Source organism: Nyctibius grandis, chromosome 7 (assembly GCF_013368605.1).
Source record: "Nyctibius grandis isolate bNycGra1 chromosome 7, bNycGra1.pri, whole genome shotgun sequence".
NCBI classification, from domain to species: domain Eukaryota; kingdom Metazoa; phylum Chordata; class Aves; order Nyctibiiformes; family Nyctibiidae; genus Nyctibius; species Nyctibius grandis.
This window is the reverse complement of record NC_090664.1, coordinates 703-144,881: the sequence shown is the minus strand read 5'-3', so window position 1 is coordinate 144,881 and position 144,179 is coordinate 703. Positions and strand designations below refer to the sequence as shown.

Here is a 144,179-nt window from a genome sequence, read left to right as displayed (position 1 = left end):
TCTGTGTTTGTAGATGAAAGTATCAGGTTTTTTTCTCTCTATAGTGTTATTCATAAAAAAAAATGGTTTTTTTTAACACACAGGTATATGTTTAGGAGTTTAGTTTAAAGCAAGAATATAGAAAGAAATTGTATTTTAACTCAGCCTTTTCTTTTTTTTAACCAATGTTCGGACAATATCTACAGTATTTGTCTACGATAATACTTTTTGCAAATGTTATCCAGATAAGTTTTTATGAAATTACTGATATTTTGATTTTTTTGTTTATCATTGCAACATATCAGGTCACTGAAAATCACTAATGTTTATTTATCTTCTTTCAACTATAGTTTCCTATATTGATTCAGCAGCTGCGTGCAGCCGCCAATTGGGATATGTAAGTAACAATTATTTAAAATTAATTTTTTCAAAGATGAAATTATTACTGAATTTTATTAAAGATATTCTTTAACAGTGTATTTGAGGAGTGTTTTAGCCTGTCAGACTGCTGTGATACCTGACTGGCAGTATGATGGTGTATATAACATTGAATTTTTTCATCATTGAATTCATATATTGCTATTTCACAGGACCAAAGATTATAGAAAATCTCTAAAATTTTATCTAGAAGTTATATAATTTAGTGTATCAAATAGTGTTACTTAAAAATCACTGATTAAACCAAGCCATACCATAATAGTAGTAAAATAACTGTAATAGTACCTTTTTAAATGCCTATCAGAAATATTTCAAGGTGATAGTGCCCTCTGCTGTTTGTTTCATAAATGTTGATTATTTTAGTCAAGTTTTTCTTTAATGAAACATTTAAAACTGATTTTCTGATACACATTTCATATCTGTTTTGTCAGCTATACTGAAAAGTTTAACATGATCTATAAGGGTTTTCCGTGTTCTAAGAAAACTGAACGTGCGCATGACTCGTGAGTAAGACTGTAACAAACTAAAGAATCTTCATTCTTCAGTGCTAAAGGAAAGAAATGTTTTCATGCATGAATTTATTGCTAAATTGAGCTGAAATACTGAAATAATTTGATGATACAAAGAAAATAGAAATAAGAAGAAAATCTGAGCTGTAAATAGCACATCAACTATTTTCTGCCCTTAGCAATCTGTGTAAAATATGAACAAGACATCATTGTTTTTGTTATATTTTGAAGTAGTTTTTCTGCACTTACAAAAAATTTATTTGATATGAAGACGGGCCAAAGTTGCTCGAGTGATTGGTTTACTGGCGTTACACACATCTGAACTTGGAGAAAATGTACCTGTTTCTGAGGTAACTTTCCTTTTTTTTTTTTTTTGTTAATGCTTTTACTATTTGTGTCAGAAATTTTCACAGCTTTTTTTTTTTTGAACCCTGCTTTAGTTTTTCTCGTTTGTGTAAATGGGAATATAATTAATTCAATTAATTAAATGTATAAACTTCTGAGTTTATTCTACGTAGTTTTGGTTCTGATCTTTACTAACCTGTGGCAGAACTACCCCCCATGATAAAACTCTAGCCTTTTTCCTTCTTTTCAGAAAATTAAGTAGTCACTGTCATACTTCTTGCACGTGTTTGTGTAACAAGAAGAAAGTGTTGACGTATTTGGTTATCCTGAAATGTAATTATTATAACTAGTATAAAAAAAGTATCATTTATTCTTAGAAATACTTTTTTCCAAAAAGTAATTGAGATGGGACTTGTTTGAGATTCCTCACAGTTCTTGAAGTATGTATGTAATGAAGGCAAGTAATTTTCTTTGGAGAAGAAAACTTTTTTAATCCTTTTTAAATTTTTCATGCTCAGTAGTTGACTTAAAGCAGAGACTGATTAGACAAAGTGATCTTACTGCCCTTTTTTGCATGTGACATGCACACAAATTGTGTAAACTTGACAGAATCTGCTATTTAATATCTGTTTAAAGGTGAATGTGACATTATTTCTACTTCATGAGGTGAAATCAGGATTCGAATGTAATGGGTGTTTGAACATGAAAATTAACTGCTGAACACATGTAGCAAATATGTCTCCATACTGTGCAAATCTCGTGTGCAGGAAGATGTAGTTACTGGTTAATAGCTGACATTTTAACAGTGCAGGTAAGGATTTTTTTGTTGTTTTAAGTCTCTCTGGTTTCTTCTTAATTAGTATTAACAATGGTGATGATTATCTTGCTATGTTGCTTAACACTTCAGTTCTGTAGTGAAAGCTGAACTCAAACCATCATTGTTATTAATTTTCATTATCACTTTCTGGCTCCATTATTATGTGAATTAAAATTAATTTTTATATACATTCATTGGGAAAATAAGGATTTATTTTTTGAATTAACAAATCTGAGTTATCATACTGTTCAAAAGGCATCTACTGTGCTTGCTGTAATGACATTCATTCCAAGATTTTTCTCCCAAAGTAATATCTCTGAATTTAAAAAATTTTAGAATGCTTACACAAAATGAAAATGAAGAAAAAAATGGAATCCTAATATTTTCATGTCTTCAAATTTATTTTTGCATATGTAATCTAAAATCAGATAACTGTAGGCAGTGCACAAAACTTGATAGTTCATTTATAGGAAAAGTAGGAAGGAGTAATTTAGCAATTTCTAACCGACAGAGTCGTGTTCCCCTCTGCTCCTCCCAAAGGAACTAGATGAACCTGTGAGTTTGTTGAACATTCTTGTGGACTGTCAGCTACTGTATGTTGTGTGACACTTTAAAAAAAAAACAAAACCAAAAAAACCCCACCAAACCCAAACAAACCTTTACACCAGCATTATATACTGTATTGAAATATAATACTGTAATTTATCCCCTTGTATGAGCCAGCTGATGCTACAGCTGAAGTTTTGTGGTGGCTGCTGTGATTTAGGAAATGTCAAAACCAAGCTGTAGCCAGTCAGAACAACGTCATCTAAAATGACTTTGTGTGATCCAGGTCTTACAGACTGAAGACGTGTAAGTGATCTATCTATTGGTAGTTGTTCCTCTAGTTTGTTTTCTCCTCCACTCCTAGTAGCTTCTAATACTGTTTGCTTTTTTGACCCCTATTAGACAGAGGTGACCTCTCTGTAGAACTATCTCCTCTAGCCCCAAAATTTTGTTCCCACTGAGTCAGTTCAGAGCTTGTGAAGATGTGATTCTGGCGTTATTTTTGCCCGCTATGTGTACCATGCTCTGTACACCACGTTTTCTTTCCAAGTGTTATCACTCAGTCACAGCTCCTTTGCAATTCTTGGTACCTCATCATGCCTCATCCAGTTATTTGTGATTTCTTTTGTACTTTTAAAGTACCATGGGACCTAGTAGAGACTTGTGTGGGCCACGACTGCTGGCCCTTACACGGTAAAATCTGGCTCTGCATTTCTACCCTCTACTGTCTTTTACCCCGTTATACATTTATTTAAGGATAATTCCTCTATCTTTGAGATTGTATCTGCACAACTAACCTTTGTGGTGGTGTTGTTTAAATGATTTGTTAAATAGTAGTAACGTTAAGTCCTGAAGAAGCAGAAAAACTTTAGGAAAGAAAAGAAGCCTCATCCTCGTTTTACAGGCTAAAGTAACTTTCACATACTGTATGCCAGGTGTCTTTAATTTGTTGGGTTTTGAAGAATTAATAGTTTTCCCATTTTTAAAATTTTTTTTAAGAAGTTCCTATTCAGGTAATTGGTGAACAGCATTTTTTTCGAATGTAACCACCAGAGGTCACTGAAACACAAGAATACAATGCAAGTAAACTACTATTTTACAGACTAGACCAAGATGTAACTGTGGAACTGTGTACTATCTTTATTCTGCTGATGTATTCTAATATGTCGGTCATATTAGAAAAAAACTATAATAAATGAATACTTATACCTGTGAATTCACTTGCAGTTGATCTATTTTGAGTTAAGTATTTTTTAGGGGAATACTGCATTGATTAGAAAAAATGAGACTGATCTTAGAATACAGTGGGGAAATTGATCTGTATATTTTTCTTCACATTCTTATATTGAAGATGAAGACATTTTATGTGTAATTTCTTCTATCTGGCAATTGCAACAAAAGTTATTGATAGGTCACTCTTTTTTTCCTTAGAAATGTGTTTTTTTTTTCCCCATGGCATTGCCCTTTACAAATCAGAAACATCTTTTTCTCTTCTATATTTCTAGTTATCTTAGGAGAACACCTAAATGTGAAAGTTTTATCTTTGTGTTTAGGTTTTGAAACTGGTTCTTAAGGAACTAGATTCTATGAAAAAAAGATTCTTTCCAGGATTCTTGGCAAGAAAATCTGCTTATTATTCATCTTACAGAAAGAAAAATTCTTCCCAAGTTAGGGAGGCTTGCTTCCTTGTATGTCTGATTTGTCTTATTTATTAAAAGAAGGTATTGTTCTTTCCTCTCTGTGAACAGATTGGGCCTTCTGCCATCTGGGACACAGGCACTCTGATGTGAAATTTCAGACTCGGTCTTTTATTTTAGTAAGAGATGATGGAGGAACTTCACAGAGTGCCTTCGTGCCGGGGAGCCGTGTCCTTCTCTGTCTGATGGGAGACCAGCCTCCTCCACCTGTTGAGTCTCTCTCTGCTTGTCCTTTTGGAGGCAAAAATCTAGTCCTTTTCCTCACCTCTTTTAAATTTGCTAATGGCGAATATCAGTCTCACACTATGACCTAAGCAGCTGTGCCTGGTTTTTTTTACAGACCTGGGTCCCCTGCTCTACAGAGTGTTTGAAGGGCTCAGAAACCTGCTACAGCCTTCACCCTGCAGGTTTCTTTGCAAGGCCTTTGGCTTATGGAATTCCATGGCCAAATTAAAAAAGTAAATATCCCCTGAAGAACGACAGCATATTAGAATATCTCTGTAATGCTGATCTCTAGGATGTGATTCCTCTGTCAGAGCAATGGAGTATCCTGATTTCTGTTTTCACCCAAATTGAAACTCCATATAATTTGAGCCTTTTCATTTCTGATTTTTTCAAGTACAATCTGGTTGTTGTTTTCTACAGTTGCAAAGCAGCTGCATCATTGCAGGTGCAGTTTTCTGACCCGTAACCTCGTATGTAGACTCTGGCTAGTCTGATTGTATCTACTTTGATCTAGGTCTACAGTTTTGTTGTCATTCAAATTCTTACAGAATGCCACTTTGAAGTCATTTTCCCAGCTTCTCTCTCTGGTAACTCCTATTTCTAGGTCTATCCACATGTACCCATATTGTAAGGAGATTCAAATAAAAATGGTTTCATTTGGCCATTTTTCCCTATTTAGTATTAATGTTGTTTTTATTGTAAAATAATCTTTTGAGTCTGCTCACAAATGATCATAATTTTGTGTATGTTTGTTTATTTCATCCAAGGGTACTTTCCATACCTCTTATGTGAACGAAAAAAACAAACCAAACCAACCAAAAAAACCCACAAAACCCAAAAAACTCCACCCCAATTAAAAAAAAAAAATCTGTAAGCAGGGCACAGAAGCTGTAGCAGAGTGTGTGCATGAATACTTACACATGTGCACACACAGAGATGTGTACTGTTTTGTAAAATTATTATTTTAAAACCTTAAAATTATCTTTCTGGCATAATCAGGATTGTCACTTAATACTTGGTAACAGTGTGAGGAGATTCCATTAGTTTTTTTTGAGTGACTTTTAGGAAGCTTTCAACCTCTATAATAATTTCTTCAATTTATTTTCAACAACCTGTCTACTGCGTGTAACTTACATACCTGCTGGGAGCACATGGGAGGAAAACAAACAAAGATCAACATTTCTCAGGTAAATGAGCCTCTGGTGGCACAAACTCATGGTGTGTTTGAGAAAAGTTCTTCCAAGTTAATAAACAGAAAATGTAAATATAATTAATAACAATGAATCTGTCAAACGTGGCAGTTCTGGATTGTTGGAGAAAATATAAAGACCTTTTATCATAATTGTAGGAAAATTCTTTTTTTCCCCCCTTCAAAAACTTAATTTCATCGATGCAATTAATTGGGCTTGCTTTATGTTTGAAGTCTAAACCAAGCTGGTAGTAGAAAACAAGGAAATTCTCAGCTGGGGAACGGAAAACTTACATTGCTGATTGCAGGATTCAGTAACTTTTTGCAGTTTTCTTAGATTCATTGCCTGACCAAAGCAAAAACTGTACCCTTTTCAAAGACATTTAATTGACACTGTTTTCGTAGTCCATTGAATTTACTCTATTTTCTTTGAGACATGAAATAGTACATTTTTTCATTCAAATGACATCAGTGATGCTGCCAGTGTGTCTTTTTGCAATAGTCTTCAATTTAGTTAGTTCTTATGATAGTAAAAATACTGTGGGGTTTTTTTTCTACAAGTCTGTTATTTTGGGGATAATGAATTTTTTATTCCTTCTAAATTGGTGTTATGAAACACGGAGTCGATGTTCTCCTTCAGCTACTTCTATCATAAATACAAGAGTGACCTGGACTGTCGTGAGCTTCAGAGGAAGCTTGTTAAGGGAGAATTAAGGCTGACATATATTTGGGGAAAAGCCAGACCCTAAATTCACATCCATGTAAAGACTTTAGAAAATCAGTGGGCATCCAGATACTGACTGAGAGTTAAGAGGGAAAGCAGCTTCCCATCAAATGTTTTGGTATTGAATTCCCCCCCCTACTTCTGGGAGCTTTTTGGCAAAGGCAGAGAAGTGAACACACAGGTGTGGACAGTCAGTAGGTGGCTAGATGTGGTGCTTGAGTTTTGAGACTGGTGTGAACCTCTGATCTGCCGATCTTTCTGCATCCCATGTGTATGTCTGAAAGTCACACGCTATTATGCAATGGAGAGAAGTAGTATTTTACTGCATGTACTTACAGCTTTAGAGCAAGAGGATGATTTTGGGCTTCTCATGTTATATCTGAGTATTCTGAACACTGAGCTGTGGGATATTTAGGTTTTATATATACAAAATGCTGCTAAATAATGACTTTAACGCTACAGCTAGTATTTGAAACTTAAAATCTCAGTATTTTACCTGTTAACATAAACCAATCATCATACACCGTTTAAAATGCAGCTGTTCAAACTCTGTTGTATGACCTTCTAGAATTCCATTCTTTCCTTCCATTCTATCCATTATAATGTGAATGTACAGTGAGGAATACAGTTTTAAGTCCTACTTAGTTAAAATATTTTACATTTGTATTTAAAAGTAATACTTTTTTTCACTATAAAATAATCGCTTTCTAAATTACTACTTATTGTACTTTTTAAACTTAAATTCTATGGTAGTCAAATAAATTGCTGCGTTTTAACCTGGCTATTCCTCTGTCTTCGATTATTCCCAGGTAGCTTTTACGGATGAGTGACTGCCATCGAAGGGAGTTTTAAATGCTCAACAACTGTAGAATCAATAATTTCTTTGACTGTTAATGGGAATTATGTCTCGTGAGGACTAAATTTGCTCACAAAGCCTGAGATACGTAATGTCTTATTTTCCGTTTCAGAACCGGAAATATGCAAAGAAATTTCTACTGTGCAAAACCTACTAAGAGCTTGACCCAATAGTTCTTATTGTTAAAAACAGTAAGATAAGCATAAATATTAGGTGAATAAGTAATGCTTATAGTGTGAGCATTGAGTTATGTTTTTCCTTCAATTCAGCTGCATAGAAAACTTACATAAATAATTACACACGTTTTAACTTTTCTATCCCTAAGTCCACCAATGTCATGTTGGCCTGAGAGCAGAGGCTGTTCTTAAGCAGGAGTGTAAGAGAAGAAAGTAAGACTTTGCGGATTAGTTTGCGCAAACCATCCTTTCCTCGGGCTGCCAAGAATAAAACCTGGAAGCTGCTTTGGTTTGGAAGGCAGGTGGAGGATTCTTGAATAGGATTTACCTTTTTGTCTTGATATGTACCGTGCAGTGGGAAGCTTGGTCTTTCTGACTGTTGTACTATGTGGGCTTTTGCTGAACTGATTTCAGTTTGTCCCTCTGCCAGCATCACTTTCCTGAGGCTTTAGAATATACTTGTGTCCTGTTCTGTGTATACATGGAATAATTTTGCCTTTATTGGTTGTATTTGGGAATCTAAACTGAAAATGTTCAGTGATTTCTTAGTTTCTTGGCTTTATTCGTACACACGCAGAGCAAGATGAATTGAATATGCATTTAAATTTTTTCTTAAATTAAAGGCAAAAAAATCAAATCCTGTATGGGAAATTTAAGGTACCTTGCTATTATTTTCACAAGAACATAAGGGCAGTTATCCTGCAGTATTAAAAATGGAAAGATTCAGCCTGTCAGCAGCACTAAATGAATGTGATGTTAACAAATAAACTGTCAGCCACTTCCCCAGTTACCTTTGGGAATATACCCTTAGCTTTCTTGGTAAAGCCTGTACTCTTGAGAGCACTGAGAACTGTTTCATGGGGAAGAAAAAAATTCCAAATATTTTAAAGCCCCAAGAGCACTTACTGCCTGCAGTTCCCTGTTCTGTTAATGAGGCCATTTGTGCTCAGTCTAATTCTTGGGTAGAGCCAATTGACTCAGTTTGTAAATTCTGGCTCAGTTTTTAATTCTCTTTTTTTTCTTTTTTTGAGGGAGATTTAAGCAGGGTTTGTGTTATCCGAACAAGGCATTCTGATCAAGAGCTGATCCAAAAATACCATTGCTGCTGCCAGCCAGGTCATCTTTGAAGATGGATGATTTTTTTTTTAACCAAATAGCCCAATTGGCCTTTGTAGAAGAGTACAGATGAGTAGCAGATATTTTTATTCTTCAGAGGTAGAGGATACTCCATATGGTTTTTTGCCTTTTTTTTTTCTTTTTTCTCCTTTGATTCTTCAAGAGTTACAACATATCAGACAGAGCATAAATGATCCTCATCTTACGCTATTTACAACTCATAATGCCTGATTTTGTTTTTCATAATATGAGAATTTTTTCCTTCCACTGATTCTCAGCTTTATTCCCTTGGAAGCTGAGGCAGTACATGTGAATCTCGCGTCTTTCCACACGTCAAGCCACACAGAGAAGAGATATACAGGGCAAAATAGAGAGAGAGAGAAAAAGCAGCAAGCTGTGATTTCAGAATCTAGTCAGCTAACCATTGTTGAACTTCTGAAGAGAAATATTTTGTGGTTATTATCTACTTCTCACTATCCTTGTTAAACTTTTAAAATTATTCTTTCATTTGGATTTACAGGAAGGAAGGAGTTAGCAAGGATCTTAGCATCTTGTAAATTGACTTCATCATAGGAATGGAGAGTGGTCAGTGGATTAGGAAAGTCACAGCTCCTTAACGCTTGTGGTTTATCCTTTTTCTCTCTTTCCAAGTCCTAATTTGGGTTGTTGCTTGAAAAGGTGTTCTTCACAAAATAAAATGAGTTTGAATAAGTACAACCAGAGAAGGAAGAAACAGTTTTGCCATCTATTTGGAGCATCTGTTGTATAATTTAGGGTCTGATGTAGACGTGATTGTATCCAACAAGGGTGTTGTTTTTAATCTTCCTGAATGTATGGAAATTAATAGGTAAACCTTTAATCATATTTGTGCTGCAATATTTATGTATTCTGAAAATCCTTCCGTCTTCTTTTAAAATAAATATATTAAAATATCCTATGTTTATCTTTAAGGTAAGACATTTTAAACTTTAAGTTCTGTCATATTTAGTAGTTCATTTTGTACCATTTTGGACATAGTCCATTAGATAGTTTTTACTTGTTGCTGCTCTTGAGAAGATGTACAAAGCAGATTTGCACTGGCCCAGTCTGTCTTGGACAGAATTTATTTAGTAATGTTTTATGGATTTTTTTTTTCTTGCTATGAGTGACATGAAAAGTACCTTACTAATACAGAATGCACATGAAAATGAGCAAATCTTAAATGTATACAGTGCTAAAATACAATGCAAGTAACTTTTTTCCATAAAATAATATAAATGTATTTGTGTTTATTTCCATCAAGGATTTTGTGACTACAATTACTCGTTTACTTGAAAGTCCTTCAACTTTTATTCGAGCAAAAGCCTTTCTGGTCCTGCTACAAGTTTTAATTAATAACAGGGAGATGTTGCTGCTCAGTTGTCAAGCAAGGGAAGGTGATAATGGAAGATAATTAGAGATGTAATGTTATTTTCAAAGTCGTACCTGAAGTACTTTAAAATGTGTGATATTTTTGAGCCAGTGTTTTCGGAGTGACCTATTTTCTGTGTAATATGAATCCTTTTATTCATGAGAATGTCAAGAAAAGAGTGTTCTCTTTTGTCTGGGGTTGTCAGGTGATAACTCACAAGGGGAAACCACTGTCTTACGGGGAGAGTCTATCTTTTAAAGTAACTTGTGGTCCCAGTGACTGTTAGCGAGGAGCAGATTTTGCTTTGGGTAGGGCAAAACAAATACTGCAACAGTGAGTCGTAGCTATGGTGGGAGAGCAAAATAAAAAGGTCCGTCACGTACCTTCCTCATCTTGGGGTGTGGTATAATCCATAGTCTTTTCAATATAGGCACATTCAAGGTAAAATAATATTTCTTGGCTCTCTGTGTTGTTGGAGTGATTTATATAATGACCACTGAATTCCTGTGACTTTTACATTAAATATTTTATTTGTTTCTATGTTTTAAAATACTTTGGAAGAAGTGACTTCTCTAAAATTATATTTGACTCACGGTGGAATAGTTATTTGAATTTTTGTGTCTTCTGATGGCACAAAAACATTCCCATATCAGACAAGAGGAAATTAGCTCTGTTAGAATGTAAATTGTCACCATGTTTCAGGGGTGATTGGAGAACTAAGATGGAAGAAATTTTATTTGGGATTTATATATGAAGAACAGCAAAATGTAGTGTAAACCCAGTTTTTATGGTATTTGAATAGAGGAGGTTTGGAACTAAAAGTGAAAAAGAATGAGGCTTGTGGGTAGCTCTAAATCTAACTACATTTACAGCAAATATAGCTTTGTGTCTTATATTGATGTTTGAGAGGAATTAAGACATATGCATTGGAGCGAAAAGGCTAGATTGAAAGGAACAGTGAGTTATACCATAGAGCCCTTGTGAGAGGACATCTTGTGGGGTGCTGTCATTATACACCCCTCCACTTCCATACAAATCTGTAGATATCCCAGTTTTTGTAAATCATAGAGAATAAGTACTGAATCCAAGTTTCTTTTTCACGTGTGTCTTTTTATACTTCGAGAAACGTTTTATCAGGTGGTGTGTTCTGGTTAGTGAAAAATGTCTCTAATGATTTGTAAGTGACTTTTTCAGTGGTTACATTTTAATGACTGCTGCTATTCGTATGATTGTTGTAACACATAGGATTGAGCTGTATGTTTGGAGAAATGTCTGACAGAAGTTCTGTACTGACAGTTACTATTTGTTTCTTTATACCTGGGGTATTACGTAATGGAGAAGAACTTTAGTAATTTTTATTGACAATTTGATCTCTTTATTTATAATGCTTTCTAATGAGCAGCCTTTCTGAAGAGAATGTATTGTGAATTTGGGATGTTATTTTGTACTGTGAATTTTGGCTTCATCCTGCTGTTGTATTGTGATGCTGCAGACAGGGCTGATGAGGGACCAATATATAATATAACACATTAGGTAAAACAATAGGCAAGCCTTATAGCAGCTTTATTGAATTGATAAACTGTTTTTCTTCATTTGTTATGTTTTCTTCATAATTGTTCTTCAGTGAACAGTATATCTCTTGACAGGATATATCATCTAGATTAAAACCTCTCTCTTACATCCAGAAAGTAAGATGGCTACGGTAGGATGAGAGAGGAGAAATTACCCATTATATGTGGAGACAGCTATTTTCATGATATCTTGAACTCTGGAAGAATTTTATTAAGACCAGTAGAGATAATGGATATTCTTTGACTTATACTGTTGAATTCCTCTTGGTGTATTGTAGTTAAATGTCTCCAGTTCTGTGACAGAGAAGTTAGTTACTTCAAAATTGCTAGTACAGTAAGCAGTAATCAATTGGATAACTACTGAAATTGTTTGATACACTCAAATTCTCTTTATGAAGGTGTTTGATTTGAGACATATAGAGTATGTAGTAAAATGTGCATAATTTCTACTTACTGGTTTCTCTCTAGCAGTTGCAGCTAATGCCTGTAACAGGATTTATATTGCTTTAGAGTATAAAATCTCTTTACGATAAAGATAATCAATATAAGGCAATTTTTCAGTGTGCGTCAGTTAAAGGATATGATGCAGATGATAAAACAGTCAGTAATAACTTTCATGGCAACACTGCGTATATCTCTACAGCTTCAAGTTAAATTTTGTTCAGTTTGGCCTTGGAAAAGGCTTTAGTTTCATAATCAAAATTATACATACCTTTGCAGAGATCTTTTGTGATTTTTTTTTAAACTCTCTGAATCTGTCATAGTGTATTTTTAAATTATGAAATTAGTTGCGGTGGGAGTGTGTAATTCAAGAGCTTGACAATGGATGTCACCGAGGAAATTCCGCTAGGACTTTCCAAAGTACTTCGAGATTTTGAGATCTGTGAATGAAAATCATTTATATGTGATATCAAATGTAATTTTTAAGTGAATTTTTTCTCACACAACACTGATAATAATTCACTTGTTATTCTTTTTTCTACCTACCTCATGGTAGTCCATTACATACCTTTTGTTCTTCCACCTGATACAGCTAGAGAAGGTATGAGACCTTTTAGGCTGAAACAACGCTTGTTTGCTTACAATATGCAAATTCCTGTCTTTTGCTAATCACCCTGAGTTTTCTAGTGTCCTTGTTTCCTCCATGATTTGCCAAGGCAGGCTACCTGTTCATGAGGGGAGGGATACAACCTGGAGTTTTGTTGAGACTTATAATTTTACCTTTTTCTGACCTAGGAGTAATTTCCAATTAGTCTTACTGAATTGTTCTTTCTGGATCTAAATGGTTTCAGAGAATTTCCTAGGTGAATAGAAACTGCCCTAGAGGTTGGACGTCCTCCCTAAGAATTTATTTAAACCTCTTTTTCTACTGTCTGCAGAGATGGACACTTGTGGAAAGAGAGAGCAGTATTCCTGACAGACTTCGGTCTGCAGAAGCCTAACGATGCAAAAAAGCATAATTTTTGAGCAAAACATTTCTCTGTTAGGGAATAAAAGTAACTGATGAATTGTTCTATATATGACTGAGGAATTTGTTGAAGGAAAATAGAGATACTAACGCTTCCCTGCCTTTATATAGATCTGTACAATTTTCTCGAGACAATGTTTAGTTGAACAGTACTATCAAGGAAAAAGTAGTTGTGCATATTTTTAGAAAGTCTTTATTTGACAGACAATTTTGTGATGGGAAGGACAACACAAAAAGACAGAACTGATGAGTTTGCATAAACTTTGTATCTTTCCTCTCAGAATAAATGAACATACTTTGAATGCTTCTCAAATGTGATGAACTAAGAGAATATGCTTTTAAAAAATGAACCCCCTTCCTCCCTCCAGCAATAAAACCACTCCTGTTGAAGTCTATTCGCCTATTTTAAGTAAAACTTAAACAGATCTAAACATATTTCCATATAGAATCAGATGAATGTTAAATCATGGAAGTGTTTTCTTAAAGAAAAAAATCCATACGAACTCTTATATTTTGTCATGCTTTTGTTCAAAGTTAAACAGGTTTTGAGTAAAAATTATTTGGTTGTCTGGAAAGGCTAGAGGGCTTCATAGTCTTTTAATTTAAAACATTCAATTTTTTATATTAAAAAAACTTAAAACTTTTTTAAGGGAAATACTATTTGAAGTGTAATGTTAGATTTTTAAGTAGTTCTCTTCTACCAGACAAATCAAAATTCCTTGTAATTTAATACAATTTCCAGAGATTGCTAGAAAAATAAAAGATGTCCCCATAGTCTCTGGGAAGTGCAGCTGAGTGTGTTGCAGCTGGGCTGTTGCAGAGGTGGAAGCTCGTTACTGAGCAGGTGTCTTGATTTAGCTGTGTCCTTGTCTCTATGGCACAGTTCAGGAAGGATAAGGTGAGTTGTAGCATTCTGTAACAATCACGCATTGTTTAGAGGCCTAATCCTCCAAAATGCATTCTTAAGTAGTTTTTATTTCATTGAGTAAATTGGCTTTTTGATGGAAATACACACGTCCTGGGATAAAATTTTGTGTTTGTGAGTCCTGCATTTTTGTTGTGTACACTTGAGGCAGTTTACGTAAGTTATTTTCACACTTTTATAAAAGAGCATTGATTATAAGAAGAGTATTAAAAAAAAAATACTGAAGTACATTCTTAAAATCCAGAGCATGGATTTCACTCACCAGTGACTGATAGTTTTTTGCACAGGACTCCCAGGGAGTTCGAATGTGAAACAAAGATATCAATATTATACCCCTCAAGGGCAGTCTGGTCCTTCTGCCTATTCAAATGAGCATTTTAAAATATTGCCTGAAGCATTCTGTTACAGGTGTGTTCTTAAAGCAATCTCTTGTAAGTTAGCCAATGGCTAGTAAGTCAGTTACCATAGTTTACTATGAGAAGTGTCATTTTGCAGAACAGCATAGCTACACAGCACTTACCAGTTAGAATGGAAGCACTGAGTTTGTCTTCAGAAATCCTGAACACCACATTTCTAGAGAAAGGATGTACGGCTGGTTTGGACTTTTATCTCTTTCAATATGGCCATTCTAACTAGTGCTAAGATTTTGATAGGCTGTGGTATGATTTATGTAGTACGATTTTTCTTGACTGAAAGATTGATCTCTTGTTACCTTGTCTTAAATTATTCTTGCTTTAAGAATTCTTACATGCTGAAAATGAATGTCTTTAGTCTTTTGCTCATATTGCGCGTTATCGGTCATATATTTCAAAATAAAGTGGATTTTAAAATTAGTCTGTCTAAGTCTGCAGAGGGATTCACTCCTTATGTTAGCATCATATATTCATTTAAACTAGTACAGTTGCACGCACTTACCGTAGCTTAAGGGTTTCTTTCCTCTTGTTCCTTGACACAGTCATTTGTGTTATTTTTAAAATTGCTTTATTTGAAAGGGAAAGTCTAAAATATCAACAAAATTACAGAGCCCAAACTGATGTGTCATCTGGATTGTAACCACAGACACTAGAATTGTCTGGTTCAGTAGTATTTTTGAGATATAGTGTCATTTTTTTGTTACAAGAGGTAACGTTTTGCACTTGCTTAAATGTAGACTCGTGATGTATATTGGAAGAGACAGCAGAAAGACCACGCCAGGAAAAGAGCAGCAAGGTGGCAGTGAATACCTGTCAAAATGCCTGGATCTTCTCATCTATTACATCGTGCGGGAGCTGCCAGGAATTCTAGGTAAATTCAGTTGGTGACTGAACAAATCTTGCCTTTACTTACTCCCTCGAGAAACAAGTATCTCCTTACATATGCAAGTGGAAAGGCTGTATTGTCTGATTACGTAAAGTTTGCCTGTCAGCTTCATGAAGTGTTTTAGTTCTGTCCTGATCAGATGTTTTGTATTGGAATACACGATTTCCTGTGTTGGTGTTTTGTGTTTGTTGAATGGTAAGCCCCATCAACTCAGTCAGGAATGAGGCCCAAATGTACAAGAAGTTTTATCAATGTTCTAAAGATATTCTGAACATTGAAAAACCTAAAAGCAAATTTGCCTCATAAAGCACAGAGCTAGGAGAGATACAACAGGACATATCCGTGAGTACATGTTAAACGCTTACACTGAAACTTACATGTGGAGCATTTGCTTCAGGCAATTTTTCTGGAAAATTTCGGCCTCGATACTTCAGTCGTTCTAGATGTCTGAAACTGATTTGCTCAGGTGTAAGAAAAGATGGAAAGATTTTATCGGAGAGAACACCAGTGCTACCTCAGCCCATCCCTTATTCCTAGGAATAAGTTTCAGCAAAGTAGCTTTTGTGCCAAGGATATGCATTGGGACAATTTTGTGACTATCTGCTCAAATTTCACTAGTATTTTAGCCTTTGGAATGATAAAAGCTACTTTGAACTCTGCGCTGTTCATATATGTTCAAACAGAAATTTGCTTGGGTGTAGCAGCTGAAGTCCTGTCATCGCTGAATTGCTCAAACTTGTCACAGAGGGATGAGGTACTGGGGAAGAGGGGACTTGCAGAAGGAACAGTGAAAGGCAGGCGTGCAAATAGGACAAAACCTGCAAATTGCAGGGCATAATTTGGACTCATTGGGCAACCAGAGAAGAAACTGGAGTAGAAAGAAATTAGTTTGAGAGTTTGGGGAGTCAGTCAAGAGAAGGTGATGAAACAAGATGAGAATTTTGGCCTTTTGTACAAAAGTAATAGATATAAAATCTTGAAAAATTAAGAGGGATCTGTTGGTAAGATTTGAACATAGGGTTTGATATTCAATAAAAGAAATGTCGCAGAAATTACCCTCGATGAGTAAGAATGGTGGGACTGGCTCTCCTGGAAAAAGCTGTGCTATATGTTATATGAGGAAAGATGAGGTTTTTATTTAAAAAAGTTAATGAGGAGCGAGTGAAGGAAGAAAGGAAAGAAGGGAAGGAAGGGAGTTAGAGAGGAAAGGGAAGAAGGAGGAAGGGAAGTGGGAGAAGGGAGGAGAGAGGAAGGGAAGAGAGGAGAGTAGGAAGAAAAGGAAGGAAAGAGGAGGGAGGGGGAGGAGAAGGGAAGGTACTGAGTGGAGGAAAGGGCAGAGGAGGAGAAGGGATGGAGAAAGAGAGGGGGAGGGAAGGATGGAGGGAAGGAAAGAGGGAGAAAGCAAGAAGAAGGAAACAAGAAGTAAGGAAGGAGAAAATGAGAGATTGGTGTGGCCAGTCTGAATCATCGTTAAAATTCTTCTTAAAACTTCCAGTGGGTGAGATCTCCCACAGAACAGAGTAAGAAAGCTAAATAGGAAGACAAGGAAGGAAATGCTGTGAGTATTCAAGAAAAGAAAGGGAGCAAAACCAACCCTGATTGCGTATGCTTTGTCATTAAATGATAAAACTCTTTTTTCATAAAATTGTTTTCTGATGAGATGATACCCGATTTATTTTTCATCTTCTCTACATTATCGCTAGAATATTGAAAATGAAATGGTAGCACTGCAAAGGTCAGTAGACCTAAATGTCATGCTGCTATTATAAAGAAACTTCACTTCCTATGACAGTGCAATTTTTTGCCATGCTGCAAATACCTAATCCCTTTCTTCTAAATAAATATCAGGTTTGCCTATTGGCTGTATGTCAGGATTTGGAAGTCTCAGACTATAAAAGTTTGAGGCAGAAATTCAGCTCCTAATGTCTGTGTGTACTATATTCAACTAATATAGTAGACCCTGATATTTCCTCAGAACCTGAAAGTACTATACATCAAATATGTAGTTACTATCATTATAATACATCGTACATCAATTGCTTTGACATGTATTCTGCTGGGTTTTTTACTACTGATGTACGATTTCAATGCATTGTTGACAACTGATATATGAAGCATAATTTTTACACTTTGTTTTTCTTTCCAAGCTAGATTTGTGTGTTGATTGTTTTTATTAAGTTAAAGCTATCCGTCCATTTTTGCCCACGTTTGCAGAAGGCTTTTTCTTTTTATTGCTATGAGTATGACAAAGGAACGTGTTCTGCTTGAGGAGATAAAAGCTGTGGGCTCCTAAGAAAAGTAACCAGATTTGCAAAGTGGAACAGTTAAAAGCAGTTTAACTGTTGGTTTAGAGTTAGTTGTAGCTGGCTTTTTTAATGGGTGTTTATGTAAGCTCCTTACCTATCCCGTCTTCTTCCACCAGATGTAGCTATAAACCAAACAGATTAACAAGTTGTAGCAATTTGCCTTAAAGATACATTTAAACAAAAGAAATAAATTGTTAATCTTGTGGATAATTTTAAAAGTTTTCAGTGGTTGTAGGTAAGAAACTAATTTTATTTCTTCATTTACAATATTTAACCTATTTCTAAGCGAGTATGTATAGATTGCTTAGATCATGCTAAAAATAAAGTAACCTTATCTATCTATTTATCAACTGCAAAATTGGCAAATGTGATGATCATACAGGCCTAAAACATAGGAAGAGAATAGATGGTTCAGTAAATTATTTGTTGCTAACCACAGAGAGGTCTTGGTGAATTACAGTATCCTGAGTAATTCAAACCAAAAATGTGTTGATGAAAAAACAATATTTTGGTTTATGTATTTGGAGAGTTTTAGGCAACACCTTCTTTTCATTAAGCAGTATACTATAGAACGAGTGAAATCTTTAAGGCTATGTATTTTTACAGCCTACTTTAGTGCCAGGCTCTGTCATTTCTGCTTATGTTGAAAACTGAACTCCATGGGAGCAGAAGAAAAGCATCGTTATTATTCAACATGAATAAACTCGGTGACTTACTCTGAAAGGAAGGGCCTTTTCTGGCATGAAAATTGCACAAAATACCGAATCCCATCCTTTATGTGTTTAATGTCTGTGTGATTTCCCTTTTACAGTTCTGTGCAGCTCTCTCTTTAGGGGAAAATATAGTAAGTGTTCTTTCAAGACAGGATTTGGCTTTTAATATTTTCAGGCTATAGGGACAGAATTTTCCTTCTTTGCATGTGAGCTATGACTTTTCTCCTGCTACTTCTGTTCTTTATCCCATGTAGAAGGAGTCTTGCTTTTCTGAGACAATAGTTCAAGTAACACAAATTTAGCATAACGTTCCTTGGTTTTTGTATGTCTCTTCTGAAGTTTGGAGTGTCATTTTCACTATTGCAATTAAAATATTGTTCCCTCATTATTGTGTCTGACGTTTGTTATGGAGGCAACTAAGTTCTGTCATTGACCTGCTGCTACCTCTTTTATAAGAACATGAGAATTCCTGTTGCTTTAAGTCACTTGTGTCATTGTTAAACTTGTGTACGAGAATGTGTGTGTGCATGGCTGGTGGAGGGATCTTCTGGAAGGGAGGATGTTTGTTTCTTTCTTCCAGTGGTATTATGCTGCAGGAAAAACATATTGCTTGAGCATTATGTCACATCCTATACTAATCATGGTGAATTCATCTCTTGGTAAGCTGAAGTCATGAGAATTTTGATTTTTATTTCACTGGAAATAGAATTGCATCCACAGAATGTCAGGAGTATAACTCCATGCATATGTAGCCACCTAAAGCCAGCATAAGTCCACCCTGCCAAGAAGCGTAATTTCATCTTTGCTTCTACACCTGCCTTGTATTTTTATCCTCACCGTTTTGCCAGAGGTCACATTTGCACGCCTGTCCCTGTAGCCAGAGCAGGAAATTGGCCTGGCTGAACACTGAGCTAGGAAAGAGAAGTGCTGGATCAGCCTGATGTGTCCTGCAGTCACATGAGCACTACTTTCAGCAGGAGGGAGACGACAGGATTGAACAGAGGATACTGGAACAGAGATTTTTCATATATGTCACTTGCTGTTGTTTAGTAAAGCAATTATGTTAGATCAGTCTGAAATGTTGTTTTCTGTAGGTGACATTCTCGCTGCCTTAACTAATGTCTCTGGACGTAAACACCCATCAAGGGTTCAGGCCAAGCAGCTGAAGATGTGCCTTCCTGTGATGCCTCTAGTGCTTCATCTGGTGACATCCCAGGTAGATTTTCTTTGTTTTTCCAAAAAAATTTGTTAAACAAAGGACAAACTCTTGCAGTTTCCCAAAATCTAATTTCTGCTGATGATGATCAGAATGGATAAAATAGAACTTATTAATGTGTAGATATGTTGATGAGTATTGCAGCAATGTAACAGCATTAAAGATGTAAGCCTTATTTTTGCACGTTATAAGACAACTATAATGATAGAAGCGGATACATATTTTGTCCTCTTTTTTTTAACATGGCTGTGAAATACATGTTTTACTTTTTCTGGTCAGAAGATATGCATTTAATGTAATTTTTTCAACTTTTGCTAAATTCAAATAGGTATTTCGTCCCCAGATAGTCACAGAGGAGTTTCTTTTCAACTATGGGACCTTACTTGTGAGTATAACCATCTAAGTGAAATCTTGTTTACAAAATATACCTATGCACAAAATTTTGGGAATTATTTTAATGTAATAAAATTACATTAAATTTATAAACTTTATTCTGAATATAAAATTTAAGCTTTGATTATATTCAAAACTGTATATATTATCAGAAAATATTTTCTGTAGTAATCTATTGGGTCAAAGGGAAAATATGCTATCCTGTGTTCAAGTATAGAGAAACTCTGCAAATGTCTGATAAACAGAATTTCCTACATGCTTTATTTTAGAGTAGAAAAATTTAGCTCTAAGTTACACAGAATATTCTTTCTAGAATTTTATGCTAGTATTTTGTGAGTAGAAAAGAAAGATAAATTATAACCTACTCTATATTTAAGGTACTCTTTCCTTTTGACACCTTTTTCTTCTTGCCTGTACTTTCACACCGTATTTAGTTGATGAAAAGCTGCGTATTGTAAGCTACAGAGCTAAGAGATTTGTCTCGTGTTAACATCGACAACCGATTTATGACATTAGCAATAGAAATGAACTGTTTGACTGTGCCATAGGATAGTATAGCAAAAAATGAAGTAGTACTGTTGTAATGTAATTTCCTCATATGAAAACAGTTGTTTCTGCTAAATGAGAAAAAAGCATGTTCTAAAGTTCCGTATCAGAGTTAAGCAAATACTTTTAAGTATATGGGTTCATAAATGACAACTAGGTATTGACTTCCACGATAGCATGAAGAAATGCTTCACCACAAACAGCTAGGTTAAAGTTTACTGTTCAGATTCCCTTCTCTTTCTCCTTTGACTCTTGATTACAAGAAAATGTGGGTTTAATTTAGCTCTACTAAAATATTTGTATAAAAATCGGCATTAGAATGAAGAAAAAAATTTAAAACTGTAGATGTTTACAAAGCCTTTTATCTCTTTGAAGCATTTGTAACTAGGCAGTAGATTTATTAATGGTTTTGGATCAACCTTCTAGAAGGTGAAATTCTTCTGTCAACAATATAGGTACAGCAGACCAGGAACAGTGTAAGTTTTCTTTTACTCCAGCGTGCTTGAACTCCTGACTGAGGAAGTCAGGCTAGTTGTACTAGCACAGCTTTCCTCTCAGGTCAAGGAGGAGAAGATTACTTTACTGAGTATTTCCTGCATCTTGTCCTTCTGTCTCCATCGAACAAGGCAATTCAGGAGCTTACATGTACTGTTTCAATTGCCACATAAAAAAGGGAGGGGAAGTAGTATATCTGAAAGGTGAATATCAAATTTGAATCCATTTTATAAAACTGTGTCATGATATGACCAATGTAATTACTTCTGGAAGAGTAAATGTCCATTCTACCAGGCAACAGTCTACTCTGGAATTTTGTGTTTAGCAACATTCCCCCTGACATACAGATGGGGACATTTGATCATCAGCTTGTACTTTTTCAAAGTACTGTGCTATAATTGAGGCCTCTAAGACTTTAGCAAGTCACTCCTTCCGTTTTTTGGGGTTTTTTCTTTTTTTTTTTTTTCTAATTTATTCAGAAATCTTACTCTTAACAATAAGAAATGATTAGGAGTGGAGAGATGTGTGCTTGGTAGGAAAAGAGTAGTTATTTTCCTGTACCTGTTGTTCATTGAGAATTTTTTTTCCTTGCTGCTTTGAAGTTATTTCCATCGTCACTGTAATGCAAAGAAATTGAGAGGGAGTTGGGACAGTCCTTTCATGTTTTCAGCTGTGAATGGAAATATACGGAGAACACGCTCTGCCCCAAAGGCACAGCTAATAGTAGGCTCCTGGCAGAGTGCACAGGGCACAGACTCACCTGTAGCAGAATACACACACTATTCCTCTGTGTTGCTTAAATAACCCCAGACAGGGTTTGGGTTCTTTTTTTTTTTTGGTATAAATACATCTTCTTCTCGTGTTTCTAATATAAAATTGAGGAAATAAGCATTAGTAGCCAGAACAATTTTTGCACCAACTCTGTTGATTTTTCCAGATTGGTCTTGAGACTATGGTTAGGTATGGAACTGTCTTAAATGAGCAAACAAAATAATACTCTCTTCCAAAACAGGTTAATTAGATAATAACTAGTAATTTTCTTCAAATTATCAGGAAGAGAAAAAAACCTGTTTTTTTTATAGAAGCAGTTGTTTTTTATGGCTGCCTCTGAGATGTGTTTAAATTATGAAATATATAATTAGTTTCTAACTATATTTTTAATTAGAGAAGACTCCTTCAGATGTTTCTTACATACTGAGAAAAAAGACAACCCACGTAGACACTTCTGCCAATTTAATATATAATAACAAAATTTTAGTTGATAGTGAAATATAAAACAAGCATAGTTTTCTTAATGATCCTCATCATATAAATAAATATATATCTGTGCAAATTGAAAAGCAGAAAGATGTTTATCCATGGTAATTTCTCTGTGTATTAAATACTGCATTAGTAAAAAAGAGCATACTGTAAATTCTGCTAAGAATTTTTCCTTCTTTAGCAAATGTTAATAAGGTCTTTTGCAGCCCGTGTGAAATAAACAGCTATGCATAGAAGTGAAAGTAAAGAGTGAAATCGAGATTAAAAGGCAATAAAATAATGAATCTAATTGTAAAATATTTACTTAACCCAGATTATGAATATTTCATTGTCCCTGTTCCTCAAAATGCTGACTAATTTAGGTGATTTTTGATAGAAGGTTATGCATTTTTGTATGTTCTCCTGTGTGTAACTGTATCTATAGTGCGTGTAGTATGCATGGAGATCAAAAAGATGGTGCAAATGACAGAAAATTGCATTTTCTGGAGGGTCTTTGGTCTTTTTAGTGAGTTATTTTAACATAGCCATGTCCAAGGTAGTTCAAAGTCTTCTCAGAAATTACAGTTTTCTGTTAACAATAAAGACATTTAATGACTGTCTCTTTAGCTGGAAATGTTATAATTCCTGACATTAGTCAGACTAATAGTCCTTACTGTACTCCATGTTTAAGTGTCCAGCAGCATTACAGACTTGCAGAACTGGAACAGCTGCATCATGAATACTTTCAGTCTTTCATGTCTTAGTTATTATGACGGTGTTTCCTAATGTAGGTGCATTAACATTTTGTATTTACACAGTCCCTTAAAGACAGACCCTAAATTCACATCCATGTAAAGACTTTAGAAAATCAGTGGGCATCCAGATACTGACTGAGAGTATGAGTAGGCATTTAACTTGCTATTATAATGTGTAATGAGATCAGTGAAGATGTAGTGATGTATAGCTGTGGAGAAAGGGAGAAGTATTGACAATACATGAGTATATTCAGGACAGTAAGTAATTGAAAAACAGAAGGATCTGTTTTTCAACAGGCATCATAATGTGGAAAATTTAAAAGGTGCAAACTCCCCTTGCTAACAAGATTAAAAATAATGAGCCAAATTCCATGATGATGTAAATCACAGAATCAATCAGGTTGGAAGAGACCTCTGAGATCATTGAGTCCAACCGTTGCCCTGACACCACCCTGTCAACTAGATCATGGCACTAAGTGCCATGTCCAGGCTTTTCTTAAACCCCTCCAGAGATGGTGACTCCACCACCTCCCTGGGCAGCCCCTTCCAATGGCTAATGACCCTTGCTGAGAAGAAATGCTTCCTAATGTCCAACCTGACCCTCCCCTGGCGAAGCTTGAGGCTGTGTCCTCTTGTCCTATCGCTGGTTGCCCGGGAGAAGAGGCCGACTCCCACTTCACTACAACCTCCCTTCAGGTAGTTGTAGACTGCACTAAGGTCACCTCTGAGCCTCCTCTTCTCCAGGCTAAACACCCCCAGCTCCCTCAGCCGTTCCTCGCAGGTCAGACCCTCCAGACCCTTCCCCAGCTTGGTCGCCCTCCTCTGCACTCGCTCCAACACCTCAACATCTTTCTTGAAGTGCGGGGCCCAGAACTGGACACAGGATTCAAGGTGCGGCCTCACCAGTGCCGAGTACAGAGGGACGATCCCTGCCCCAGCCCGGCTGGCTACACTATTCCTAATAGAGGCCAGGATGCCATTGGCCTTCTTGGCCACCTGGGCACTCTGCTGGCTCATGTTTAGCCGGCTGTCGATCAGCACCCCCAGGTCTCTTTCCACCAGGCTGCTCTCTAACCACTCTTCCCCCAGCCTGTATGATGCCAAAAGTTGGGCTGATAGAAGGTGTAAATATGAAATGCTGCTGTTGATGAAGTAGGAGGAGCTGTAGCAGGAAAAGTTACTGTGGGATGTGTTTCACATTTTACTTTCTTGCTGCCTTTTTCTGCTGCATCCTTCGTCTTCTGATTCTAATATATGTCACTATGCAAACCTGTGATCTATCTGAAATATCAGTATATTATATACAAAATATTCTTTTTGAATATTATGTTACAGTGCTGGAGTGAGGTTGATAAAGGAATTGGAAGTATTTTACTCCCATGTTTATAAATTATGGCTATTTGTATTTAGATTGCTACCAAGATTTTGCTGAGTAGCTAACAACGAAGTGGGCATATATGTTATTTTCTGTGCTATGTTACTTTTTAGAAGGGGTAGGACGGGGACCCTCCACACATAAATGTTACCTGGCCTTCCGTTAGGGTTATCTGAATCTAACTTATTGCATAGAAAAGAAATTCTGTGTAGTTGGTGAAATTATATTTTTCTGTCAATTAGGTTTTAAAACTAAAGCTAATGATGCTTGTGATTAGGAGCTCAGTGCTATCCTCTTTTTCAAGCTCAGTAGTCAGTTGTGTGCTTATCCTATTAAAATCTCTAGTGTAACTTTTAATCACACCAGCATCTCACAGACTTTGGTTTTTGCTGTCAAATGTTTTTTTGCAACATTCTGTATTTTAATGGTCAGTGATCAAATGAAAAATGTGGCAACATGGATTTAAAAGCATATCCTTATAATAAAAATTACTTTATAGTAAGATTGAAAGTTACTGTTTTTATAAATGATATCTTATTAAGTACCATCAACCAATGGTAGATAGTGTCCTAGTGTCTAAATTGTACAATCTAATTTAAAGGTAAAAATGTGATGATCAACAAGTCCCCGTATTTTCTTCACATTTTTTGAAATTATTACAATTAATTTTAAAATTACAAATTTTAAATTGTTTTCCTTCCAATACAGTGGAAAGCTGTTACTATGAAAATACAAAATGTTTCTTTTCGTAGTCATATTCATATATGTTTGTTTTTCCTAGTTGTGTCTAGGTTTGAGGTTTTATACTGTCCCTGTGTATTTTGGGACTGCTGTATGAGTCCATGTTTAGAAGTTTAACTACAGAATTTGACATCTTAAACTAAAGGATCATATATACTGTTCATGTTTTTGATAGACTGCAGTAAACCTGTGCTTGAATGCTCAAAAAATGCCTCAAAGTTATTGTCGTGCTGGCAGACACTGATCCTCTTGGAAGATGTGCTTTGCTCACTTTGTTGTAATTGCAGTTGAAAATCAAGTTCGTTATTCCACTAAGCACTAACGAGAAGAGTGTGAGCTAGGCATGATTATAGGAAGAATTGTAACAGTTACGTTAAATTAGTTAAACATATTCATACTTCAAAAGAAGAAACAAACTACTCCAGTTTTATTTAGGTAGCACCTTCTTTTCAAGAAAGCTAATAATCTTGTGGAAATTTTGTCTAAATAGGGGATACATAGCCATATATAACTAGATTGCTTTGTTTTTTTAAAAAATTAAATTTAACCAATGCCCTTCAATAAAAAAAAAAGTTGTGAGAAAGAAGTCGTGTGGCAGCCAAGTGGAATCAGTGGTCGGATTTTATGTATAATTTTGAATTTTAATTGGAGGAAGAAAATCAAGCTACAGGAAATGGTTACGGTCAGATTCCCCTCCTTGTGATCCAGTTAAAGCAAGGACGCCAACCACTTAAACCGTTTAAAAATAATACTTGTTTTCTGACAGGCCTTTCCTGTGAAAATACTATTAAAAAAGGAAAAGACGTTGGAGAGGAAAAGCAGGAGCTTCATCGTTCCTATTTTACTAGGTTTCTGTTTTCTACTGAGAGACTGCAGTCAAATATCACTTGAGGGAAGAGGTAGAGTTGGTTTTCTGTTTAGCAGCCACATGGATGATAGGTATAGAGGTGTGGAAGACCCTCAGCCTGCAAAGAGCTGTGCTTTACTTGGGGAGCATAAGATTTGCTTGGGAACACTGCACTGAGAATAGTTTTTGCTTGCTTCTGAGATAAAGGAGCCGAGACCAGTTCACAGGGCCCTTTGAGGCATGTAACAAGTAAACATGTGTTGAAGGTCAGTTCTGAACACAAAGCTGAAAACAGGAATGGTTGTTGATGTTTGGAGCCCAGGACACTGTGGGCTCTTCCCAGGATGAGTGATGAGTGCTTAGCGTGTGAATGTTGATGTTATCTTGAACTGCCTAGTCTGGCTCCTGCGTTGTAGCAGTTAAATAGAGTAGTAGCATAACAATAAAAAGCCTTAGGCCTTTCGGCTTCAGGCCCTTGCATCCTCGATCTCAGAGTCTGTGCCTTCCTTGCCGCCCGCCGCAAAGGGCGCCCGAACAAGGTTGAAGATTAACGAAGAAGCGGCGGCAACTCTGATCGAAGGATTGTCAGGGGCTAGCGCGCGCCGGGACCGGAGAGTGAGTCCCCAGGACCGGAGAGTGAGTCCCCAGGACCGGAGAGTGAGTCCCCAGGACCGGAGAGTCCCCAGGACCGGAGAGTCCCCAGCACCGGAGAGTCCCCAGGATCAGTGAGTTCCGCGATCGCAATAAACATGGGACAGGCTAGTTCCCAAGAGCATAAGCTCTACACTGAGGTATTACAGCGTATATTACGTGAACAGGGCTATAAGGTCCAATTAGCGAAATTGGTGCAGTTATTAGTATGGATCAAAGACAACTGTACCTGGTTCCCTGTATCAGGGACTTACGATGCAAAGATTTGGGCGAAAGTGGGAGTAGAAATACAAAAACGGAACGCGTTGCAGTCTGATATTCTAAAGGATTTAGAAGCAACGTGGAGGGTTGTTTTTACAGCAGTCTCTGCACTCCAGCCTGCAGAGGAGTATTTGCAATCTCTGGCATCCACTCCTATTAACACCTTAGTGGATGTGAAGGAGCAACAGGAGCCTGTATATGAAACAGTCTCCGGAGAATCAGACGATCCTTACGATCTTGATTTCACAGATCCAGACATACAGTCCAATTTATACCCACCATTAACATCGGTAAAAGAAACGGCTGCGGCCGTCCCTTCGGCACGGGGGGTCTCGCAGCCGGCAGCGGCAGCGGCTACGGGCAGAGCACAGTTAACACCAACAGCTCCTCCGTATCCTGCGTCTGCCGAGCCACCTATTGGCTTTGCTGAAAAGGCACCAGAGTCTCATGTAACGAAATACAAAACGCTGGCAGAAAATTGTAGAGAGGAAGCTGCTCGTAAAGGAGATTTTGCCATGCTGACGGCGATGCCGGTAATCTATCGCCCAAATCATTCCCCTGAGTATCGCTACCTTAGTTATGAAATGATTAAGGAAGTACGGGCTGCGGTGAGAGACTATGGTTTGCACAGTAACTATACTTCAAATTTAGTAACAGTCATTGGGGAATCCTATACTATGACTCCACATGATTGGAAGTCACTTTTACGGATGATTTTAACACCTGCACAGTATTCAGTGTGGCTGGCAGAGTACCAGGAGGCTGTTTCTGCAGACACTTCGGAAAATAGGCAAGAATATTTGGGAGTTAATCAGTATGCAATACCAGAGGTACAGGCACGGTTACCTCGGCAGCGTTTACAACAGATCTCTGCATTGGCTTTAAAGTGCCTGAAACGCGTTCCGGAGGCAGGGAAACGCCAGCCCTCTTATGTGGCAGTCAGGCAAGGAGCTCAAGAACCCTATGTTACATTTATTGATCGTTTACAAACAGCACTGAGCAGGCAGATTGATGATGAAAATACAGTAGAAACGCTGTTATTACAATTGGCTTATGAAAATGCAAATGCAGATTGTCAGAGAATTTTGGGCCCTCTAAAAAACTCTTACAAAAGTATAGCAGAATTTATTAAAGCTTGTCAGAATGTGGGTTCTGAAGAGCATAAAGCTACTTTACTTGCAAGTGCCTTGGCTCAGCAACTCGTTGTGGGACGAGCAGAAATGAAATGTATTGAGTGTAATCAAATGGGGCATATTAAAAAGAACTGCCCAAAGCCGACAGTAAAGAAAAAAGATGAGCAGAAAGGAAGGTTCTCCCACAGGGCATGATGAACAGTCCCACAATTTGTCAGTTAGTGGTCTCTGCTGCAATAGAACCGACTCGAAGTGTTTTTAAACAGTCTCTTATTTACCATTATATGGATGACATTCTCATTGCAGCTTTGACACAGACAGAACTGATGAAAACCGTAAATCATCTAAAAGACTCCTTACAACAATTTGGGCTTCATATTTCCCCAGAAAAAATACAAACAGAACCGCCCTGGAAGTATTTGGGATGGGTACTGTTTACCAGAACCTTACGGCCACAACAACTTCGTTTGGTAAACAATATCTCTACATTAAATGATTTGCAGCAACTACTAGGGACGATTAATTGGATTCGTCCTGTGCTGGGTATTTCTACTGAACAGTTAAGTACCCTGTTTAACACCTTGAAGGGGGATTCAGATTTAACTTCGCCTCGAATCCTTTCTGACAAAGCAAAACAGGAATTGGCATTGGTAATTCAAAAACTTACAACTTCCCAAGCAGGACGTATAATCTTACACTTGCCTCTTCTATTTTTTGTGATTCACACGAAATTCCAGCCTTATGGGCTATTTGCTCAATTGACAGAATCACAGCAATTAGTTACCCTGGAATGGATTTTCTTATCACACACCTTTACAAAAACAATTACGACTCCTTTGGAGATGGTCATTATGGTGATTCAGAAAGGACGGTTCAGGATACAGCAGCTGACAGGTCGAGACCCTGACATTATTTACCTATCCTTTCATAAGGAAACACACATTACTCTGATGAGGGACAGCCTTGAATTTCAGGCTGCTCTGGCTGATTATTTGAATGATATCCATTTTACTTTACCACGGAATAAAATCTTGCAAGCCCTACCTTCCCTCTGTTTACAACCACAGAGAGTGATGGTGCCTCACCCTATACCAAATGCAAAAACGGTTTTTACAGACGGCTCAGGTAAAACAAAGAAGGCCGTAGTGGCCTGGAAAGAAAAGGCACAATGGCAACACACATCAGTTACTGTGGAAGCGTCCACTCAGATTGTTGAATTGTCTGCAATACATTTAGCTCTGACATTGTTTGCAAGCGAACCTATTAATATTGTATCAGATTCACTATATGCTGTTGGCGCTATTAACCGCTTAGAAGCTGCATTTATCAAAGAAATTAGCAATAAAGAGCTGTATAAACTTTTCCTTGCTATTGCAACTCTGCTTCAGCAACGACAGCATCCTTGCTTTATTGTTCATATTAGGTCTCACACTCGCTCGCCAGGACCTCTGGTAGAAGGGAATGCAGTAGCTGATAAGTACACTGTTTTGCCCATAACATCATCCTCCCTTACTCAACGATTTCAACATGCACAATTATCTCACTCCTTTTTCCATCAAAATGCTCGCAGTTTACAGAAAGAATTTGCTCTCACAAAAACGCAGGCTCGTGATATTATTCGGGCATGTAACGATTGTCAATTATATAATACTGCAACTTATCATGATGGTGTAAATGTCAGGGGACTGAAGGCTAATGAAATTTGGCAAACAGATGTTACACATTATCCACCTTTTGGCAGGCAAAAGTATGTTCATGTTACTGTGGATACCTTTTCTGGTTATGTTGTTGCTTCTGCAGCTACAGGGGAACGGACTCAGGATGTTAAGAAACATTGGACAAGGTGCTTTGCACTTATGGGCCTCCCTAAACAAATAAAAACAGACGATGGACCTGCCTATGTATCTCAAGCAGCGGCCTTATTCCTACAACAGTGGGGTGTGTCTCACGTTACAGGTATCCCGCACACCCCCACCGGACAAGCCATAATTGAACGGACACATCAAAACTTGAAACACATGTTGCAAAAACAAAAAAGGGGGAGTGTAGCCACAACTCCTCAAGAACAATTAGATATGGCTGAGTTCATTTTAAATTTTCTAAATCGGTCATCTTCTCGATTAGATACCACGGCAGTGGAACGACATTTTCAGGCTAAAGTTCCCTTTACACTAAATCCTAAGGTTTGGTATAAAGATCTGCCAGGCCCAACTGATTGGCATGGAGCAGTAGAATTGTTGACATGGGGGAGGGGATATGCTTGTGTTTTACTCCCAACAGGTCCTCGTTGGCTACCTGCGAGATGCGTGAAGCCATACCATGAGCTGGAGAAACCACAACCAGAACCCGGTACCAGAAATGCAGACGCTGAAAGCACAGGGACCACGCAAGCGATGTAGAACAGTCAACCTGACACCCAGCATTACTTGGGGAATGCTGAAATGACTGGATGAGCACGCAAGTAGCATGCTGCGAGGGGTCTTGGGTGGTCTCTGGTGGTCGTGGTCCCCCCATAGTTGTGCTGTCTGCTGTGTGACTTCGCTTCCACGCAAGCGTGGTTAAGGCCTTTCTGTTGACACATGCAGGTGGCTCTGAGGAGAAGATACTGTTTTGATTCTCACAGCAGTTATCTCTTCCAGAGTGTGTGAATCAAGTAAATTTGGACACTACAGGGATGTTGTTCACAGTCTTGTTTATCTTTGACCTTTCTTCGTAATTAGTGATGCTACAGCATTATTGTATCGATATCTATGTTTATTCCTTTTTCTATATGTATTTATTGCGTGCCTCTGTATATTGCTCTGCTCTACACCCCGCAAGCCAAATGTGCACGTCCAGCTTTGCACTCCCCAGGAGAAGCAGTCTCTTGAGCGAGGGGGTAGAATGTGGGAATATAACGGAAGATGGGCGAGGAGGATTGTAAACACGCTCAAGTGACTTGCACCTGGGGTGTCAAAAAACACATATATCATACTACTAACTGTTATTTAGTCTTGTGTGCTGGACAAGTAGAGCATCTTCATTCAGATAACATAGGCCTGTGATAAGACTCAAGGGCACCTAATTGTTTATGCCTGAGATTCCTGCCCTGCTGTGAGAAAGATCAAAGCACAGTGGAAAACTGCCGCCTGGCAGAAATCCCTAACATACAGGCGAAGGCAGCAGGCCCGGAATCTCTTTCACTTTCTCTCTAGCATGAACTGAACTCCGCGGTGCCTGTGTCCCTGCTTGTGTGCCTTTACCCCGGGTGCTGCTTCAGAGATCTCTCGGTTTGCAAGTTCTTCACTTTACCTGGTCTGCAATCAGAGGACTCTGAAAAGCCGAAGCCCACATCATGACCACCCTTGTCATCAAATAAACAAAAAAGGGGGAAATGTGGAAGACCCTCAGCCTGCAAAGAGCTGTGCTTTACTTGGGGAACATAAGATTTGCTTGGGAACACTGCACTGAGAATAGTTTTTGCTTGCTTCTGAGATAAAGGAGCCGAGACCAGTTCACAGGGCTCTTTGAGGCATGTAACAAGTAAACATGTGTTGAAGGTCAGTTCTGAACACAGAGCTGAAAACAGGAATGGTTGTTGATGTTTGGAGCCCAGGACACTGTGGGCTCTTCCCAGGATGGGTGATGAGTGCTTAGCGTGTGAATGTTGATGTTATCTTGAACTGCCTAGTCTGGCTCCTGCATTGTAGCAGTTAAATAGGGTAGTAGCATAACAATAAAAAGCCTTAGGCCTTTCGGCTTCAGGCCCTTGCATCCTCGATCTCAGAGTCTGTGCCTTCCTTGCCGCCCGCCGCATAGAGGAACAGGTATCAGAGGTTGTTGCGATACTTGAAGCATTAGTTTACTTCTGCCTGCTAAACTAAGCACATTTTAGTCCAGCGTGGTGCACGCTTTGTTTGTTGTCTAGAAAAATGGGGAGCGTGTTTCTAATTCTTGCAAGTACTTGTAGATCATCCAGGAAGGACACTTGAAACAATGGAATAGGAGACTCTTATTCTTATATTCTATAGAGAGTATAAATTTATGCTGCCAGACTCATCTGCTAGAGAAAATGAGGACAGCAAATATGGCAAATGATATAAGCTCTAGCACTTAGTGCAAATAGGCATTTGGTCCTCTGTGCTGTAAGTGAGCTTTGAGCTGAAGCCCCTCTTTAAGCTCTATGCTTGCACAAGAAGATTGCTACTGGTAGTAAATGATAGCTATTGACATTTCGCTCCAGTCTGCTGGCATACTCAACCCTTAATTTAGCGTCAGCCCTCTATTAAAAATCAAGACAAAGATACCTGGGAATGGTTAGGCAACATATGTTTTAAAGAACAGGAAATAGTATTTATTTTAATAGCTTTGTGTGTGGTATTCCTTTTGCTGGCTGTGTATTCAATGCTGTTATAAAAAAGTTAAATGCAATGACTCGTTTTCGTGTATTTCATCTGCTCATTACTGCTTTTAAGGAAAATCTGCATTTATAAGGTATCTGAAATTAGAGTCTGCGAGTGATTTTTATGGCTTCTACAGGATGGGTATTAGTTATAGTTAGGAACCTTAAATTTATCCATAAGGAATATTTCTATGGATATGTTTTTTCTATATGTGAAGTATGCATATTAACTAAAATGCACTAGATTTAATAGCGAAATTGTATGCTGTGGCAGTATATGTAAAACTGCTGTGACAGATTAGGAATATAATCTATGAGGATTTCTGAGAGTGAAAATCCTATTTTAATGGGTGGTTTATAAAGCAAAATAATTGCTTGCTTTGAAAGAGATTTAATATCTGAAGATGGATTAAGGAAAAACTAGTGAAAAAGTGTTAGACTATCTTAGAATTTATATGCTTGGAATGAGAAAAGAATATGAGATACAGTTTGAAGATGACGAATGTAATGCAAATGTAAAAATTACTGTGAGTAGAACACTTTAACAATGAGTATGGTCTAAATCTTTGCCAAACTGACAAATTTCTTACCAATGTGTTGAAATCTTGTGTCAACATTCAGCAAGGTATTATATTTATTCTCTTTTTAATGCTAAATCAAATGAATAGGAGTGTTTCTAAAGACTGAAGAAGATATTGTAAAAGGCAGTAAGGAACAGTATATTAATTTCTAGTTTTCAAGGAATAAAATATAGCTCCTGTGGTAGAAATTTTTTTTCATTACTCCATTAACTTGCTTAAACACTTCAGTTTAGGGATGAGATGCCTGACACTACTTATGTCTTTTAAATTGATGACTTGAAAATAGTGTATACTTAGAAGGGATAAGCATGCATATCAGAATGCATGCTCTTGGAAATAAACATGTGTGTGACTCTCTTGAGATTTTTTTAGCAGGAAGCAGAATCTATTTTCAGAAACAGATTTTATTTTTTTTGTCAGTAATCTTTCAGTCAGGAGTTTCTGGGGAAGCGTTTATATGTCTATACGTCTGTAAATGTTTGATTAGTGTTCAATCAGGTTGTTAATCTGTTATGGTCAATTGTTCTCTGCAATTAACTCTGTACACAGGACGAACTCTTAGCAGTTTTGTTTTCTTGATGTGTAACTATCATTTTCTTAACTGATGACAGTGAAACTATTGGAAGCCAAACCTCATGGTATAAAAGCCATTTCTGATTGTGGTTGATAAAGAGGACTCATGGTATATGATTTGTTTCCCCAGACATTGTTAGATGATGTGCAGTGGTTTTCCATATGGATGAAGCAATCATAGACTCATAGAAAATGTCAAGATAGGGACACAGAAGGATCATCGCGTCCAACTCCCTGCTCCTCACAGGACTACCTAAAACTAAATAATATGTATAAGAGTGTCTTCCAGATGCTCCTTGAACACTGACAGGCTTGGTGCCATGACCGCTTCCCTGGGAAGCCTGTTCCAGTGACCGACCACCCTCTCAGTGAAGAACCTTTTCCTAATGTCCAGTCTGAACTTCCCGTGACGCAGCTTCATTCCATTTCCTGTGTCCTATCGCTGGTCACCAGAGAGAGGAGATCAGCACCTCCCTTTCCACTGCCCCCCTTGAGGAAGTTGTAGACTGCAATGAGGTCACCCCTCACCCTTCTCTTCTCCAAGCTGAACAAACCAAGTGACCTGAGCTGCTCCTCTTAAGTCTTGCCCTTGAGACCTTTCACCATCTTGGTTGCCCTCCCCTGGACACACTCTGATAGTTTGATGTCCGTATGTTGAGGTGCCCAAAACTGCACACAGTACTGAAGGTGGGGCTGCACCAGTGCAGAGTGGGACAGTCGCCTCCCTCAACTGGCTAGCTTTGCTGTTCTTGATGTACCCCAGGACACAGTTGACCCTTTTGGCTGCCAGGGCACACTGTTGACTCATACTTAGCTTCCATTAACCCAAACCCCCAGATCTCTTTCTGCGAGGCTGCTCTCCAGCCTCGTCCCCCAAGGAAAAGAATGGCAAAAGTGCCCTTTCCATAGGCATTTTGCTACAAACATTACTAGGAGAAAGATTTGACTTTTTCAATATCGTTGTAACTTATGCTAGACTTCCAATGTGTTTGCTATAAACACAAAGCTTAAGGCTTGTCTGTGCTGCAGTCAGTGTGTGGCAGCAATTGGTGAAGATGTCTCCACCTAACTTTGAGCTAGTAGCTTAGCTAACGTTAGTAATGTGAGTGTAGCAACAAAGGGCTTGGAAAGTGCAAAGCCTTCTATGAAGCTTGATAAATACTTGGGCAGTTAGCTGCTGCAGCCATCCTGCCTTGGGTCTCCTAGCACGTTCAAACCGGAGAATGTCTTCACAGTTAATGTATGGATGTCCTCCCATACTTGCAAAAGACCAATGTAGTTTGAAGAAATCTTATGCAAAGGACTGGAACGGGAGAGTTGAAAGTAATGGGAATGTATTCTGGGGACTTAGAGACCGCGTGGCAACCACATGCAGCTCATTTGGAGGGGTGCCATATACCTCTGAGGTGAAATGTGTCTTCTTTTGTGTTCTTCTTATGGATATCATGAGCTTGGGATAATGAGGGAAATACTGTATAGTTAAAACTTTTGCATGTACAAGTTTGAAAACTTTTTAGAAAGTTTGTCTTAACAGCTGCTGGCTTTAAACAGAGCTGGAATGATTTACTGTCCCGCCATAACCTTGAGAAAATTATTGTTGTTGGGGGTTTTGCGTTGTTTTTCCGAGTGGTATTAGTAGCTGATTTTCAGCTGTTCTTGGGTTGCTTGAATCAAATAGTTTTTACTGGTTTTATTTCAACTTTCTAATATTGATAGGTCATAACAGTAGTAGTTAAATGTGTATTTGTTACAAATGACAGAATTTGAGAACAGGGTTTCATTTTTTTTTCATTTATCTGAAGTACATGATTCGTGGAATGAAGCATTCTTCATTGGGCTTGTTGGCAGAGTACCGAGAAAATTGAGAGCACTGCTTCTGGTTCCTGCTGATGATCCATATTTCTTCTTGACCCTGGGCAAATTGTATAAGCCTTCTTTTTTAGATGTGCTTAGTGTGCTTCTATCCTTTGTGTGCCCAATGAACTCATTTGCTCTTACAAACCTACCAGAAACTGGTGCTCATCATTCTGACACTAGGCCTATTTAAGGTCCCAGCTGGACCTTATTTAAGCATAATTCTTTAATGAATTTTCCTTATGGTAAGGTAATGTCTAAACTATCAATGTACATCACAGGAATATAGGGATGATAAAATCATTAGGATTTAGAAGGTGTTCAGGTTTCGTTATGAGAAGCACTGTAAAAATTCTAAATAAATGTGAGCAGCCTATTTTATGACTGCATGTCTGTGTAGATCTATCACCAGTAGGATTGCTGGTGGAAAAAAAAAATATGTGAGGGGAAGCAGAGCCATCCTTTAAATCATTTTAATATTATAAATTGATATTGTGCATAATAAAATGGCTTTTAAAATGGAAAAAATATTACTAAAGCATATCCTTCCATCACTGTTTTTCTTATCTGGAAAATTATTTTGAACCAGTGCTCCTGTTAGGGGAGGGAATGAAGTTATTTACAAAATCACCTGAAGCTCTACTTCTGAGAGAAAAATTGAGTCCACAGCATTTGTGACAGCATTATGTTCTTTTATAGGAAGGAAATTCAGCTATTTGCATCTTAAAGGAATTGCTTTCTATTGGTAGACACTAATATTTTAGTGTGCATGCTACATAACTTTTTTATTTTCTATTCAGTGCTAAGGGGCATAAGAAAACTCATATATAAACAATATTCTTATGTGTTTCTTCGTTGTTTTTTTTTATCCTGTCCCAGAAGTCGAAACTTTTACGTATAATAAACATGAATCTGAAAGACTTTAATAAGGTTTTAAAGCTCTCTGTAACGTACTGGAAAAGGAAATCACAAACAAGTAGTGAAGTGCATGGGTCTGCTTTGCAGAAATAGTGACCATGATTATTGCTGACGCTAGAACACATTTCTAGGTTTTATGATGTTGTGACTGTTTTCCATCTCTTTGATCTCACTGTTCATTTTATTTTACTGATCTTCAATAAGCAAGTGAGAATACTGTGTTTGTGGAGGGTTTTTTATAAAATGCTTCTAAACTAGTCAAAAGCGGATAGTTGTTTTGTGTGTTATGATATAGTGTCTTACAAGTTGTCTTTTGAAAGAAAATATTTTTACAATGCATTTCAAAGAAAAAGGTGTTGCAGAGTCGCAATCACTCTTGTGCCTTGCATGGACAGACCTCTGTCTCTATCACTTCATTGCTCTGACTGTCCCAAGAACATTTCACAGTGTTGCTTCAAAGTGACTTACAGCCCAGCTGAGGCCTCTGTTCTTTTTGCTTCTTCTGTTGTTTGGGACAAACAGCCCAGTGTTACAGGGATGCATGGTGATGACACAGTTCAAACTCTCTTCAAAACAATTAACAACTATAACCCTCATATTTGTCCAGTGTTATGATATGGAATACAGAACTCCTGTGATCCCTTCAGGGATTGACTTGGGATCCAACACAACATTTGTCCAGAAGTCTTCACCCCTGCAGAGGGTAGAGCATCAGCTTATTACTGTGTGCTGGCCCTTGGCTCTTGCTCAAAATCCACAAAGCTCTTACAGGATTGCCTGTTGTCCTTTGGACCTTGCTGCACTCTGGTAGTTGGTGCTTCCCTTAATCCCCTCCAATTACAACGGCTGTAATAGTGCTTATTCTGAACAACTTCTATAAGTTAGTTTTTCTTGGAAGGCTAAACTGGTTAGGAATACCTGGTTTGTTCAAGTACTGCGTTCAGAGAAGAATTTTAAATATATTGTAAAAGACTAATAGTGCTTACCCTGAACCTTTGACAATCTTGGAGCAAGCGCAATGAATATACACCCTGATGATCAGGGGACCTGGAGCACGTGGCAGACACAGAAACGTTGAGAGAACATGTTTCATACAACCTTTGCAAAGAAGGCTTTGGGGGATCTATTCCTGTCTGTAGCTACCTTGTTGAACAGTACAGAGAAGATGAAGCCTGACTTGTCTCAGCAGTGCACAATGGAAGGACAAGAGGATGAATGTGAGTTGGAAGATGGGAAATTCCAGCTTGATATAGAAAGAAACTTCTTTTCTGTGGGGAGGGTGGTCAAACAGTGGAACAAGGGCCCAGAGAAGTTGTAGCATCTCCATCCTTGGAGACTCTTAAAACTCAGCTGGATGCAGCCCAGAGTCAGCCTGCTTTGATAGAACTGCTCTGATCAGGGGATTAGACTAGAGAGCTCCAAAGGTACCTTCAGCCATATCTGTTGATATACATTTACAACCAACTTCTGAGATTTGATGGGCCTAATCCAGTCCATCTTCCTGAAAACCAACCAAACAAAACCTATCCCACAGGTTATCTCCTAGCGTGATAGCCACCATTCACTGTGTCCTACCTGTAGTTAGATATGTTAACTACTCTAGATTAGGATCCAAGTCAGTAGTCTCCCAGGTGAGTTTGGGTCTCTGAGCTCTTCATGTTTCCTGCTTCCCAATTCCTTGTATGCTTTGACCCTTAGTAAGCAAGGTGGATGGACTGAAGTTGCAATTCTTAGTCAGTTGGCTTGGCTCCACTCCCATTTGTCCCTTATAATTGGAAATTATAATTTCCAGTTTCCAATTTATTATATTCCATTATAAAAGCCAGCTACGTTTTATACTGTATGAAGGTGTTCTTTTATGAGCCATATCCAAGACAGACTGTAGGTCAGGTTTGGATGGATGTATAAAGTCAGTGACTGTTTCTGCCAACTTGTTTTGTCTGACAATACTCTTAGACATTATGCAAGGTACCTTAAATATGAGTCTTACTCTTGTGATTTTTGAACAGTGTTCTGAACAAATTTTTTAATTAATTGGTATATATGAGACTTTGGTGATTGGGTAATTTGAATATTGCTGTGGAGAATTTAGGGCAAAAGAAGTAATACTTTCCTAATGATTATATTTTTGCTTAAAAACAGTGCAGCTCTGACATTTAAGGGAATATGCTAACTTCATCTTTGCACCTGACAGCTAAAGTTGATGCTATTAGATTTTTCTTGGAAAATTGGAAGAGTTTCCTCTAAAACTAAATGGAAAACAATTGTACTTAGATGTTAAATAGCACCTTTCTTTTTAACTGTGTCACCTTTGGAACAGTTACGATTTGTAGAGTGTTTGAAATATGTATTGAGAAAGAAAATTTTTATATTGTTTAGGAGAATTATATGTAAAAAAAAAAAAAGGCAAAATTAAAGACTGATGAGTTCTCTGTTGTAGCTTAAACTACGGCGTTAAGTATTTTCATTGTTTTTCTCTGCAATTCAGACATCCTATAAAAACCTGTTGTTTCCTCACACTAAGGATGGCTTGAATCCATGCATAGTTAAAAAGACTTCAAAAAATATGGAAAGACCTGAATTTTTGCCCTGAAAGGGAAGTCATGTTTCTTTTGTCATTTTATCTAGATATATAGCTTTAAATAATAGTCTCCAGTACTACATCTTATAGTGCATTCTTCTGTCTAGCCCGTTCCATCAGGAATAATTCTGTTACTATTCCTCCAGTTTAGTCTGAGTGAGAGGAGTTTATGACCTTTTCCTATGGTCACTGAACATTGAACCAGGAATTTCATTTTGGTCATCAGATCAGTCTGTCAGTCTTGGGAACAGAAGGGTAGAAGAGTATTGAGCTTATGTTCCTTAATGATGGACTTCACCAGCAGCAGGAGTGAGAGGGCAGGGCTGACCATCGCCACAGACCACCCTAAGACTTGGATAGGCACACAATTGGTGCTCATGTTCTCTCCCCTCTCAGTTTTTTTGCAAACATGAAGCGTTTGAAGATCTTAGAGTTCAAGGTGCAGAGTTTATGGATCAAGGTTTTTTCTCCCTCTTCAACAGTTTTGGGTGGGTTGTTTTTTTTTTTTTTTTGTAATTATAAAGCTGTTTAGCATTCAGGTGTGATGAAAGAATATGTGATTTGAGGCTTTTTTGATAGAAGCTTTGTACATAACCTTCAGGATCTTGTGAGTATCCATGTAATTAAAATCCTCACAAGTTTTTTTGACACCTAATACTACTCACTTTCGGTTTAATTTGCACTCCTTTTCAAAGCAACCCTGAAACCGGTATGTGTTCTGAAGTATTGCGCAATGTGTCTGCTGTCGACAGTCCTGACTCTACATACGCAGCTATGCGAGATGTGTTGCCATTGTCACTCAGGAATGACATATCGTGGTTAGATAAAAACAGAGTCTAATAAAAAGATCTGCTTAATCCTTAGTCCTGGTCAGAAAAGCAAACAGACTGTTATAGATTGTAAGAGGAAGTATTACAATGGTAAGCAGAAAAACATTGTGCCAAGTTAATCCATGTGTGGATTTTGGGTTTTCCATCTCCAGAAGGTTACAGCAGAACTGCAAAAAGTGCAAAGAAAAGAGGCACAGATGATCAAAGGTGTGGAATGGCCACTGTGGAAGAGATTAGTCTTCCATATGCTTTAATCTGGCAAGCGATGATTGAGGGGGAAGTATAATAGCATACAGTCATGAGTGGCTCATACAAAGTGAAGAGGGAACAGTATTGCTGTTCACTGTAACTTCTAATATAGGAACTGTGTTATAAGAACTGAAGAAAACTTGCAGTTGAAATCTTAAAAACTGACAAAAGGTGATGCTGCTTCCTGTGGGGTTAAGTTCAGCTGTGCCATATGGTACTGGGTTTACTTGAATTAAAAAAGAGACTGGACAAATTAATGGAAGAAGAATCCATTGAGAGCTGTTATGTTCAAAAGATCTGCTTCTGGCTCAAAGTCCTTGGACTCTGAATTCCTAGAGGCTGGGGAAGGTGTTCTGTATACCTGGCTTGTACTTGTAGGGCTTCTTCTGTTGCTCGGTGTTTTAGATAAGTTCTTGGGGTAAGTAGACGTTTAGTTTGAGCTGAGTCAGGTTCTGATTTATATACTGAAAATGCACGTGTGGGAACCTTTCTATATTGTAAGTTTTTAGTTATTAGCTGGAGAAGTTTGTCTTACCACTCCTACTTTTGTATGAAAAACTGGATTATTTTTTATGACTTAAACAGATTGACTTGTTTTCTGAAGCAACAGTTATTTCTTTGAGAAATTAGCAAGTTAAAAGTACACAGTATTAGTTTTGAGTTATGAGGTTACTTTTCAGTATGTGCTGTTTATTTGGTTGAATGCAAATATGTTGGTATTTATGAGTACGTGAGTTAAAAATAAACAGTAATTTTGAGAATTCAGAAACAAATTTGGGCATAAAGTTCTTATTTAAGCTCTTATTTTTAGTTGTATGAATTACAAAATATATAGTATTTAATATCAAGCTCTCTTTCAGTCCTTTAACTGCAGCAGGGTTTACCTGTGTGAGTGTAGGTGTCTGTATTGTACCTGACTTAAATATTTTGGAAATTTTTTCTTGATTAAGGAAGGTAATAATAATAATTTTTTTAAAAATCCCTTTCTATTTTGAAGTTGCATCCAGCTCCATCTCAGTGTGAGTTATTCAGCAGGCCTATCCTGAATTTTTATCATTTCCTAACATAAGTTTTATCCTAGTATTTCTAATTAGGACTTATGTTGTCTTGTTGATATGCTATGAAATATGTATCCTTAAGCAGATTGCGTATGCAAAAAGGTATTTTTTACTTACTCAAAAATGCTTTTTTTAGAATATCAAAAGTAATTATGTTCTGTAATTTGGTGTAAATTTTTTTTTAGTGTGTGTGTATGCATTTTTTACTATAGAGAAACTTGCTGGAAACCGTGGCCACAAAATGGAATATGTGCTCTTAGGAGTTTCCATGCTAAAAATGATGTATGATTTTTTTCCTCATCTTTAGTTCAAGGAATTGGCAGGTTATAAGACTTTTAAGTCCTTTTACATTTTTAATTGAATAATATCTGTGATAAAACTATGGGGTTAATGGTGCTGGTATAATATTAATTTATTATGCTAAAATGATTCTGAAGGCTGGTATGTTTCAAATAGTATGTCATTCGCAAATAAGTAAAATAGTATTTTTTTACTTAGAAATGTTATTTATAAAAAGTCAAATATTTATCTAAATTACAATTGGAGATTGAGTATTTGTGTGTATAAACATGTATCTATATTGCCATGTACTTAAGTCATTGCAGTTATGTCTAAAAATCAGGTGGTACCTAATCTACTTTCCTTGTTAATTCGTGTTTATTTTAATGGGAGTTTGATTCACCTATGGGCTCTTGTTTGCAGGAAAAACGTTGGAAACTCTTCTGAATAGATGACTTTGAGGGTTTTCCATGCTTTCTTTGGCTGTTGTGGGTTACTTAGACTCCATATGAAATCTGATTTTTGTTATACCTTATTTCCTTGAGTTTTTTTTTTGAAGTATGGTGGTGATCATGTTCCTCTTTGTACAGGCAACTAGAAAGATCATTAAAAAGGCTGGACCAGGTCAGGTCAATGGTCTTGACTAGCCTGCTGGCTTTGTATCTCACAGTGGCCACAAGTGGATGTCTAGAAAAAAATTATCAGAAAGAGTAAGCCTGTTGGGCATGTCTACCAAGAACTTTCTCTACACCCAACCACTTTCAACTCATTTCTGAGCTGGCTGTAGTAACTGTGTGTTTAGTACTGGCAATGGACGTCTTTTCCATGGCCTTGTCCAACCCCCCTTGTAGGCACTTATAAACTGATGGAGTTCCCAACACTGTGGCAAGGCATTGCACAGCCTGGCTTTGCATAGAATGAAGAAACAGCTCCTTTTGTCTGTTTGTTTTGAACATGGCTCCTGTCAGATTAATTTGTTATTTCTTGTTTCTGTATTCAAGAAATCAGCAAACAATGGATCTTCAGCCACTTACGGCACCCTTGATTTCATAAATCTCAGTATTCCCCCTCAGTTTGCTAAAACAGTCTTCTGGGCTACAAAGCCATCATTACTTAGGTATCTTTAAATGGAAGCTGTTCCACACTTCTGATCATTCTTTCTGCTTTTGCAGAATATTTTCCATTTTCAGGTATAACTTTTGAGATGTAGGAGCAGAGTGGAGTGTTCAAAGGGTGGATGAGCTGTGGGTTTATATGGTGGCATAGTGATGTTCTCTGATTTTGGTTATTTTTTCATTCTTCCTTCTTTTTCTAACATTTCACTTCATTTTTTTGACTGCTATCATTGAGCTATCATTTGTGTGAAACTGTCTGTCGTAACCTGAGACTATTAGTTCATATATGAGGTTAGGACTCTTTCCCCACCCTGTGCATTACTTTATATACATTAAATTTCATATGCAACTTCAGATACAATCTTTCTCCCTCCATTTACACAGATTCCCTATCTGTGAACAAATTTCAGAGCTCTCAATGTTTAACATAGACATTTCCACAGGGTTTGTATTACATTAAAGCTTTTTTCACTCAGTCATTATAATTGGACAATTTTCACACTTATTAGAGAAAAAATATTTGGGAGGTAGCTGGGGATGGGTATAGGGATAATTGCACTCCCTTTTAATTATGGATTTAACTGGTATTATCATCTTCAGAAACCACATTACTTCTGTCACACCCCTTTCCTCCAAATGTTTATTAGCATTTGCTGCCTTTCTCCTACATTTTGATTTCAATAATGCAGCAAAAGTAGTTATCTTCTGGAGTGGTATCTGGTTCTGCTGTGAAAAAAATTAAACAAATTAAATTCTTTATCTTTCATCCTCCATCCTCCCCCACTTTTATCAGTAACTGGGTAAATCTCACCTCCCATTCTTTAGGCTTTTTTTCCTCATTCTCACAGTCTGGCAGTGCCCATACCTTGGACACATTTCATTTTATTTAGTTCTTCTCCTGTAATCAGTTTGTAATCTTGTAGTATTCATATATATATGAATATATATACATACATACATATATGTGTATATATACATATATGAGTATATGTATACACATACATATGACTATATGTATACACCGACATACGCACATATACAAAAAAGTATACGTGTGTATATATATAAAAATAAACATACGTACATGTACGTAACATTATTTACGTTAGAAATCTCCATGTCTTTGTGACCTGATAAGTATTCTTCATACTGGATCATGTGACATAAAAAAGAAGAAATGTGCCTGGTCCCAGGAGTTACCTGTGAGTTGATTGTGAGCAGGGGAAGAGGGAGGGGAGAGGCCAACCGTTTTGGGAAGCTGACAGGGCTGCTCTTGTTTGTAACTGCTGCGTGCCCCAGGGCTGGCTGGGGTGCAGCCCCGCAGCCTGCCCTCACTCCCACTCCAGCTTGGCCAGTCACTGAATCAGAGATCAAGCCAAAGGGCACATGGAGATTTGTGAAGAGGAGCAAATGCTGCAATATGTGAAACGCAGGTTCTGCAGAAAGAGCGTGAATGATGATTCTTCCTAATGTGAGGCTTCACGAGACTGGTACCAAATGATGTCCTTCATGAATTAGAAGTTATGAGGACAAATCCTGACCTTACCGTAGTTCTTGTGAATTGTATGAGAAATTTTAAATGGGTCGTGTAGAAACAAATCACCATCAATGAAAATGTTTACCCAAAGTGATTAATTTCTACATTTAAATATTTATTTATTTTTTGTTGTAGAAGCAATATTAAAGCAGAATCTCATTCCTCCCAAGGTTTGTGTTTGTCAGGCTGGTTAAGACCAGTGTGCCAGCTTATTGTTCCTGCAAATGCAAATATCAGGACAGAGAATACATTTAAGGAAAAAATACATACTGAAGTAAAGCTGAGATGCATGCTTTTCAGAACAAGAGTTACTGTTCTTGTGACCAGAATTTTATTGTGTCATTATCTCTGTTCTGTCAAACGACTGAGGTATATCTCCTGATCTCATCTAAATAAATATTGGTGTAGGAACGTGGCAGTTGCTGACTGTACATTTATTGACCAGCTGCATTCTGATGACTAAGGTAATAAGCTATTGTGTGCTTCACAACAGAGCTTGTAAAAGAATATTGAATGTCTGTGAATGGTTTCTGGCTGGCAGAGGTTCCACATTATGCTCCTGAACTCTGATTGTTTATCTAGAAATTTGTCTGGTTTGGCTTCAGTCATGTATAATACATTCCTTATGTTAAAGTCTTCCTGATGAGTTCATATTGTGGGATGATAATCAGATTTTAGAATGTCAGTCTTCCACAAAGCAGAACAATTTAAATCTTAGTATTCTGCTTTCAACTTTCTGGTTTTAACTGTAGTCATTCACTCATTGTCTATTACCCTTAGTTTCTTAAATATATTTTGTTTTATAAAATGTTTTTATAGGCAAGCTTTAAAATTGTTGCTTTACTAAAATAGATTTGTAGTCAAATATAGGCAAAAAGATTAAGCCTACCATGATCCCATCTTAGTTTCCCCACTGTAACTTTATAATCTCGAAGAGTTTATATATGCCTCTTTTTCCTCTTAGGTTTGTCTTTCAAGTCCCTGTTTGTATTACAAGGTTCAGTTTCTGGCCCTTGCTTGCTTTGAGCGAGTAGTTCTTTACTATTCACGTGGGTACAGGAAGCAAAATTGTACCCTAGAACTGTTTTCTTTCTTTTTCATTTACTTGGTCCCTTTCAAACTCCTGCCTACCAAATACAGTAATAACCTGTTCAAACATCATGATACTACATATGATTGCTGACAGTTTTTGCTCTGCATTTTGTGGTAGCCATAAATTGATGCCTATGGCAGATACATGCACACTGCTTGGTGGGTGACATTACTTTTAATTTTCCATCGCTATGTCGTGTGATTTGATATGGAGTTTGGTAATAAATTAGGTGGCGTACAAGGACAAAAGAGATTTCTTTGAGTTACTTTACTCAAATGAGTGAAGTATACACCAAGCAGAAAGGATGCGTACAGGGGTTGATATCTCCTTTCACTACTGCAGAGAGCCAAGGATTATTTTGTAAACAGTCCAATTCATTTGTTATTGTGAAGCTCCACATTTGCTTGCCCCGTAACAACTTCTGGAGCAGGATTTAAATTCCCTGCACGTAGCTATCTTTAGGGCTCACATCTGGATGGCACTGCAGGAGCGTATTGCTGAAAGCAAACAGGCTAGCGGTTTTGATGGTAACAATGGAGTCTGAGAAAATGCTGGATGCCTGAATAAGATTCCATTACAAAAGGGGGAGTGAGAGGGATGTCTAACGCAGTCCATTTAATGCAGAACTCTCCAGAGACTGAAGTGGGGATTATGCCTGCTGCCCTTCTTATTAAAGACTGGTATAGAAGATGCTTGTTGGGCGAATGGTATCTCCATAACAGACGCTCTATTACTCATGAATACGTTTCTAATTATATCTTAATGATCTCGGCCACAAATAGGAAAACAAAAATCTTTGTCTCCCTGAGTGGTTACCTTAGTGGCTGCAGGACTGGCAGGGTTTAGATTATCCATCTTCTCTCACTAATCCCCAGGGGACTTCATTGTGAGAAATGAGACTTGTTTATGGTGGTGAATCAAATTGCTGTAAAAGGTTATTTCAACAGACAGTTGGGAAATCATAATAAAATAATTTAGTAAAAATGGGAGCTAGGGTATGCTTAATGAAACACGATTAGATTTAATTTTCTTGCTATTTCAGTCATTAAAGGTACATTATCCTTTCTCAGACCTCGTTTGGGCTTTTTGCCACGGACCCACTCTTAGTAACAGGCTGAAACTTGCATGTTCCATTAGGATATGAAAATGGCTAATGATACCCTACTCTCCTCTCCCTGCCTTTTGCAAAATTTCTGTTACCAGCTTTTCAGATATATTTTAGCTGTTTTCCTCTTTCATCCTTTTATTCCCTCTCACATCTATTGTACACATTTTTCAGTCTGAATAACTATTCAGGGAGGATAGGTTGAATGAAATGAAGTAAAATACTAATATAGTTACCTTAATAACTGTAAAATGGCTTATTTGAGTAATTAAAAAATTAACTCCTTTAGTTATTACTAGGACCGTGTGTTCTAACAAAGTTAATATTTTAATCGATTCATATAAAACATGTTTCTATGTTATCTTAATCCATTTGTCCAATTTTGGGGGGATTTTTGGTGTGGGTTTTTTTCTTTAATCTTTGCTTTTACAGTGCAATGACACATTGTGTAACATTGTATATAGGCTAAAATTGCTGTCTGGCCTGTGGTGATAATAAATGTAGTTCTCGATGATATTTTATGCCTCTCTCAGCATCAGAATGCTACTTTGATCTAAAAGTATCCATCTCCTTTCCAGGCTATGAGTTCACATGAGAATAAAACAGTTCTTTGTTGGTAGACAGCTTGGGCAGAGCAGCAGTATCTTGCTGATAGGAACTGGTCATAGCTCCATGGTTTTCAGGACTCAAGTGTGGTGTTTGAGGGAGGAGATATGTGGGTTATTTCAGTGTTTCATGATATTATCCCAGTTTGGATGTAGGTTTCACTGAGAAAGGCTTCTTGCGTTTGGGGCGGTGAAATTTCTGCACAAAATGGTGTGGGAGGCAGAGGAGAAAGGCAGACCTCAGGGAAGCCGGTAGCCTATTAATCAGGAATGCCTTAGGGCAAGGGGCCAAGTGCAGATCCCAAGTTCAGAATCACCCAGAGGAAACAGCAGACGCTGGGTTTCTGAAGCTCAAAAATAGTAGTTTGGCTACTAGGCAGGATGTTTTACTAGCATCTCTCACCACCTACTGAAGTTGCCTCAGTTTGTATATATTACATTGTTGTCATAGCAGAGGCTTGTGATGATCTGGACTTCCACTCAAAATGAGGAGAAATAGAAGAACTTCAGTCCTCTATGCTTCATGTGAGATAGTGAACCACGGCAGGGAACAGGTAGTGTGAGAACCGAGGGAGCATGGCAGTGCCGACTGGGAACATTTTTTTGAAGTCTTGAACATTTGAGGGAATGGAAAAATCTAGCTCTGCTTTGAAACAACATCGAGTCGGCGGCGGTTCCCCCGCGGCTCCCGGGGGGGGCCCGCGGCGGGGGCGGGTCCCGGCGCGGCGGCTCAAAACATAAACAATCGTTCCTTGTTTTCCTTGGTGACAGCCCTTTCCCGTCTCTATAGTCCCCGCGGGTCCGCTCTGCCCGCCCGGGAGGCCCCGACTCTATGGTCGCGGCGAGACATTCCATCCGCGTCTCTATGGTCCCCGCGCGTCCGCTCTGCCCGCCCGGGAGGCCCCGACTCTATGGTCGCGGCGAGACATTCCATCCGCGTCTCTATGGTCCCCGCGGGTCCGCTCTGCCCGCCCGGGAGGCCCCGACTTTATGGTCGCGGCGAGACATTCCATCCGCGTCTCTATGGTCCCCGCGGGTCCGCTCTGCCCGCCCGGGAGGCCCCGACTTTATGGTCGCGGCGAGACATCCCTGCTCTGCGACATCGTGACACCCGAGGTTTGCGCTCCCGGGGCTGGTGGGGGCGGGGGGGCAGAAGCGGCACCGGGCTCGCCGGGGGGGTCTTGGGGCCGAGCCCGTGTCCGGGCGGGGGGGAGCAGGGGCAGCCCCGTCCGGCTCCCAGCTGCCCGGTGTTGGGGCCGGGCAGGCTCTGCCGCTGCCGGCGCGGGTGGGGCAGCGGCGGCGGCGCCGGGCGGGTCCCGGTGCCCGCACGGGGTGGTGGGGGGGAAAGGGCCCCGGCTGCTGCCGCCGGGGGGGTCCGTGGGGGCGGGCGGGTCCGCGCTCCCGGGGCGGCTGGGCCCGGCTCCCCGCGGGGGACTTTTGGGCCTCGGGGGGGCTCGGGGGGCGGGCGCGGCGGTGCAGGAGATGGCGGAGCAGTAAAGCCTGCGAGAGCGCTAATAAAGCGCCGGCCGGGCTGCGGTGGTGCCGCCCCGCAGGGGCACGGGGCCGGGCCCTGCGCGGTTCCCGAGCGCTCCCCAAAAGTGCCCGTGGGGCCCTGGGGGCGCAGGGCTGCGGGGTGGCTGCAGCCCCCCCCAGCCCTCGGCGTCGCACGTGGGGGCTGCAGGGGGGGTCAGAAAGCAGGCGGGGTGAGCTGCTTTGGGGCCCCAATAACGGAGGCCAGGTGTTGTGTTCCTGGGGCTCGAGAACGGGCTCCCGCGGCCGCTTCTTGGGGCTCAGAAGCGGATGTGAGCGGTGCGTTTTTCGGGAGCTGACAGAGGGGACTCGCTGGTGTGGTTTTGGGGTCGGCAGCAGAGGCCGAGCGCTGCGTTTTTGGGGCTGGAGAGCAGGCTCGGCAGCTGGGTTTTTGGGCTCCGCCGCGGGCGCTCCGTGAGCGGGTTCGGGGGCCAAAAGCAGAAGGCAGATGGGCCGTTTGTGCCGTTCTGTTAAAATTCCGCTAACTATTTCAGTTGCTCTTTCATCTCTCTGTGTTGGCCCAAAAGGGAGCCCCAGTCAGGAAATCTCTATTTGAGATCTCTAGACTCTTCAGGGGGCCTCAGGTATTGAGCAAAGAAGAAATTAAAAGGCAGTAGTAGGGCATCTGGCTGCTGAGAATTAGCAATGCAGAGGTATCTGTGCACAAATGTATGATATCTCAAAATGACAGCTACCTTGATACAGCATTTAAAACAGGAATTGATATTTAGAGCCTGCCTCGAGAGTAACAGCACAGAAAAAGCTTTAGAAAGCGTTATCTTCTATCAGATCACTTTGTTCTGATAAAGGAAAAAAGAACATAAAGTGGTCGTAAAGACCAGGCTTAAGTATGTTTTTAGTAAGGTGCTGTGTGGATCTGTAGATTGGATGTGATCTTTCACACGGGGGGGCGGAAGGAAAATTTGCACTCCTTCGTAAAAAGCGTGGCAAACGCTCGCTGCAGGTTTTTGCTAATTTTTTTTTTTATTATTATTATCTGATGCGCTTTCTTGCAACTGTTCAGTTTTGTAGAATATTTTTACTGGAATCCGTGCATATGCTCATAGCTCTAAAAACTGTCTTGTTTCGTTTAAGTTCTCTTCCTCCAGAGTCCACAGCAGTCCGTTCTTTGCCGCCGGTCAGCTGATCTTTATCTTCTGGTTCCGCTTGGGCTCCGCTCAACACCCCGTCCTCGATGTTCTCGCCGTGACCAGCGTCCCGTCTTGACCAGAGTCTGCTTTGCACTGCCGGCGTCTCCTAAGTATTAACCTAAAATACCTGAAGTCTGTTTAGAACCTTATTTCTACTGCTTCTTACTTGTAAGTATTTGGGGCGAGCGGAAAAGAAGGCAGGGACTCTGCGAGGGAGGAGGCGAGGGCTGAAAGCCAAAGGCCTCGGGCTCCTTTATTGCTGTTCTACTGCCCTAGTGAAATGCAGGAGCCGGACTGGGCGGTTCGAGACACCGTCAACGTTCACAGGCTGAGCGCTCATCACCCCTTCTGGGAAGAGCCACGGTGCTGTGGGCTCAGAACATCAACAGCCGTTCCTTGTTTTCAGTTCTGTCTTCAGAACTGCCCTTCACCACACACGTTTACTTCTTTCACGCCTCAGAGGGCCCCGTGAACTGCTCAGGGCTCCTTTATCTTAAAAGGGAGCGAGAACTATTCTCGGTGCAGCCTCCCCAAGGGAATCCCCTGCTCTGCAAGTACAGCACAGCTGTTTGCGGGCTGATGGTCTTCCACAAGTATTCTGTATTCTTTTAAGGTAAAAAAGGTTAAGCGTACATCCTTTTTACTGGAATCGTCAGAAATTAATACTTGTCGGCCTAGTCCTGCGTAGCTGCTCATTAAGCTTTGACTGACGATCGGTTTAGTCACGGGTCAGGATTGTTGTAGAAGTTTTCACATAAATTGTTACAGAAGTTCTCATGAATTAAGAATAGAATAAAAATACAAGTCAATCTGATAAACACGGGTGGGCTTTCACAATCCATGAATGTTGTTCTCAGAGCTCCTTGTGTAACCCTGACCGTAGAGAGGATGTCCCGTAGAGACCAACCTCTAACAACGGTGGAAGAGACGGAGCAGAAAGACCAGAGCGTCCGCGTTCTCGCTGTGGAGTTTATGGATCGAGACTCTGGGATTAAGGTAAAGAATGAGGGATTTATCACAGCTAAGGTAAATGGCGTTGCTGTTAAGTTCTTAACAGATACCGGTGCGACTTTATCATTGTTACATTTTCATGTGTCACAGCTATCTGAGGAGTTTGTAAAGGTTACTGGGGTTTTGGGTGAAGAATTTGTAAAGGTTACTGGGGTTTTGGGTGAAGATAAGTTACCACCTTCCCTTCCTCTTCCTGTTGTTTTTGATGATCATTTGATACGGGGTCGATTTGTTATTTCGCTGGCTTCTCCTATTTCACTGTTTGGGAGAGATTTATTGCAAGAATTGGGAACGTGCCGAGCTTTAACTCCCAAAGGAATTCGAGTAATCGTAACGGGAATACAAACTGTAGGAATTCGAGAAGGTGAGCTTGAAATCCCGAAAGAATTGAACGATGCAGCTAAAAAATTAGGGAGTCTCTCCGGAGATGATATTGGACTGTTAAAATCTGCAGAACCAGTAGCGATTAAAACAAAAGGAGGGACTCCTCCTTCTCTTAGGCAATACCCAGTTGTGGCAGAAGCCATCCCAAGTATTGGAAAACAAATAAAATCGTTCTTGGAAAAAGGGATTTTAAGAAAAAAAAGTCAAAGTTCTTTTAATACACCTACACTCCCGGTTAGTAAACACCGATTTGATAAAAAGATGGGGATCCAGAATATAGATTTCTACAAGATTTAAGAGCAGTAAATGGATTTGTAATCGTTGCCCATCCAGTTGTACCTGATCCAAATTTGATTATGACTCAAATACCTATTTGGGGAAAATTTTACACTGTATTGGATTTGACGGGAGCTTTCTTTAGCATAGCTGTGGCTGAGAAAAGCCAGCACAGATTTGCCTTCACTTGGCAAGGGAAGCAATTAAGCTGGACTCGGTTACCCCAGGGATTTACAAGCTCGCCAACAATATCCTCCCAAATTTTGAAAGGAGATTTGGCTGATTTGTTTTTTCCACGCAAGTCTGAATTAATACAATATGCAGATGATTTCTTGTTAGTATGTCCTTCAAGGGAGGATTGTATTACAGACAGCATAAAGATCAGCTCAGCAACGGAAGAGAAGGGACTTTCGTGGACTCCTGACAATGGACTTTTGTGGACGCTTGACGAAGGAAGAAAGAGGAATGGAAATAGTTAGTGGATTTTTAACAGAAGCTCGTGAGAAGTTTGTGATCTAACTGCTGCTTAGTTTCTGTATAAAGCGATAGTGAATTTGAGTCAGGTACCGTTCAGCGCGGTGGCGGTCCAACTCCGAGTTGCTTCAATGAAGAATCGGCAAACCTGGAGACCCGGACTCTGCCGATTTTCTTTAACAAGGATTGTACAAAGGAGCTTTGAGAAGAATATTGAAGGGTTGTGAAAGCCCACCCGTGTTTGTCAGCTAGACTTGTATTTATTATTCTACTCCTAATTCTTTTTCACCTCTACTGATTCTTACCTGCTGAATTCGTGAGAACTTGTACAACAACTTACGTGACAGTTTCTACAACAGCTTTTATGTTAGGAATGAGTTGAAAATGGTGTCCGTGAGTCCTGATGCCGATGTTAAGTGTTCAAACCGCTCAGGCTTTTAAAGGATGTGTTGTATTTCGAGCTGACCTGTTTACCTAGAGTCCTCCTTGAGCTCAACTGCTCTCCTGGCTCTTATCCTGACTGCGTTCCTCTACTTTCTTCTGTGCTGTTTTTTGCCTGTGCCGGAGTCTAACTTGGGAGTTCTGTTTTTCAGCCGCCTTGTCGTAAACGTGTCGTGAGGCTCGGCGGCTACCCCCGGCGCAGGTTTGCCCGCAGGTCGTTAAGCGTTTGTGAGGGTGAGGGACCGGCGCGGTGTGCGGAGGCTCCCGGCTGTGGGGGCAGCGAGGGGTGTCGGGTGTGGGGGGCCGAGAGGGGCCGGGGGCGTCGGTGGCCCTGGGGAGCCCGTCCCGGCGCGGGAACGAGGCGGAGCAGAGGCGGAGGGAGAGGCGCGGCACCGTCCTCTGGCACGGCGCCCCTGTGCCGTGGGGCATCTGCCGGGGGGACAGGCTGCGGGACGGGGCTGGTGACGGGGCAGCCATTTGGAGGGGTGCCCTCCCTTTACTTTTCTAGCAGAGCTCCCCTTTTTTGGGGAGGGGGCGTGTACACGCGTAAATGGCGTCGCTAAAGTAAGGAGGTGGCGGTCAGGGCTGTTTCCCTCCTTTGGTGCGTGTTTTTGGGGTGAATGAAAAGCGGGGAGGGGGTCTGGGTGGTGATGACGTCATTTGGAGCACCCGAATGTCACCGAGGCGGGGCAAGGACGCAGCGGAGCGGCAGGTAAGTGGGGCACGGGGGGGGTCCCCCAAGGAAGGGGGTGTCGGAGCGTAAAACCGCGCGACAATGGGTGGGAGAGGCGAGGCGGTGGCGCCCCCGCGCGTCGGGAGGGCGGCAGTGCAGCTCGGGGCCGCGCATGCGCAGTGGAGGGGCGCCCCGGCCGCGCTGGGTGCAGCAGCGGTCGCTTTTTACGTTTTTTTCTCGATCTCCCTTTTAGTTCTCGGGAGCTATTTTTTTAATTTTCTCCTTTTCTTAATCACGGTCGCTTTTAAAAAAGTGTCTCCGAGGCTGCGTTTTAGCTCGCCGCCGCTGCTTTTGCCGAGGGAGCGGTGCTCAAACGGGGCGCGGGCGGGACGTGGTCGGTGTCCCCCGGGCAACCGCGCATGCGCAGTGGCCGGCTCTTTGCTGCCTTGGGTGCCGGGAGTGGGCGTGGCCGTGCCCCTGCGGGGGCGGAGCAGAGGCGTGTCCTGGTGCGGAGCCACGCCCCGAGGGGCGGGACGGGGCGTGGTTTCCTGCGCGACTCCGCCCCGAGGGGCAGGACATGGGCGGGGTCCCCTGGGGAGCCGCGCATGCGCGGTGGAGGGGCGCTCTGGCGGCGCCTCCTGCTGCCGCCCTGTGGTCACATTTCGGTACTGCAGCCGCCGCTGTTTTACCTTTTTCTTTTTTTTTTTTTTCTTTTTACTTCTTCTTTCCTCGCCCTTCGCCGTTTCACTTTCCCGGGGCTTTTTTTTAAACTTTCTCCTTCTTTTCTTAATCACGGTCGCTCCCCCTGGGCGGCCGCGCATGCGCAGTAGGGGAAGGCGCTGGCGGCGCCAGGTGCTGCCACCCTGTGGTCAAATTTCGGTACTGCGGCTGCCGCTCCCTGTCCTTATTTGGTTGCTAGGACGCCATCCTGGTTGCTAGGCGGCCATCTTGGTTGCTAGGACGCCATCTTGGTTGCTAGGACGCCATCTTGGTTGTTATGACGCCATTTTGGTTGCTAGGCGGCCATTTTGGTTGCTAGGACGCTATTTTGGTTGCTAGGACGCCATTTTGGTTGCTAGGACGCCGTTTTGGTTGCTAGGCGGCCATTTTGGTTGCTAGGACGCCATTTTGGTTGCTAGGACGCCGTCTTGGTTGCTAGGACGCCATCTTGGTTGCTAGGCGGCCATTTTGGTTGCTAGGACGCCATTTTGGTTGCTAGGACGCCATTTTGGTTGCGAGGACGCCATCTTGGTTGCTAGGACGCTATCCTGGTTGCTAGGACGCCGTCTTGGTTGCTAGGCGGCCATCTTGGTTGCTAGGCGGCCATCTTGGTTGCTAGGACGCTATCCTGGTTGCTAGGCGGCCATTTTGGTTGCTAGGACGCCATTTTGGTTGCTAGGCGGCCATCTTGGTTGCTAGGCGGCCATCTTGGTTGCTAGGACGCCATTTTGGTTGCTAGGCGGCCATTTGGTTGCTAGGACGCCATTTTGGTTGCGAGGACGCCATTTTGGTTGCTAGGACGCCATCTTGGTTGCTAGGACGCCATTTTGGTTGCTAGGACGCCATTTTGGTTGCTAGGACGCCATCTTGGTTGCGAGGACGCCATTTTGGTTGCTAGGACGCCATTTTGGTTGCTAGGACGCCATTTTGGTTGCGAGGACGCCATCTTGGTTGCTAGGACGCTATCCTGGTTGCTAGGACGCCATTTTGGTTGCTAGGCGGCCATCTTGGTTGCTAGGACGCCATCTTGGTTGCTAGGCGGCCATCTTGGTTGCTAGGCGGCCATCTTGGTTGCTAGGACGCCGTCTTGGTTGCTAGGACGCCATCTTGGTTGATAGGCGGCCATTTTGGTTGCTAGGACGCCGTCTAGGTTGCTAGGCGGCCATCTTGGTTGCTAGGCGGCCATCTTGGTTGCTAGGACGCCATTTTGGTTGCTAGGACGCCATTTTGGTTGCTAGGACGCCATTTTGGTTTCGAGGACGCCATCTTGGTTGCTAGGACGCTATCCTGGTTGCTAGGACGCCATTTTGGTTGCTAGGACGCCATCTTGGTTGCTAGGCGGCCATCTTGGTTGCTAGGCGGCCATCTTGGTTGCTAGGACGCCATCTTGGTTGCTAGGCGGCCATTTTGGTTGCTAGGACGCCGTCTTGGTTGCTAGGCGGCCATTTTGGTTGCTAGGGCGCCATCTTGGTTGCTAGGGCGCCATCTTGGTTGCTAGGCGGCCATTTTGGTTTCTAGGACGCCATTTTGGTTGCTAGGACGCCATTTTGGTTGCTAGGTGGCCATTTTGGTTGCTAGGCGGCCATCTTGGTTGCTAGGCGGCCATCTTGGTTGCTAGGACGCCATTTTGGTTGCTAGGCGGCCATTTTGGTTGCTAGGACGCCGTCTTGGTTGCTAGGCGGCCATCTTGGTTGCTAGGCGGCCATCTTGGTTGCTAGGCGGCCATCTTGGTTGCTAGGACGCCATTTTGGTTGCTAGGACGCCATCTTGGTTGCTAGGACGCCATTTTGGTTGCGAGGACGCCATCTTGGTTGCTAGGACGCCATTTTGGTTGCTAGGACGCCATCTTGGTTGCTAGGCGGCCATCTCGGTTGCTAGTTGGCCATCTTGGTTGCTAGGACGCCATCTTGGTTGCTAGGCGGCCATTTTGGTTGCTAGGACGCCGTCTTGGTTGCTAGGCGGCCATTTTGGTTGCTAGGCGGCCATTTTGGTTGCTAGGGCGCCATCTTGGTTGCTAGGGCGCCATCTTGGTTGCTAGGCGGCCATTTTGGTTTCTAGGACGCCATTTTGGTTGCTAGGACGCCATCTTGGTTGCTAGGCGGCCATCTTGGTTGCTAGGTGGCCATCTTGGTTGCTAGGACGCCATCTTGGTTGATAGGCGGCCATTTTGGTTGCTAGGACGCCGTCTTGGTTGCTAGGCGGCCATTTTGGTTGCTAGGGCGCCATCTTGGTTGCTAGGCGGCCATCTTGGTTGCTAGGACGCCATCTTGGTTGCTAGGCGGCCATTTTGGTTGCTAGGACGCCATCTTGGTTGCTAGGCGGCCATTTTGGTTGCTAGGACGCCATCTTGGTTGATAGGCGGCCATCTTGGTTGATAGGCGGCCATTTTGGTTGCTAGGACGCCGTCTTGGTTGCTAGGCGGCCATTTTGGTTGCTAGGACGCCATTTTGGTTGCTAGGACGCCATTTTGGTTGCTAGGCGGCCATCTTGGTTGCGACGACGCCATTTTGGTTCCTAGGCGGCCATTTTGGTTGCTAGGACGCCATCTTGGTTGCTAGGGCGCCATCTTGGTTGCTAGGGCGCCATCTTGGTTGCTAGGGCGCCGTCTTGGTTGCTAGGCGGCCATTTTGGTTGCTAGGCGGCCATCTTGGTTGCTAGGCGGCCATCTTGGTTGCTAGGCGGCCATCTTGGTTGCTAGGTGGCCATCTTGGTTGCTAGGACGCCATCTTGGTTGATAGGCGGCCATTTTGGTTGCTAGGACGCCGTCTTGGTTGCTAGGCGGCCATTTTGGTTGCTAGGGCGCCATCTTGGTTGCTAGGGCGCCATCTTGGTTGCTAGGCGGCCATTTTGGTTTCTAGGACGCCATTTTGGTTGCTAGGACGCCATCTTGGTTGCTAGGCGGCCATCTTGGTTGCTAGGTGGCCATTTTGGTTGCTAGGACGCCATCTTGGTTGATAGGCGGCCATTTTGGTTGCTAGGACGCCGTCTTGGTTGCTAGGCGGCCATTTTGGTTGCTAGGGCGCCATCTTGGTTGCTAGGGCGCCATCTTGGTTGCTAGGCGGCCATTTTGGTTTCTAGGACGCCATTTTGGTTGCTAGGACGCCATCTTGGTTGTGAGGACGCCATCTTGGTTGCTAGGACGCTATCCTGGTTGCTAGGCGGCGATCTTGGTTGCTAGGACGCCATCTTGGTTGCTAGGCGGCCATCTTGGTTGCTAGGACGCTATCCTGGTTGCTGGGACGCCATTTTGGTTGCTAGGACGCCATTTTGGTTGCTAGGACGCCATCTTGGTTGTGAGGACGCCATCTTGGTTGCTAGGACGCTATCCTGGTTGCTAGGCGGCCATTTTGGTTGCTAGGACGCCATTTTGGTTGCTAGGACGCCATCTTGGTTGCTAGGCGGCCATTTTGGTTGCTAGGACGCCGTCTTGGTTGCTAGGCGGCCATCTTGGTTGCTAGGGCGCCATCTTGTTTGCTAGGACGCCGTCCTGGTTGCTAGGGCGCCATCTTGGTTGCTAGGACGCCATCTTGGTTGCTAGGACGCCATCTTGGTTGCTAGGACGCCGTCCTGGTTGCTAGGCGGCCATCTTGGTTGCTAGGCGGCCATCTTGGTTGCTAGGGCGCCATCTTGGTTGCTAGGACGCCGTCCTGGTTGCTTGGCGGCCATCTTGGTTGCTAGGGCGCCATCTTGGTTGCTAGGCGTCTCCCGGGCAACCGCGTATGCACAGTGGACGGCTGTGGCCGCTCAGTCAGTGCTGGCAATGGGCGGGGCCGTGTCCCCGTGGGGGCGTGCCAGGGGCGGGGTGTGCTGCGGAGCCCCGCCCCGAGGGGCTGGACGGGGCGTGGTTTCCTGCGCGACTCCGCCCCGAGGGGCAGGACATGGGCGGGGTCCCCTGGGGAGCCGCGCATGCGCAGTGGAGGGGTGCTCTGGCGGCGCCTCCTGCTGCCGCCCTGTGGTCACATTTCGGTACTGCAGCCGCCGCTTTTTTACCTTTTTTTTTTTTTTTTTTTTTTTTTACTTCTTCTTTCCTCGCCCTTCGCCGTTTCACTTTCCCGGGGCTTTTTTTTAAACTTTCTCCTTCTTTTCTTAATCACGGTCGCTTTTAAATTTTTCTGTCTATTTTATCCCGTTCGCTGCCTTTATTTCGCCGTCTTTTGTGTTACTAATTGGTCTCTCCTCGGCGGCGTCGCAGGGGGGGGAGGCGCTGGCGGCGCCAGGTGCTGCCACCCTGTGGTCAAATTTCGGTACTGCGGCTGCCGCTCCCTGTCCTTATTTGGTTGCTAGGACGCCATCCCGGTTGCTAGGGCGCCATCTTGGTTGCTAGGACGCCATTTTGGTTGCTAGGACGCCATCTTGGTTGTTATGACGCCATCTTGGTTGCTAGGACGCCATCTTGGTTGCTAGGACGCCATTTTGGTTGATAGGCGGCCATTTTGGTTGCTAGGACGCCGTCTTGGTTGCTAGGCAGCCATCTTGGTTGCTAGGACGCCATCTTGGTTGCTAGGACGCCATTTTGGTTGCTAGGCGGCCATTTTGGTTGCTAGGACGCCATTTTGGTTGCTAGGCGGCCATTTTGGTTGCTAGGCGGCCATTTTGGTTGCTAGGACGCCATCTTGGTTGCTAGGCGGCCATCTTGGTTGCTAGGCGGCCATCTTGGTTGCTAGGACGCCATTTTGGTTGCTAGGACGCCATTTTGGTTGCGAGGACGCCATCCTGGTTGCTAGGACGCTATCCTGGTTGCTAGGACGCCATTTTGGTTGCTAGGACGCCATCTTGGTTGCGAGGACGCCATCTTGGTTGCTAGGACGCCATCTTGGTTGCTAGGACACCATCTTGGTTGCTAGGCGGCCATCTTGGTTGCTAGGCGGCCATTTTGGTTGCTAGGCGGCCATTTTGGTTGCTAGGACGCCGTCTTGGTTGCCAGGCGGCCATCTTGGTTGCTAGGCCGCCATCTTGGTTGCTAGGACGCCATCTTGGTTGCTAGGACGCCATCTTGGTTGCTAGGCGGCCATCTTGGTTGCTAGGACGCCGTCTTGGTTGCTAGGACGCCATCTTGGTTGATAGGCGGCCATCTTGGTTGCTAGGCCGCCATCTTGGTTGCTAGGACGCCATCTTGGTTGCTAGGACGCCATCTTGGTTGCTAGGACGCCATCTTGGTTGCTAGGCGGCCATTTTGGTTGCTAGGCGGCCATCTTGGTTGCGAGGACGCCGTCTTGGTTGCTAGGACGCCGTCTTGGTTGATAGGCGGCCATCTTGGTTGCTAGGCGGCCATCTTGGTTGCTAGGACGCCATTTTGGTTGCTAGGACGCCGTCTTGGTTGCTAGGACGCCATCTTGGTTGCTAGGACGCCATTTTGGTTGCTAGGACGCCATCTTGGTTGCTAGGCGGCCATTTTGGTTGCTAGGACGCCATCTTGGTTGCTGGGACGCCGTCTTGGTTGCTAGGCGGCCATCTTGGTTGCTGGGACGCCGTCTTGGTTGCGAGGACGCCATCTTGGTTGCTAGGACGCCATCCTGGTTGCTAGGACGCCATTTTGGTTGCTAGGACGCCATCTTGGTTGCTAGGACGCCATCTTGGTTGCTAGGCGGCCATTTTGGTTGCTAGGACGCCATTTTGGTTGCTAGGACGACATCTTGGTTACTAGGACGCCATCTTGGTTGCTAGGCGGCCATCTTGGTTGCTAGGACGCCATCTTGGTTGCTAGGGCGCCATCTTGGTTGCTATGACGCCATTTTGGTTGTGAGGACGCCATTTTGGTTGCTAGGACGCCATCTTGGTTGTGAGGACGCCATCTTGGTTGCTAGGACGCTATCCTGGTTGCTAGGCGGCCATCTTGGTTGTGAGGACGCCATCTTGGTTGCGAGGACGCCATCTTGGTTGCTAGGACGCCATCTTGGTTGCTATGACGCCATCCTGGTTGCTAGGACGCCATCTTGGTTGCTAGGCGGCCATTTTGGTTGCTAGGCGGCCATTTTGGTTTCTAGGACGCCATTTTGGTTGCTAGGACGCCATCCTGGTTGCTTGGCGGCCATCTTGGTTGCTAGGGCGCCATCTTGGTTGCTAGGCGTCTCCTGGGCAACCGCGCATGCGCAGTGGGCGGCTGTGGCCGCTCAGTCAGTGCTGGCAATGGGCGGGGCCGTGTCCCCGTGGGGGCGTGCCAGGGGCGGGGTGTGCTGCGGAGCCCCGCCCCGAGGGGCTGGACGGGGCGTGGTTTCCTGCGCGACTCCGCCCCGAGGGGCAGGACATGGGCGGGGTCCCCTGGGGAGCCGCGCATGCGCGTTGAAGGGGCGCTCTGGCGGCGCCTCCTGCTGCCGCCCTGTGGTCAAATTTCGGTACTGCAGCCGCCGCTTTTTTACCTTTTTTTTTTTTTTTTTTTTTCCTCCGTTTTTTTTTTTTTTTTTTCTCCGCGGGTCCCGGCGCGCGGGGACAGAGCGGGTCCCGGCGCGGTTCCCGGCGGGGCGGCGGCTACCGGAGCGGAGGCTCCCGGGGCGGCGCGGCGCCGGTCCCGGCGGCAGGTCCCGGCGCGGCGCGGCTGCGGCTGCCGGGGCGGCGCGGCGCCGGTGCTGGCGCAGCTTCCCGGAGCGGCGGGGGCGGCTCCCGGTGCGGCGCGGTGCCGGTCCCGGCGGCAGGTCCCGGCTCGGCGCGGCGGCGGTTCCCGTGCGGCTCCCGGCGGGGGGGGGCCCGCGGCGGGGGCGGGTCGCGGCGCCGCGCGGGGCGGGGCGGGGCGGGGCGGGGGGGGCGCGTCCTGGCGCGGCTTCCGGCAAAGCGGCGGCTTCCGGCGCGGCTTCTGGCGCGGTGCTGGTCCCGGTCCCGGTCTCGGTCCCGGTCCCGGCGGCAGGTCCTGGTGCGGCGCCGGTCCAGGCGTAGGTCCCGGCGCGGCGCGGTGGCAGCTCCCGGTGTGGCGCGGCGCCGGTCCCGGCGGTAGGTCCCGGCGTGGCGCGGCTGCGACTCCCGGGGCGGCGCGGCGCCGGTCCCGGCGCAACTTCCCGGAGTGGCGGGGGCGGCTCCCGGTGCGGCGCGGTGCCGGTCCCGGCAGCAGGTCCTGGCTCGGCGCGGCGGCGGTTCCCGCGCGGCTCCCGGCGGGGTGGGGGGGGGCGGGTCGCGGCGCCGGGCGGGTCCTGGTGCCCGCACGGGGTGGTGGGGGGGAAAGGGCCCCGGCTGCTGCCGCCGGGGGGGTCCGTGGGGGCGGGCGGGTCTGCGCTCCCGGGGCGGCTGGGCCCGGCTCCCCGCGGGGGACTTTTGGGCCTGGGGGGGGCTCGGGGGGCGGGCGCGGCGGTGCAGGAGATGGCGGAGCAGTAAAGCCTGCGAGAGCGATAATAAAGCGCCGGCCGGGCTGCGGTGGTGCCGCCCCGCAGGGGCACGGGGCCGGGCCCTGCGCGGTTCCCGAGCGCTCCCCAAAAGTGCCCGTGGGGCCCTGGGGGCGCAGGGCTGCGGGGTGGCTGCAGCCCCCCCCAGCCCTCGGCGTCGCACGTGGGGGCTGCAGGGGGGGTCAGAAAGCAGGCGGGGTGAGCTGCTTTGGGGCCCCAATAACGGAGGCCAGGTGTTGTGTTCCTGGGCCTCGAGAACAGGCTCCCGCGGCCGCTTCGGGGGGCTCAGAAGCGGATGTGAGCGGTGCGTTTTTCGGGAGCTGAGAGAGGGGACTCGCTGGTGTGGTTTTGGGGTCGGCAGCAGAGGCCGAGCGCTGCGTTTTTGGGGCTGGAGAGCAGGCTCGGCAGCTGTGTTTTTGGGCTCGGCAGTGGGCGCTCCGTGAGCTGGTTCGGGGGCCAAAAGCAGAAGGTAAACGGGCCGCTTGCACGGGGGAGCGGGAGGGCGTCAGGGGGCCGCGTGGGAAAGCGGCGGGTGGGCAGGGTGCGTGGACGTTGGCCAGAGGCGGGGGTCCGGTCACATCGGAGCCCGAAGTTCGGGGAGGCCGGCACGCAGCGGGCCGGCCGAGCTGAATGTCCGAGGTGGTCTCCGGGGGCCATGTAGCGTGGGCATGTGTGAGGCTGTGTATCTGGGAAGCCTCGTGTGGTAAGAGCTGTATGACACCAATCTGTTCTCTTAGGTGGATAAGAGTCAAGGGACCGGAGCCAGAGAGGAGGAAGGGAGGCAGAGAGAGAGGAAGATGCATCCGAACTGTCAGATTCTCCCAGCAGCTCCAAGGGCGGAAGCCGTGGTGAGTCCCGGACCCTTGGGGCCGTGTCGCCCCTCTTCTGCGTCATGGTCCTTCCCTGCCCCACCTTCTCTTTCTCTCACAGCTGTAATTTTTTTCGCTTCCCTGCATCTTTTCCTCTCTCGTTCTCCAAGTCCCTCTCTTTCTCTGTTGTTCTGCCTCTCTGCTTTCTTTTTTCTGTCTGCACTTCTGTCCTGTTCCCTGTCCCTCTTTTTTTCATCCTCTGTCCTGCAGCCCATCACTGTTTTTGTCTTTCTCCATCTATCTGTCTTCCTGTCCCAATTTTTTTTAATTCCTCCCCATCTGCCCTTTAGCCCTTCACAATTATCCCCGCCCCCCGTCTGGCTCCATGTCCCTATTTCTAATTTCCTCTGTCTCTGCCCTGTATTCTAGATACACTTTTCTTTCTTGTATTATCTTATTCCACGTTCCTGTCTCTATGTTTTAATTTCTTCCTTCTCTGTCCTATAGCCTGGTTTTGTCTTTATCGTTCTCTGTCTGGCTCCCTGGCCCTATTCTTTAATTCCTCTGTCTCTCCGCTTCAGCTCACTGAGGGTTTTTTGGTATTTCTCAGTCTCTGTCTGTCCACCTCACTGTCCCCTCTTTTAATTTCTCCATCTCTGCCCTGTGGCCCATCAGAAATCTTTGCTTTTCTCCATCTCTCTCAGTCCGGTTCCCTCTCCCTCCCTCCTCTCTGGCCTGTAGCCCATCGCTGTTTCTTTTGCCCTCTGCCCCTCTCTCTGTCTCGGTAGCTCCCTTTCCCTGTTTTTTAATCCTTTCCTCTCTGCCCTGCAGGGAGGGGGGAGGAGGTGCTCCAGGCACCAGAGCAGAGATTCCCCTGCAGCCCTGGTGACGCAGGTTGTCCCCGTGCAGCCCGTGGAGGTCCGCGGTGGAGCAGACGTGCACCTGCAGGCCACGGAGGACCCCTCGCTGGAGTAGGTGAGTGTGCCCGAAGGAAGCCGTGACCCCGTGGAGCGCCCGTGCTGGAGCAGGCTCCTGTCAGCAGCCGTGGCTCCGTGGAGAGGAGCCCATGCTGGAGCAGGTGTTACGGCAGGACCTGTGGCCCCGTGGGAGGGACCCTACGCTGGAGCAGAAGAAGAGCGTGAGGAGGAAGGAGCGGCAGAGACAATGTGTGATGAACTGACCGCAGCCCCCGATCCCCGTCCCCCTGCGTTGGTCGAGGGTAGGATGTAGAGAAGCTGTGAGTCAAGATGAGCCCAGGAAAAAAAAAGAGAGGGGTGGGAGGAAGGTGTTTCTTAGATTTGTTCTTATTTCTCGTTACCCTACTCTGATTTTGATTGACAATAAATTAAATGAATTTCCCCAAGTAGAGTGTGTTTTCCTGTGACAGAAGTTGGTGAGTGATCTCTTTGTCCTTATCTTGACCCACAAGCTTTTTTGTTGTATTTTCTCCCTGTCTTGTTGAGGAGGGCGAGCAATAGAGCGCCTCGGTGGGCGCCGGGCGGCGGCCGTTCGTATTTTGGAGCCTGGCTCTCGGCTCGTCTTTTTCTTGGACATAGTGTGAAACGTTTGGACGTTTGGGTAGGTAAACAAGCCCGGAGCCCATTGTTGTTCGGGCTGTGAAAGGGCTGACATGGGACGATTGCAGGCAGGAATAGCTTTCAGGGCCGCCAGCTTTGTCGCGGGAGCAATCTGCGGTCGTTCGCCTTTTTGGAACCGGGTTCCCGTCTCGTTTGTTTTGTCGGTCAGAGCGTGAAACGTTTGGACATGTGGGCGTTCAGGTCTCCCTCCCTTGTGGTGTACAGGTCTACCTTCCTTCCACGTGGCGTGCAGGTCTACTGCGTGCAGTCTATCTCTTTTCTCGTTTTTTTTACATTTTTTTGGCTTTAGTTTCTTAGCTTTTGTTAACTTTTTACATTTACTCTTTATTTTTTACTTCTGCTTTGTTAACTTCTGTTACTTTTACAATTACTTTTACCTTTTTATCGCTTAGTTGCAGCTGCTTAGTTGCTGCTTATTAGTTTTTCTTTTTTTGCTTTTTCTTTACTTTTACTGGTCTACCTCTTCCAGGTGTACCTCTTGTGACTGGTTTGCCGCCTTCTGGCGTGCAGGTCTATGTTCGTTTCTGGCGTGCAGGTCTTTTTTACTTTTACTTTTATAACTCCATAATTTTTTTTATTTTTTAATTTTAGTATTTTAGCTTTTGGGTTTTAGTGTGTGTGTTAGGGTTTTAGTGTGTGTGTTAGGGTTTTAGTGTGTGTGTTAGGGTTTTAGTGTGTTAGGGTTTCTTAACTTAGGTTTCTTTAACATTTAATATTTCTTACTTTTTTAACTTCTCTTACTTTTGCAATTAATTTTACGCTCTTGTTTATTAGTGGTGGCGTTATTAGTGGTGGCGGCCTTAGTGGTGGTGGCCTTATTAGGGTTTTTTTTTTCCCCTTATTCTTTTACTGGTCTAGCTTAGTTTCTAGCGTGCAGGACAACGTTAGATTCTGGCATGCAAGTCTACTGTCCTTGTGGCGTGCAGGTCTACCTCTTATTTTTTTCTACATTTGTTTAGGTTTGGATGTTTAGGTTTGGATGTTTAGGATTTCACTTTTATTTTTTTTGAACATCTGTTAATTTTACAATTAATTTTACTCTCTTGTTTAGTAGTGGTGGCTTTAGTAGTGGTGGCTTTAGTAGTGGTGGCTTTAGTAGTGGTGGCTTTAGTAGTGGTGGCTTTAGTAGTGGTGGCTTTAGTAGTTTTTCTTTTTTTGCTTTTTCTTTTTTCTTTTCCTGGTCTACCTCTTCCAGGTCCACCTTAGTTTCTGGTGTGCAGATCCACCTTAGTTTCTGGGTTGCAGGTCTAACGCGTGCAGTCTACCTGTTTCATATTGTTTTTTACTTTTTTTTTAATGTTAGTTTTTTAGGGTTTTAGGGTTTTTAACTTTTGTTTCTTTTACGTTTACTCTTTGTTTTTTACTTCTTTAACTTCTGTCACTTTTACCACTACATTTACTGTTGTGGCGTTATTAGCTGTGGCGTTATTAGCTGTACCTTTACTTTTTCTTTTACTGGTCTACCTCTTCCAGGGCCACCTTTTTTTCTGGCGTGCAGGTCCACCTTAGTTTCTGGCTTGTAGGTCTACCACGTGCCGTCTAGCTCTTTCATAATTTTTTTTATCTTTTTTTCTTTTAGGGTTTTAGTGTTTTAGTTTTCGTGTTTTTTAACTTTTGTTTCTTTTACGTTTACTCTTTTTTACTTATACTTTTTAAACTTCTGTTACTTTTACAATTAATTTTACTCTCTTGTTTATGAGTGGTGGCTTTATTAGTTTTTCTTTTTTTGCTTCTTGTTTTTTCTTTTCCTGGTCTACCTCTTCCAGGTCCACCTTAGTTTCTGGCGTGCAGATCCACCTTAGTTTCTGGGTTGCAGGTGTCGCGCGTGCAGTCTACCTGTTTCATAGGTTTTTTTACTTTAATGTTAATTTTATAGATTTAGTGTTTTAGGGTTTTAGTTTTTTTAACTTTTGTTTCTTTTACATTTACACTTTGTTTTTTACTTTTTTAACTTCTGTCACTTTTACCACTACTTTTACTGTTGTGCCTTTATTAGTTGTGCCTTTATTAGTTGTGCCTTTATTAGTTGTGCCTTTATTAATTAGTTGTGCCTTTATTAATTAGTTGTGCCTTTATTAATTAGTTGTGCCTTTATTAATTAGTTGTGCCTTTATTAGTTGTGCCTTTATTAGTTTCGGTACTGCAGCCGCCGCTTTTTTACCTTTTTTTTTTTTTCCTGCGTGTTTTTTTTTTTTTTTTTTTCTCCGCAGGTCCCGGCGCGGTGCCGGTCCCGGCGGCAGGTCCCGGCTCGGCGCGGCGGCGGTTCACGCGCGGCTCCCGGCGGGGTGGGGGGGGCGGGTCGCGGCGCCGGGCGGGTCCCGGTGCCCGCACGGGGTGGTGGGGGGGAAAGGGCCCCGGCTGCTGCCGCCGGGGGGGTCCGTGGGGGCGGGCGGGTCTGCGCTCCCGGGGCGGCTGGGCCCGGCTCCCCGCGGGGGACTTTTGGGCCTCGGGGGGGTTCGGGGGGCGGGCGCGGCGGTGCAGGAGATGGCGGAGCAGTAAAGCCTGCGAGAGCGCTAATAAAGCGCCGGCCGGGCTGCGGTGGTGCCGCCCCGCAGGGGCACGGGGCCGGGCCCTGCGCGGTTCCCGAGCGCTCCCCAAAAGTGCCCGTGGGGCCCTGGGGGCGCAGGGCTGCGGGGTGGCTGCAGCCCCCCCCAGCCCTCGGCGTCGCACGTGGGGGCTGCAGGGGGGGTCAGAAAGCAGGCGGGGTGAGCTGCTTTGGGGCCCCAATAACGGAGGCCAGGTGTTGTGTTCCTGGGGCTCGAGAACAGGCTCCCGCGGCCGCTTCGGGGGGCTCAGAAGCGGATGTGAGCGGTGCGTTTTTCGGGAGCTGAGAGAGGGGACTCGCTGGTGTGGTTTTGGGGTCGGCAGCAGAGGCCGAGCGCTGCGTTTTTGGGGCTGGAGATGTTATAGAAATTTTCACATAATTAATGTAAAAGTTCTTATGAGTTAGAGAGACAAGAATCAATAGGGGTGAAATAGAATAGTGAATAGAATAATTAATATAAGTCTACCTGATTAAACACAGGTGGGCTTTCACAATCCATGAATATTGTTCTCAAAGCTCCTTGTGTAATCCTGACCTAGGACTGAACAAATCATCAATCAAAGCTTAATGAGTAGCTAAGCAGGAGTAGGCCTAGAAGTATTACCTTCTGATGATTTTAGTAAAGGGGATGTATGGTTAACCTTTTCTTTACCTTAAAAGAAATATAGGACACTTAGAAATAAAAATTAGTATAGATAAGGTTTTAAACATAACTTCAGTTGTTTTTAAGGTTGAATGTTTAGGAGACACTGGCGGTGGGAACTGGACTCTGATCAGCCTGGATCAGGACGGGACGCTGATCACGGCAAGAACATTAAGGACGGGGTGTCGGCCGGAGTCAGAGCGGAACCAGAACATAAAGATCAGCTAAACAATGGAAAAGAATGGACTTTTGTGGACTCTTGATGAAGGAAGAAAGAGGAATGGAAATAGTTAGTGGATTGTTAACAGAAGCTTATGAAATGTTTATGATGTAATTGATTATTAGTTTCTATATAAACCGATAGTGAATTTGAGTCAGGTACCATTCACTGCGGTGGTGGTCCAACTCTGAGTTGTTAATAAAACCAGCAAACCCAGAGACCCGGACTCTGCCAATTTTCTTTAAGAACCTGCTGTGAGACTGATGTGCAATTTGGGTCTAAGATTGCCATATTTAAGTTGCTTATGTATAGAACAACACATCTTACATCAGAGAACGCTTTAAAAGGATTCCTCGTAATTGGTTATAATGATGAAAGTGTTTCATGTCTCACCAGACAGCTTGTAGGACTACTTTCAGCATATATGCTTTCCTGGCATCACAGATTTTTGTTGATTCTCACCATTTGATATCTTTGCCCATCTCTACTGTAATATCTTTGCAACACAAGCTGTGAGGTTTCTGTTTAAAGCATAGTGTGACTCTGTTTTCTGGACCCGTGGCCCTTCCCACTGTATTTCTTTTTAAAGTGGGAAATGTTTCTTGTTTCAATTGCTCTGCTTTAAGCTTTTCATTTTTTTTTAGCATTGCGTAGGCATTTGCTGTCATACAGTTAGCTATTTGCATATTATCACAGCTAAAGAAACACAATTCTCACAAAAATGCTGCTAAATAATGACTTTAACACTACAACTAGTATTTGAAACTTAAAATCTCAGTATTTTACCTGTTAACATAAACCAATCATCATACACCGTTTAAAATGCAGCTGTTCAAACTCTGTTGTATGACCTTCTAGAATTCCATTCTTTCCTTCCATTCTATCCATTATAATGTGAATGTACAGTGAGGAATACAGTTTTAAGTCCTACTTAGTTAAAATATTTTACATTTGTATTTAAAAGTAATACTTTTTTTCACTATAAAATAATCGCTTTCTAAATTACTACTTATTGTACTTTTTAAACTTAAATTCTATGGTAGTCAAATAAATTGCTGCGTTTTAACCTGGCTATTCCTCTGTCTTCGATTATTCCCAGGTAGCTTTTACGGATGAGTGACTGCCATCGAAGGGAGTTTTAAATGCCCGACAGCTGTAGAATCAATAATTTCTTTGACTGTTAATGGGAATTATGTCTCGTGAGGACTAAATTTGCTCAAAAAGCCTGAGATACGTAATGTCTTATTTTCCGTTTCAGAACCGGAAATATGCAAAGAAATTTCTACTGTGCAAAACCTACTAAGAGCTTGACCCAATAGTTCTTATTGTTAAAAACAGTAAGATAAGCATAAATATTAGGTGAATAAGTAATGCTTATAGTGTGAGCATTGAGTTATGTTTTTCCTTCAATTCAGCTGCATAGAAAACTTACATAAATAATTACACACGTTTTAACTTTTCTATCCCTAAGTCCACCAATGTCATGTTGGCCTGAGAGCAGAGGCTGTTCTTAAGCAGGAGTGTAAGAGAAGAAAGTAAGACTTTGCGGATTAGTTTGCGCAAACCATCCTTTCCTCGGGCTGCAAAGAATAAAACCTGGAAGCTGCTTTGGTTTGGAAGGCAGGTGGAGGATTCTTGAATAGGATTTACCTTTTTGTCTTGATATGTACCGTGCAGTGGGAAGCTTGGTCTTTCCGACTGTTGTACTATGTGGGCTTTTGCTGAACTGATTTCAGTTTGTCCCTCTGCCAGCATCACTTTCCTGAGGCTTTAGAATATACTTGTGTCCTGTTCTGTGTATACATGGAATAATTTTGCCTTTATCGGTTGTATTTGGGAATCTAAACTGAAAATGTTCAGTGATTTCTTAGTTTCTTGGCTTTATTCGTACACACGCAGAGCAAGATGAATTGAATATGCATTTAAATTTTTTCTTAAATTAAATGCAAAAAAATCAAATCCTGTATGGGAAATTTAAGGTACCTTGCTATTATTTTCACAAAAACATAAGGGCAGTTATCCTGCAGTATTAAAAATGGAAAGATTCAGCCTGTCAGCAGCACTAAATGAATGTGATGTTAACAAATAAACTGTCAGCCACTTCCCCAGTTACCTTTGGGAATATGCCCTTAGCTTTCTTGGTAAAGCCTGTACTCTTGAGAGCACTGAGAACTGTTTCATGGGGAAGAAAAAAATTCCAAATATTTTAAAGCCCCAAGAGCACTTACTGCCTGCAGTTCCCTGTCTCTAGTTAAAATTAGGCAGCTAAATCCGTATGTAGAAAATGCAGCAGGGATACTTGACCAGTCCTTACTTTTACAGCTAACAAGCAGGTCTGTCAGGTAATGGAGCCTGCTTGCTCATGCATTGACTTGTAGCTGGCTGACTTTTAAACTCAATTGCATAAAGGCTACTGTTTAGCACATTCACCTCTTCCTTTGTTAGCGATCACAAAGTTTAAACAGAAAATCCTTGGTTTAGGAGGGTGTGTGCTGTGACTTAATAGGGTAATCTCTGAGCTTTTTCTATGTGTAGTGTGTTCCAAATGTTTTCATGTATGTATTCTCTGTTTAAAAAGAAATTACTTGGTACCACAGCCTTTCTGTCACTTTTATGTTACTATTTATATTAGACGTGTTCTTTCACTAGTATTTTTTTGGCATCATGGACAGACTTTGGTCTTTGCTTGTAGCATCAATTTTTGTTGTTACTTTCACTGACATACTGCAGGTAAATTTTGTAGGATAGAAAATGGAAACTAAGGTAAATGTCAAAATGAATAGTTCGCAAATAGTATGTTTCATTTATTAGATTGACAAAAGGTCTTGCACTTGTAAATTAATCAAATCGTAGACTACTAACAGGAGAAAAACTCTCTCTTGCCATGCACAAGGATTTATTACAGGAGAAATTGGACCTGCCTTGTGGTACCTTTTCACACATTCTACAGTAGATTCTCTGAAGATAACTGCTGTTCCGGTAAGGAATTTCCTTTTGTGATATAGAAATGTTTTGGGGTTTATTTTGAAAAGCATTCTGAATTGAAACGGAAATGTTTTGGACCAGAAAGGACAAGGAAGAACAGGAGCAGAATAGATGAACAGCGTCAATAAAATGTCTGTTTAAAAATAATAAGTTCTTGATTTATTGTCTTCCTTGTTTTGTTTTTTTTTTTAAATGTGTCATATTTAGTAGTTCATTTTGTACCATTTTGGACATAGTACATTAGATAGTTTTTACTTGTTGCTGCTCTTGAGAAGATGTACAAAGCAGATTTGCACTGGCCCAGTCTGTCTTGGACAGAATTTATTTAGTAATGTTTTATGGATTTTTTTTTTCTTGCTATGAGTGACATGAAAAGTACCTTACTAATACAGAATGCACATGAAAATGAGCAAATCTTAAATGTATACAGTGTTAAAATACAATGCAAGTAAGTTTTTTCCATAAAATAATATAAATGTATTTGTGTTTATTTCCATCAAGGATTTTGTGACTACAATTACTCATTTACTTGAAAGTCCTTCAACTTTTATTCGAGCAAAAGCCTTTCTGGTCCTGCTACAAGTTTTAATTAATAACAGGGAGATGTTGCTGCTCAGTTGTCAAGCAAGGTAAGGTGATAATGGAAGATAATTAGAGATGTAATGTTATTTTCAAAGTCGTACCTGAAGTACTTTAAAATGTGTGATATTTTTGAGCCAGTGTTTTCGGAGTGACCTATTTTCTGTGTAATATGAATCCTTTTATTCATGAGAATGTCAAGAAAAGAGTGTTCTCTTTTGTCTGGGGTTGTCAGGTGATAACTCACAAGGGGAAACCACTGTCTTACGGGGAGAGTCTATCTTTTAAAGTAACTTGTGGTCCCAGTGACTGTTAGCGAGGAGCAGATTTTGCTTTGGGTAGGGCAAAACAAATACTGCAACAGTGAGTCGTAGCTATGGTGGGAGAGCAAAATAAAAAGGTCCGTCACGTACCTTCCTCATCTTGGGGTGTGGTATAATCCATAGTCTTTTCAATATAGGCACATTCAAGGTAAAATAATATTTCTTGGCTCTATGTGTTGTTGGAGTGATTTATATAATGACCACTGAATTCCTGTGACTTTTACATTAAATATTTTATTTGTTTCTATGTTTTAAAATACTTTGGAAGAAGTGACTTCTCTAAAATTATATTTGACTCACAGTGGAATAGTTATTTGAATTTTTGTGTCTTCTGATGGCACAAAAACATTCCCATATCAGACAAGAGGAAATTAGCTCTGTTAGAATGTAAATTGTCACCATGTTTCAGGGGTGATTGGAGAACTAAGATGGAAGAAATTTTATTTGGGATTTATATCTTCTACTGTTCATTATGAAGAACAGCAAAATGTAGTGTAAACCCAGTTTTTATGGTATTTGAATAGAGGAGGTTTGGAACTAAAAGTGAAAAAGAATGAGGCTTGTGGGTAGCTCTAAATCTAACTACATTTACAGCAAATATAGCTTTGTGTCTTATATTGATGTTTGAGAGGAATTAAGACATATGCATTGGAGCGAAAAGGCTAGATTGAAAGGAACAGTGAGTTATACCATAGAGCCCTTGTGAGAGGACATCTTGTGGGGTGCTGTCATTATACACCCCTCCACTTCCATACAAATCTGTAGATATCCCAGTTTTTGTAAATCATAGAGAATAAGTACTGAATCCAAGTTTCTTTTTCACGTGTGTCTTTTTATACTTCGAGAAACGTTTTATCAGGTGGTGTGTTCTGGTTAGTGAAAAATGTCTCTAATGATTTGTAAGTGACTTTTTCAGTGGTTACATTTTTGATGACTGCTGCTATTCGTATGATTGTTGTAACACATAGGATTGAGCTGTATGTTTGGAGAAATGTCTGACAGAAGTTCTGTACTGACAGTTACTATTTGTTTCTTTATACCTGGGGTATTACGTAATGGAGAAGAACTTTAGTAATTTTTATTGACAATTTGATCTCTTTATTTATAATGCTTTCTAATGAGCAGCCTTTCTGAAGAGGATGTATTGTGAATTTGGGATGTTATTTTGTACTGTGAATTTTGGCTTCATCCTGCTGTTGTATTGTGATGCTGCAGACAGGGCTGATGAGGGACCAATATATAATATAACACATTAGGTAAAACAATAGGCAAGCCTTATAGCAGCTTTATTGAATTGATAAACTGTTTTTCTTCATTTGTTATGTTTTCTTCATAATTGTTCTTCAGTGAACAGTATATCTCTTGACAGGATATATCATCTAGATTAAAACCTCTCTCTTACATCCAGAAAGTAAGATGGCTACGGTAGGATGAGAGAGGAGAAATTACCCATTATATGTGGAGACAGCTATTTTCATGATATCTTGAACTCTGGAAGAATTTTATTAAGACCAGTAGAGATAATGGATATTCTTTGACTTATATTGTTGAATTCCTCTTGGTGTATTGTAGTTAAATGTCTCCAGTTCTGTGACAGAGAAGTTAGTTACTTCAAAATTGCTAGTACAGTAAGCAGTAATCAATTGGATAACTATTGAAATTGTTTGATACACTCAAATTCTCTTTATGAAGGTGTTTGATTTGAGACATATAGAGTATGTAGTAAAATGTGCATAATTTCTACTTACTGGTTTCTCTTTAGCAGTTGCAGCTAATGCCTGTAACAGGATTTATATTGCTTTAGAGTATAAAATCTCTTTACGATAAAGATAATCAATATAAGGCAATTTTTCAGTGTGCGTCAGTTAAAGGATATGATGCAGATGATAAAACAGTCAGTAATAACTTTCATGGCAACACTGCGTATATCTCTACAGCTTCAAGTTCAATTTTGTTCAGTTTGGCCTTGGAAAAGGCTTTAGTTTCATAATCAAAATTATACATACCTTTGCAGAGATCTTTTGTGATTTTTTTTTTAAACTCTCTGAATCTGTCATAGTGTATTTTTAAATTATGAAATTAGTTGCGGTGGGAGTGTGTAATTCAAGAGCTTGACAATGGATGTCACCGAGGAAATTCCGCTAGGACTTTCCAAAGTACTTCGAGATTTTGAGTTCTGTGAATGAAAATCATTTATATGTGATATCAAATGTAATTTTTAAGTGAATTTTTTCTCACACAACACTGATAATAATTCACTTGTTGTTCTTTTTTCTACCTACCTCATGGTAGTCCATTACATACCTTTTGTTCTTCCACCTGATACAGCTAGAGAAGGTATGAGACCTTTTAGGCTGAAATAACACTTGTTTGCTTACAATATGCAAATTCCTGTCTTTTGCTAATCACCCTGAGTTTTCTAGTGTCCTTGTTTCCTCCATGATTTGCCAAGGCAGGCTACCTGTTCATGAGGGGAGGGATACAACCTGGAGTTTTGTTGAGACTTATAATTTTACCTTTTTCTGACCTAGGAGTAATTTCCAATTAGTCTTACTGAATTGTTCTTTCTGGATCTAAATGGTTTCAGAGAATTTCCTAGGTGAATAGAAACTGCCCTAGAGGTTGGACGTCCTCCCTAAGAATTTATTTAAACCTCTTTTTCTACTGTCTGCAGAGATGGACACTTGTGGAAAGAGAGAGCAGTATTCCTGACAGACTTCGGTCTGCAGAAGCCTAACGATGCAAAAAAGCATAATTTTTGAGCAAAACATTTCTCTGTTAGGGAATAAAAGTAACTGATGAATTGTTCTATATATGACTGAGGAATTTGTTGAAGGAAAATAGAGATACTAACGCTTCCCTGCCTTTATATAGATCTGTACAATTTTCTCGAGACAATGTTTAGTTGAACAGTACTATCAAGGAAAAAGAAGTTGTGCATATTTTTAGAAAGTCTTTATTTGACAGACAATTTTGTGATGGGAAGGACAACACAAAAAGACAGAACTGATGAGTTTGCATAAACTTTGTATCTTTCCTCTCAGAATAAATGAACATACTTTGAATGCTTCTCAAATGTGATGAACTAAGAGAATATGCTTTTAAAAAATGAACCCCCTTCCTCCCTCCAGCAATAAAACCACTCCTGTTGAAGTCTATTCGCCTATTTTAAGTAAAACTTAAACAGATCTAAACATATTTCCATATAGAATCAGATGAATGTTAAATCATGGAAGTGTTTTCTTAAAGAAAAAAATCCATACGAACTCTTATATTTTGTCATGCTTTTGTTCAAAGTTAAACAGGTTTTGAGTAAAAATTATTTGGCTGTCTGGAAAGGCTAGAGGGCTTCATAGTCTTTTAATTTAAAACATTCAATTTTTTATATTAAAAAAACTTAAAACTTTTTTAAGGGAAATACTATTTGAAGTGTAATGTTAGATTTTTAAGTAGTTCTCTTCTACCAGACAAATCAAAATTCCTTGTAATTTAATACAATTTCCAGAGATTGCTAGAAAAATAAAAGATGTCCCCATAGTCTCTGGGAAGTGCAGCTGAGTGTGTTGCAGCTGGGCTGTTGCAGAGGTGGAAGCTCGTTACTGAGCAGGTGTCTTGATTTAGCTGTGTCCTTGTCTCTATAGCACAGTTCAGGAAGGATAAGGTGAGTTGTAGCATTCTGTAACAATCACGCATTGTTTAGAGGCCTAATCCTCCAAAATGCATTCTTAAGTAGTTTTTATTTCATTGAGTAAATTGGCTTTTTGATGGAAATACACACGTCCTGGGATAAAATTTTGTGTTTGTGAGTCCTGCATTTTTGTTGTGTACTCTTGAGGCAGTTTACGTAAGTTATTTTCACACTTTTATAAAAGAGCATTGATTATAAGAAGAGTATTAAAAAAAAAATACTGAAGTACATTCTTAAAATCCAGAGCATGGATTTCACTCACCAGTGACTGGTACTTTTTTGCACAGGACTCCCAGGGAGTTCGACTGTGAAACAAAGATATCAATATTATACCCCTCAAGGGCAGTCTGGTCCTTCTGCCTATTCAAATGAGCATTTTAAAATATTGCCTGAAGCATTCTGTTACAGGTGTGTTCTTAAAGCAATCTCTTGTAAGTTAGCCAATGGCTAGTAAGTCAGTTACCATAGTTTACTATGAGAAGTGTCATTTTGCAGAACAGCATAGCTACACAGCACTTACCAGTTAGAATGGAAGCACTGAGTTTGTCTTCAGAAATCCTGAACACCACATTTCTAGAGAAAGGATGTACGGCTGGTTTGGACTTTTATCTCTTTCAATATGGCCATTCTAACTAGTGCTAAGATTTTGATAGGCTGTGGTATGATTTATGTAGTACGATTTTTCTTGACTGAAAGATTGATCTCTTGTTACCTTGTCTTAAATTATTCTTGCTTTAAGAATTCTTACATGCTGAAAATGAATGTCTTTAGTCTTTTGCTCATATTGCGCGTTATCGGTCATATATTTCAAAATAAAGTGGATTTTAAAATTAGTCTGTCTAAGTCTGCAGAGGGATTCACTCCTTATGTTAGCATCATATATTCATTTAAACTAGTACAGTTGCACGCACTTACCGTAGCTTAAGGGTTTCTTTCCTCTTGTTCCTTGACACAGTCATTTGTGTTATTTTTAAAATTGCTTTATTTGAAAGGGAAAGTCTAAAATATCAACAAAATTCCAGAGCCCAAACTGATGTGTCATCTGGATTGTAACCACAGACACTAGAATTGTCTGGTTCAGTAGTATTTTTGAGATATAGTGTCATTTTTTTGTTACAAGAGGTAATGTTTTGCACTTGCTTAAATGTAGACTCGTGATGTATATTGGAAGAGACAGCAGAAAGACCACGCCAGGAAAAGAGCAGCAAGGTGGCAGTGAATACCTGTCAAAATGCCTGGATCTTCTCATCTATTACATCGTGCGGGAGCTGCCAGGAATTCTAGGTAAATTCAGTTGGTGACTGAACAAATCTTGCCTTTACTTACTCCCTCGAGAAACAAGTATCTCCTTACATATGCAAGTGGAAAGGCTGTATTGTCTGATTACGTAAAGTTTGCCTGTCAGCTTCATGAAGTGTTTTAGTTCTGTCGTGATCAGATGTTTTGTATTGGAATACACGATTTCCTGTGTTGGTGTTTTGTGTTTGTTGAATGGTAAGCCCCATCAACTCAGTCAGGAATGAGGCCCAAATGTACAAGAAGTTTTATCAATGTTCTAAAGATATTCTGAACATTGAAAAACCTAAAAGCAAATTTGCCTCATAAAGCACAGAGCTAGGAGAGATACAACAGGACATATCCGTGAGTACATGTTAAACGCTTACACTGAAACTTACATGTGGAGCATTTGCTTCAGGCAATTTTTCTGGAAAATTTCGGCCTCGATACTTCAGTTGTTCTAGATGTCTGAAACTGATTTGCTCAGGTGTAAGAAAAGATGGAAAGATTTTATCGGAGAGAACACCAGTGCTACCTCAGCCCATCCCTTATTCCTAGGAATAAGTTTCAGCAAAGTAGCTTTTGTGCCAAGGATATGCATTGGGACAATTTTGTGACTATCTGCTCAAATTTCACTAGTATTTTAGCCTTTGGAATGATAAAAGCTACTTTGAACTCTGCGCTGTTCATATATGTTCAAACAGAAATTTGCTTGGGTGTAGCAGCTGAAGTCCTGTCATCGCTGAATTGCTCAAACTTGTCACAGAGGGATGAGGTACTGGGGAAGAGGGGACTTGCAGAAGGAACAGTGAAAGGCAGGCGTGCAAATAGGACAAAACCTGCAAATTGCAGGGCATAATTTGGACTCATTGGGCAACCAGAGAAGAAACTGGAGTAGAAAGAAATTAGTTTGAGAGTTTGGGGAGTCAGTCAAGAGAAGGTGATGAAACAAGACGAGAATTTTGGCCTTTTGTACAAAAGTAATAGATATAAACTCTTGAAAAATTAAGAGGGATCTGTTGGTAAGATTTGAACATAGGGTTTGATATTCAATAAAAGAAATGTCGCAGAAATTACCCTCGATGAGTAAGAATGGTGGGACTGGCTCTCCTGGAAAAAGCTGTGCTATATGTTATATGAGGAAAGATGAGGTTTTTATTTAAAAAAGTTAATGAGGAGCGAGTGAAGGAAGAAAGGAAAGAAGGGAAGGAAGGGAGTTAGAGAGGAAAGGGAAGAAGGAGGAAGGGAAGTGGGAGAAGGGAGGAGAGAGGAAGGGAAGAGAGGAGAGTAGGAAGAAAAGGAAGGAAAGAGGAGGGAGGGGGAGGAGAAGGGAAGGTACTGAGTGGAGGAAAGGGCAGAGGAGGAGAAGGGATGGAGAAAGAGAGGGGGAGGGAAGGATGGAGGGAAGGAAAGAGGGAGAAAGCAAGAAGAAGGAAACGAGAAGTAAGGAAGGAGAAAATGAGAGATTGGTGTGGCCAGTCTGAATCATCGTTAAAATTCTTCTTAAAACTTCCAGTGGGTGAGATCTCCCACAGAACAGAGTAAGAAAGCTAAATAGGAAGACAAGGAAGGAAATGCTGTGAGTATTCAAGAGAAGAAAGGGAGCAAAACCAACCCTGATTGCGTATGCTTTGTCATTAAATGATAAAACTCTTTTTTCATAAAATTGTTTTCTGATGAGATGATACCCGATTTATTTTTCATCTTCTCTACATTATCGCTAGAATATTGAAAATGAAATGGTAGCACTGCAAAGGTCAGTAGACCTAAATGTCATGCTGCTATTATAAAGAAACTTCACTTCCTATGACAGTGCAATTTTTTGCCATGCTGCAAATACCTAATCCCTTTCTTCTAAATAAATATCAGGTTTGCCTATTGGCTGTATGTCAGGATTTGGAAGTCTCAGACTATAAAAGTTTGAGGCAGAAATTCAGCTCCTAATGTCTGTGTGTACTATATTCAACTAATATAGTAGACCCTGATATTTCCTCAGAACCTGAAAGTACTATACATCAAATATGTAGTTACTATCATTATAATACATCGTACGTCAATTGCTTTGACATGTATTCTGCTGGGTTTTTTACTACTGATGTACGATTTCAATGCATTGTTGACAACTGATATATGAAGCATAATTTTTACACTTTGTTTTTCTTTCCAAGCTAGATTTGTGTGTTGATTGTTTTTATTAAGTTAAAGCTATCCGTCCATTTTTGCCCACGTTTGCAGAAGGCTTTTTCTTTTTATTGCTATGAGTATGACAAAGGAACGTGTTCTGCTTGAGGAGATAAAAGCTGTGGGCTCCTAAGAAAAGTAACCAGATTTGCAAAGTGGAACAGTTAAAAGCAGTTTAACTGTTGGTTTAGAGTTAGTTGTAGCTGGCTTTTTTAATGGGTGTTTATGTAAGCTCCTTACCTATCCCGTCTTCTTCCACCAGATGTAGCTATAAACCAAAGAGATTAACAAGTTGTAGAAATTTGCCTTAAAGATACATTTAAACAAAAGAAATAAATTGTTAATCTTGTGGATAATTTTAAAAGTTTTCAGTGGTTGTAGGTAAGAAACTAATTGTATTTCTTCATTTACAATATTTAACCTATTTCTAAGCGAGTATGTATAGATTGCTTAGATCATGCTAAAAATAAAGTAACCTTATCTATCTATTTATCAACTGCAAAATTGGCAAATGTGATGATCATACAGGCCTAAAACATAGGAAGAGAATAGATGGTTCAGTAAATTATTTGTTGCTAACCACAGAGAGGTCTTGGTGAATTACAGTATCCTGAGTAATTCAAACCAAAAATGTGTTGATGAAAAAACAATATTTTGGTTTATGTATTTGGAGAGTTTTAGGCAACACCTTCTTTTCATTAAGCAGTATACTATAGAACGAGTGAAATCTTTAAGGCTATGTATTTTTACAGCCTACTTTAGTGCCAGGCTCTGTCATTTCTGCTTATGTTGAAAACTGAACTCCATGGGAGCAGAAGAAAAGCATCGGTATTATTCAACATGAATAAACTCGGTGACTTACTCTGAAAGGAAGGGCCTTTTCTGGCATGAAAATTGCACAAAATACCGAATCCCATCCTTTATGTGTTTAATGTCTGTGTGATTTCCCTTTTACAGTTCTGTGCAGCTCTCTCTTTAGGGGAAAATATAGTAAGTGTTCTTTCAAGACAGGATTTGGCTTTTAATATTTTCAGGCTATAGGGACAGAATTTTCCTTCTTTGCATGTGAGCTATGACTTTTCTCCTGCTACTTCTGTTCTTTATCCCATGTAGAAGGAGTCTTGCTTTTCTGAGACAATAGTTCAAGTAACACAAATTTAGCATAACGTTCCTTGGTTTTTGTATGTCTCTTCTGAAGTTTGGAGTGTCATTTTCACTATTGCAATTAAAATATTGTTCCCTCATTATTGTGTCTGACGTTATGGAGGCAACTAAGTTCTGTCATTGACCTGCTGCTACCTCTTTTATAAGAACATGAGAATTCCTGTTGCTTTAAGTCACTTGTGTCATTGTTAAACTTGTGTACGAGAATGTGTGTGTGCATGGCTGGTGGAGGGATCTTCTGGAAGGGAGGATGTTTGTTTCTTTCTTCCAGTGGTATTATGCTGCAGGAAAAACATATTGCTTGAGCATTATGTCACATCCTATACTAATCATGGTGAATTCATCTCTTGGTAAGCTGAAGTCATGAGAATTTTGATTTTTATTTCACTGGAAATAGAATTGCATCCACAGAATGTCAGGAGTATAACTCCATGCATATGTAGCCACCTAAAGCCAGCATAAGTCCACCCTGCCAAGAAGCGTAATTTCATCTTTGCTTCTACACCTGCCTTGTATTTTTATCCTCACCGTTTTGCCAGAGGTCACATTTGCACGCCTGTCCCTGTAGCCAGAGCAGGAAATTGGCCTGGCTGAACACTGAGCTAGGAAAGAGAAGTGCTGGATCAGCCTGATGTGTCCTGCAGTCACATGAGCACTACTTTCAGCAGGAGGGAGACGACAGGATTGAACAGAGGATACTGGAACAGAGATTTTTCATATATGTCATTTGCTGCTGTTTAGTAAAGCAATTATGTTAGATCAGTCTGAAATGTTGTTTTCTGTAGGTGACATTCTCGCTGCCTTAACTAATGTCTCTGGACGTAAACACCCATCAAGGGTTCAGGCCAAGCAGCTGAAGATGTGCCTTCCTGTGATGCCTCTAGTGCTTCATCTGGTGACATCCCAGGTAGATTTTTCTTTTTTTTTTCCAAAAAAATTTGTTAAACAAAGGACAAACTCTTGCAGTTTCCCAAAATCTAATTTCTGCTGATCATGATCAGAATGGATAAAATAGAACTTTTATTAATGTGTAGATATGTTGATGAGTATTGCAGCAATGTAACAGCATTAAAGATGTAAGCCTTATTTTTGCACGTTATAAGACAACTATAATGATAGAAGCGGATACATATTTTGTCCTCTTTTTTTTAACATGGCTGTGAAATACATGTTTTACTTTTTCTGGTCAGAAGATATGCATTTAATGTAATTTTTTCAACTTTTGCTAAATTCAAATAGGTATTTCGTCCCCAGATAGTCACAGAGGAGTTTCTTTCCAACTATGGGACCTTACTTGTGAGTATAACCATCTAAGTGAAATCTTGTTTACAAAATATACCTATGCACAAAATTTTGGGAATTATTTTAATGTAATAAAATTACATTAAATTTATAAACTTTATTCTGAATATAAAATTTAAGCTTTGATTATATTCAAAACTGTATATATTATCAGAAAATATTTTCTGTAGTAATCTATTGGGTCAAAGGGAAAATATGCTATCCTGTGTTCAAGTATAGAGAAACTCTGCAAATGTCTGATAAACAGAATTTCCTACATGCTTTATTTTAGAGTAGAAAAATTTAGCTCTAAGTTACACAGAATATTCTTTCTAGAATTTTATGCTAGTATTTTGTGAGTAGAAAAGAAAGATAAATTATAACCTACTCTATATTTAAGGTACTCTTTCCTTTTGACACCTTTTTCTTCTTGCCTGTACTTTCACACCGTATTTAGTTGATGAAAAGCTGCGTATTGTAAGCTACAGAGCTAAGAGATTTGTCTCATGTTAACATCGACAACCGATTTATGACATTAGCAATAGAAATGAACTGTTTGACTGTGCCATAGGATAGTATAGCAAAAAATGAAGTAGTACTGTTGTAATGTAATTTCCTCATATGAAAACAGTTGTTTCTGCTAAATGAGAAAAAAGCATGTTCTAAAGTTCCGTATCAGAGTTAAGCAAATACTTTTAAGTATATGGGTTCATAAATGACAACTAGGTATTGACTTCCACGATAGCATGAAGAAATGCTTCACCACAAACAGCTAGGTTAAAGTTTACTGTTCAGATTCCCTTCTCTTTCTCCTTTGACTCTTGATTACAGGAAAATGTGGGTTTAATTTAGCTCTACTAAAATATTTGTATAAAAATCGGCATTAGAATGAAGAAAAAAATTTAAAACTGTAGATGTTTACAAAGCCTTTTATCTCTTTGAAGCATTTGTAACTAGGCAGTAGATTTATTAATGGTTTTGGATCAACCTTCTAGAAGGTGAAATTCTTCTGTCAACAATATAGGTACAGCAGACCAGGAACAGTGTAAGTTTTCTTTTGGTGTTACTCCAGCGTGCTTGAACTCCTGACTGAGGAAGTCAGGCTAGTTGTACTAGCACAGCTTTCCTCTCAGGTCAAGGAGGAGAAGATTACTTTACTGAGTATTTCCTGCATCTTGTCCTTCTGTCTCCATCGAACAAGGCAATTCAGGAGCTTACATGTACTGTTTCAATTGCCGCATAAAAAAGGGAGGGGAAGTAGTATATCTGAAAGGTGAATATCAAATTTGAATCCATTTTATAAAACTGTGTCATGATATGACCAATGTAATTACTTCTGGAAGAGTAAATGTCCATTCTACCAGGCAACAGTCTACTCTGGAATTTTGTGTTTAGCAACATTCCCCCTGACATACAGATGGGGACATTTGATCATCAGCTTGTACTTTTTCAAAGTACTGTGCTATAATTGAGGCCTCTAAGACTTTAGCAAGTCACTCCTTCCGTTTTTTGGGTTTTTTTCTTTTTTTTTTTTCTGATTTATTCAGAAATCTTACTCTTAACAATAAGAAATGATTAGGAGTGGAGAGATGTGTGCTTGGTAGGAAAAGAGTAGTTATTTTCCTGTACCTGTTGTTCATTGAGAATTTTTTTTTTCTTGCTGCTTTGAAGTTATTTCCATCGTCACTGTAATGCAAAGAAATTGAGAGGGAGTTGGGACAGTCCTTTCATGTTTTCAGCTGTGAATGGAAATATACGGAGAACACGCTCTGCCCCAAAGGCACAGCTAATAGTAGGCTCCTGGCAGAGTGCACAGGGCACAGACTCACCTGTAGCAGAATACACACACTATTCCTCTGTGTTGCTTAAATAACCCCAGACAGGGTTTGGGTTCTTTTTTTTTTTGGTATAAATACATCTTCTTCTTGTGTTTCTAATATAAAATTGAGGAAATAAGCATTAGTAGCCAGAACAATTTTTGCACCAACTCTGTTGATTTTTCCAGATTGGTCTTGAGACTATGGTTAGGTATGGAACTGTCTTAAATGAGCAAACAAAATAATACTCTCTTCCAAAACAGGTTAATTAGATAATAACTAGTAATTTTCTTCAAATTATCAGGAAGAAAAAAAACTGGTTTTTTTTTTATAGAAGCAGTTGTTTTTTATGGCTGCCTCTGAGATGTGTTTAAATTATGAAATATATAATTAGTTTCTAACTATATTTTTAATTAGAGAAGACTCCTTCAGATGTTTCTTACATACTGAGAAAAAAGATAACCCACGTAGACACTTCTGCCAATTTAATATATAATAACAAAATTTTAGTTGATAGTGAAATATAAAACAAGCATAATTTTCTTAATGATCTGCATCATATAAATAAATATATATCTGTGCAAATTGAAAAGCAGAAAGATGTTTATCCATGGTAATTTCTCTGTGTATTAAATACTGCATTAGTAAAAAAGAGCATACTGTAAATTCTGCTAAGAATTTTTCCTTCTTTAGCAAATGTTAATAAGGTCTTTTGCAGCCCGTGTGAAATAAACAGCTATGCATAGAAGTGAAAGTAAAGAGTGAAATCGAGATTTAAAAGCAATAAAATAATGAATCTAATTGTAAAATATTTACTTAACCCAGATTATGAATATTTCATTGTCCCTGTTCCTCAAAATGATGACTAATTTAGGTGATTTTTGATAGAAGGTTATGCATTTTTGTATGTTCTCCTGTGTGTAACTGTATCTATAGTGCGTGTAGTATGCATGGAGATCAAAAAGATGGTGCAAATGACAGAAAATTGCATTTTCTGGAGGGTCTTTGGTCTTTTTAGTGAGTTATTTTAACACAGCCATGTCCAAGGTAGTTCAAAGTCTTCTCAGAAATTACAGTTTTCTGTTAACAATAAAGACATTTAATGACTGTCTCTTTAGCTGGAAATGTTATAATTCCTGACATTAGTCAGACTAATAGTCCTTACTGTACTCCATGTTTAAGTGTCCAGCAGCATTACAGACTTGCAGAACTGGAACAGCTGGATCATGAATACTTTCAGTCTTTCATGTCTTAGTTATTATGACGGTGTTTCCTAATGTAGGCGCATTAACATTTTGTATTTACACAGTCCCTTAAAGAATTTCGTGTTGTAATTATTCAGTGATTCTACTTCTTAGTTTTTGTTTCTAAAGTGTTTTAACGTAAATGCCTCTTCTGCTGTAGAATTTTATCAGATCGATAGACTCAGGAGAAACAAACTTGGATGGAGCAATAGGTGAAGTAGCCTATGATATTGCTGTACTGTATAAGCAGGTATTATAACTCTTGCATTTTATAAAGAAATACAATTATTTTTACTAATAGGGCAAGCTGCATCAGAAGAGTTGATTAAGACAACTTTATCAACTCTCGAAGCAGTAACGCAGCATCCTGTCTTGTTGACAATCCATCGCTTGACCGTAAGTCTGACAACAAATTAAATAGTTGTGGGCTAATTGTCCTAATAGAATGTTTTGAAGATTGAGAAACTGTTTAAATTATGGCTTAAAATGTATTGTGGTTCTGTTTGACAGGAAGAATCCTTATGTTTATAGAGAGATTTAATTTTCAAAGCAGCAGCAAGACATTCAGACTCAGTTTACTATATTTAGTTGAGAAGTTAGAGGGAGAATGAGAAGGGCTTCAAGTTTAGAAATAGCAGTTCTTAAAATGATTTTCTTGTAAATATAACACTTGATTCTATAAGCCTTTCTTCAGCCTCAAAGCAAGTATGTTGCTATATATTAGTGAAAATTTCACCACTTCATTTGTCATTATGCTTTTAACATAGCTTGGAAAGACCACCTCCGACAGCTGAAGATCCCATTCCATCAATACTCTTCCTGATGAGATCATCATCAAGAGTAACAGTTTATAGAAGTGATGGTGGGTTTTTTGTTTCAGTATAACAGATTGCTTACGAAAAATTGCATTACAATTACCAAACCCACATACCGTAAGCTTCTTACGTCGCTAAAGATTTGTTTTCTTTGAAGTTTTTCATTAAATGATTTACTTTGAGCTAAACTAGCTGAAGCCGTAACAGTTAACGTTGTGATATAGTTGTCAGCAAATCAGTAGGTTGGAATGCTTGAATCAGTGATTGACAAATCATTGTAACCTGTACCAGTGCATTTTTGTGCCTGAATTCCTACCAAAGTATAACCCACCGTACTTACTGGGGTGGCCATTTAATTCAAACTGAAATTTATGTTTGTGTTGGAATTTGGTTAAGGGCACACTCAATATAGCACTTGATTTGAGAGAGGCATTAGCAGGAGTGATCTTAGGGACTATGCTAGATAAGAATGGGTGATCTTAGAAATTAGTTGCTGAATTAGAAAATTAGAATTAGGAAATTAGAAGCTGAATCCTATTTGGTGTGTGTGTTTGTTGAGTATTTAGATTATAAAGCCTTAATAAGTGACAATATTAAAATTAATAAAAAATATGAATAGGCATTAAATAAGTTTAATGTTTGTTTTCATTAATGCTCACAAAAGAGCGGTATTCAATTAAATGGTCCTTATGCACAAAAATCTAACCAATTAATAGTCAGAGGGGCAATAGTACAGAACTAAACAGTTCAATTTACTTCAGTGTGGCAAAGGATGTTCTAGAAAAGAAATGTAAATGTAGGTGAGGTATGAATACCTATTAGTATCTCCTTACATGCCTGTCAGCCTGCAAGTCACTGTATTATGACTATCATTCTAGAATCACCTCAGTTTTTAAAAATAATCGTTTTACTTCTGTGGGTTATTGGTGTGTCTTATATTGGCAGAAATATGTACTATTTTTTATGGAGGTCCATCAACATTTACTGAAATTGCAATACCTCGTGTCAGCACATTAAATAAAATTCCCCTGGCTGAAAAAATAGCACCAAGGAGACAACTCCCCTTTACAACCCTTCTTCCCCTGCTCCCGTCCCTACGTTCAGCAGAACAGTATATTGAAGCCAGGGAATGACTATCCCACTCTCTTTAAACTAAGCCCTGGCTACCGGTAGGTGAGTTCTATTTAAGTATCTAAATTTCTGAGGAACAGTTTACTTCATCATGTACATTGAAAGTTTTAGGTGTTTATTCAGAATCTATCTGAACACATTGGTTAACCTTCTGTAGCTAGAGAAAAAACTTCCTGCCTGTCCAGTGCTTGTAAATTTACGACACATAGCACTTCTGTAGAATAGTTTCCCTGATTTAGAATAGGTGTATATTGAAATTTATGAACTAAAAATAATTACATGCATTATATCCAACATTCACATTATATTAACAGCTTTTTCTTTTTTTAGAAAATAAAATCTATTAGTTCACTTGCTCATTTTCATAAGTAACGGTCCTTCCTAATTTAAAAGAGCCCTCCTGACACTCAGCAAATAGCCATTCAGACATGAAATAAAGTGGAGAAATTGCCTTGTATTTGGCATGTTAAATTCAAGAAATTGTCCACTGCAATGAATAATCTCTAACCACATCTGCTACTAGTGGTGCAAACTAATTAGTTTAATACTATTTACAAAGTCTAGTGTGCTAATTATACTTGCATATACAGCATACATTGCTTTGGCGGAGAGTGGTACTTCATCTCCTATGGTGCATACAGAATATTTTTAGAATTGCTGTTACTCAAGGGGTATCTTCTAATTGCTGCTCGCTGAGCATGACTAGAATCTATGAATATAAACGCCAGCACCCAGCGGAACTTGGTGCTTTTTTAAGAAGTTGAAGCAAGACATGTTTGAGCTTCCAGATCAATATTTAAGTGTAACAGTGGTTAATAGGGAACTCTCTTACTGGAGAGCACTGTGTACCCTAGGCTGATCTCTGAAGCCTGGGTGGCTCATTGAGACAAAATCTGTTACAAGCAGCACTTTATGGAGGGGGTGGGGGGGAGCCCAAAACCTTCTTGAGGGGTTGCATTTTTTCCACTACAACTGTGATGTTGCTTTAAAGTTTCTAATCAGAAGCTAAATGCATTTCTAATCAAGTTTAATGAATTTAATAGAAAGTGAGGTTATATTAAGCAAGCAGAACCAGTAAGTTTTTCAGTTCAGGTCTGGTTTTAGTTTAGCTACAATGGAAATTGTGTAAGTTAATAGGAATTTTAGAGCAACATTTCAGGTTCTTTTCCAATCTGAGAAGAAAAGAACTGCTTGTTCTGGGTTGTAGTTCATGTTTGATTTGCCTTTGCATTTGTACCTTGAACAAAGAAAATTGAATAAATTGATTTTTTGTGATCAAATTTCTGATTACCATCAACCTGAAGTCAGTTGTTGAGAAGACTCATTTCTGTGGGGACTGACTATATTATATATTGCTCAGTGTGATAAAGTCAAGGGCAGTTAATTGAAAGTGCTGAAATGAAAGCCAGTAGGGAGCAGTAATTTCATTTTGCATGCAGTTGTGTGCATCTTTACAAGATATAAAGACTAACAGTAAGTGTGACTCAGCAAGTTTTGACAAAACTGTGGATTTCCAGGTATGCAAATGTGATGATGAAGGCCGTCGAGAAAAGTCTCTATAGACTGGAGTGGAATATAAACCCTGGTTTCTTAAACTGACAGAAGTCCAACTGCCTGTTTCCTCCACGTACCTAAAATGGAAAAATATTTATTAAATTCAGATAATAAGTGTTACAACAATATTTATTTTCGAATTTTGGTAAAGGTTTAGATATAATTAACTGGAAAAATTCTGTTCTGACTGTATCATTTGCATTTTTCTTTTCTCTGTTAAGTATATTTATTTGCCTGAAAAAAGGACATATGCTAATTGAGAGCAGTGATGAGGTTCATAATGGCAGGCAGTTCCTGTTCCTTTCTGTATTCTAACTAGCTCACAAAAAAGATCTGTATTCTGCACAGATGATCTTTTACCCAAAACACGGAAGTTCTCTGTTTGAGGCAAAAGTTGTCAGCACTGTTTCTCCTCCTCAAGGCTTTAAAACTTATTTTTAAAAATCAGGCTAAAATAAAAGCACCCTGAACATGATGAGTTGCTTGATGGGAAGTCAAGGGAGAAGCAGTATGACATGGAAATCTACTGGTTGACAATATATGAGTTGTTATTTTCACCAAAGATGACAACACAAGGGTTAGCAACTTCTGCAAGTGCTTTTTTCTGCTCGTCTTAGTCTTTCCTTGATTCAGCATCAGTGGTGTTCTTCATCCACAGCCTGTTCTGATCTAACCACTGACACCTTAATTTTGTCAGTGTAGAATATGACTATATTAACATATTATACAGCATTTCTTCAATCACTTCCCCTTTTCAAGTAGATTAAAATTCTACACCCCATGTGGCTTTCTGTCCGTTAAGCTAATCCACATGACATGAGACTTTTTGTGAAACCAGTTCTGTACTAATTGCCATATTGAGTTGGTCAGTCAGTGCTGTCTCTTCCGAGAAGTAAGGAAAAAACCCTCAGTGAAGAACTACTTGTAACTCTTCTGGAGATCTTTTAGCATCATTTTTCTATGAAAAAGCTTTATGCTCAACAGTAATCAGAAAGACAACTAGATTATTAGAAATGACTGGTAAAAGATCAGGAAAAAAAAGCAGAAAACGTCACTATGCTGTGGTAAGTCTGCGGTGCCCTCAAGCCTTGAATACTGGATGCAGTTGTGGTCATTCACTCTCAAAGGGAATGAAGCTTAACAAGAAAAAGTACAGCTCGATGATGCGAGGAGGGGCTGAGTAGATAAGAACTTCAGCTTGGAAACAAAATACTTGAGAGTGTAAAATTATGAATGACATGGGAAAGATGAATTGGAAATAATTATTCATGGTTTTCATAAAATAAGTGGATATCAAGTTAGCTGCTTTAAAATAATCAAGGAAGTGCCTTTTCATAAGGCATAATTAAAGTGTGGAATTCAGTGCCGTAGGTATTGCACATGCTAAAAGTATAAATACATTTAAGATAGGATTGGACAAATATCTGGGAGAAAAAGCTAGTAAGCATTATTAAACAAAAATACAGGTACAGCATCAGCTCACGAAGTTTCTTAACTCAAGAGTTACTTTGCTAGAAACTAGAGTTGTGCTTTATGCTTGGACTGTTTCTCCTACTCTTTTTTCTACTTCTTTCCAGTTGTCAGAAACAGGATTACCAGGTTTGAGCTACTTTTTTTTTTGGTCCTGTAGATATGTATTATAGCTGGGAGATGTGCATGTAGCGTGTATGGAAGTTTCTAGATTTCATTGCTATTTTGGGTACTGATACCAGCACAGTTGTGCAGCACAGCCTTTGAATGCCATCATTACGGAATTATACAATGGTGGCTTTAGGGATTTATCATGAACTGGATATCAGGCTATTTAGAAGATGGTAGAAACCCAGATATAGCTGTGATCAGATTTGAACTATCTCGTCTGTTTAGGCTTGAAGAAGTGTATTTCCCACTTTATTTTTTGTAAGGAATCTTGGTGATAAAGACTGAAACAAGAAAAATATCTGACTACCTTCATGCATCTGTGGAGATTTGATTCCCTGTAGATGTCAGCAGTCATTTAAAAGAAAAAAAAGTGAATCCTTTTTTGAGTATTCTTCTATTTGTTTCAATCCCTCTAGAAAATGCCAAAATACTAATACCGTGCTTCTGTATACATAACTTACAGAAACTTGTCCAATTCACTGGTGAATTTATTAAAATATTTTATGTACTATTACACTTCAGTTTATTTCACCTCAGTAATTACTTGTTTAGCTCATATCTTGTTTACAAAATTGTGTACGCATTAGTAAAAAACCAGTGACCCAGATGGCACGGAGAGAAGATGAGGGTTGCAGAGTTAGGAAGCATCTGAATTAAGGTCCATGTACAATTTAATACTTGCTTCTCCCTTCAGCATGTGCATTCTGATACGCTCTTGCATCACAAAATAATTTTCCATAGGATTGGTGCTTCGTTTAGTTGATCTCCCCACCACACCGAACTGACATAAGACAAACACCTGCTATGGAGAATTTCATTCTAAACAGTTTCTTTGCCAAAACTGAGGTGCGTCTTAGAAAAAGGTCAGAAAAAGTTACTACAATTATTTAAGACCTAAAGAATCTTCTTTACAATGACAGTTTAAAATGAGTTTATCTTAGAAAAAGACTTATGACTGGCTTAACGACATTCACTAACGTGGAAAGGCTACTGTTAATACTAGATGACAGATTTGAAGTTTTAGAAATTGAAGGTGCATCACACTGTTGTATACTGCCATCTTAATTGGTATCTGTCTGAATCAATGCCGCTGCTGCTGAGTGATTCATAATATTCTAAATCCCTACATTGCTTCAGATAACTGAGAGCTGATTTTTCCTCTTTTCTGTCTCACACCTGAAATTTACCACTTCCTCTTCATTTGAAAAGCATTGCAGTAGGTTGAACAGGTTTTTTGGGCTGGAAGACCTTAAGTACATACATTTTTTTAATCCTACTTCACAGGTATGTTATAACTGATAAATTACCATTTGTGGAACAGTTTAGAAACCTGCACTAATGGAGTTGCTGGAGTGTAATGTAGTTTTATTATTTATCTTATTGCATATTAACTGGAAAGACCAGGAAATATTTCAAAATTATGAAATATTACAAAAGTCACAACATCTATGATATATAGCATTATCTATATAGCCGTAAAGGCTGTTTGTCCTTGCAGGAGTAGTTTGACTTCCATACCTCAAGCAGAGTCCTCTTTTATTGAAAGTATCTAACAAAGGCATCTTTTGGAATTTTTTTCAGAAGTGAAAAGAAGCTAGACTAAATGAATCTTTTAATGTCAGAGACTAATTTAGCAGAGACCACCAACTAACAGTGAAATAGTTGCTAATTGTAGTTATTGCTGACTAGAAGCTAACTTAATTTAGTGACCCCTTTTCATATATACTTCCAGCTTCTATAGATGTTTCTTAATAGTAGCTGCATAAATCTAGAGAAATTCTATCTTCTGGTATTAATCAATTAAAGAAAACACGTGGGGGATTATAACACAGTCTTGTTACACCAAATCCTGTCCATGGTGTAGTAAGAACCTACACAGTAATTTTATTTGTATAAATAAATCCAAGGACAAGCTGTGTATCCACGATGCATACTTAAAAATTGCAGGGCTGTCCATCCATCCTCTCCCCAAAAGCAAAGCATGTCCTGTCTAAATAAATTATGACTTAAGACTTAGCGATTCATTCTCTTATAGAGAATACTAATAATACACTGTTTTTGTACTATTAGATATATAAAACTGAGATATAGCCTAGTTTGCCATGAGTTGATTTCAGATGGAACTAAGCTGACTAGTCCTGTGACAGATGATTAATCTGTAACAATACACTCATGGACAATAAAGAGTTGACTGGATTATTTTCTTTCGTATTTCAAATCTTAAGTCTGTAAATTTAAATTTTAATGGAAGACTCTGTGTTACCAGAATGGAAGGAGTTAAAATTTTATCAAGACTCTATACTAAGCTTAAGGATATTTCATTAGAGGTAGTACATCTGTCCTGATGTGTTTTAGTTCTGTGCAGGTTTGTTTTAGAAGGACGTTTCTTCTGAACTCTATTCGATGATTACTTTATGGATTAAAGCATCAGGATTAATAGATATTCTAATACTCTCTTTTCTTGGTTTCTTACATCTGCACTGAATTCTGCATTTTAAATTAAAATTCACTATCAATGAATGATACCAAAGTTACTCTTGTTTTCTATATAAAAGTACATAACTGTCCGTACCTCTGACAGTTTACCAAAGAGAGGTGAACTTGATGGCTTTATAAGTGTGATTATGGATGAATTTCCATGACTGTTCTTCTCTTTGATTAAGGGCTCTGGCAGTGGAATAAACATAGATGATAGTGTATCTCTGTTCTATTTTTTCCCCTGTGAATAATCTAAGCCAGATCTTTCTAATTCTGTTTTAGGCTGAAGACTGTATCCTCGCACCACTAGTTTCTTTGGTCCGCAGTCAGAATGGTAAGTATATGGCCACATCAACTACAGTTTCCACAAATTCCACATTTTGTTTTAATTAGACTTCAGTGTGGTCACATTCTTGGCACCTTTATTTTCAAGTGGAATGGAGGCTCTTCAGCTTGCGGTTGCTCTCACAAACCACATCACTGCTTTTAAGCCACGAGGTCATGGCTGAGGAGAAAGGGGAGAGCCTCGACTCAAACAGCAAGCTTCTGTCTCTCGTTAGAGAGTCGCTGCTGCCTCAGTAAGTATAATATTGCTCCTGTAGTGGGGAATAATTTGATACTCAATCCGTTTCGACAGCGTATTTGTTTTAACTACCCCTTTTATGTTTAAGTGGTAAAACGAAAAGAGGAATAGCTATTACCTCTGCCCAACGCCTCTCTCGTAGGTTTATTTAGTACTTTGTCATATACAACACAAACACAACTTCTGTGTGACACTCATTTGTGATACTGTGCCTCTGGCTGCTCTTGGAGGGAAACAAATTTCCCCTAGCTTTTGGGCTGTGATTCAAATACTCCTCTTTGTTCCCCTAATAAAGTCAGAACATTCTAACAGCAACATCTTTTTGTCTATTTTGGATATTGTGCCCTCATGTAAGATGTTCTGAAATCCTATGGAATGGCATATAACTTTTAAAAAAGGAATGGTACAGGATGGATTAGTCCTCCATGATCCACTCAGGGGTTATTGCCTCTAAATTACTGTCCTTTCCTGCTGCCCCAAGCAGCAGAAAAACCCTACAGCAGAGTAGATGAAACTACAGCCTGTGGGCCAGATGTGGCCTGGAACTTCATTTATCTGGTTTATGGTCAAATGAGGCCTGTCGTGCAGGTGAGCATAAAGACAGCTCTCTGTGTTATGCACATGCATACTGTGAGCTGACAACATCTGTGAGTAGGGGAAGGAAAGCATGAACGCAGGATGAGTACAGTAAAGACGGCTCATCATTTATCTTTCACATCATTCTAATAATGTTACAGTGTATTTTAATGTGTGGTCCTCAAAAGTTAATAATTGTAAATACTTGGCTGCCCTAAGTGAGGAAATTGTTCCCCACCCCTACCTTAAGTGGCAGAAGGGTGGAGGAATGGATGCTGGATTATGATCAGAAACACAGTGCCTTCCCCAAAAATGAGACTGTCTCTTGCTAATTGACCAATGTTCTTACAATTTGAGGACTAAATTTCTGTCCATGCAAGATATGTAATCTTTTCTCTGTGAGAGAGAATGGGAAAGGAAATCTTAGAGCTCTATAGAGAAGCTTATTTTCACACCTTTCTTCACACTGTTTTTTTTTCACTGGGAAATATAGAATTTATTATGTATTAAAATGGAAACTGAAAATGTTATTCTAAAAATAGACCATAGGCATTATTAAGAGCTGTCAGATACTTTTCTTCAGATAGGGAAGACACCTGGAGTCAAGCGAGACCAAGTTCTCTCCTTGCTCTGAATCTTACCCTTTGCAGACATGCCCATCTTACAAAGTGTTTTTCATTGAACTGGGCAGGGGGTGGGGAGTGTCATGCTAATTCCAAAGTAGAAGGAAAACAGCCAGTATACTGCTGTCTCTAAGCTAATTAGCTCAATTGAGTGGCAGGGCTTTTTGGTCTGAGACCAAATATGATCTTACTTTGAGGATTTCTGTTGTGCTAGCTTTGCGTGCATTGCATTGTAGATGTATGAAAAAAGGGTCTTGCAGTGGCTCATAATCTTGGTTCAGGCTTTAAGTATTTCCTGAATCAATTCCTTTATCTCACCCGTAGAGATGATGATACTTGTATTTGAAAAGCACTTTGAGATTATCTCAAGAAAACAATAATTATTGAAGTTTATGATGTTTGGAATATATTGGGACTTGGTATAAAGAAATTTTATCCTAGCTTAGGAGCATAGTAGAGCAGTATGTAAATCTTCCAGTGATTCAGAAAGAGTTAACTGGTGCCTGCATATTTAATGCATTGCTTGAACCTGTGATTTGAGCCAATCTCCAGTAAATGTGTTCACCTGTGGGGAGCAGGTAATCAAGGCAAGGCTGCACGGGGGAAACAAAAAGCAGAGGAGGGCTTGAGGAATTTCTGCAGGAAAGAAAACTCAAAGTCAATTTTGACTTGAAAGCCTCAAAACTCAGTTTGGAGAAGATTCAAAAAGAAACTAGGAAAAGACTAAAGCGTCTGCTTTGGATGTTAGAAAAGACACGAAAGGTAAGGGGTTTTTTTCAACAGTGTTCTATGTATGGATAGGAAAATATTGATGGGAGGTCGGAATGAATCCTCATACACTCTGTACAGTTCCCCAAAGAAGCTTTATCTGAATGCAAAGGGGTCTGGCCTAAATCTAGAGAGAAGGGAGCTCTAAGATTCGATGTAACCTACTCGTGAGGATAACATAAAGCCCTATCCCAAGAAGTAAGAGTTACTTGAAAACTCTGAGAGAGAGAGCGAAAAGACAACTTGCCTGTATTTAGAGGCTGAAGAGATGTTTGCTGATGTTCAGTCTTTCTGTTGCTGGACAAAGGATAGGGCAGAGTGTGACTTAGCTGGAAGACAGTCAAAAGAGGAGGGGAGGGATGCAATGGCTGTTTGTTCATGGGCAGTCTGTTTGGGGAAGTAGGTATTTCCACCCCTTTTAATTCTGCTTTTGAAGAAGCTGGTGAGTATGGAAGAGAGGGACATGTGGGTTTAACATGGGATGTTCTTTTTAAGGAAGGCTATAATGGTACTCATTTGTGTACATATCTAGTATCACAGATCTAGTACCTGTGAAGAAGATAGATGGATTGACCTTGTACACCGCAACAGGTTGTCTTGACTAATTGAAGTAACTCTTCATCACAATGTCTTTGGAATCATCCAAGAATGGTCCAGTTTTCAAACTTCATTTGAGCTACTGTTCGTAGTGGTACATCATCTATTAAAGACCATTAAGGTGCATTTTAGAGTCGTGTTAGTAATGGATTGATCCTCTTATCATACATCGTGATGTTCTACATTAGCGTTTGTTTACATTTCAGTATATTCTGAAATGGTCTAATATCCTTGCCCTTGATTTCAAAAAAACAAACAGTAAAAATACCCCCAAACTCTCTGGAGTTCAGTGTGGTGCTTTTAATTGGTTTGTGTTGCTAGAACTGTGATTCAGTTCACAAGCGCTTGTTAGCATTGTGCATAGATTATCTTCGAACCTGCTGTAGTTTCTTTGCCATTATACTAGAGGGCTAGCACCAGTTCCTGGTGAATTGATTAATGTGGGCTTACATTAATGGCTTTAAAAACTTTGTTCTTCTCATTAGTCGTTTTAGTTTTCTAGTTTAAGGTTGAAGTGCTCCCTTTAAAAAGTAGATCTATTTGCTTCTAAATTACTTCCCCGTTCTTACGTGTTTTCTTGTTCTCTGTAATGAATACAAAGAAGATAATATGGAGTAGTTCTGGTAACAGGTAAGCCTGTAGGGCCTAGTCCAGCTGAACTGAACAGTAGAACTGCATGTTAGAGGTGTAGCACATTACGGAGAAAATCACAATGCAGATGGATTGAGAGAGATTGTCAGAGGATGATGCAGTTTTATTAGAACTTTGGGGAATATTTATGTAGATTTTAAACCTGATTCTGATTACACTAGCCTCACGTCTATGAAAATGGAGTTGTAAAACCCGCATTTTCTTGTTAGAGAAATAATGCTAATATAAACCAGCAAAGAATTCATATGATCTTTGTTATTCCTGTTATTTGGTATAATAGTTGCATATATCCGGCTTTACTGAATAACACCAGGCAGAAAAACTTACCCAGAAACAGGCTCTTGAAATGTTGTGTGTCAGCTAATAGCACTGTTGTCAAGTTACACAACATTGTAATTCATATCAAAGGCAGTAGTCAGAGTTCGTTATTGCAAATGAGTCCTCACAGCCTAGTTGTGTACTGACTGTAATACTAATCACCACTTTTAATGTAAAACACAACTCCTTAGTGTTACATTTTATAAAAGTTCCCCTTTAGTAAAGAAATTAGCTATTAACCTTATGCCTGTAATTTTGTTTCCTCTTTCGTGTTGCTGATCAATTGCTGAAGGTGTAGGTTTTAAAAATGCGAGGCTATTTGATGTTACTGTTAATCAATTCTTGAAAAAAGTCATTTTGTAAGGTTCACGTATTTACTCCTTTAATGTAAAGCATTAAACAGAAGGAGGAAATACCATTCATTCTTGGTTATTTTTACTTTCAATAGTGAGTTTTTGCCATTGTGAATATAAATGTCAAATAAAAAGTAAGCAGGTAATGAGAAAGGGTCAGCTGGTTAGGGTGCTACAGCTGGAGCTGCAGACGAGGGAATTCAGTTCTGCCACAAATCCTCTGTTCAGAATGAAGCAAATCTAAACCACGACCCAATCCATTGTCTTGTGTTCAACTGTAGGTGCCCAGAGAAGACTCTAGGAAGAAGGCAAGTGAGTGGCAATAATTTCTGCAGGCTTTCTCAGCCCCCTGTGAGTTTTCTTTCAGAAGCCATATAAGAAGACATGGTGTTCTGTAGATAGTAGCTATTGATGAGTAATTTTCCCTTCATTTACGTGAGTTCAAAAAGATACTTGACAAATAACTTTCAACATTTATAGTTATTCCATAGCATCATCACCTGCATATGAAGATTGATTATCTTTAGGGGTTTTCTTTGGATTTCTTTGTTTACTGTGTCACTTGCCACTTAATTTGATGCCATCAAGAGAGGCTGGAGCGTAACCCTCTGTAGAGTGAACACAGCCTACCGACTAGCTGGATTTCCCTGAAGAGAGAAGGCTGGGTTTGAGGAAGAGATTTGGAACCTGGGTCTCTCTTACACTTCTGAGGAAGACATTTAGTAACCATTAAAACAAAACACAACAAAAACCCAAAACTACCCTTTTTAAAAAGAAAAGAACACGAGTAATATGAGAGACTGTGAATCCTAAATGGGTATTGATTACTGAACCTGGAAGATAGGAGCATTTTCAGCCTTCATATTGGCTAGATCAGCCAAATCCCTGCTCAGTGTTCTGAATATTGCAAATTTGATTTTAGGCCCATATTCTCCACATATATAAAGATAGATGCTTTTACTTTTTATGACTGGAAATTCTAGGACCATGAGGACACCTAAATCCTCATGCAGATCCAACTCAGAAATGCTACTATTCCCAAATGTTTTCTCAACGGTTTTTTGCTCATGCTTTTTTTAATAGAGAAATCGTATAGTTTAGATAGTTTTTTGTGGGTTTTTTAAATGGAGGAAATATTCAGAGGACTAAAAGGTATCCTTGTTATTGTAACACTGAGTAGTAGTGTTCTACATGCTTACAATTTTATTAAATTAGTATAGATAAGGTTGTTTTGTAGCGGTGTAGTTAATATTTATTAAAAATAATTTTTAAAAGCTTCATTTTTACCTAGATTTTTTTTTTCAGCTCAGGATGGATTTGCCGTTGTGTCTTCTTTCTTTCAGTAACAGAAAACAGGTGTGGATTTTTAGCAAGTTCCAAAATGTTTCCCATTCTCGTCCCTAGGGACTGTGCCTAGAAAGAACAGTTAGAGGTAATCACATATGCAAGAACTGCAGTCTCTACACAAATTGAAATCTGAAAAGTTGATCTGAATTCAGATTTTAATTCCATTGTCGAATGGATGGCTTAAATTCACTTTAATGGCTCTTTTCTCCTTTAGATATTCCTTAATTATTTTTAAAATATCTAAGAGATGCTTGATTACAAGTGCTTCTGAAGAAATGATCTTGCTTTGCAGAAGGCTTGCCAGTCTTCTGTTGCATCTCTCTTTCAAACTTCTGTCATTCTGCAGAGACTGTGACAGCCCTTTTGTCATGTAGTAGGATGAAGTTTCATAGGAATTGAGAACACTTCAAATCAGTGTTATTTGACTGCCTGAAGAAACGATCTCTGGTGTGTGAACTGGGACTTTTGCTTTTATCTCACCCACTCCCTTCCATTTGTCCCTGGTTAGCCATCTCTCTATTAATCCAAAGGGTTTTTTTTTTAATTTTAAATTCAGTAAGATTTTTTTTTTTTTGAGGGGGGGGATATGTAGAAGGATTTACAACACTGTAGACTGTATTTTAGAACAGGCCCCAAACCCACATAATGTCCTTTATGCTGTCTCCTTGCTTATTTCTGTGTCATGACCTGCTGGAAATGTAAAAAGAGAGTCGTCTCAAATGAGTTAGTTTGAAGGTGTAAGGCCTACTTATTTAGTGAAAGCATAGGTCAGTAATTTAGCAGATGAGTGTGTTTATGTTTACACCTTAGAGATCACCTTTCAAAAAACTGTATGGGTTCAGAAGCTTTCATTAACGTTATCTGACTAAGGAAGTGTTGGAAGTCTGAGGTGTAAAGTGAATCCTTCCTTGTCTTGGAAATGTTCCAAGATTACTGGTAGAGTGTTGATTTTGTTGGTGAATGAAGTACTTTCTCATCCTCATTCTTTTTTTTTTTTTTAACAGATTGTGTTTATAATTTTTTAATGATAAGAATAATAACCAAAGATCTTGGTTAATGCAAAAGACTAATTGCAGTCCTTATTTGTGCAAATAGTTCTGCATGAACGCTCTCAGGCATGAGACAGCTTAGCTATAGAAGGCCAGAAGGAAGAAAAAATTGCTTGACATACTATTGCGTTTTACATATCATACACTCGTAGAGTATCTCAGATTGGAAGGGACCCATAAGGATCATCAAGTCCAACTCCCTGCTCCTCGCAGGCCTACCTGAAACAATCATATGACTGAGAGCATATGACTAAATGTTTTTTCAGAATCGTCTGAAGCTTTTTCATATATCAATTCAGTTAAAATTATTTAGCAAACGATGATTTTGCATTTAAGGAATTGTATCTACTTCGGGCTGAAATCTCAGTCAGGCTTGACTTTAAAGTTGTAAATACATAAATGCTTAAAAAAATTTTTAAAAGGCTTTGGAAAAGTATCTGAGGTATGATGGAAATAACTTTTCTACCCAGCTATTGATTTATTCTAGACCATATTATAATTTCGTGAAATGTCAAGATGTATTTTATGTTAGATAAAAATCTGAAAATTAACTTATATAAACTTTAATGCAACTTTTATTTAATGTAATGTTTAAAAGTAACAGAATGGGAGAGAGGGCTTGCCTTCAAACAAGTCTCTAAAACTCGAGGAAGAATGGAATTGTTTTTCTTATTTTCCAGTTGGGTACAATAACAGTCTAAAATATGCAATCACAACCTGGCAAAAACTTCAGAAAATATTAGTCTTCAAGCTTTAACAGCAACAACATCAAAAAGGCTCTGCTAAAAAAATGGTTTAGGATCCTTAAAGGAAGTAAGATTTACCAGACTTCCATCAGTTCCATTTGTGACAATTAGTGAAGTTCACCCTTAAGCTGAAAAATTTCTTGAGTCATAATACCTCTTAAATCAGTTTTCAGAGTAAGATACAGTGATGGTAATTAAAAGGTTTTCATTTGTATAGTTTGTGGTACTTCAGGAGATGAGTAGGTTTACCAGAAATCATCACGATCACTTGACCATACTTGAAATTCATTGTGTTTTAATTCATCTGGTATTGAAAATTTATGAAGAAATGTGGTTATTTTTGGTGACATCCCAAGAGCCTGATTGTGAGATGTGGTTTTTAAAGTAAGGTTTGCATTTCTTCTCCACAGAACTCTTCTTGATTATTATATCACTGTTAAGTCCTCATTGCTATCCTTTCTGATAACATGAACTCTCAACCAAATTTCATTGAGGTATGTTATTTTGTCTAAAATAAAGATGGAAGCTAGACTCTGTATAAAAAAAGAAAAAGTAAATAACTAATCTCGGGAGGACCGTTGCTTTTTTTTATTCTGATGGTACTGGTCAACTAGGAATAGCCTGCCATATTACTTTACATTACAGATCCCAGCACTTTGCAGATAGTCCAGTCAGAGAAGTGATTTGTCCTTTCTGGAGTGTCATCAACAATGTGAATCGGAACAGTGTAGGCTTGAATCTCAAATCCTTGATATCAGAGTGAATGAAGATATCTTATAATCTCGGCAAGGAAGAAAATAGGAGACTGTTGAAAAGGGCTTGAATATGTATTTTTTAATGTTTTAGGCTAAATAAATTCTTTTTCAAAGCTAGGAGGAAGCATCAACTCGTAGATGTCAAGAGACCATGAAGATAATACATAATGGAAATATTAATATAATTTTTTCAAGCAAAATATCCCTTGGGACTCAGTACTCAAGGGAGAGAGAGACAATTTTTTAAATTAGATATTTTTAAGGAGCCAAACTTCATGTAATTTATTCTTAAAAGTGAAACAAAGATTATGCACCCTAAAAAGCAGGAAATCAATATAATTCCAGTAAAGCAGAAGCAGAATGTGCAGAGCACAGTTGCAGAGGCTGAAACTTTGTCAGAAAGCTTCAAACATTTTTATTTATGACTATAACCCTTAGTGCCCCTCACGCTTTTGGTCACCGTGTTTTCTTGTTTTATACCATCTTGTAGGCCTGTAATATTTGGGGCTGATAACACATACATGTAGCTTCTAAATTTTTTTTTTTTTAATTTAATGTAATTTTCATGTCCTCTTGCAGTTTCTGCTTCACTGACTGGGAATCATTTTGTATTATGATTTTATATTAAAAAAGGGGGACATTTTAGTTTAGGATTGTTGGTTAGGCGTTCTATACTACTTGTGAATACGCAGGGGTAAAATTGTATGAAATAATGGGAAATTGGTGAAACGTGATATGTTGTGGTTTAGACGTCAAAAGACAAATATTCCCATAAAAATATTAATTTTGAAGCTGGAAACTGGACAGGAGTTGAAAATACAAACTTCTCCTTCAGTAAGCTTGCTGAGACTGCTGGCAAAAGGACTGGGATTGCATTGACACTCTTCCAACAACTGTGTGCAACAGGCAGTTTTGGAGCTTATGCTGGGACTGAAAGTAAGCCCCTTTCATTTCACCACATAATTACTGGAAGTTATTAACAATTCATCTGCTGATACATGATAAAAACAAAACTGCTGTGGATCAGTACATCTGATACAAGTCTTCATATTATGCTTACTGAAAAATATTTTCCTTGAATTTTACGTACTTTGACAGTTGTAGAAAATACTCAAGATATTTGGAAGAAGAAATATCCTACTTCAGATATTTTTCTTACAGTGGAGTTGTATGTTTCTTCTAATTCTCAAATCTTGTTCCTTTGTGTTTATGAATAGCAGTCAGCCTTTCCTTGTTATGTTCCCCATGTTCAATATTAATTATGCACTTGTGAAAGGTCCTGAAAATATAATCATCAAATAATGCTGATTCAGATCTCTTTTACATACAGATCTTCATTGTTGTGTTTATCTTCCTTTTCTGTCTACTAGAAAAAGTAAAGCATTAAATAAAAAATCTAATTATTCTATATCCAACATAATTTTCTGCCTGCAGAAAGGCCAAAAGTCCTCTCTTCCTCCTTGCCCCCTGGGTCATTTGAAATGTAAACTACAGTAGCTAAGAAGGCTTGGGAACTGGAACTGAAGAACAACTCTTCTCAAGAAAATTGACTTTGAAATAATTGGACCCCTAAAGATAAGGTTGATGGATCTCACTGGTGTATTTTATGGCAGATACCATTGTAAATTGTGCCTTGGTATATTTCTTAAAATCAATGGTAAGATCATTGTCTTTGCCTTTCAACAGCTACTGAAGGGCATGATATGAAAGTGTGGCAGTAAAGATGACTTTGAAACTTTCCAGTTCAGTGGTGGTCTTTATTATTTGGGATTTATATGAACTCTTCTCTAATTTATTCAAGGTACCAATGGCCCTGAGAGGCTATTCCAACTTCGAAACTCGAATCCCTGAGTTTACTTGCTGTTTGAGAGTGAGATCGAGGAGTTTCCAGTTGACCATCTCCACCAACATTCTATCTTTCTATGCTGCTAAAGTGGCATGAGGTCATGGGTGTGTTGGACATTTTGTGTTTATACTCTAGCCTTTATTGCAGCTTTTCAGTTTGATACTACAAACATTTGCACACTTTTGGGTTTGGGGTTTTTTTTTGTGAACTATCCAAACCAAAAATACAAACATGAACAACAGCAGACTGCAATGCATCATGGTGTCAAGAGCATGGATTCCTAAGTCGTTTATCAGGGGTCAAAGCCAAATTCTGTTTGTATGTTAACTCCTGGTTTTTATTGTGAGGTGTGTGTTACTTGTTGCATTGCTGTCCTTCTAGAAAAGGTATTTATTCTGTATAATGAGTGAAAGACTAATTAATAGCGTTCACTCCAAGTGGAGCAATCTGTGACTTTTTTTTTGTAGAAACTTAAGACAATACTATAATACACTGATTTTTTGAAAATGAAGTGACTGAAGAGCACACATCTTGGTGTTCCGTAAAAATACGGAGCAGTGAATTTTCCAAAAGAATTTTGCCCTGTTTCCTTTATTTAGGGACCAGCTGCCACTGTAGATACAGCCTACCTACAGGCAAATCCTGCCTATAAAGGAGGAAAACAGCAATCTGAACATATAGAATTTACGGGTTTGTATTTCAGCAGAGAATTTACTAAAAAAGCTTAGTTAAAAAAGCTAAATAAGAATATTTAATTGTTCGGCTTTTAATTAGAGGAATAAAATAGTGACATTATTAAATTGCTTTGCAAGTGACACAAGATCAGAAGTTTTACTGATTTCACTCTAATTTTTTTTTTCCCTGACTTGGGATAATACCCAGCTTGGACACATGCAACTGAAATATCTCATCACACTTTCATCCGACAAAGAATTCTGTATAGGCAACCAGTAGAGACATTCTTGATGCCCAAGAAGAAAGGAGTTAGTCTTATTCTCTCTCCTCAAGACTGCCTTCATTAGTGTGTACCACAATTATTCCCTGAGAAGTGAATGCAAGGCAGTATAAATTCACATCCTGGCATGTGGTACTTCCTTTTGCATGCAAGTGCTGGGACAGAAAGCTTAAACTCTAAACCAAGAAAGCTTAAACTCTAAACCAGAAGTCCTGTTGTAAGGCTCTTGCTTCACAAGTAGGTGCCTGGGATTGTTAAGGGATCATACCTGTAAGAAAAACCCTTTGTTCTGTGTTCGGTGTCTTGCAGTAGGTTTGTAGTTTGCAAGAAGGCAATTTAGGATGTCCTAGAAAACAGATCCTGCATATTTTTTGAAAGCAAAATCAGAGGCATAATCTTACTCTGAAAATTATTAGAGTATTAAAAATTCAGGGTACACTGATGGCAAGTCTTGTAAAATCAGATGACCAGTTACTTTGAGACAGTGTTGTTTATGTGGGTGTAGATTTACACAAGAAGAAAATGTGAGTACTTGATATTTAGAATTATAATTTGCTAATATGTATGATTATGTATGTTTTCCAAATAGGATAGGACCTGATTTAATATAAATTTTAATTCTACAAAGAACCAAACTACATTTGATTTAGAATATGGTCATTCTATGAAACAAATTCCATAGCTAAACTCCTCTTTCACCTGCTTTAAGACTTTTCCTTTGTAAAACTTTGCAAGATAGCAGTGAGGAATGTGATAATGTTGCTCCCTCTCTTGCACCCATATACACAAAGTTGGGATATATCAGATTTCAGCTTTGTCTTAATACATTGCTTGATGTGACTTTATGCTTAAGCTAAGTTATGTGTGCAATTTTCTTTAAAGGCTGCAGCTATTTCTTGTTTTGGACAGAAATTGTCCTTAAATTCAGGCTTCTGAACTTAGAAATGATGAATTTCTTTCCTTAAATGAACTCTTCTTTCTCCCTCAGAATGTATTACACTTTCTGTTGGTGTAACTTGTGCTTTCACACATTTCTGTATGCAGGAAAAATTGAACGTGTTTGGTTGAACAAGGCTGTTACTTAGCTACATTAAACATGTTCATATAGGTCCATACAATTATATTGTTTTGTTACACTTTGACCAATTCAGTGGATGTATTTTACTTGTCTCTAGGTCCGCATGCTAGTGCTGTACAATGTAATAAATCTTCTTACGCTAAGCCCCCACTCTCACCCTGACTTCATATAGATTCTATGTGATCATCATTACTACATTCAGGTAAATGGAAGGATCGGAGAAATAGGAAAACAATGTGAAATAGGAAACCATCATTTATACTTAATGCATATATATGACTTCTAAGTAATTCTTAGTTCTTCATAAATATGGTTGTTCTATTAGCATGCCTTCCGTTCCTTATCACCATACGATTTTTCCTTTGCATAACATGATTTCAGCAAATATGGAGGACCGGGGCTCTGATAGGTGACATTAATCTAAATGAAGTGGTTTATGATTTTATGACCCTTGGATGTTTGTTCTAGCCCCCTTTCAATTTTCTCATTAAGTTCAAAGAAGAGAATGTGCAATTCCTTTTAGTTGCTTCAGTGCACAGTCAGTGCTTTAGCTTACACAATCCATAAAAATAATACCTTCTCCTCTTTCTTACTGGACATGAATAAAACCTCTTAAATGGAAACATGTAATTTTAGGAACATATGGGTTCTTTTTAACTAATAGCTTACCAAACAATTAATCTGATTATTGTTGTACAAGGAGCCAGTGTAGGGTACTACACATGTCCTGGTTTTGCAGGGATAAAGTTTATAGAATCACTTTTCTGTTCCATTTTGTTTCAGTCTGTGGCCAGCTGTGGTGTGGTGATCAAGGCCATCAGCAGTGAGAGCCAGGGCAGCTGCCCCAGGCTGGCCCACAGGTGTGTGCTGTGACATTAACTCAGGGTCACTATAAATGGGAAAGCTGGATGGGGATGGGGGGCCCTCTTTGCTCTGCTCCTCTTCTTTCTGTTTCTCCTTCTCCTCTCAACGGTTGTGATCCCTGGAGGAACTTACCACCACTCTGTCGGCTGAGTATAACTTTGTGTCTTTTGTATTAGCATTGATATTGGTTTTCTTATTTTATTAAGTCTGCTTAAATTTCAGCCCATGAGTCTCCCTCCTTTTCTCCATTCCCTTTCTCAGCTGGGGAGGGGTCTTGGGTGATAGAACAACTGGTTATTGTTTAGCCCTGGGTGTGGGCTAAACAAAGACAACACAGTAAAGCTTCAAGCATGAAACTGGATGCTTATTTTAGTCAAATATAATTCCTGTTTATTCATAGACAACTATATAATATAACTTTGTGTTTCTAACAGACATACTACTTCCAAGACAATATTGTAGTATGTTTTATGCTGAGTTCCCTGAATAAGTGTGCAAAAGCATCTGCCTCATGTTGAGCATACAGTCATAGTGGACATCCTCAACACTTTCAGACGTGCTCTCTGTGCTCCAGTTCCGCATTTGTTACGTGGACTTCATAATACAATCTTGTCTTATAGCTGTATCACAAGGCTAAAACCTACCCAATGTTTGTGAAGCACTTCAGGAATGTTATAAAGAGACAAGAGAAAAATCTTTGAAAGACACAATTTGATGTTCTCGGTGGTGTTTGGTGAATAGGCATCTAGTACAGTGTGTAAGGAAAAGGGAAAATCATTCTTCAACTTAGACAGTATAATACAGGAAAGAGTATGTAATAATGTAATTTGTATATCATCGTAGTGTTAGTGAAACACGGGCTTTACTAATAAATAAAACTGGTTTGAGTTCTAAGAATAGAAAAGGCTGCATTAATGTATTACTGGTTTTTGAGAATATTCTTCTTAAAATATATATATATGCTGGTTCATATCTGATTTTGAAATTCAGGAGAATACATCTAAGTTATTTTGGGTAACCACTACTTAGTATTGTCAAGAGAAGTGGCTGACAAATGTATCCTATTAATATGGTAAACCCAAGAAGTTAGTTAATGTAGGATGCTTTAAAAAACACAGCATATTTGTAATTTCATGATGTGTGTTAAGTCTATTAATTCAAATTATTTAATGGTGCATGATGACTGTTTCATAGTATGTGTAGTAGTATATTTCTGAATTTTGACTAACTTCTGCCATTTAAAAGTATTAATTTAATTACTGTTCCAGTCACTTCAATCGCATCAGTGAAGCAAATCTAGAAGTCTTTTCCAAAGCAGTATGACATTGCTGTTTCTATTTAATAGCTGCAGTGGAGCTCATTTTTGTTGAGAGCCAGGCAAAGGCTGAGGTTCTGGGTCACGGATTTTGGCAACAACTATTCTACTGCTCTGCTTCTTTTGTGAGTTTAGTGTGTTAAACAAGAATTCACTTCCTCTCTTTTTAAATAAATCTTAAAATATGTTTTTACAGCCTTGTGGAAGAAATCCATCTTTTTCCAGTTCTTTTCCAAGTCATCTTGGTAAGAATATTTTTTTATATATGTGTGTATATATATATATACATACATATATATATATATAAAATAGGTATCTTATCTGGTAAATCATGTCAAACTAGTAAGTAAGTTTAATGAGGCATGTTGATAAAATAATATGATGTTGATAAAATTGAACTGAACAGTGTTTCACTACAAAAGAATCCAGTGTAAGCAGATGTGTCTGCAGTTCTCACCAACTATCTACTGTATAAAACCTTTCTTTTATCAAAGAAATACTTCTTTCTCTTTTGAACCAAACAAAAATCTGAAAAATAGAATTAATGTGCTTGATCCTTAATTAGACCTATATATTTGCCCAACACAAGCAACAAATGCTGAGGAACTTGCATTTTAACCCAAATATGCATCAAACCTGAGTTTGACTATGATAATGCCAATTCCCACTCTTTGCTTCTAGAATTTCTTTCAATATAAAGTATCAAGGATGTGATTTTGGATAGTCACATGCTGAATTTCCATCCCTATGTAATATCTACCGCTTATGAAGACCATGAAAAAATGGTGATGGTTTTGTGTCTCTGGAGTGTTGCAAAACAAATACGTTAATGAAGAAGAAAAATCTGTAGGCCAGTTTGGAAGCTGGGTACTGTGCTATCCACCAGCCTTCTCATGGCTAAATTCCACAATCTCGTTTATTTTTTCAATAATTTTGATCATGAAGTTGTATCAGGTAAGTGTCCTGTCGTGTAAGCATGGTCCTGATGAATACTAAATACACATTATAAAAAAAAAATGCATAATTTATGCAATGCAGGCAGATTGCATACTTGGTTTTGTATCATTCTTGAAATTCAATCTTACTCAAGGTAGGCATTCAGAAATGTGATTCTAAATCAACTTTGATTTTTCCTTTCTTAGGTTTAAGCATTTTAATCTCTTTTCCTTTGCAGTGATTTATTTCACTGCCTAGCATTTTCAATCTCTTTAATACTGCGTACCCAGATAAGTCCCTTTTTATTAAAGTAACCTCTTTAGTGATGATAGATTTTTCCAATAGCATACAGAACACAGGCTTTATGCTATTTTGGGTACATATATGTACAAATTCCTTATTGTGATAAGTATTAACAATAAAAACAACATTTTAGAGTCTTTCATAAATAGTTTTGACCTAGTATAAGCACTGCTTTTAGGTAGTAAGAGGAACACAGTAAAATATGAAAGTCAAATGTTTCATGTTAATATCCTCAAATATGAAATTAATGTTTGAAATGTCTCCAGGTGTTGGAATCTTTAAGTTTAAATGCCTATATATATAATACACATATATGCACACACACACATATGTATACACATATGTGTGTGTGTTAGTATAGAGCTGTGAGTATTTGAGCGTGGTTATGATCTCAAGAAATATTCTCGGATCTTGAAAAACTTTTTATAACGTATGGTCATGGTATTTAAAATGTTTCTGTGTCGTGCCATGTAAGTAGGACAAGTTGGAGTCGGCCATAAATACTGCCTCTTGACATCCCTGCACACAGTTTGACCTCATGAGTTCTAGAAATAGTTTTTAGAGAGTGAAAAGCAGCTAAGCTTAAAATCCTCTTCATGACTGGTGGTCTGTGAAGGTTTCATAGCTCTCTTAAACCTCTATAGCTGTCTTGAAGCTTGTGGTTAGAGTTGTGAGGGAAAAAGCTTATAGCTTTTAGGCACAAAAAAAAAAAAGAAATCCGCTTTCAACATGCTTTGTTCAGAGAAGATACCTGTAGTGGCTTCAGTTGCCATACGTAGCAGTCAGGCTTTAACAGTGCACTGTCTGTCAGGTGTGAGCTTGACTGGCTTCAAGGCATGTGAGACCCTAAATGGGTTGCTACTCTCCTTACTGTTCCCCTGTTTTCCCTACAGAAGAGTGAATTCAGCAAAGGGATGTTAAGCAATTGGGAAGGCTCAGGAGCCAGGACTAATCAGACTGGAAGGATTAATCATTAGGCTGGTTTTCCTCATGAACAGAACAAATTAGCAAACTTCTTCGTTATAGGTTTCTGAAATAATTTTTATGGTCATATGAGTGAAGGGAGCTGCATATCATTTACTTTCCATTACTGTCCATAAACTAGTCTTTGGCTAGGTTTATACTTCTATTGGTTTCAAGAAACAGCACACATCAGTAACATTGATCCCTGTGTTGTACCTAGAATTTTACCAGACCCTAAACTATTGAATTTGAATTATGCTTCAGTCAATACACTATTTTGTACTGTCAGTAAGTTAATGTAGAACTATTACTATCAAGTTCAAGGAATATCACTAGTACTTCGTAATTTTCAATGCAGAGACCAAATGTCCAGTATTTTTTCTATGTGTCATTAAATGTAGCTCATGTTATTTCCAGTGGTGCCACTGACAGGACATTGACTGTTTTAGGCTCTGAAGGGAAATAATGTGGGCTCAGTATTGGAGAGTATCTCCAGGAGCAGTCTTCATTGCTAGACTGTGCTACAGTCAGAGTGGGATTGAATGTACTGGCTTTAATCTGGCTGTCACAGCAGTGAGGACAGAAATCCAGTACTGGCATACTAGCAGAACATTACTTTATGGATACCAGATTAAGGGAATTTAAATACACAGTATTTTTAGTAATTTGAAAACTTCTTAAAACAAGTGGGGAGAAGCAATGCAACTGTGAATAAGTCTTAAATTTTTGTTCTTTTCCTGGTATCACTAGTCAAACTGTCGTCTCTTGCCGAAGCACAGACGTGACAAACTTTCACAACACCCAGTTTTCAGCTGGGTAGTTGTTTCCTTTCCAATTATTTTAATCAGTTTTTCTGTGCATTTCTTTTTGCTTATGAGCTTACATAACTCATATACTTATTTCTACATTCATCAATTTCTTAACAGTAAAAAAGTGGGCAACTTGGAGTATGCTTTGAAGTTGAAATCCTAAAGAATTAGTTCCTATTACTACCTTTTTGAAAAGCCCAGTGATAAGTTCCTTCTGTAGTACGATTACAGTAATCAGAAAGTACAGAACATATCACGTAACATTTTGAATAACGCGGAGATTTCAAGATTCAGTTCCAATCAAAAGCTTTTTGGATAACTGAGGAAGTAGGGGGTCAGGTCAGTACGAGATGCCAGTCATTTTTAGAGCCAGAAGCTTTCTGAGGTTTGAATATCATTATAAAACTCACACTGCCTTCAACCAAAACAGAGTAAGGGACTTCTCATGTAAAAGGGTGGCAAGCATTTTGTCACCTTCCCTACACAAGGAAGGTTTCTTAATTCTTTTTGGTCTTTTTATTTCTTTAATTTGATAAAAATTGAAAGGACTTTCCATCATACAGCTGCATTTAGATCTGAGGTAGATCATATCTGAAGCAAAATGTGACACAAGTATTACCTACTGAATTCTGTTGTTATTGTTAAATAATAAAAAAGGGTATGAAATGCTGCATAGTCTTGTTCAACAAATTGCCTCACTGGACAAAGCACTTGTTTTAAAATAATTTATTCATCTCTTGGCTCAGCAAATGTCTAATTCTGAAGCAGATATGGGTTAATTAAACTTTTATATAATTGTTCTAGATTAGCTATTTATCATGTTTTGCATTCTCACGTTGTGTCTGTTTATCCTCTGAAGGAGTCCAGTGCTCCACTAAGGATCTCAGTAAGGAAGCCTCCCTTTCCATGCACGTCCTTCAGCATCCATCCCAAATGCAGACCAAGTCTCGAGCTACCTGGCTGAGTCTCTGGGTGTCACTGTTGCGGCACTCAGAGCTCAGGTATTTCATCTGGAAAGAGGAGGCAAGTGTACTTGTGTGTCTTTTATTCCGTCATTATTATTAAAGGGTTGCATTCCTGCTCAGGTTGAAGGCAGTGTGAGTTTTATTATAAGTTGAGTATTTAGAAGTGTTCAGGCCTAAGCATAATTTTTGCTTTCAGGGGAGGCTATTCTACCAGTGGCTTTTTATTTACATTTTAAAACTCTGTTTCTATTTTAATTTTAAAATGTGCCCTTTCTTAGTTCTTTGTTTCTGCTACTCTGCTAAGGGTTAAATAAAAATATTCATGCTAAATTAGGTGACCCCCTCAGTAAACAGCATTCTTTTCTGCAACTAAATTGCTTTTTGCTAAACATAGCTGACTCACATCATCAAAAGAAGGTCCTTTGATTTTTACAGAGAATATTCAACTTTTCTTATCAAAATCTCATTCTCAATCAAGCCTTTGCTCACAATAGACAGCAGAAAAATTATTAAACCAAGTATCTGTGTGAATAATGGGCTACCAGTTCTTCCTGCTTATGGAAGTCAGGGGGCATTGAATAATCAATTAAGTGATCTGTTGGGTAAATACCTTGCTGGGCATAAGACATATCAAGGGGCATGTGCTTAAAACACCAAACATTAAACCAGTTTCTTGGTGATTTATTCCTGCTCTTTGGTAAAAAGAATGAAGCTTAACAAAATTTGATTACTTGCTAATGATTTTGCAGAAGCATTTGCGACTTAGGTGGTATCTTTTATTACCATTAAAGCGGGAAAATGATATTTCTTCCTTCATTGTTGCACACCAACCTACTCTTTTTGCCTTGAAATCAAAGAAAGTAACTGCAGCTCTGTAATAATAAGCATGGCTGTACGGAGTACACTGAGCCTGGAGCTTTCCTCCTAGCTTGCAGATGGACCTTTACATTTATGCCTGCAAAATGTCTAGAAAGAACCAATTTACTTTTTAGTTCAAAATGGACTTGAAAACGGACAGTCTGCTCAGTGTAGCTTTATTATTAGGTAAAAAAAACCCAAAACCACTCTCCTAGAATAGACACATCTAATGTTAAACAGTGGAGTATGTTACTGGATGAAAATAGGATGTGATTTGTTTACTCACTGTCTGATATATGCAGATTTTCTGTTTATTACTTTGATTTTCCAAAAGTTTAAAAAAGAAACCAAAAACAAAACTGATTTTCAGATTTACTTTAAAAGGTTGTCCACCTATGCGTGACACAGCAAATATTCTGTCTGTGTGGTACTAAGCAATGGCTCCACTGAGTATATTCTGTAAAGCATACATACCATTAAAGAACCACACTAGTACTCTGGTATTACCGTGGCTACTTGTGAGAGCATCTCTCTTCCTCCAAAATAAGCAGAGTTTAAGTAAAGTGGAACGCTGACTATTTACCACGTCACAGGCATGGACATACTCCAACATCCTCTGGCAAATCTCTGCAGGTGTCCAGCTCTGGCCTATATTCATACTACTATCAACTCACTTTCGAAAAGTAAAAAGAGGTGATCGAGGAGTGAGTTTCTCTGATTGCTAAGTCCTCATCCTCCCCCTGCCCAGTCACTGTAACTTTTGACTTTTGTTTGTTTATTTCTTCAGGTTTTTTAAGGCTGAATTATAACCCTACAAGTTCCTTGGTTGGGGTAAGTCAGGTCTTAATCACTTACGCTGCGTAAACTTCCACAAAAGACAGGCCTTTCCAGGCAATCATAGAAAAAGGAAGAAATAAATCATGTAATTGATAAAAAAGAGTTATGCAGCAGTATATCTTAAGAAGCAGCAGATGAAGTGTATCATTAAATGAGAATCTATTTTGATTTATTCATGTTGCTTATTTTCAAAATGAACTCTTTAAGTGTTCAATGCTTCCAGGGATAATGCAAGCATATTTAGAAACTATGTGTCAAATCAGGACTTTTTAATACCCAGCTCTAATTAAGATTAACATCAGCAAGATACAGTTATTTAACAAGCTAGAGAATAAGTTATCCTGGCTAGTAATACTATATAAAGTTTTATAAGACAAAATAAATTACAGAGAGAAAATTGAAAAAGAAAATAACTCCTGACATCAGGGTAAGTATAAAGTATAACCACTGAGGAATTAAGAAATTAACCCTTCAGCATGATCTGATGCTGTGAAAGTACAGATTAGGCCTGCTTTGCATGAACAGGATTTGAAAGTAATAATTGTACCACAGGCTTTCAATCAGCACAGAATATGCAAAATGAAGTGATTAATAAGCAATTTTATTCATAGACAATACCTACATTTGCAAAGCTTTAGAGTCACGACTGAATAAGGTTCCATAAGGGGAGAGCGAAAGAATGGATCAGTCCATCCACTCAGGGTTGGTCAGAAGCAATGAAATCAGTGTTTATCAATTTGTATGTCTTTTTACAGCGGGCAAAGAGATGATACACTGCTTACGCAGCCTGTTCTGTCCCTGGAGAGACAGGGAAAGACAAAGGAGAAACCACTGTGTGACACTAACCCTTTAACAACTCTGTCATTGTGAAAGGCACTGTAAGCAGACCCTAACATTTCCAGTGTTTCAGAAAGCTCCCATTTCCCCACAAACCTGACCTGAAAATGAGCACGGCACCTGCAGTTCCTGCAGCTTCCATCTGTCCATCAGCTGTGACTGCTCCAGTATTGCAAGAGAACAGACCCTCCTCCGCCAGCGTGTGTTGGCTGACGGGCACGACTGCTCTTCTGAAAAGCATCTATAATGTAAGGGCAAAGACAACTTTTTTTAGACAGCTTCAAATACGCAAGTAAACTACTACTTTTTCTACACGCTTCGTAAAAGGTTGAGCACGATACTGGTAAATCATGCGTTATTTGGCCCTACTCCTTCCACAACACTGTGCTGACCTGAGAGGAAGGCTACTGGACTTAGAGCAACCCCCATTTTTTAAGTTAAATAATAAAAACTTTAAAACCCGAAGCAACCGGCACACTAAACCCACAAAACAAACCCTCATTTCGCAGGTTAAACGCGGCATTACCGACAGCACCCCCTGAGGGGCCCGCAGGGAGCTGCTCCCGCCGCGCCGGGGAGCGACCCCTCAGCCCGTTCCCGCCTCAGCCCGTTCCCGCCACAGCCGCCGCGAGCCGTGGCCGCGTGAGCCCGCTCCCCTGTTACCGTAATTGCCCGCGGGCCAGCCGCCGGGCACTCCTGCATGTACGAGGATCCCCGATCGCTTGAACTGAACCACTGGCGCTGAGAAAGTTGCGCTTCTTTTCGAGTCAGTACGGGCGCCTGGCGCCGCTTCTTGCTCCTTCCCCGCTGCGGGCGGGGCAGGTCCCTGAGGGCGGCGCCGCGCGCCTGCTCAGGCCCAAGGCCCCTCGGGAACAACATAAGCAAAAAAGTAGAGGGGAAAATTGCTTGCTGAGCTCTATCGACAAAGCGACAAAGCTCAAAACATTTACGGAGATGAGTAAGGAACAGGAGAGTCAGGCAAGTCATCATGGCTGACTTGAAGCTGGCAAGAGAGGAGGAAAGCAGAAGGTGTTAGAGGCACCCTGGATGTACCTGGGCAGCCTGGTGCAAGGAGGCTGATAACACAGATAACACAGATCTTCCTGCAGAGCCTGGAAGCGTCTCCCAAGTGAGGGGGCTAACACCTAGCCAAGGATGACTACCGCTCAGTAGCCAAAACCTACCCAGTCGCAGAGGCAATGGCTGTAACGCTCTTCAAGTTGAGGGGACCAAATGACAGAATATGCAAAAAGGTAAGACAGAGGTCCTTTTCTCACAAGATTAAGGGTTATTTTTCAAAGAATCAAGGTTTCAAATGATAGAATAAGACTGCTAGATGTTTGGACACCTCTGGGAATGTCTTGTATTTTACACAGAACAGAAAACAAAGAATACAATAGCAGTTACACTGTACTTTATGTGTCTCGGTTTGACTTGTCCTGATGTTAGTGTTTTCTCCTGAGTTCTCTGAGTTTCTGTGAGCCATAATTAGTTCACCCGACACCAATATCAACATAGCAATCAACACAGCAGTGTGATCCTCACCATGCCACAGGGACAAGCTGCTTCTTGCAAACACATTTCAGGTGACACCATTTAGCACAGTGGACTACAGCACTCAAAGGTCTGATAAATAACTGAAGTGTTAATTATACAAGTACCCTGATGATTAGATTTCATACATATCTTAGAGCTCTAGTGACATCTCATTATTCTGCTAGTTGCAGTCTGTTTGGCTCCAGTACATAGGTGGTATTCTCACAATGTGTTATGGTTGTTTATAATGTTCAAAGCACATTCTGTCATTACTCTCTGTTACAGACTAGCTCTGCTTCGAAGCAGGTCGGTGGAGGAGTATTCCAGAGATAGTTAAATACTGTTCAACAGAATGAATTTCAGCCAGTTCCCGAACTACATATTTAGACTCCCTTTAGCACTTCTTCTTTCCTCCATTTTTATCAGTGCCCCCAGGCTTGATTCTTTCTCGTGCCCACTCAGGATGATCTCCAAAACATTTCAGATTATATGAGGGAGACAATTGCCTTGCCTGCTCCCTTCCCTGCTTTCACCCCACATCCTCTTGTCCAGTCTGCAAACAAGGTAACATTCATGGGTTCTTTGGTTCTGAACAAGGGCTTGGGTTTCCGTATTCACAAATAAAAATATTTTCAGATTGGGAAAACAAAACGTGTTTATGCTTAGGTCTTTAAAACAGCTGAATGTGCCAGAGAGCATACACTGCCAGCTGAGTGGAGTTCATACTTTTAGGAAAGCTGGGTCTGATTACTGGAAGTTGAAAACTGGCTCAATAACACCCAATAATCCTAATTTAAGTCACACCAAGGACGGAATAGGCCCTGGAACCTCATTTGTTTGCTGTTGGGCAGTGAAAGATGATACAATTGTAGTTATGCTGATAATATTGTCAGGTTTTACACTCATTTGTGTTTGCTTATGTTGGAGTGAATTACTGTTTAGTAGTTTTCTTGCCAGAGTCTTGAGTCAGGAGAAATCTTCCATACTTAAATAATCAAGTGAACACCTTTTGCATGTGTGCCTGAAAATCAAAGTAGAAGCATAATGCTCATTTTGATGAAAAAGTTAAAGAAAAATTACAAGAAACTGAGAAATTAAATAAGATTTTTGTACTATCTGCTAGGGCAGCATATGGACTTAGCCAGTTTCAGCAGGTACCCGAGTGAGGAGAGCAGAGGATTTTGAGCAGGAAGCCCTGAGGTACCTCAGGAAGGACAGCAGAAAGGTTTGGGCAGGAAGCTATGGTTTACCTCAGCAACGACAGCAGAAGAGTTCGGGTGAAGCTCTGAGGCGTGTCAGTGAGGAGAGCTGAAGGGTTTGGGCGGGAAGCCCTGAGGTGCCTCAGCGGGGGGGTTTGGGCGGGAAGCCCTGAGGTCCCTCAGCGGGGGGGTTTGGGCGGGAAGCGCTGAGGTGCCTCAGCGGGGGGTTTGGGCGGGAAGCCCTGAGGTGCCTCAGCGGGGGGTTTGGGCGGGAAGCCCTGAGGTGCCTCTGTGCAGCAGCAGGAGGAACTGAGGCAGCGCTACTGTGTTTAGGCAGGAGATACTGAGTTACCTGAGGACTGCAAAAGCATTTGGGTGACAGCTAGTACATAACTGATATAAAGAGTATACCAGCTGGGCAAAAAGATCTGAAGAATTATGTGAGAAATCTAATGAATCGTCTGGGTGAAGGGGTGGCGTAGAACAGGTAGCCCTTGAAGGAAGAACAGTATGTTCCCTTTTTTCCTAATGGAAAACTGCTATTATCTAATTGAAAACAAAAGCAAAGAAGATTCAGTCTTTTTTTTCTTTCTCTTTCAAGATGATAGACAATGCAGTGAGTAAATTACTGTTGTGGTACTCAGGATGACATCACAGACTTATTAACTGAGTTCATAATTATTTTGTGTGGGATAAGACATACACTGTCTGCATTTTGATTTCCTTTTGGGAAAATGAAGACAATATATCTTTCCTATTTTTCTACTGTATTGTTAGGATAATTAGATTGAATATTGTATTAAGTACATCGCCAACGACATTTGTAAAGTTATGGTAATAACATGAAGGCAGATATACCTGCATTAAATTTATAGAGGATATGATGAATTCAGATAGCATGGCTAATTTCCTAATCTTCTATGAAATCATACTGTAAATTCTCGGGGGCAGCTCCTACTCCTAGCTCAGTGAGTAGCATAAAGGCTTTTTGCCCAACTGTTCATAACCTTGAGAATTTAAATTAATTGTTTCTTGGTTGAAATACTTTTAATAAACACAAAATACTTCCTGGTGTATTAAATTTCACCCAGCCTATATGCATCTAGAAGGGATCCCAGTGATATGGAGCATAAAGTGGGTGGAGTAAAAAAGACCATGTGAGTGATAAACTGCACTACATGAGAGTCAGGCTATATAAGAATGGAAATATATCTATGTATGGATTTTCTCTCTGTTTATTAGAGCATGCGCCTGTGTTCTATAAAGGAACTAAAACTGGGGTCAGGGGGGAAGAGAAGTCAGGCATGTTATTAGGTTAAGGTTTGTGGAAGTAAGGTACAGAAGCAATAATTCCTAAGACAATGCTCCAGCTCTGTTAAGGCTAACTTTTGATTTTTCTGTAGCTTCTTCACTGCCTAAAGTTCACAGTATTTTCTCGCTCTTAACCTCTTTCCAGGGTAAATATTTTCATAGGCTTCTTGGTAATATCAGCAATCACTGATCCTGGCACATGAACTGAGGAACAAAAGATTTTGTAGTGTTTTCCATTGACAGAACCAGCTATTCCCTATCCTTCTTGGCAAGGACTAATTAAAACCAAAAACAAAACAGTGACTCAAAGTAGAGTCTCAGTTTTTAAGTAATTTGCCTTCAATACAGCACTAACAGACATTTCTCTTTCTGGAGATCAACACATTAATAAAAATAAAATAAAAAAGGAGACAGGCAATAACTTGTTCTTGCTACTGCTTTGCTCCCCAGCTTGCACTGTGTATAGGAAGGTCAAGCACTGCTATATTAAAGCACAACAACTTCTCTTCCAACAGACTTTACAATTTCTGGGACTCTTCTCCACTTACAATTGAACTGCTTTGATAATAGGACAAAGAATATAACTAAAGTAAGAGCAAGAAACAAACAAAAAATGATGTCCTACACAGTGAAACTCTGGTACAAAAATCATATATACTGTAATTATAAATAATAGCTACTTGTTTCTAAATTTGCTATCCATAATGAATAGAAGAAAAGATCAAAACTTCAGAATGTTATTCTTATAGGATAGATAATAAAAGCAGATTCACTTCTTGTGAACTGATTCAAAATCAAGTTATCCTCTACTTCATACTGAGTAGAAATGGCCAATCAGAATTTTTTAGACCAATCTGAGGAAAAAATCAGATTTACCAAATATTTGTTGCCATGCAGAGTCTGTTTCAACACGCCACAAGTGATACTATTGGATGAGAAAGAAAAAAACAGAACATTTCTCTCTTTTCAAAGAATTTCTTCTCAAGTATCCATATTTTCACAGAATCAGATCGAAACAGAATTCTAAATTATCTATTAGTATTTAAGGAGTATCTTTAGGACAACCATTTTAGCTTCTTGTCAAAAACCACATTGTTGAAACCTGTGAGCATGCACAAACAGATCCTCTCTCAAGTCACTGAGTCTGCTACCTTTTTTGTGTTGAAACTGTCTGGAAAATCATTCATTTCTAGACCATCATTTGCCCTGTAACTACATATGTCCAACACACAATTATTCCAGAGATAGACAAATGCCAGGCTTACATGAAACATTTTGACGACAGACCTAAAAGCCTGAGCTCTGTGTTTCATCCATGGCTGCCGTCCCTCCACATCACCAAAGATTTCATATTATTCAGTGTTATGCAAACACATTAGTCAAGGATGAATGTGATATGGATCAAAGCATCTTCACTGGTTTTGAAAGTGGATGCATGGAATGGTTATATGAAGATTAATACAATCTGTCTTTATGAAACTATTTCAGATTATGAGAGGAAAAAGCAGTTACTACTGAGACATAGTCACTTGGAAGTTGCAAAGAAAACAAAAATGTTACCATTTTTTTTCTTGCTTTAATCTTTTATGCCTCAATTAATAAACCTGTTCTTCCATTGACCTGTCATTATATGAGAGCAATAAATTTCTTTAACAAGCAGTAACATGTACCGTACCAAATCAAAACACTGGTTGTAGAAGAAATATGCTCTCTCTTTAGCATTACTTTCCAGATGAATTTTCCTTGGTTTGTTTCAGCATTTTCCCTTCATACTGGTTCATTAATCTCTTGAGAACTGAAGACTCGATAAAATGTTGATAATGCTAATCCTGATAGTACATAATAGTAGATAGGCACACACAAAGTATCACAGAAAGAAAATATACAGAATACCACGTAAATACATAATATTTCTGCTGTTATCCTACTGTTTATTTATCATTGTTGTTTTACTATAATATACAAAGCTTAGCAGTACAGGAACAGTTATATAGATGGCAATGAAGTTAACCAGGTATATACTAAGGAATTTTAGTTTAGCATCCTAGTTACTTAAAAAAAATAATTTTTTTAAGTTTGTTTTCTTATATTGAAGCAATTTCCCAGTATTTGTATTTCCAGTTATTCCTTTCATACATGTAACTGTCTCAAGAAAGATTTAAGCAATTATGGAGTCACTTCAATTCAAAGACCTTATATATTATTTAACCCCCCATCCCTTTGCCTACCAACAGCAGCAGCTCAAGGAATATGTATTTTAGTTTCTTTGGATATCTCTATTTGAGAAGCATGGTATTCATTTCACAAACTACTTACAGAAAAAGCTGAAGCAATTCAACCAAAATAATGTTGGAAATGAACACAGGCACATGTTTGACAGCAACAAATAGTTCAGGTTTGAGTTTTATTTATAAAACAAATAAATTGAAACACAGTTTGGTTTAATGAATGGCTCATTAGTGGCTTTGAGATCTGCATCCCCCATTTTGCCACTAAGTTCTTGAATGGTTGTGGCTGAATTTCCTTCACTTTCATTGCTGCTGTTTGCCCATTGTCCTGGTGACACCCATCTTTTTCTCTCTTTCTCATTCTTGTCTATTTAAGACTACAAAGTCTCTTAATGTGGTGTAGTCTGAGTTCTCAAAGGTATAAAGGTTCCAACTTACATTCTAGTATTGTAATAATTTGACTTTGGAGAAAAAAATCAATGTAATGAATTCCAATTCCCCCTCTCATTTGTCTCAATCGCCTGTTTTTGCTCCTGACTGATCTCTTATTGGGCCAAAATATTGTTTCTGTAGCTGAGATGTGAACTGAACTTGGTTAAAAATAAACAAAAAATTTGAATTTTAGAGAAACATTCTAAAAGATAAATCAGTTCAGTGACCCAGTACACAATGCCACATTTCAGTCTCAATAATTATTTTGCCTATCTAAATACATTCTGTGGTTGTATTTGAATATCATAGTCCTCATTTCCTATCTTGAGCTTCTATATAACCTGATACGGAAGTGCTAAACTTTTGTTAATTTCACTATGAGATTCATCTGAGTTATCACTACAAACAGTTATCAATGCATCAGAGATGTTGCCAGCATTATATTTCCAAATAAGTTATATGTGATCATTAGACAGAAATTTACATTGTCAGGGATTTTAACTAGGAAAATTCCCCAGGTGCCGGGAGGTAATAGAAGATGTTTGGCTCAAAAACTATTTTTTTCCTAGATATTCGGAAATGATTTGTATATTTAGCTCTTAATTTTTTTACATCCTATTAGCTAAAGTTTAAAGTTTTTATGCACAGGTTAACAATAACAGACAGTCCTGTTGGATACCACGTCCTGAGGAAAGAAGGTTAATATTGTTGCTCTTTATCTATCAATCACTTACAACATAAGAAGCAAAATAAGTCATTCTGCTGACATTTCTTCCTCATTCTGAAAATCACTGATTTAGAGCTATTTAAGATACTTACGCTAATGGACATTGCTGGCACAAGAACAAATGAATATAAATTATCTATGGTTAAATGGTAACCTCACATTAGAAGAAATTTTTAATGAGAAGAGCAAGAATAATCTAGAAATACCTTCTCATGAGACCAGGAATACGGTAATGTGTCTAGATTTAAGCAAAGAATTAGGGTAAGTTTCTGTACAACTTTATTTGCTGCCAGAATGAGAAGATTCAGGAGCCTAAGAGATGCTACAGTGGACTATATTGCTATATTATTCTAGAGGGCTATATATTCAATGAGTTGAAAAAATGAATTTCCATTTCTGATAGCAACAAAATAGGAGTGAGCATAATTCATATTTATCATGAGCATGGAGGGTTTTTTCCTCATTTTTTCATTTGAGTGTTTCTAGGATGACCCAGGTTTAGATTTAGAAGGAGAAAATCTGTGATAGGCTGAGCCAACGAAACTAAACCTCAGCTCACTAGCAAAAGTGGGATATTAAATTTAAATAACTTAGCCTTGGATAACACAGGGCAAAGCATTCTCTTTTTAATTATGCTGCTCCTTTAAAGCTACTAATCGGTTCTAAATTTATGTAGCATATGTGTGCAATACATATTTGGCCTTATAAAATAGGAATCATATAACTTAGCTTTTGCACAGTGATACTCATTAATGCAAACTGAGATCAAATGTGACTATACACAAGTTTTGTAAAATTCTGCTAACTGATTTACCCGAAGAAAAAGTTCAGAATCCTTATCTGAAGGTATACAGAATTAATATTTTGATTAGGTATGTCTTTGTATTTTTGTAGCTGGTGCTAAACAGATAACTTTGTAACAGAAATGATGGGCAGTTTTAAAATTTGATGGCTTTTCTTTTCCAGAGCAATGGGCATATCTATTTTATGAGGCTTTGATTTATAGCTGATATAATCTTATGTTATTAACAATATAACTGTCATTTATAGGGTAGCTCTGATGTTTTAAATATTGGAATTGGCTATGCAGTTTCCTTCGTTCTTAGTCTCATACCTCTGTGTTGCATGAATTATCCATTCTGATTTGAGGCAAAAAGTTTGTCCTGTAAGAGAACTTATTTGTTGACCAAATAAAAGCGAACAACAGGAGTAATTGCTCTGTAGTGTCACTGGGTTCGAAACCTGGCCTGGTATCTCTCTGTGGAGCTATACTTTGGCACTGTTTTTTCAATTTGTTTGTTGCTCTTCAAAAGGCTGAACTGGACAGACCTATTGCAGCATCCATTCTGGAAAGGATCCCTCAGCCATTGTGGTGGTGATTCTGCAGGCAGCCAGGGCACAAGCTCAAGGTACTGAATGTTCTTTTTGTATAGTAAATCTAAGCGATCAAGTATTTATTTTTATTATGGTTTTCTGTAAATTTTCCCGCTTTTGAATTTTGCTTAGGATTTTCATGTTGTTAACTAATTGATGAATGGAGTTTTACACCCTTCAGTGGACAGTGTTGGATGCTTAGGGATTATCCTATTAGTGTATTACACTGTGTTCACTTTTAACAGACTCCTTCCTCCTGGCTATAGAATGTGTTAAAATTTACTTCTGAACTAACTGCTCTAGTTTTTATTTATTTGTTTATGTAACAATGATGCACGGTAATTTGACTTTTTTTTTTTTGAAAGCTTTTGTAGAATCTTATAAATATGGGTCGATTTTATCTCTACTGAGATTTTTTGTTTGTTTGTTTTTATGCATTAGGCTTAGAGCATCACAAAGCCTATCAGTACAGCATCTTAGATTTGTGGTTCAGCCTTGTATCCTTGCAAATGCAGCTGACCCATATTCTTTGCTTATGACATAAAGCATTAATCTAATGGTTTTTTTTCTGAATTTGTAATACAGTACACTGCTATATAGAGAGAAAAACCCAAACCTTTTGTGATAAATAGGTTCTATGTATTAAAAAGTTAGGCTGCTTCAAAACTTCTGTTACCTTGCTGGATTTTGGTTTTAATTTTGAATTAGGATATTTAGTGTTCATTTTTATGTTCTTTTGTTCTAAATATTTGAAAGATACTTTAGGTTCCAATCTAGGGAACTAATGTGAAAGCAATTTTCTTTTAGAATGCTGAATGTTTGTGTCTTCTGTTTGTTTGAAAATTCTCTCTTGTGTTGTTTAATACCTATTTCTGATACCAGTGTTGCAACAACCACCAAAATCAATAAACTTGCAATCAAGTGTGACATGTAAATGATTAAGAAAAAAAATGGTGGTTTTTATTGATCTAAATCTAGGCTACAGACTTGATTATTAGAAGTATGGTTGTTGTGACTTTTCCTGTAAAGACTGAATGATCTCTAAAGCTTTTAATATTTTTTTTATAGCTCTGGTATTATCGTGTAATAATTTAGTTTTCCTAGTTTCTCTCATGCAAGTTCTACTGAGGGAGCTACAGAATTTTTAATATTCTCCAAGTCATTTGCTCTAAACTTATTTTTCTTCATTGCCATTGCTAATATAAAAAGTATGTGTGGCACATATTACAATAGTGTGCTGATCTAGAGAATGACAGCCAAATCAAATGCTAATAATTGCAACAAATAATAGATATGATCCCTCTTTTTAATCTGTGTAATTAATATCTTTTTATTAAACAGCAGTGAAGAGACAGTGTCATCTGTGTCTTGGAGTGCCAAAGAGCCAGTGGATACTCATAAAAATCTAGATAACCTGTCATCCTCAAGAGCAAATAAAAAGCTACCAAGCAATTCTTTCAAAATAGGTAATATTATTCATTACGGTTTTTTTCATTATTTTGTGTCCTGTGAATTTTTTACTAACATGCTTATTCCCTATGTTTTATTTATTTTTAACTTCTGAATGCAAGTTCATGTTTTCTTTTCAGTAGAAACTCAGACTGAATTGCACCCAAAAAGTGCAGTTGATGGTGAATCAAATGAATCAATATTTCTTCTCAGGTATGGAAACCTAAAGAACAATTAGAAAACCCTTGAAACCCTTTATGTTTTGTTTTGTTTTGTTTTAACTTGTCTCTTCAGATAGTTTGTTGTTCTGTTTGTAACATTTTGTTAGTGTGTCTCCTTTTGAATTTTCTGCCACCAGTTTAATTAATATTAAGAAACTTTTGAAGAGCTGCTAAAGCAGTGTGTGCAGTTAAAGCAATGCTTTTATGGCTGTATTACATTGGGTTTTGGAAGTAGGCTTTTGATTTCTTAGCTGTCTGTCTAAACAGAAGAATTTATTTAGAACTTTCTTTCCTTCTTACTTCATATGTATGAGAATATGCTTTGAATATGCTTACTTTAAATACACAAGAATAAGCATTCAGCTTATGATCCACTAATAAATTCTGCCTGCAGCTTTTCATCACAAGCTATTGGTAACAATCTACTAAGTACTATGTAGGTATTAAATAAAAAATAGTGATTAGTTTAACTTTGATTTGTTTTAGTTGAGGCCTGATTCTGAAACTTTGTACTAGCTTTCAAGACAAGAAGATTACATAGTAAAATAGATTTTGTTCTTGTCCTCATCAAGCAGAAATATTCCAGTTTAAAATTAAATACTCTTTCAAGCTTCTTGCATAACCTGAGATAGTGCTATTGTGCGTGATAGCCTGTCTACTTTTCCAGTTATTTCAGTTGGTTTTAATCAAGTATTGCTTGTCATCTCACTTACAACTTCTACCATCACAGCTAAAACCATGCTGTTAGTAATTTAAAATGGCATTTGCTGTTTGCTTTGGGAATCTGCTGAGAAGAAAGGTTACAATGGCATTACAAACAGTTGGTATAACAACATGTAATCCAACTTATGTCACAAATGAGAGTAGAAAAAATGTATTTTTAAGAACACCATATTTTATTTGCGATAATTACATTTATTTTAATACAAAATTTGAAATGTAATACAGAGGGTTTTTTAGTTTATTATTTTCTGAAATTCTCTTTGCTTCAGTGATTTGATTTCTCAAAGCAACGTGTGTTACCTGATAAAGTTTTAAAACATTACCATGGAAGGGAGCTGCTGACGTGGCACTTGGCACCAGAATTTACTTAGCTGCTGAAGTGGTTAATCAGCTTTTGACAGCAGTAGCTGCTTCTACATATGCAAAGGGAATAGATCTTATTAATTTCAACTAGCTCAGTCCATTGTTTTAAACTGAGAAACCGGCTGAGAACTGGAAAAGTAGGAAAGATTTTCTCTCTCTCAAATACATATGACAGCAAATTAGGTTTGGGAAAAAAATATATTTAACAATCTACATGTTTTGAAGCGTGTGGGACCCTAGAATAATTTGTTCAGCCTCCTAGCTAGAAATCACACTCTTTTTTTGGTTTAGGAAGTAGGACTGCTTAAACTTCCAAGCAGATCCTGATATATTTTTTACCATAGGAATTAGGACATTCTATGTAGTTTTATCTAGCTAGTAGACAATATTTTGGCACCCCTTCATTGTGCCTTTTAAATTTGTTTTTGTTGAAAATAGATAAAAGATGCCTTTTTAACTAAATAAGGATAAGAATGAGAACAACTATGCTAGTTATTTGATCACTGATTTTCATGAGTATCTTTAATTTTGTTTGGTGTTTGTATTTTTTAATTTAGTCGCTTTTTTTCTAATGAATAAAACTGATTTGCAGCTAAATGTGTGTTACTTTCTGCTAATCAAGAAAACACATTCATTTGAAGTTGTTGATTAAATTAGTTTCTTGGCCTGCCAATTTTAATAATTCTAAAGTTGATTTTGAACACTTTGATTTAAATTAATGTATACTACAAAAACCAAGTTCACTAGCAGCTTTATGAATATCGCAAATTTTCAGTGTTCTTGTCTCTCCTTTCTTCATTTTCTAGTTAGCAAACTAGATTTTTTTTAAGAAGAAAAACTGGAAAGTAAATCCAGTTCACATTCATACATGAGAATCAGGCAGTTTTTCATTCCCATTACCTAGCCAAGAGTTGGCAGTCAGAAGAGAATAACGTGAAATAAATTGCAATTTTTTGTCAAGTTAATTCTCTTTGTATGTTGTTTGTTATTAGGAATTAAGATAATAATGTTTTAGCATCCAGTTTGGAGAACTGACTATGGGTGAGAAAATAATAAAATTACATTCATTTAACAACAGCAACAACGAAAAAGAAACCCCCCAGTTCTTCCCATTTCTAACTGACGAACAAATCCTAACCTTGTCAGGATGTGTTTAAATACAGGGAGTTCATGTTTAGTTGATGGAGCAGGCATAGCATCATTTGTGTTTGTCAGCTTTGAAAGTTTCCTGTATGGCCTGAAAGTTTCAAAAGAACAGCAAAAAAAGTGGTTTGCAGTGAAACTTAATATCTTTGTTGGATTTTTCTTTTTTATTTCTTGTTTAAGTTCCTGTCCCACTCCTAGAACTAGCATTGCAGTAGAAGTAAGCGATGCTACTACTGCCCCAATCCAAAATTCTCCACAAAGAGATTCATGCTTGAAAAAGGTGAGTAGAAAAATAACATTATGGGATGGTGGTATCTTTGGAGTTTTAGCCTGGAGTCTGTGGCAAAGTCAACTTTCTTCTCCATCCTTCCATAATTATAACAGGAAAGCAGTTCCTATAGCGTGCAAGTTATTTTAAAAAAATATTTGCAGAACTTCAGATGTAAGAGTTAAGCAAGATGCTTAGTCTCCTCTTTTATTTTCCCCAGTGTATAAAAGGGATAATGATATCTTCTTCCTTCTCAGTCTACTTTTTTATACTCGGGTTGCAAGTTTTTTGGAGCCGGTACTTTTTTAGTTGGCACTATCTGCTACTACATAAAAAAAAGTAATTTAGAATATGTTGTTTATATAGCCAAACTGTGTGGTATAATGTTGAAATGAAATAGTTTGGGAATAAACATAAACTTTCTTTTTTTTCTGCAAAAGAGTTTTTTAAAAAACTTTGTTCTTGTTCTAGGCTAAAAATATGTGCTCAAGTCAGCAGGATATGGAGTCAACATTGAAAGAGCTCATTTACACTGAATCTGATCTTATCATAACACCAATCATTGACAATCCAAAGGTATAACAAAATAAATAACAAGGGCATGGAGTGATAGGATGAGGGGGAACGGTTTTAAACTGAAAGAGGGGAGATTGAGATTAGATATCAGGAAGAAATTCTTTACTGTGAGGGTGGTGAGACCCTGGAACAGGTTGCCCAGAGAAGCTGTGGCTGCCCCCTCCCTGGCAGTGTTCAAGGCCAGGTTGGATGAGGCTTTGGGCAGCCTGGTCTAGTGGAAGGTGTCCCTGCCTGTGGCAGGGGGGTTGGAACTAGATGATCTTTAAGGTCCCTTCCAACTGAAACCATTCTGTGATTCTATGATAATATTTCTAATAAATATGAACTTATTTTCTCTCGAAAAGAGGACCTGAAGTTACAAGAAATGTCCATCCAATTTCTGTCATATGGATTCTAATGCGATAACAGTTGTGAGGAGTCTCTTGAGCAGAGACTGACACTTGTTTGACAGTAAAGGGGAGACCAAAAAAAGAATCGGAGCTCTGCACTGCAATGACAATGTAATGTGCCTGCATGGACACATGTGTAGTGTTGGTAGAAGGAGTGATAAGCAAGAACCCCTTTAGTCTTCCTTTTATTTCTGTGCCAAAAAAAAAAGGAAATAATTTTAGCAACTTTACTCAGTAAGTGGCAGATGCAGAGAATGCAACATTTTTAATTGGAAGTGAGCATCTAGCTCATTAAGAATGTCTTACAGCTTTTAGTTGATGTATTGCTTTATTATAACAATTTTTATTTGTTTGTTTTAATTCAATTCCTAACACTCTCAAAAATTAAAAATCTTATACAGCTAGATAGAGTAACTACCCAACAATACTGTTTTAACGTGTTTGGGGTGAGGGACGTTGTTGCCAGTGGAGAATTTCAAAGGTAATGATGCATTTGAATGCCACCTCTGTAAATTCTCAGTTCTATCTCAGGACTCTGACACAAAGCCTTAGCCCTTCACTGCTTCTCTTCTTACTGCAAGTATAAGAGATAAGATTAGGGGTAAGTGTACGTATTAATGTGCACGTGGAGACTAACCTCCTTACTGTGCAATGCTAGATCAGAATTAATGCAAAACAGCCTGCTAAATTCCAGGGACATGTAGTCAGAGTTATTGCATACTTGGCAATCTTCACACTAAAGGATGATACTGACACCTGGTGAAGCTGAAGAGCTTGCAATTTAATCTCCTGGAAAGGGATTTACTAGATGCTGGCAGAATTTTAAAAGCTGAAATGTCGGCTTATATTGTAAAATTTCCCTGTGTTCTGCAGCTTTGTGGACTTGAAGACCTTTTTTAGAAAATAACTCTCTAGTTACACCTAGGCTTCATCTGTCAAAGGCTAAATTCCAGAATACAGTTACCTTGTTTGTAGGCTTTAGTTACTGAAAATCACACTCAAATGCTCAGTCACTGAGCAGTCATCCGACTTCAGGATGTACCAGAAAATGATGTGTTGTGGCAAAAAACCGCCATACCTTATGAATGAGTAGTTGGTGAGAATATTACGTATTCTAGAATGATCTAGTGTATATATATGTGTTTACTGTATGACAATGAATTGCTAAAACATTTCATGAGGTCTCAGCTGCGTATTCCTTTCTGTAGCTTTTGAAACCCAAATGCAAATATTTTTCCACTTACAAGCAAGATAAAAATGTAAACTGAAAAAATCCTATCATTTTGTATTCCCATTTAAAAAAAATCACTTCAATGGACGTTCTAACAATGTAATTATATTAAAACCACGGAGTTAAATCTCAAATATCTGCGTGGAAGAAATACATACCAGAAAACAATGGGAAATGCCTCAGTAATGAGCAGTGGTTTGTACACCCATCCTGTACAATTTGTGCATATTTGTGTTTTCATGTTCAGCTACTTAGAGATTTCTGGAAATGTATTAAAACTAGTTGTTATGTTTGTTTATTTTTCCAGATAATGAAGCAGGTGCCAGTTAGATTTGACTTGAAAACTTTACATATACCAACATATTCAGGTATGGTTCTGTTGAAGTTGTTAAAACTTAAGTCCTGCGTATGATGGTGCAACTCGCTGTCACAAGATTTGTACCCTCCCTTTGTAGATGATGAGCTGTCAGAGTTGGAGAACTCGTCACTTTTCTGAAACTGAAGCTGTATATGTAACGTTTTTAGCTAGACCAATTTTGAGGAGACTTTTCAAGTGCTAGCAGTTACATGCCCTTCCTTTCTCTTCTGCCTTCTTCAGTTACAAGCCCATGCCCAAAAGCTTTTAAGATAAGACAGTCAACACTGTTTTAGTGTGGGAAAATCAGCATATTTTTCCCCTGTGTTATTTTTTCTAAACAACTGAGATATAACTGAAATATTCAACCAAATAGATTAAAATTTGACAAAGGTAGAGAAGCAAATGAAAACAAGACCTTAAAATGTGCAGTGTTGATTAGCTGTGATACTAGGCAGCCTTACCAGACCCACCTTTGATCATGAAATGTTCCGGGAATCATGTCCCAAAAGATAGTGTGGAGTTGTTTGGGATTTTTTTTTTGTTGCTGTTGTTTTTAATGTCTCAAAAGGCTGCTGTTATTTCTGAAAACAAAAGGCTACTCATTGTCATGAGTAACGTTTCTTCCCCTGGAAAATTTCCTATAGTCTATTTAAGGAAATAGTATTACACTTTACTGTGCTTGAAGAGGGATGTCAGTCAGATATGGAGTCCTTCTAGGATTCACATAGGACCTCTTCCTAGACACAGAAGTTCCTTTTTTCTTTCTATAAAGTATGCATTTTGGAGAGTTAATTTGTTGAAGAAATTTTATAGTTGGAAGGAACACAATGTCCCCCAGTCTCCCAGTCACGACTGTAATAGCAGCAAATATTTTTTATTTGGCTAACATCCTAGGCAAAAATGATCAGATTTAAGTGCTTAAGGGGGTGGTATTTTATTTCATATTGCATTTAAGTAGCTAAATTATCACACTGATGTTCTGATATGTTTAACTGTTGTTGTCTGTATTCATTTAATATGGGACTGTTCTTTGCTGTTTAACACTTTCAGGATTGTAGCTTTTTTCTGGACAACTTTCTGATTGTTTTTGAAGGTACTAAATTGGATGCTGCTTGTCAATAATGATTAAAGACAGTATGGAAAAATTAAGATAAATACCTGAAAACCCAAACTCTTTTCACCTTTACTAATGTAAATTATAATTGCCTTCATTAGTACGTATTGTTACGTAAGTGTAAAATTGGAGTAAAAGACGGAAGGCGTGCTCTTAAATATTCTGTGCTGGAACATATCAGGATGGCAAATAAGTTATTTATTAATAACTAACCAAAACTGAGGGAATGTATGGCTGCTAGAGTGAAGTTATCCATTGAGACTGATAAGGAAGTTCTTGAAAATTCTCTCTTCATGTACAGTGGTCAGTGAATTGAACCACAGGATTTATGTTAATTGTCCTAATGACTTGACTTCTTTGTGTTCCTCCTGAAGTCATCTATGCTCTGATACTACTGAGGCTTAACTAGATGGATACCTGCCTGTAGGAATAACTAAACACATTTTCGATTTATTGATACTGAGGAGATTTCACTGACTTTCATTAGGTTTTGCCTCAAATTTACTCTAATGAAACTGCACTTTCTTATTAAGAATTAGTAGTGATTAAGGACAGCTACTACCTTTCCTAAATATAATGCCAATAAACGTTTACTTAAATGAAGTCCAAGGACTTAGCAGGGTTGCACTTTCAGAAATGTTTTGAAGCTTTTATTGCTACATTTTTATGCTTTGTTTTTCTTCTTCTTTTTTGATTTCTATAATCTTCAGACATGAATTATAACATGTTTGTTTAATATTTTAAGTACTAAAATTGTAATTAGATCAAAACTTTGGAACTTATCTGTTCGTGTTGATGTTACTTTCTAGTATGTTAAAGCCACATCAAAGATCCATTATCTTTTACTTGTTTGCTTCTTATGGTTAGCTGAGAAGTGATCATCTATGACAGACATGGACTGGAATGACTTCTTGCAACGAATATGTTCCCTGCTTGATTCTACTGAGAAGAATACAGGAGCAGCACGTTCTAAACTGAACTTATTGGACTATCTGTGTACTGTGGCTGTCCACAAGGAAGTTGCAAGCAGGCTAATTAGCTCTCAGCTGGTAAATAATAAATCTTTGAAGAAATCAGCATGGTTTACATACTTGCCATTGTAACAAAAATGAGGTCTTTTAGTTATATTTCAAGAAATCATTGCTGTACGGACAAAAATAATATGGCAAATTAAGTACACGATAACGAAAAAAATTACTAAATTCCACGTCAGAGATTTTTAAAAGAGCTGAGGGAAACTAATTCTTTCTCTTAGATTTCAGATATGTTTACATATAGATTTGTTGTATTAATAAAAAGATTGGGGTAAAACCTAATCTTGATGGAGAGTGTGAAATAACGTATGATGAAATGTTAGTCTTCGTAAATCATTAAGTGACCTAGAAGACTGAAAAAAGTCCATGTTTGAATTGTTAAATCAATTTTATTTGGCCCTACGTCTGTGAAGAATAGCAAGAAAATCTTTCTAAAGAACATACAGTAAAACTTTCATTAAACTCCACTTCAGAGTGAGCATGCTCTCTCAGGAGTCTCATTTCAGTATATACCTAAATGGTGGTTTCACCTTTCAAGAACTGTTTTCTACCAGACAAACAATTTTGCTCGTATCCTCTGTAGTGGTTTAACATGTTTCTCAGTATTGCATGTGCAGAAGAGAAATACTTATTTTTCCCATTATATAAAAGCGTCACAGAGGCTATTCTGAGGTGTGCGCTTTTCAGTTTATTTAATAAAAAGTAAACCGCTGCCTTCTCCTGCGTTTCTACTAATGCACCTAAGTCATATTCTGACACATGTCATCACTGGAGAGAGAGATATTAAGGGCGAAATTGCACTGCCAGAAAAATTCAATGAGGAACATTCAGGTTGGAAGCAATGGTAGGTTTTATGCCATAGAATTCTTGTGAAAACAGGAAACAGAATTGCTGGAAGGTGTATTCCATTATCATTGGAGAATTTCTTTGGGGACAATAATCCAATAACTGAATTGCCAATTAATAGAACCTTTTAGAAGTGAGTTAGTAATTATGCAGTTTGGTTCTTAAGTGGCTGATTATGTGTGCTAGCAGTCCATTCATTATTCTAGTATTTGCCAACTATTTTTGTCCATTCTCACAAAATACATTTCATTTATTAAGTACTTGTTGGGTAATACTATATGATGATCTCTGTGTTTGTAGATGAAAGTATCAGGTTTTTTTTCTCTCTATAGTGTTATTCATAAAAAAAAATGTTTTTTTTTAACACACAGGTATATGTTTAGGAGTTTAGTTTAAAGCAAGAATATAGAAAGAAATTGTATTTTAACTCAGCCTTTTCTTTTTTTTAACCAATGTTCGGACAATATCTACAGTATTTGTCTACGATAATACTTTTTGCAAATGTTATCCAGATAAGTTTTTATGAAATTACTGATATTTTGATTTTTTTGTTTATCATTGCAACATATCAGGTCACTGAAAATCACTAATGTTTATTTATCTTCTTTCAACTATAGTTTCCTATATTGATTCAGCAGCTGCGTGCAGCCGCCACTTGGGATATGTAAGTAACAATTATTTAAAATTAATTTTTTCAAATATGAAATTATTACTGAATTTTATTAAAGATATTCTTTAACAGTGTATTTGAGGAGTGTTTTAGCCTGTCAGACTGCTGTGATACCTGACTGGCAGTATGATGGTGTATATAACATTGAATTTTTTCATCATTGAATTCATATATTGCTATTTCACAGGACCAAAGATTATAGAAAATCTCTAAAATTTTATCTAGAAGTTATATAATTTAGTGTATCAAATAGTGTTACTTAAAAATCACTGATTAAACCAAGCCATACCATAATAGTAGTAAAATAACTGTAATAGTACCTTTTTAAATGCCTATCAGAAATATTTCAAGGTGATAGTGCCCTCTGCTGTTTGTTTCATAAATGTTGATTATTTTAGTCAAGTTTTTCTTTAATGAAACATTTAAAACTGATTTTCTGATACACATTTCATATCTGTTTTGTCAGCTATACTGAAAAGTTTAACATGATCTATAAGGGTTTTCCGTGTTCTAAGAAAACTGAACGTGCGCATGACTCGTGAGTAAGACTGTAACAAACTAAAGAATCTTCATTCTTCAGTGCTAAAGGAAAGAAATGTTTTCATGCATGAATTTATTGCTAAATTGAGCTGAAATACTGAAATAATTTGATGATACAAAGAAAATAGAAATAAGAAGAAAATCTGAGCTGTAAATAGCACATCAACTATTTTCTGCCCTTAGCAATCTGTGTAAAATATGAACAAGACATCATTGTTTTTGTTATATTTTGAAGTAGTTTTTCTGCACTTACAAAAAATTTATTTGATATGAAGACGGGCCAAAGTTGCTCGAGTGATTGGTTTACTGGCGTTACACACATCTGAACTTGGAGAAAATGTACCTGTTTCTGAGGTAACTTTCCTTTTATTTTTTTTGTTAATGCTTTTACTATTTGTGTCAGAAATTTTCACAGCTTTTTTTTTTTTTGAACCCTGCTTTAGTTTTTCTCGTTTGTGTAAATGGGAATATAATTAATTCAATTAATTAAATGTATAAACTTCTGAGTTTATTCTACGTAGTTTTGGTTCTGATCTTTACTACCCTGTGGCAGAACTACCCCCCAGTGATAAAACTCTAGCCTTTTTCTCTTCTTTTCAGAAAATTAAGTAGTCACTGTCATACTTCTTGCACGTGTTTGTGTAACAAGAAGAAAGTGTTGACGTATTTGGTTATCCTGAAATGTAATTATTATAACTAGTATAAAAAAAGTATCATTTATTCTTAGAAATACTTTTTTCCAAAAAGTAATTGAGATGGGACTTGTTTGAGATTCCTCACAGTTCTTGAAGTATGTATGTAATGAAGGCAAGTAATTTTCTTTGGAGAAGAAAACTTTTTTAATCCTTTTTTAATTTTTCATGCTCAGTAGTTGACTTAAAGCAGAGACTGATTAGACAAAGTGATCTCACTGCCCTTTTTTGCATGTGACATGCACACAAATTGTGTAAACTTGACAGAATCTGCTATTTAATATCTGTTTAAAGGGTGAATGTGACATTATTTCTACTTCATGAGGTGAAATCAGGATTCGAATGTAATGGGTGTTTGAACATGAAAATTAACTGCTGAACACATGTAGCAAATATGTCTCCATCCTGTGCAAATCTCGTGTGTAGGAAGATGCAGTTACTGGTTAATAGCTGACATTTTAACAGTGCAGGTAAGGATTTTTTTGTTGTTTTAAGTCTCTCTGGTTTCTTCTTAATTAGTATTAACAATGGTGATGATTATCTTGCTATGTTGCTTAACACTTCAGTTCTGTAGTGAAAGCTGAACTCAAACCATCATTGTTATTACCTAGGGTCTTTTGTTTGTTTTATGAAGTTACAAAGTGGGGAAAGAGGCCTTATGGCCAAAGTCTTTCAATATTGACAGTTGCATGTCAATTGAATTCCAGGTCACAATTTAAGTGGGCACTTCTATGTGGCAGATTTTTCTGATATTGAACTTTTAAAAATTCTAGTGAAAATACTCAAAAGTAATTTTGACATGTCCATATCACTTTTTGGCTTTAGGTGTTTGTTTAAGTGTTTAGCACTAATACATTCAGCGATAGTTTCTCTGGCTTCCCAGTGTCCATCACTGAAAATACATATCCTAGTCTGCTTTGTGTATGTAAAAGCAATAGACTGAAGTAATTTTATATTGAGCTACAATATTATTTTGTTCAAAATGTTTCTGATTTTTTGTTTTTTTATATGAACATAAAAATCTTTCACAAATGGAATTTAGCATTTTTAGAAATATGCATGTACTTCAAAAAACAAGTTAAGTCTGAGACCAGTGACATTTAAGCGGAAGGACTAGAAAGGAAAATTAATTTTCATTATCACTTTCTGGCTCCATTATTATGTGAATTAAAATTAATTTTTATATACATTCATTGGGAAAATAAGGATTTATTTTTTGAATTAACAGATCTGAGTTATCATACTGTTCAAAAGGCATCTACTGTGCTTGCTGTAATGACATTCATTCCAAGATTTTTTCTCCCAAAGTAATATCTCTGAATTTAAAAAATTTTAGAATGCTTACACAAAATGAAAATGAAGAAAAAAATGGAATCCTAATATTTTCATGTCTTCAAATTTATTTTTGCATATGTAATCTAAAATCAGATAACTGTAGGCAGTGCACAAAACTTGATAGTCCATTTATAGGAAAAGTAGGAAGGAGTAATTTAGCAATTTCTAACCGACAGAGTCGTGTTCCCCTCTGCTCCTCCCAAAGGAACTAGATGAACCTGTGAGTTTGTTGAACATTCTTGTGGACTGTCAGCTACTGTATGTTGTGTGACACTTAAAAACAAAACCAAAAAAACCCCACAAACAAACAAAAAAACCCAAACACCCAAAACCAAACCAAAACAAAAAAACACCAAACCCAAACAAACCTTTACACCAGCATTATATACTGTATTGAAATATAATACTGTAATTTATCCCCTTGTATGAGCCAGCTGATGCTACAGCTGAAGTTTTGTGGTGGCTGCTGTGATTTAGGAAATGTCAAAACCAAGCTGTAGCCAGTCAGAACAACGTCATCTAAAATGACTTTCTGTGATCCAGGTCTTACAGACTGAAGACGTGTAAGTGATCTATCTATTGGTAGTTGTTCCTCTAGTTTGTTTTCTCCTCCACTCCTAGTAGCTTCTAATACTGTTTGCTTTTTTGACCCCTATTAGACAGAGGTGACCTCTCTGTATCTCCTCTAGCCCCAAAATTTTGTTCCCACTGAGTCAGTTCAGAGCTTGTGAAGATGTGATTCTGGCGTTATTTTTGCCCGCTATGTGTACCATGCTCTGTACACCACGTTTTCTTTCCAAGTTTTATCACTCAGTCACAGCTCCTTTGCAATTCTTGGTACCTCATCATGCCTCATCCAGTTATTTGTGATTTCTTTTGTACTTTTAAAGTACCATGGGACCTAGTAGAGACTTGTGTGGGCCACGACTGCTGGCCCTTACACGGTAAAATCTGGCTCTTCATTTCTACCCTCTACTGTCTTTTACCCCGTTATACATTTATTTAAGGATAATTCCTCTATCTTTGAGATTGTATCTGCACAACTAACCTTTGTGGTGGTGTTGTTTAAACGATTTGTTAAATAGTAGTAACGTTAAGTCCTGAAGAAGCAGAAAAACTTTAGGAAAGAAAAGAAGCCTCATCCTCGTTTTACAGGCTAAAGTAAACTTTCACATACTGTATGCCAAGTGTCTTTAATTTGTTGGGTTTTGAAGAATTAATAGTTTTCCCATTTTTAAAATTTTTTTTTAAGAAGTTCCTATTCAGGTAATTGGTGAACAGCATTTTTTTTCGAATGTAACCACCAGAGGTCACTGAAACACAAGAATACAATGCAAGTAAACTACTATTTTACAGACTAGACCAAGATGTAACTGTGGAACTGTGTACTATCTTTATTCTGCTGATGTATTCTAATATGTCGGTCATATTAGAAAAAAAACTATAATAAATGAATACTTATACCTGTGAATTCACTTGCAGTTGATCTATTTTGAGTTAAGTATTTTTTAGGGGAATACTGCATTGATTAGAAAAAATGAGACTGATCTTAGAATACAGTGGGGAAATTGATCTGTATATTTTTCTTCACATTCTTATATTGAAGATGAAGACATTTTATGTGTAATTTCTTCTATCTGGCAATTGCAACAAAAGTTGTTGATAGGTCACTCTTTTTTTCCTTAGAAATGTTTTTTTTTTTTCCATGGCATTGCCCTTTACAAATCAGAAACATCTTTTTCTCTTCTATATTTCTAGTTATCTTAGGAGAACACCTAAATGTGAAAGTTTTATCTTTGTATTTAGGTTTTGAAACTGGTTCTTAAGGAACTAGATTCTATGAAAAAAAGATTCTTTCCAGGATTCTTGGCAAGAAAAATCTGCTTATTATTCATCTTACAGAAAGAAAAATTCTTCCCAAGTTAGGGAGGCTTGCTTCCATGTATGTCTGATTTGTCTTATTTATTAAAAGAAGGTATTGTTCTTTCCTCTCTGTGAACAGATTGGGCCTTCTGCCATCTAGGACACAGGCACTCTGATGTGAAATTTCAGACTCGGTCTTTTATTTTAGTAAGAGATGATGGAGGAACTTCACAGAATGCCTTCGTGCCGGGGAGCCGTGTCCTTCTCTGTCTGATGGGAGACCAGCCTCCTCCACCTGTTGAGTCTCTCTCTGCTTGTCCTTTTGGAGGCAAAAATCTAGTCCTTTTCCTTACCTCTTTTAAATTTGCTAATGGCGAATATCAGTCTCACACTATGACCTAAGCAGCTGTGCCTGGTTTTTTTACAGACCTGGGTCCCCTGCTCTACAGAGTGTTTGAAGGGCTCAGAGAACCTGCTACAGCCTTCACCCTGCAGGTTTCTTTGCAAAGCCTTTGGCTTATGGAATTCCATGGCCAAATTAAAAAACTAAATATCCCCTGAAGAACGACAGCATATTAGAATATCTCTGTAATGCTGATCTCTAGGATGTGATTCCTCTGTCAGAGCAATGGAGTATCCTGATTTCTGTTTTCACCCAAATTGAAACTCCAGATAATTTGAGCCTTTTCATTTCTGATTTTTTCAAGTACAATCTGGTTGTTGTTTTCTACAGTTGCAAAGCAGCTGCATCATTGCAGGTGCAGTTTTCTGACCCGTAACCTCGTATGTAGACTCTAGCTAGTCTGATTGTATCTACTTTGATCTAGGTCTACAGTTTTGTTGTCATTCAAATTCTTACAGAATGCCACTTTGAAGTCATTTTCCCAGCTTCTCTCTCTGGTAACTCCTATTTCTAGGTCTATCCACATGTACCCATATTGTAAGGAGATTCAAATAAAAATGGTTTCATTTGGCCATTTTTCCCTATTTAGTATTAATGTTGTTTTTATTGTAAAATAATCTTTTGAGTCTGCTCACAAATGATCATAATTTTAGTGTATCTTTGTTTATTTCATCCAAGGGCACTTTCCTTGCTTTGCCCAGATACCTCTTATGTGAAGGAAAAAAACAAACCAAACCAAACCAACAACAACAAAAAAAAAAACAAAAGCAAAAACCAAAAAACTCCACCCCAATTAAAAAAAAAAATCTGTAAGCAGGACACGGAAGCTGTAGCGGAGTGTGTGCATGAATACTTACACATGTGCACACACAGAGATGTGTACTGCTTTGTAAAATTATTATTTTTAAAACCTTAAAATTATCTTTCTGGCATAATCAGGATTGTCACTTAATACTTTGGTAACAGTGTGAGGAGATTCCATTTAATTTTTTTTGAGTGACTTTTAGTAAGCTTTCAACCTCTATAATAAATTTCTTCAATTTATTTTCAACAACCTGGTCTACTGCGTGTAACTTACATACCTGCTGGGAGCACATGGGAGGAAAACAAACAAAGATCAACATTTCTCAGGTAAATGAGCCTCTGGTGGCACAAACTCATGGTGTGTTTGAGAAAAGTTCTTCCAAGTTAATAAACAGAAAATGTAAATATAATTAATAACAATGAATCTGTCAAATGTGGCAGTTCTGGATTGTTGGAGAAAATAAAGACCTTTTATCATAATTGTAGGAAAATTCTTTTTTTCCCCCCTTCAAAAACTTAATTTCATCGATGCAATTAATTGGGCTTGCTTTATGTTTGAAGTCTAAACCAAGCTGGTAGTAGAAAACAAGGAAATTCTCAGCTGGGGAACGGAAAACTTACATTGCTGATTGCAGGATTCAGTAACTTTTTGCAGTTTTCTTAGATTCATTGCCTGACCAAAGCAAAAACTGTACCCTTTTAAAAGACATTTAATTGACACTGTTTGTAGTCCATTGAATTTACTCTATTTTCTTTGAGACATGAAATAGTACATTTTTTCATTCAAATGACATCAGTGATGCTGCCAGTGTGTCTTTTTGCAATAGTCTTCAATTTAGTTAGTTCTTATGATAGTAAAAATACTGTGGGGTTTTTTTTTCTACAAGTCTGTTATTTTGGGGATAATGAATTTTTATTCCTTCTAAATTGGTGTTATGAAACACGGAGTCGATGTTCTCCTTCAGCTACTTCTATCATAAATACAAGAGTGACCTGGACTGTCGTGAGCTTCAGAGAGAAGCTTGTTAAGGGAGAATTAAGGCTGACATATATTTGGGGAAAAGCCAGACCCTAAATTCACATCCATGTAAAGACTTTAGAAAATCAGTGGGCATCCAGATACTGACTGAGAGTTAAGAGGGAAAGCAGCTTCCCATCAAATGTTTTGGTATTGAATTCCCCCCCCTACTTCTGGGAGCTTTTTGGCAAAGGCAGAGAAGTGAACACACAGGTGTGGACAGTCAGTAGGTGGCTAGATGTGGTGCTTGAGTTTTGAGACTGGTGTGAACCTCTGATCTGCCGATCTTTCTGCATCCCATGTGTATGTCTGAAAGTCACACGCTATTATGCAATGGAGAGAAGTAGTATTTTACTGCGTGTACTTACAGCTTTAGAGCAAGAGGATGATTTTGGGCTTCTCATGTTATCTCTGAGTATTCTGAACACTGAGCTGTGGGATATTTAGGTTTTGCATTTCTGCATTTCTTTGTTTTGATAAGATTGGGGGTTTTTTTGAGTGGCAGGAATAGGTGTCTCCAAAAAAGTCTGGTGAATCATCACTATCGAATGTGATCTTAAGATGAATAATCAATAGAAAACTGATCTTGATTAGAGCGAGCTTTTCTTTTTAGATGAGGCTCGTTTTAACTTGCGTCTGTTTTGTCATCCAGCTTGATGTGCAAATGCTTGTGCCAGCCCAAAGGAGGAGAGAGGGCAAGGCTGAGTCTGGTTTTATTTATGGTGGCACTAGTTATACTGGCTTAAAATGACCAAAAATATGGTATCAAACTCAGAATGAATATCTGTGTGCAGTAAATAAGAATATGGCATGGACTACTGAAGTGTGCATCCTCATCTCTTTCTCACTGCTCTTCCATAGAAAGCATCTTATAAATACTGTCAGTGTGGTCAATGTTAAAAAGTTCCACAGCCAATAAATCTTCCAGTGTGCGTTCCTTTTCTCTCTTATTCGTTCACCTGTCTTGCATTTAATTCAATTGCTGGGACTAGATGGAGAAGTGAGAACTCGCTCTTTTTAAAAAATAGATTTGTATGCCTATTAGTGTAATCAGCCATATTCAAAATCAGAGTGGTCTTAGATTTACATCGTACTTTTGACATTTCAGTGTATTAAAGATATCTATGTTATTTTCAGGAGAAAATAATTTTAATTAGAAAAGAAATTGTGTTCTTATTTTTGGGAATGCTGAGGTCTTTTGTTTCCTACTTGGGCAATCAGATAGCATTGAAGGTACAAAAGAATCAAACTGAGTATTTTGAGTGAAATACTTCTGTAGTTACTTGGTATGACTTTCTATTTCCAAGTATAACTTTGAAGAATTTTCTGATTACTGTTTTCACATTTTTTCTTTTCAATAGCTGTTTAATGGGATTTCTGTTTGATGTTATGGATTTTGTGCTCAGTGTCCAGTTTTGTTCAAATACACACCCCTGCAATATTCCATCAGCCTGGGTTTTAAAGTAGACGACATCCCCACCATCAATTTTTACTGGAATACTATGTCCAGTTCTAGTCCACCTATCTCAAAACAGGCACTGTAGGAGTTAAAGATGATTTTGAGGAAAAACAAGAAGAATGACTAAGTAAAAGACCTCTGAGGGTACTGACGAGTGTCAGCTTCTTTAGTAAAAATATGTCTTTGAATTATCCTCAAATGCTGAGGGAAATGTATATTGGAATGTTTTTCCTATATTGTAGTTTAAGAACAAAGCCACCTCGTGAAATTGAAAAGTGGCAAATTAAGGTCCAACGAGAGGATACGTAATGCAACAAAGAAGGACCTTTCCCCATGAGAACGTGAATGCTGGAAAGTTGGCAAATTTCAGAGAAGTTCTAAGCGTTGATATGGGTAATGGGAGCATCAGACTTACATTAGCAAGTGCTAGAAGAACATTTCTGAAAGCCTCTAAAAGTGTGTGCTTCGGATTTAATGTCAGTACCGAATTGTTTGGAGTTAGGAGATAATTTTAACTAGGATGTCCAAGCTCACTTTTGAGTTTTTTGGTACCTTTTTTAAAAAGCATCTGGGGCTGACCACTCACAAAGCCAAAAAGCAGTCTTGAGCTAGTTGACAGCTGCTTAGCATCTTGGTTTTTTATTGACAAAGCTTTGTCTTGTGAAATCATGATTTCTTTCCATATATCTTGATTTTAAACAATTAACATTTTTTTTTTAGGATAAAAATATAGTCCTACAAAACCTTAATTTACTGTCACAGTTGGTTTATAACTGATGCACACATTGACTTATGCCAAGTTCTTTTTTATATTTATTGAATGTGTTGTTTGTAGCTGGGAGAACTCATTTACCTTTAATATTGCTGTGAAACTTTTTAATGTTGGTTATTTCAGAAGCAAACTTATTTGTATGAAGAGAGTAGAGCACTAAAATCAACTTCCATTTTGGAGTGAAACATTGAAAAAAAAAAAGTTACCTTCATTCTTCTGTATACCTAGCCTCACAAGGAGGAGTGTGTACAGTTTTAAATGATAGTTGCTGTATGTACACAGACCGAAGCGGAGAACTGCTCACAGATGTGCACAAAATTTGGGAAGTGAGTTCTGTGATGCAAAAGGTAGAAAGGGACGACACCTCGTGGGGATTTACTGAAACACTCTCTTGGCTCACATCTTGGTTTCCAGACTTGGCCTTATGGATAAAGAAGCTGATTGTAATTGTCTTGCTTATAATTATTGTCCTTGTGATTGTACTAGTGTTGGGACAGTGCTGTGTGAGATGTTTTTCTTCCTTTGCTTCAAAAATAGAATCATCATGGAGATACAAATAATTGCAGGGATGCAATAAAAAACAAAAGGAGGGAATTGTTATAGAAATTTTCACATAATTAATGTAAAAGTTCTTATGAGTTAGAGAGACAAGAATCAAGAGGGGTGAAATAGAATAGTGAATAGAATAATTAATATAAGTCTATCTGAATAAACACAGGTGGGCTTTCACAATCCATGAATATTGTTCTCAAAGCTCCTTGTGTAATCCTGACCTAGGACTGAACAAATAGTCAATCAAAGCTTAATGAGTAGCTAAGCAGGAGTAGGCCTAGAAGTATTACCTTCTGATGATTTTAGTAAAGGGGATGTATGGTTAACCTTTTCTTTACCTTAAAAGAAATATAGGACACTTAGAAATAAAAATTGGTATAGATAAGGTTTTAAACATAACTTCAGTTGTTTTTAAGGTTGAATGTTTAGGAGACACTGGCGGTGGGAACTGGACTCTGATCAGCCTGGATCAGGACGGGACGCTGATCACGGCAAGAACATTAAGGACGCCGATCACAGCAAGAACATCGAGGACGGGGTGTCGGCCGGAGTCGGAGCGGAACCAGAACATAAAGATCAGCTAAACAATGGAAAAGAATGGACTTTTGTGGACTCTTGATGAAGGAAGAAAGAGGAATTGAAATAGTTAGTGGATTGTTAACAGAAGCTTATGAAATGTTTATGATGTAATTGATTATTAGTTTCTATATAAACCGATAGTGAATTTGAGTCAGGTACCATTCACTGCGGTGGTGGTCCAACTCTGAGTTGTTAATAAAACCAGCAAACCCAGAGACCCGGACTCTGCCAATTTTCTTTAACAGAAGGGGGTGTCAGAGCGTAAAACCGCGCGACAATCATCGGTGGGAGAGGCGAGGCGGTGGCGCCCCCGCGCGTCGGGAGGGCGGCAGTGCAGCTCGGGGGCCGCGCATGCGCAGTGGGGGGGGCGCCCCGGCCGCGCTGGGTGCAGCAGCGGTCGCTTTTTACGTTTTTTTTCTCGATCTCCCTTTTAGTTCTCGGGAGCTATTTTTTTAATTTTCTCCTTTTCTTAATCGCGGTCGCTTTTAAAAAAGTGTCTCCGAGGCTGCGTTTTAGTTGGCCGCCGCTGCTTTTGCCGAGGGAGCGGTGCTCAAACGGGGCGCGGGCGGGACGCGGTCGGTGTCCCCCGGGCAACCGCGCATGCGCAGTGGCCGGCTCTTTGCCGCCCTGGGTGCCGGGAGTGGGCGTGGCCGTGCCCCTGCGGGGGCGGAGCAGAGGCGTGGTCTCCCGTGGAACCCCGCCCCGAGGGGAGGGGCTGGGCGTGGTCTCCTGCGAAACCCCGCCCCGAGGGGGGCGGGACGGGGGAGGTGTGGCCTCCAGCGGAGCCCCGCCCTTGGGCGTGGTTTCCTGCGCGACTCCGCCCCGAGGGGCAGGACATGGGCGGGGTCCCCTGGGGAGCCGCGCATGCGCGGTGGAGGGGCGCTCTGGCGGCGCCTTCTGCTGCCGCCCTGTGGTCAGATTTCGGTACTGCAGCCGCCGCTTTTTTACCTTTTTTTTTTTTTTTTTAACTTCTTCTTTCCTCGCCCTTCTCCGTTTCACTTTCCCGGGGCTTTATTTTAAACTTTCTCCTTCTTTTCTTAATCACGGTCGCTTTTAAATTTCTCTATTTTATCCCGTTCGCTGCCTTTATTTCGCCGTCTTTTGTGTTACTAATTGGTCTTTCCTCGGCGGCGTCGCTTTTTAAATGTTCTTTCCTTGCCCGCTTATTTTCCCGCTCCCTGTCCTTATATTTTTTTTAACCGCGTCTTGCCTCTCCTCGGTGCCGTTGCTTTTTAAACAATGTCTCTCGGCGGCTGCGTTTTAGTTCGCCGCCGTTTTTTTTTTGACGAGGGAGCGGCGCTTAAACGGGGCGCGGGCGGGAGCGGGGTCCCCGGGGAAACTGCGCATGCGCAGGGGCCGGCTCGGTCAGTGCCGGGAGTGGGCGTGGCCGCGTCCCTGTGGGGGCGTGTCAGAGGCGTGGTTTCCCGCGGAGCCGCGCCCCGAGGGGCGGGACGGGGGCGTGGTCTGGTACAGAACCCCGCCCTGGGGACGGGGTATGGCGGGGGTCCCCCTGGGCGGCCGCGCATGCGCAGTAGGGGGAGGCGCTGGCGGCGCCAGGTGCTGCCACCCTGTGGTCAAATTTCGGTACTGCGGCTGCCGCTCCCTGTCCTTATTTGGTTGCTAGGGCGCCATCTTGGTTGCTAGGACGCCATCCTGGTTGCTAGGCGGCCATCTTGGTTGTTAGGACGCCATCCTGGTTGCTAGGCGGCCATCTTGGTTGCTAGGACGCCATCTTGGTTGCTAGGCGGCCATCTTGGTTGCTAGGACGCCATTTTGGTAGCTAGGACGCCATCTTGGTTGCTAGGCGGCCATTTTGGTAGCTAGGACGCCATCTTGGTTGCTAGGACGCCATTTTGGATGCTAGGCGGCCATCTTGGTTGCTAGGACGCCATCTTGGTTGCTAGGCGGCCATCTTGGTTGCTGTGACGCTATCCTGGTTGCTAGGACGCCATTTTGGTTGCTAGGACGCCATCTTGGTTGCTAGGCGGCCATCTTGGTTGCTAGGCGACCATTTTGGTTGCTAGGACGCCATTTTGGTTGCTAGGACGCCATCTTGGTTGCTAGGACGCCATTTTGGTTGCTAGGCGGACATCTTGGTTTCTAGGACGCCATCTTGGTTGCTAGGCGGCCATCTTGGTTGCTAGGACGCCATCTTGGATGCTAGGAAGACATCTTGGTTGCTAGGCGGCCATCTTGGTTGCTAGGACGCCATCTTGGTTGCTAGGACGCCATTTTGGTTGCTAGGCGGCCATCTTGGTTGCTAGGACGCCATCTTGGTTGCTAGGCGGCCATCTTGGTTGCTAGGACGCCATCTTGGTTGCTAGGACGCCATCTTGGTTGCTAGGACGCCATCTTGGTTGCTAGGCGGCCATCTTGGTTGCTAGGACGCCATCTTGGTTGCTAGGACGCCATCTTGGTTGCTAGGACGCCATCTTGGTTGCTAGGCGGCCATCTTGGTTGCTAGGACGCCATCTTGGTTGCTAGGCGGCCATCTTGGTTGCTAGGACGCCATCTTGGTTGCTAGGACGCCATCTTGGTTGCTAGGCGGCCATCTTGGTTGCTAGGACGCCATCTTGGTTGCTAGGACGCCATTTTGGTTGCTAGGCGGCCATTTTGGTTGCTAGGCGGCCATCTTGGTTGCTAGGACGCCATCTTGGTTGCTAGGCGGCCATCTTGGTTGCTAGGACGCCATCTTGGTTGCTAGGACGCCATCTTGGTTGCTAGGACGCCATCTTGGTTGCTAGGCGGCCATTTTGGTTGCTAGGACGCCATCTTGGTTGCTAGGCGGCCATTTTGGTTGCTAGGACGCCATCTTGGTTGCTAGGGCGCCATCTTGGTTGCTAGGCGGCCATCTTGGTTGCTAGGCGGCCATCTTGGTTGCTAGGATGCCATTTTGGTTGCTAGGACGCCGTCTTGGTTGCTAGGACGCCATTTTGGTTGCTAGGCGGACATCTTGGTTGCTAGGACGCCATCTTGGTTGCTAGGCGGCCATCTTGGTTGCTAGGACGCCATCTTGGATGCTAGGAAGACATCTTGGTTGCTAGGCGGCCATCTTGGTTGCTAGGACGCCATCTTGGTTGCTAGGACGCCATTTTGGATGCTAGGCGGCCATCCTGGTTGCTAGGACGCCATCTTGGTTGCTAGGCGGCCATCTTGGTTGCTGTGACGCTATCCTGGTTGCTAGGACGCCATTTTGGTTGCTAGGACGCCATCTTGGTTGCTAGGCGGCCATCTTGGTTGCTAGGCGACCATTTTGGTTGCTAGGACGCCATTTTGGTTGCTAGGACGCCATCTTGGTTGCTAGGACGCCATTTTGGTTGCTAGGCGGACATCTTGGTTTCTAGGACGCCATCTTGGTTGCTAGGCGGCCATCTTGGTTGCTAGGACGCCATCT

The 144,179-nt window shown here is 39.5% G+C and overlaps 3 protein-coding genes and 1 long non-coding RNA gene across 7 annotated transcripts in view; all 4 read left to right on the top strand.

Annotated features, from left to right (window-relative positions):
- LOC137665745 (serine/threonine-protein kinase ULK4-like) overlaps positions 1 to 1,991 on the top strand; it is a 29,919-nt gene extending 27,928 nt beyond the window's left edge. The window contains 3 exon segments of the mRNA XM_068405123.1: positions 330 to 376; positions 1,198 to 1,276; positions 1,908 to 1,991. Coding sequence (XP_068261224.1) covers positions 330 to 376; positions 1,198 to 1,276; positions 1,908 to 1,991 — 210 coding nt within the window.
- A 67,988-nt stretch (positions 1,992 to 69,979) lies between these two features.
- Positions 69,980 to 79,547, top strand: LOC137665549 (uncharacterized). Its single transcript, XR_011048521.1, has 3 exons — positions 69,980 to 70,096; positions 75,208 to 75,341; positions 79,466 to 79,547. It is a non-coding gene; the product is annotated as an uncharacterized lncRNA (long non-coding RNA).
- A 3,491-nt stretch (positions 79,548 to 83,038) lies between these two features.
- Positions 83,039 to 111,932, top strand: LOC137665743 (serine/threonine-protein kinase ULK4-like). The gene is made up of 8 exons (XM_068405122.1): positions 83,039 to 83,056; positions 83,183 to 83,234; positions 83,324 to 83,418; positions 90,924 to 90,975; positions 91,075 to 91,219; positions 105,262 to 105,310; positions 110,687 to 110,730; positions 111,492 to 111,932. The coding sequence occupies exons 1-7, from the start codon at positions 83,039 to 83,041 to the stop codon at positions 110,693 to 110,695; spliced, it is 420 nt and encodes a 139-aa protein (XP_068261223.1). The 3' UTR covers positions 110,696 to 110,730; positions 111,492 to 111,932.
- Positions 111,933 to 112,044: 112 nt separating this feature from the next.
- On the top strand, positions 112,045 to 141,000 carry LOC137665908 (serine/threonine-protein kinase ULK4-like). 4 transcript variants are annotated; one of them, XM_068405403.1, is made up of 11 exons: positions 112,045 to 112,826; positions 120,320 to 120,415; positions 121,725 to 121,846; positions 121,970 to 122,042; positions 124,463 to 124,562; positions 125,022 to 125,126; positions 127,054 to 127,114; positions 129,086 to 129,267; positions 130,716 to 130,762; positions 131,235 to 131,662; positions 140,612 to 141,000. In XM_068405403.1, exons 1-8 carry the CDS (start codon positions 112,807 to 112,809, stop codon positions 129,094 to 129,096), a joined length of 588 nt encoding a protein of 195 aa, XP_068261504.1. In that variant the 5' UTR covers positions 112,045 to 112,806; the 3' UTR covers positions 129,097 to 129,267; positions 130,716 to 130,762; positions 131,235 to 131,662; positions 140,612 to 141,000. The 4 variants fall into 4 exon arrangements, with proteins under 4 accessions (XP_068261504.1, XP_068261502.1, XP_068261506.1 ...); XM_068405401.1 differs by having other exon boundaries at positions 121,722 to 121,846; XM_068405405.1 differs by lacking the exon at positions 125,022 to 125,126 and having other exon boundaries at positions 121,722 to 121,846.
- The last annotated feature ends 3,179 nt before the right edge of the window (positions 141,001 to 144,179 follow it).

Coding starts and splice junctions, on each gene's coding strand:
- LOC137665743 (XM_068405122.1), top strand. Junction 83,235..83,323: donor AAACTTGGATGGAGCAATAG/GTGAAGTAGCCT, acceptor TTTTACTAATAG/GGCAAGCTGCATCAGAAGAG. Junction 90,976..91,074: donor TTTGGTCCGCAGTCAGAATG/GTAAGTATATGG, acceptor TTTATTTTCAAG/TGGAATGGAGGCTCTTCAGC.
- LOC137665908 (XM_068405401.1), top strand. CDS start 112,807: ATGACAGAATATGCAAAAAG. Junction 112,827..120,319: donor ATGACAGAATATGCAAAAAG/GTAAGACAGAGG, acceptor GCTCTTCAAAAG/GCTGAACTGGACAGACCTAT. Junction 120,416..121,721: donor AGCCAGGGCACAAGCTCAAG/GTACTGAATGTT, acceptor TTTATTAAACAG/CAGTGAAGAGACAGTGTCAT.